Source organism: Tiliqua scincoides, chromosome 1 (genome assembly GCF_035046505.1).
Source record: "Tiliqua scincoides isolate rTilSci1 chromosome 1, rTilSci1.hap2, whole genome shotgun sequence".
Taxonomy (NCBI): Eukaryota; Metazoa; Chordata; class Lepidosauria; order Squamata; family Scincidae; genus Tiliqua; species Tiliqua scincoides.
In genome coordinates this window covers 65,493,163-65,636,084 of record NC_089821.1, presented here as the reverse complement: position 1 = coordinate 65,636,084, position 142,922 = coordinate 65,493,163, and the positions used below count along the sequence as shown (strand labels likewise).

Here is a 142,922-nt window from a genome sequence, read left to right as displayed (position 1 = left end):
TTATCTGCCAGTGTCCATACCCAACTCTTTCTATAGTGTTTATTCAAAAATAACTCCCATTCAGCAGAGACTTTCTGCAAATATATTGTAATTCACGACTTTCTCTTAGTAGCTTCTTTAAGTTGAGGGCAGCAGTAGCATTACTGATGGGTAGTGCCTTAAATCATGCCCCCCCTTAGGGTGCAATCCTAACCCCTTATGTCAGTGCTTTCCAGCACTGACATAAGGGCAATGCAGCTCTGAGGTCTGGGAACAAACATTCCCTTACTTTGAGGAGGCCTCTGTGAGTGACACCCAACTGCAGGATGCAGCACATGTCCCATTGGCACTGCTATGCCAGTGCTGGAAAGCACTGACATGAGGGGTTAGGATTGTGTCCACAATTAATCATTTCCCAACCACCCCCTTGTCAAGATCAGATTTTATTAACTAATTTCCTCTCCCCCCCCCCTTTTAAAAATGGCAGAACAGTGCTAGGAGTGGGAGAGTGGGCTGGATGGCTGGAGACAGGGCAGGTTTTTTTCAGCTGTAGTGCAGTTGTTACCCCATGAAGGGGTGGTTTTACTTTCATGTTGAAAGGAGAGCTATCCTCAATGAAGAATGTGATCCTAATGATGCCAATGCAAATATAATGAATGAGACATTTCTGTCTTTCAGGCCCCAGTTGCTGCGCCCTATACGTACGGCGTTGCTATAGTTCCTTCTGAAGGCAATTCTGCTCCTCCCAACCCATAAGAAAGATCCTCCAGCAAGAGAAACTTACTAAAGCACAAGAGAAGTGATGGGAAATATCATGCCACTGGTTTCAGAAATTCCACAATCTCACAAGTAAACTATTATTGATTTCTTTCAGTTTTTGCAAACTTATCAGTCTTTCAAGAGTATGCACCAGAACTGCTGCTATGGTAATCAGTTAAAGTGATGGAGTGGGGTTTTTAAAACTAGAATAGCGGTTGATACATCAGTTTTGATTATCTTTTCTCAGATTCATTCATAATTGAGCCCAGTTCCAGATTGATCCTCAGAGAACCAGGGAACCAACTTTGCTTTACCCTTGAGAAGCAGTCACTCAGGAGCAATAGTGTCGATAAACTTGGCCATTTCCTCATTCCAGATGTCAACAAAGGCAGAATCACTGACCCTAGCAGCAGGAAATTTTCCTAGACTTATCAGGAATCAATTTGGATCCATAAATGTCCAAGAGCCCCCCCCCCCACTCCTATAAGAGCTAAGGGTCACAATAAGTCTAAACCCTACCAGGAAGTGATCTGTCCCTGACAAAGGAGTGAAGTTAATCTCCATACCTACCACCTGCCTGGCAATGAACACGGCTTTCAATGCATAGCCCACCTCGTGTAGCAGCAGAAATTAATTGCAACAGGGTTATGCAAGGACAGTGCATCCATTAGATGATGTGGTTGTATCAGCAGCACATTGTGGGGGGCAAGAGGGCAGTGAATTTGGGTTCCCTTCACCCTGGGTCTGCTGCTGCCTCCACCTTGCTCCAGCCTGCCACATGCAGTTTGTACTCACCCACCTTCCACCTGCTAAAAGTGAGCAGAAAATGGGTCATCTGCAGCCTTACCTTGCTCCAAGTAGTTTCTTCAAACACAGAAGTGCAGGACTTCCAGCTTGATTGACAGGGACTACACAAATGAGCTCCTTCATTTTCATGGTTCCTTTAACTCAAACCAGAAGTCCAGCACTTCTGCAGTTGAAGAACTTGCTCGAAGTAAGCAGCTGCATCAGTATGGACACTGAAATCCCCCAGCACCAAAAATTTGGGAACCCAGCCCTAAGATCCCCTTCCCCAGCTCAGGCAGAGTGTTGAACAACTGAGTAGGTGGCACACTGGCATCTCTACCCTGCCTCATCCATTTAGCATCAGGTAAAGACACTTGAAAACTGAGAAGTGCTGGCAGGGTGCCTGGTCAGCTGGATGTAATAACAATCACTACTCCACCTTCCTGCCCCTGAAGACTGGAGGAGAATAAAGCTGAGAGACACCAACCCCTCTTGCCACACAAATCTCACTGGGAAGACAATTCCATAAATGATGGATGAAGTGGAAGTAGCCCTCTCACCATTCACCACCCATCTAACTCCAGAAGAGAAAGACTTAAGAGAAAGATTTCAGATGACAATGGTAACATTTGGTCAGAGTTGTATGGGAGAAGATGATTGTTCAGGTACCCTAGTTTCTAGGCACCCTTTGGAGACAAGTCCATGGATAATGCAATGCATATTTTTATAATACTTGCAGTGATCCCTAGGATAGCACAGAGAGGAACCACATTCCTCTATGGGAAATCCGGTGCTTCGCCACAACCTGAGATCATGTCAAAACCACACATACAGTCGTGCCTGAACATATGAGGTACATTTGCACTGCTGCCAGAAACACAGGATCAAGGACACATTTCCACCCTGTTGTCCAGCTGCGGGTCTGTCTGTCAACTGACAGCCCTCATCTAAGTTCCCAGAGAGGAGGAACTAAGGATGAAGCATCTTAACTGGATGGATGGAAGGCACCTTCTGACCTCCCTGTTTCATGTCTCTCCCTCTCTCATCCACACATCCCCATACAATCACGTACACACTCAAGCCTTCTCTGGGGATGTTCAGGACAGAGCAAAGAATGGGGGGGGGCAATTGTTCTATGGGTTAACCCATTTCTGCCTGGCCCACAGGTGTACCCATTTGATCTCTGTTGTGTATATGCAAACTTGGACAAAAATGGATAAAGCGCTACACAGATTTGTTTTAAACTATTTCTGCCCAACGTTGCATGTATGCAACAGGGATCAAACTTGTACGTCTGTGGGCTGGGCAATCTGAGGAGATAATCTGTTGGGAATGAAAATGGAACAAGCTTAAAAAAAAAAAAAGATAAGTAGATAACACAGGCCTACAAAACTGAGGGTCAGAAAAGTTTTTCCCAAACTTTATGGTGGCTTCATATGAATTTGGGGTGCTGATTCCAAAAATGGCATCTGTTTTGCCCTATCACGTCTTGTTTTGGAGATACAGTATAGCCTCATTAGTGAATGGTTGAAGCAGCTTAAGAACATAAGAACAGCCCCACTGGATCAGGCCATAGGCCCATCGAGTCCAGCTTCCTGTATCTCACAGCGGCCCACCAAATGCCCCAGGGAGCACACCAGATAACAAGAGACCTCATCCTGGTGCCCTCCCCTACATCTGGCATTCTGACTTAACCCATTCCTAAAATCAGGAGGTTGCGCATACACATCATGGCTTGTACCCCATAATGGATTTTTCCTCCAGAAACTTGTCCAATCCCTTTTTAAAGGCGTCCAGGCCAGATGCCGTCACCACATCCTGTGGCAAGGAGTTCCACAGACCAACCACACGCTGAGTAAAGAAATATTTTCTCTTGTCCGTTCTAACTCTCCCAACACTCAATTTTAGTGGATGTCCCCTGGTTCTGGTGTTACGTGAGAGTGTAAAGAGCATCTCCCTATCCACTCTGTCCATCCCCTGCATAATTTTGTATGTCTCAATCATGTCTCCCCTCAGGCGTCTCTTTTCTAGGCTGAAGAGGCCCAAACGCCGTAGCCTTTCCTCGTAAGGAAAGTGCCCCAGCCCCGTAATCATCTTAGTTGCTCTCTTTTGCACCTTTTCCATTTCCACTATGTCTTTTTTGAGATGGGGCGACCAGAACTGGACACAATACTCCAGGTGTGGCCTTACCATCGATTTGTACAACGGCATTATAATATTAGCTGTTTTGTTCTCAATAACTTTCCTAATGATCCCAAGCATAGAATTGGCCTTCTTAACTGCTGCCGCATATTGGGTCGACACTTTCATCGACCTGTCCACCACCACCCCAAGATATCTCTCCTGATCTGTCACAGACAGCTCAGAACCCATCAGCTTATATCTAAAGTTTTGATTTTTTGCCCCAATGTGCATGACTTTACACTTACTGACACTGAAGCGCATCTGCCATTTTGTTGCCCATTCTGCCAGTCTGGAGAGATCCTTCTGGAGCTCCTCACAATCACTTCTGGTCTTCACCACTCGGAAAAGTTTGGTGTTGTCTGCAAACTTTGCAACCTCGCTGCTCACCCCTGTCTCCAGGTCATTTATGAAGAGGTTGAAAAGCACCGGTCCCAGGACAGATCCTTGGGGCACACCGCTTTACACCTCTCTCCATTGTGAAAATTGCCCATTGACACCCACTCTCTGCTTCCTGGCCTCCAACCAGTTCTCAGTCCAGGAGAGGACCTGTCCTCTAATTCCCTGACTGTGGAGTTTTTTCAGTAGCCTTTGGTGAGGGACCGTGTCAAATGCCTTCTGAAAGTCCATGTATAATGTCCATGGGTTCTCCCGCATCCACATGCCTGTTGACCTTTTCAAAGAATTCTATAAGGTTCGTGAGGCAAGACTTACCCTTACAGAAGCCATGCTGATTTTCCCTCAGCAAGGCCTGTTCGTCTATGTGTTTTGAGATCCTATCTTTGATGAGGCATTCCACCATCTTACCCGGTATAGATGTTAGGCTGACCGGCCTATAGTTTCCTGGGTCCCCCCTCTTTCCCTTTTTAAAGATAGGCGTGACATTTGCTATCCTCCCATCTTCTGGCACCGTGGCCGTTTTGAGGGACAAGTTGCATATCTTAGTCAAGAGATCAGCAACTTCATTCTTCAATTCCTTAATAACTCTTGGGTGGATGCCATCAGGGCCCGGTGCAGTCTTCCTCATGAGGAAGCTGCTTGAACCATTCACTAAAGAGGTTATGCTGTGTCTCCAAAACTAGACGTGATAGGGCAAAACAGATGCCATTTTTGGAATCAGCACCCCAAATATACCCAGAAAGTGGTGCAACGTTTAAGGAAGTAAAATGTGTGTTGGCTTGTGTAATCAAAGTTCCCAAACAAAGTAAAAACAGAGTCTAAATAAGTCTTCCCTGACTTAGAGCATCCACTTACAACAGCAACATCTTCCTGGCCCTGGAGGGAAAAATGTTCCTAAGAGTTACCACCTTCCTAGCTGGTCAGCATCTTGCAAAGCCAAGCTTAAACCTTGCATCTCCAGCACATCTTGCTGGCTTTGGCTCTGGTTCTCTTGACCCTTTTGCTCTGGCTCTCCCAACTCTACTAGGCAGCTCTCTTTTATCCCATTTTAGGGAGACTTTGCCCCCATCTCTATTATGCTGGTTCTGTTGTTCAAATTCAAGACTAGACCAATGGCCAGATATGTAGGCTTTGGTCAGGGCTATTGTTCTCTGGTGATACTAAGCAGTTATGGACTCTACATCTGAAAGATAAAGGCTATGTGTGGGGCATGACCTGGAGCAACAGTCAGAATGAAGAATCTGACAGACTGCAGAAGTGGGATTTCAGGTGGTAAAGCAGTTTTATCCCGTGGAATGTGGTGCATTTGAAGAAGAGCCAGCATGACTTTTGTGCTCCTTTCATCTCTGTCAGTACTAGAAACATGGATACACACATGGCCCAATCCTGTCCAAGAGAACTGCTGGTGCAATGTACGTTCTGCTGGTAGAGGCATCAGAATTCAGGTGGAAGTGCCTAGTTCTAGTGCATGTCGGGCAACATTGTTCTTGCTGACACCACCGGCAAGTGCAATGAGGCTGCCAGCACAGTTGGTGGTGGCCATGTGTGTTTGCTAGTGGGGACATAATCCTCTGGTGCCAGATAAGGCAGTGGTAGGCAGTGGGGGAGATGCGGGAAGGGTGGGAGGAATGGGTATTTCTGGGTGGAAACGGGATAAGGAGGGAGGTAGAATGAGTGTGAGATAGGGGGCTCAAATGAGTGTGAGATCACCCTATCCCATTTCCCTCTCCCTGTCCCTGGCAGAACCAAGGAAACCCACAGGGAAACTGGAGGCCTTTCCCAGTGTAAGGGAACAAAAGTTCTCTTATCCTGAGGAATTCTTTGCAACTATCCCACCACCACAGGATGCAGCACTTACTTCCTTGCTGTGTGTACATCAGCAGGGGAGTACTTGGATAGGATTGGGAGGATGACACCCCCCCCCCCAAGAAAATGCCAAGGAATGTAAATTCCATCACAACACTCTCAAATCTCGAACCAGCTTTGGTAATCAAAACTGTAATCAAAATCAAAACAGTTTTGGTAATCAAAACTGGACAATTGGGCAGAGAAATATTCTCTTGATTGGGGCCACTTTCCTTGAGCTTCCCTAGATCCTGAGGACATGGGCAGGCATGGGTGATATTTGTTTTGGATGGAAGTGGTGGAAGTTAGAATTAAGCTTTGCAGCCTCCCAGACCACCTCCCTTCTCCCTTCTTTTAACAGAGAGTTTCAAAAGCAAACACCTTGTATAATGCCACTTGGTGGCCCTATAGCTTATATAGGTAACAGCATGTCAACAACTAAACATGCAACACACATATTAAGTACATATATTTCTCATACTGAATACAGTAATCTCCTGTCACGGTCAGAGTGGATTACCTGAGCTTTAAGCTTTCTCTCTTGGATAATTCTGGACTTGCAGCTCCAAACACTTTCGATCTTGTGAACCTCTAGATCAGGGGTGGTCACACTTTTTTGGCTCGAGAGCTACTTTGAAACCCAGCAAGGCCCGGAGATCTACCAGAGTTTTTTTTACAATGTTCGCGCCATCGTAACATATAACATTTATGTGTACAATGTATGTTGGTGTACCTTGAGCCCCACTGAGTATAACAGGACTTACTCCTGAGTAGACATGCCTAGGATTAGGCTGTGAGGCTGCAATCCTAGCCACACTTACCTGGGAGTAAGCCCCATTGAGTACAATGGGCCTTACTCCCAGCGTTTCCTCCCAGAGGCATCTGAAAGGGGGGGGGTCGGCACTCCGCGATTACTCATTTTGCCTCACGATCTACCGGTAGATCGTGATCCACCTATTGAGCACCCCTGCTCTAGATGTTATAAATCTCTCAGGAATGCTGGTGCCATTTTTCCTGTTTGGATACCTTCATATGAACTGTCAAAGGAATCTCAGGTTTGGATTGTCAGAAGAATGTATTGCTAAGCACAGACCTGAGGATTTGGAGTTTCCCTTCTCATTGAGAAGAATGCTCAGTGGTTCTTGCTGGCATGGTTTCTGCATGTCCCTGCACAATCCCTTTTGCACAGGGATACAAAAGTGTGGGTCTGTTTTACTCAGAAAGGATCTCTTGGTTTCAGTGCTTATAAGGACTTATAATGCTTGTCAAAAGTTCCTTTCGGTAAGCCTTACATAGAGAGCCCTGTCTGTGCAGGCTGTTCAATGCATCTCAACATGAATTTAACTCCATAGAAAAACTGGGACTACCAAAGCATAACATATTTCCCATCAACAGCTCTGCTGATCTGAAATTATTTGCAAAGGATATTAAATAATTTGCGAAGTAGGGTTCTGTTGACATGGACAGCAGGAACTTTAAAGACTCAGCACCATGTTCTGCAGCTCCATTGCTCCGGGGAAACAGGGCACAATCCTATGCTTGTCTGCTCAGAAGTAAGTCCAATGGGACTTACTCCCAGGAAAGTGCAGATAGTATTGCAGCCACAGGAGGCTGCAGGTGATATGCTGAAAGACATCGGTCTCTACAAATCTCTTAAAGATGCTGGAGGACAATGTGGAACTTTAAGCGAATTAAGCGTTCAGGAACTTGAAATCTAGCAAAAACTAGATTCATGTATGTGGTAAATGTTCCTGATGCTTACTGGACAGCTCAACAACTTCAGTACATTTTGAAATGTTGTCAATAATCAGAAGGCAGAAAAGATCCGTCCTAGCGAACCATAGGAACTGTTACCTGTCCTAGGTGGGAATACCTTTGTTCTGCACTAAAATAACCTTAAACCATACCTGGGCCCTGATCCAACTAAACAGCAGATCACTCTTCAGCCTCCTAGGGGTTAGTACATAGGAATTGGATCCAGTATTGAATGAAGTCTTTAATCAGGCTTCTGTGCTTACTCATTCAACAGTAGACTTCACAGGTTCAACAGTATACTAGGTCTTTTCCAGGGCTTTTTTAAGCAAAACTTGTGCAACAACAGTTCAAGAGCTACATTTGTGTGTTGATCTGCTCAGAAACTTCTACTCTAATTTTTCACTGGGTCTTCCCTGGATCTGCTGCCAAATGTAGTCCTTCCTAAAATTCCCTTCCTTTCTCAGCCTGTCCTTCCTCTAGAAAGGGCCTCTCCCTATTTTTCCATGTTACAATCACAAATCACAGCAGGGACTGTTGGGAACTGTACTTGCTAAACTCAGCAGAACCATTACACCATCTTTTCTCAAGATTGATTGGGGAGGTCAGAGGGCATAAGTGGTCCTTGGATCACCTAGCTTTTTTTTGGATCACCTAGCTTTTTTAATTTAACTTTTAGCCAAGGGTCTTAACCCAAAAAATACAAAAATTATAAGCATAGTATAAAACAAAATATAAAACACAGATAGCCACAAACATTGTCCAGAACAGTATTATTTATAATACAGATTTGCTCATACCCAAACAACTGACATCAACTATATCTGCAAAATATCTTTTCCTGATTTTCTTAGCTGCAGTGGCAAAAAACACAATTCATGAAGTGACAACTTGATCCATATCTACTGACAGATTGGAAATCAGTTCCCATAGAGTGTGCTGAAAGATCAGAGGCACAAAAAAACTGCCCCCAAGGTTTATTATACAAGGAACAACGTAGAACATAATAAATAAGATCTTTAGATTCAGAAAATCCTCCCAAGACAAAAGTGATGGAATGCCCCTGTGTCTTTCATCTCAGTGAGCAGCATCAAATTTAATCAAACATAACTCTACGAAAGCTTCTCAGAGAGGCAGAAACAATGTTGGAGGATAATTTGCACTTTCATGAAGACTTCTCCTTCTGCTTCCAGGACCGTCCTACCTAGGGCTGGCTCATCCTGGAGGCCAACTGAAGCAGTAGCATCCAGCAGCAGAGTGGTAGGGGATGCCCATCTTTGCCTACTTACCTCTACTGTGCCTCCTTCTCCTTCCACTTCCTGGAATGGAAAAGGAATAGGGGGACAGGAAGGAAGAGGAAATGTAGAGGGGAGGAGAGTGTTGACTGGAGGATGGAAGGAGCGGAGGGTGGCACATCTTTAAGTAACGGTGGCAGCATTCAGCATGCTACCTCAGGCAATTGGAGGACTTGGGCCAGCGCTGCTCCCACCCAGCCAGTTTCAAGCAGTGACAGACAGAGGAGGAAGCAGTGGAGGAAGCGGGGATAGCAGTGGTGACAGGGGTGCAGGACACTTGTGCTGATGCATGTGCACGCAAAAATGGAGATGAAAAATTTGGGATCCACGCTGGCATGGGCTGGGCCTACTTGAGTTCTTCATACAAATATTAGATCTATACATTAGCAGTGTCAGCTTCTGTTTAAGAAAAGAAGCAAATTACAAATGATCCAGATCTTTAACCATGTCATTTGCATTGTAAAACAGAAATCTGGGCTGGCTTGGACTGTGCCCCAAGCCATTCCCTCCATCACATGGGAGGAATGTGGATGAGAACATCCTCTATCCCACCTCGAGCATGGGTGTGCTAAGATCTAATACACTCAAGTGATTGGCAGCCCAATCCTAACTTGTTCTGGAACAGGCAGGCTGTTGGGCCTGTGCTGTATCTAGCACAAGGTTCAGGCTGCTTGTGGGTCAGCTCGAGGCAAGGGGAGGCTTTTCCCCTTACCCCAGGGAGAGCCACAGCAGCCCCAAATAGGGCTACTTGGATCTGTGCCAGCTAAAGAGGTGGCGCAAATCTGAGCAGTCTGGGACTCCCCCGTGCAGAAGTGCCAGATCCTGACCTTGCCTCCCACTCTCCACATACCTGCCCCAGGAATGCCTGCTGCCCACCCTCCCCTGCCCTGAAACACCTCCCTCCTGCCTTGTTCCTGCCCTTCCCATGCCCCCCTGACCCCTGCACTGGCTGAGCTTTGCCAACACAAACTCACCATCCCCAGGGCCCACATCCATGCGCCAGCCTATCTCCCCTTATGTTGACGCAAAAGTGCTTTAGGGCACTTTTAGCCCTAAAACACTGTGACAACATTGAGCCAGTGCAAGGGACTTGCATCTGCCCAGGGACGCCTCTGAATTGCACCCTAATTTAATTAATAAAAATCATATTTGAGCCACATCTGCAGGCAATTAGACACCAGCGCAACAGGTGGGTGGGAGATATTCACAACCTTTCTTCCATACCTTTCAGTTGGGTTTTCATATGACTACTGCACTTGCACAGTAGTCAAAAGCGATGTCCTTTGACATAACTCTCATCTGTTCTATACATTTAGCTTCTTCCAGTACCTCAAGCAAGAAAGGCATCACCGTAGTAGCAGTCTATGGTGAAGCATTTTCATCCTCTCTGCAGACTGCTCCAGGTGGGCTATTTCTCTCTTCTCTGAAAATAGTCATGATTACAGTTCTAACTTATTGGTCCCCTGCAGGCTGACCTCTCTCAGGACAAGGCCTTGTAATAGTCTCGTAGCAGTAAAGTGCAGATCATGGTTGTAGCAACTAAACCTTCGTTGATGGTCCCCTGACAGTTTCTCAGGCTTTCTGCATGGGTTCCAATGTATCTGCATGGGCTCCAATGAATCTCTACTCTGACACAAACCCGTGTTAACAGAGAGTCTGGGCACCACACTGAGGTTAAAGTGAAACTGACTTCCTCATTGTCCCTGCCACAGACTCCTTGCACAGCAACATGGACAGCATCACAGTGGGTAGGCTGACAAGAGTCTTGTGATGCACCTTGCAGCTGTGTTGCAGGCATTACCCCAAGAGGTGGCTGTGACATCAGTGCCAAGGGCCACCGCTCAGCAGCAAAGCACCCACTATGGTTGTGTTTGCGGGAGCAAGAACTGCAGTGTACCAGCAATAGTAGCTATGGTTTGAGTTGTGGCTGAGTCCCTGCAATGGAAGTGCATGGTGGGGCAATGTCATCTGGGTGAATCCGCATTCCTCCTCACCCCCAAAGGTGAATGAGCCTGAAAGTCCCAAATTTTCAGTGGTAGCATTTCTGATTAGGGGATAAGGCATTTGATGAAATCCTAGGGATGTTGTGTATGCTTCTAGTTTGGGGTCTCCAAACGTTTCAGTATGAGGGCCACATCGTATATTTTACACATTTTCACAGGCCAAAAAAAAAACAAACAGTTTTATAAATGAATGAATGGAATTTAAATGAATGAATAAGTTTTACTTTGATTTTGTTTCGTTTTTTGTAATCAGCCTGATATGATTCAGTACAAAAGAGAAATTTGACAATTACAAAGAAACAATGCTGTGCTTAAACTGAGAAATGATATATAATGAATAAAAATTTCACAGCATTTGCTAATTTTTGACAAAACAAAACAAAACAAAAGTTGCTGTGGGCTAGATAAAATCTTCTGGTGGTCCTGATGTGGACCCCGGAACTTAGTTTGGAGACCCCTGTTTTAGTTACTAGAGGTTTTCCTGCCACCTCTTCTTAGCCTGTCCTAAAAGAATATGATTACATATTACTATCAACATGTTTGTACTTTATGTGAGCACAAGACAGGTGAATGGCAGTGGAATTCTGGGCAGAGTGAGTCAGTGAAAGACCAAGAGAGTAGATTGTAGTAGTCCAGGCAGGAGATGTCAGGTAATGAACCAGTGTTTCTGACAAGGGGTGCAGAGAAACAGTGGTGGTTTTTAAGACGTGGTATCAGGTCATGGTCAAGCAAAAGAGCCTGAAAACAAAGGCACTATTTTGAAAATGGGGGGTAGTGGTGATGGTGAGAGGTGGGGCTTTGTTTATATCATATGTATTATTCTTCAGATGGTTCTATCTATGGTTCTCATATTAAAAAATGAACCACATCCACCTCTGCATCTCAAAATATGCTTCTTTTCAATCTAATCTTGAATGTAGCCAAGAGAAGTCCTTTGACCTGTGCTATGAATCTTTCCCCAAGTCACCTGATGGACATTTCTTAGCTACCATTTTCACAATCTGCAGTGTCACTCTGATTCCCAGGTGTCTTCACTCATATTAGTTCCTCACTTTCTGAAGCCAAAAGAGGCAAAGGTTCTTTCATGTCTCCTTGCCCAGAGAAAGCCCCATGGTGCCTTCTGTGCATGCAGCCTATAGGTGGAAAGAGCAGTAGAGGAATCCAGTAACGGACCTCCCCAGCCCTATGGCAAATGTTCGCAATGGTGCCCCCTCCCGCAGGATACTGCCACCATCCCATGCGCAAATCCGCCTCCCTCACTTACCTGGAGCGCACGGTGCCTCGTGCAACTCCAGGACACATCAGGGAAGCCTCCTGAAGTTTCCTCAATGCTTTAAACCAGGGGTCCCCAATCCCCTGGCCACGGACTGGTACCAGTCTGTGGCCTGTTAGGAACCAGGCTGCACAGCAGGATGTGAGCAGCGGGCAAGTGAGCAAAGCAGAGAGGGTCCAAGTGAAGTCCTGGACCCCAACTTATCCTTGACACCGCCCTCAGCAGAGGAGACACAGCAGGACGAGGGTGAGGGGAGCAAGGGGATGGCTATTGGGGAGCAAGTGTCCAGCTTCCCTACCCCTAGTGCAGGGGAACCCTGAGGCCTTCTGGGCATTCTCCAACTGATGACGCTGGAGACGGGCAACCCAGCGGACCAGAGACAGGTGTGGGTGCAGGGCCCCCAGCTGCTCCCACCAGGGGGAGATCAGCTCGGGGACCTGCCTTGTGGGTGACACAGGGGAAGCAGCCTCCCTGATGCCATGGACGGCAGAAGGCACACCCCAGCAAGGCAGGCAAAGAGGGAGCGGGCTAGCTGGGGGGGGGAGAAAGTCTGCAAGGGAGGAGGGAGGTGCCACTAGCCACCAGGGAAAGACAGGCAAAGGGAGCTGTGGCCCCTTTATGACCCCACTTTATGAGAGAGGAAGGAGTGGGGAGATGGAGACTGATCTGTTCCATAAAGCCTGGGAGGGGGGCAGTGATGAGCAGGCAGTATGGTGAGGCAGGAGGCTGTAAAACTGACAGCCACTTGCCTGGGACCCATCTCAGGGCTGGAAGCCCTGGAGGGATGAAAGCGGGGTGACAATACCCCCTTCCCCTGGAACCCCCCGCAGCCTCACCCTGCCCCCCTGGAGAGGACTCAGGAAACCCCCTTCTTCCCAGCTAGTTAGCAAGGGCAGGTGCCCGATGATACCCCATCCCCCGCCCATTATGTCAGAATGCCAGATGCAAGGGAGGGCACCAGCATGAGGTCTCTTGTTATCTGGTGTGCTCCCTGGGGCATTTGGTGGGCCGCTGTGAGATACAGGAAGCTGGATTAGATGGGCCTATGGCCAGATCCAGTGGGGCTGTTCTTATGTTCTTATGCCCAGTCTGTGAAAAAATGGTCTTCCACGAAACCAGTCCCTGGTGCCAAAAAGGTTGGGGACACCTGCTTTAAACTGTTCTTTGGGCAACCAGAAGCACAGTTTCCAGCTACAGGGGTTTCCCTTCAGATTTCAGGTGGAAGGGCAGTTTCTATAACTGTTCGAATATAAATGTGGTTGTTCATTTTTATTTTATTATTTATCTTTTTCAGGTAATACAACATGCTATGGCAACAGATCCAGTACCTGGAGCACCAGCGGAGCCCATTCCCCCAAGTGAGACCAGCAACAGGCAGGAACCCCAAGCAAAGAGGCCCAGCAATCCACCTCGGGAGTCTGGTTGGAAGACGTGTAGGAAAATTGAGAACAATATAATTCTGGGTGTAAGTCCATTTCTCAGCCTGCTTGATACTCCTGTGGCTACACTGCCTGTTTGATCTGTTTCCAGGGCCAATTCAGGGTGCCATTTTGACTTCTGGAGCCTTATATGGCACAGGACTGGGATATCTGAGGAATGTCTTCCTCCCATATGAACTGACCTGCCCCCTAAGGTCAGCAAAGGGGTCCTGCTGTGCAGAGACCATACTGATGGCAATGAGGCGTAAGGCCTTATCTTTAGTGGTGTCTTTATAATGGAACTCCCTCTCAGTTAAAATCTGCCCCCATCATGTTAGACTTCATGCTGGTAAGGGCCGAAGACTTTCCTTTTCTGCCTGGCCTTCCCTTCTTAGTTGCTTTTCCGCTTTGTTGATGTATTCATTATTTTATATTACAACATGCCAGAAGTCCCCCACAGGATATAGGTGATCAGCTAATCTCTCTTTAAGCTCTATACCAGGGGTGTGCAAACTTTTTGACAGGAGGGCCACATCACCTCTCTGACACTATGTTGAGGGCCATGAAAAAAGAATTAATTTACATTTAAAATTTGAATAAATTTACATAAATGAATATATTAGAGATGGAACTTATATGAATGAATGAAGGTCTTGCATAGCTCAAGGCCTATAGAAGGCCTTGCACAAAGCAAGGCTGGTCTTTCCTTCACTGCCACTGCTGCATCAGTGATGTGAAATAGCAAGCAGTGGAGGGAGCCTTCATCCCACAGCTCACATGACAAGTCAAACAGTTGCTGTCAGAGGCGTAGCTAGGTCATTTGACACCTGGGCCCCATAAATTTTTTTCACCCCATATGAGTTAATTAGTTAATTAATTAATTAAATTAATTAATTAATTGATTGATTATATTGTTTATTTAATTAATTCACTTTTTATACCACCCTTCCTCTAAGCAGGTCAGGGTGGTGTACATGGTTCCTCCCCTTATTTTGTCCTCACAACAACCCTGTGAGGTAGGTGAGACAGAGATAGTAATAGTCATGATATGGAATGAATAATAATAATGGCCAGAAAATGCAGTGAATATTTCCCCACAAGCAATGGATGAAATTCTGCATCAAATGGTATATAACATGATGGTACTAAAAGCCACAATTTCCAGAATTTTGGTCACTAGAGTGTCACCCCTCCCCCCCTGATGTCTCATTGGCCTGTTTTGAGTTAAGGAAGTGGTTCTCAAACTTTTCGCACTGGGACCCACTGTTTAGAATGACAATGTGTCCAGTACCCACCGGAAGTGATGTCATGGCTGGAAGTGACATAATCTAGCAAAATAAAATAATTATAAATAATTAAATTAAAGAAAAACAGATAAATAAGGGGAAGCCAGCCCTGTTTCACCTAGTGAATTTTCTCTGTAGCTTGCCTGCAATAACACCCCCCCCCCCCACACACACACAGATAAATCAGTGAGATTTTCAACCCTCCCCAGCGCCCACCTTACCAGCTCAAGCCTCTGGTTTGTTCTTGGGGGGGGGGGTTGCTGCCTGCAATAACACCCCCCCCACACACACACAAATAAATCAGTGAGATTTTCAGCCCTCCCCATCATCCACCTTACCAGCTCAAGCCTCTGGTTAATTTTTTGCAGGGGCTGCATTCTGGAGCATTTGTTGAGCTCCACTTTCATTAGATGGGGACCATGCAGCTAGCTTTGCATTCCTCTTTGCCTGACTTGACCAGGAGCCAAGGCACGTTTGCTTTCTGGCGGGTAAACGCGACTGTGTGGCTTACTTTCACTTTCCTTAGGGCTCAATACTTTGTCTGCTTGGAGGGAGGGACTTCCTTCTTGGGTGTTTTTTGGGGGCTGCTTTCATTGGATAGGAACCATTCTGGTGTCATTAGATTCCTGTCAGCCTGCCCTTTCCAACAAACTATGGCAAGTCTGCCTACTCGCGAGTAAACGCGCAATATGGCTCAGTTTCATTTTCCATAGGGTTCCATGCATTTTTTGGTTTCCATTTTTTTGGCAATAACCTTTGATGGAAAGGGGATATTTCAATCTGGTTTTTTGCATTGCATTCCACTGGAAATTCCACATCCAACGGTATATGGCATGATAGGGTTACGCCTAACCTTTGCAATGTTAGCGATGTTGGGGCATTTGTGGTGTTACACACCCCCAAGGGTGGTACCTGGGGCAGACCACCCCCACCCCACTAGCTACACCACTGGTAAAGTGCTGGTCTGTGGAGCCAGAGACTGGGGGTTCAAATCCCTATGAGGAATAATTTTTTTTTTTTTTAGGTGGGAAGGTGCTCCACGGCTGCAAAATATAAAGGTTGGTTGCCAGTTGCCAAAAGGGGGGCCAGTTGAGGCTGCAAACCTCAAAGTTCAGTCCCAAAGCCTGCCTGCCAAAGCACTTTAGCAATTGAGCCATAAGAGCTCTTAGGCTCAAAGTGTTTGGAACTAATACTTGAGGCACTGATGGCCACCAGCTGGGCTCAAGATCTTATATATTAGTTCTGAACACTTTAACTATAGGCTTTCTTATAGCCCAATGGAGAGAGTTTCCTATAGCCCAATGGAGCACCTCCCCACCTTAAAAAATGGGGTGTTTCACTCCAGCTGTGGCAGGAGTGCTTTTGCTATCAGGGAGCTCACACGGGATGGACGTGTGTGTGATAATAAATAAATAAATAAATAAATAAATAAATAAATAAATAAATAAATAAAAGATTGACAAGTTGTGAGTTCCTGCACTTTTTTTTTTTTTTTTTTACAAAAAAAGAACTGGTTTTATCTATACTGTATGAGGATTGAAATGTTATAAAAATGGGGTGTTCTGCTTCCTTCCATTGGTGGGTTCCAAAGGGTAAATCCTGCTTCAGTCTGGTATTTATTAAAATAAATAGATCCCAAGACCTTGTTGGTTGTTTTCTGGATTTTCAAGTAATGTTTCTAGTCTGTGCTTAGGAGTCAGGATATGCACCTTTCCATGACTGATTGATTGATTGACTTGGCTGTTAGTTTTATCTTGTTTCTCCATTTGCTTCCCTCAGGTTTGCCAAATCGTGATTGGAGTGATACACATTTGCTTTGCGGCAATCCCTGGTAGTTTCTTACATCTGCCTTACCGTGTGCCTTCGATCAGTCCTGGAGGTTATCCATTCTGGGGAGCATTATTTGTGAGTCCATTTGACTTTCTGATTGACAGCCAATTTTTTTCCTGTGTCTGCGGCTTTGAATTTATACCTCGAAGATCAACATTCCACTTCTAGTTGCACGGTTGACATTTGTTTCCAGAAAATGGAGACCTAATAAACAAACCCCTGACAGCCTCTCTTTAATCTGATAAAATCGACTAGGGATAGGATTATTATTTTAAAAATGAAAAAAGAAAGAGTTATTTGGTATGAGTTGTAAGGACTGGAAATATTCTGGACTTTTTTCACACTCTCTTTGTCCCTTTGCCCTAGGGCAGAGGTTCTCAAACTGTGGGTCGTGACCCACTTGGTGGGTCATGATTGAATTTCTGGTGGGTCGTGATAAGATGGCGGCCACTATCTTGAAAAAGGGCAAAATGAAGTTGGTGGTGCCATTTTGAAAAAGGGCAGACCTGGGTGGCGCCATTTTGAGAAAGGGCAAAGCGACCCAGGCGGAGCCATTTTTTAAAAGGACAAATAGACCCAGGTGGTGCCATTTTGAAAAAGGGCAAGCAGACCTTTGGGGAGCTATTTTAGGCTTCCAGGCACAGAGTAAACAAACAGAAAGAGCGGCTTGCACATGCACAAGGCAGGCAGCAGGCCACTTTTCCTCTGTGAGTGTGCTGCTGCCCAGCCCCATTCAAAGGAGGAGAGAGGAGCCTGCTTGAAGATTTTCAGGTGAGTGCTCCCTCATTCTTGGGGGCATGCAGGACCCCTCTGTTTGTCTCCCTTTAACCTTAGGCAGGCAAGAGGGAGAATGGAAAAGCACCCTGGAGTGGGGACCATGGTGGCGGCGGAGGAGGCTTCAGTGCCCACACTCTGCAGCAACGTGCTCAGCCAGGCGAGAGGGGGAGTGGAAAAGCGCCCTGGAGTAGGGACCATGGGTGGTGGTGGAGGAGGCTTCAGCACCCACATTCTGTTTATAAGTAGGGGAGCTTCAGGTTAATTAAAAATGCATTTTTTTTGTTCCTTCTATCTTCTATTGGAATATATTGTTTTGGATTAGGTCAGTCATTCTCAAACTGTGGGTCATGATCCAATTTTTTGGTGGGCCTTGGGGCTGGTGCCACCTGGAAGCCACAAGGCATTCTGGCCCGTTTTGCTCCCCAGAATGCCTTGCAGCTTCCAGGTAGCGCAGGCACATGGCCCATTTTGTCAGTCACGTTGTGTCCCAGAATGCCTTGCAGCCTTGCATTTTGGGGTGCATCCCAGAAACCACAAGGCATTCTGGAGTGTGACACCTGCCAACGAAATGGGTTGTGGCAGTAAAAAATTTGAGAACTTCTGAATTAAGTAATCGGTTATGAGTATAGATGAACCAATTTTTAAATGCAGAATATTGGGCTAACCAGAGCAGCATCTATGCATGTCTATTAGAAGTAAGTCCCATTATGTTCAGTGGGGCTTACTCCCAGGAAAATGTGTTTAGGATTGCAGCCTCAGAAGTGTGAATGCCCTGAAGAATTCATTCTTAATAGGAAACTTGCCTGGGAGAATAAGAGGCTCCACTGATCTCACATAGATTTGACATGATAGTTGTTGTTGTTGGCAACCTTCAGTCTCGAAAGACTATGGTATCGCGCTCTGGATGGTGGTTCTGGCACAGCGTCTAGTGTGGCTGAAAAGGCCGATTCGGGAGCGACAATCCCTTCCACACTGGGAGCAAGTGTAGTGTGTCCCTGGTCTGTCTCCCTGGCTATGGGCCTTCCTTCTTTGCCTCTTTGCCTCAGACTGTTGGCCAAGTGTCTCTTCAAACTGGGAAAGGCCATGCTGCACAGCCTGCCTCCAAGCGGGCCTCTCAGAGGCCAGGGTTTCCCACCTGTTGAGGTCCACTCCTAAGGCCTTCAGATCCCTCTTGCAGATGTCCTTGTATCGCAGCTGTGGTCTACCTGTAGGGCGCTTTCCTTGCACGAGTTCTCCATAGAGGAGATCCTTTGGGATCCGGCCATGACATGATAGAAGAGGCTGGAAATATAAGATGTGACTCCTTTCCCCTGCCCTCTCTCATGTGGTCAGTGAAAGATAACAAGAGCTTTTTAATTTAGCATGTGTATTCTGAGAGAGGAGGATTTGATCCGTGGGAGTGGAAGCTAAGGGCCCAATCCTATCCAGCACTGTGCTAATATCACTGGAACGAGAGAGTTCAGGATTGGACTCTAAGTCACCTGAATCTCTACTTCCAAGGAAGCCTGAACCCAGACAGCACTCTACCCCTGGAAAGTCACACGCTTGGTGAAGTGGGGCACAAGAACATAACTTTATGCTTTTGTCTGGCATCTTTCCCATAGTATCTGATTTTTCCAAATAGAAGCAACTTTTATATAACTTTGAAGTGGATCACAATCAAATATATCTTTATTTTTCTTTTGAACAGTTCATTACTTCTGGATTCATGTCCTTGTTAACAGCAAATCATCCCTGGAACTCCAGCTTGGTGAGAGAGAGTGCTGGAGCTTGTTGCTGGAGTTTGGCACTGGACCTCAGTGCTGGCACTAAGGGCCTTTAGGATTAGGCCCTGTCTCATGGTGTTTAATGGGGCTTACTCCCAGGAAAGTGTTTATAGGAATGCAGTCTAAGGAACCCTAGAATTGTTTATGATTGTTTGGATCTTTTCATTTCTGTTAATCTTTTCACAGTTTTCATTTTTAATAGCCTGCTACAGAATATTTGATATTCCCATTTAATTTTACATTATATATTGCTTGGAATAAAAAAAGTAAGATTTTCTTTAGCCATAACATTCAAATCGAAGAAATTTAATGAGTTTTCCTTTCCTTTCTAAAAACCTGACCTTCGGGTTCCATTCAGTCTTCCCTGGGGTAAATTTAAATTCAGTGATAAAGAATAGGAGGCTGTACAGTCTGTGTAGTTTACAGATCTCTCCCACAGTACAGCTGCAAACTGTTCAGGAAAATAAAACCTAGTCTAGGCTGGCCTGTCCCCATCTTTTTAATAGGGGTTTGCTATGCAGAAAATCAACAGGTGAAGCTCTTTGAATATTGCTGTACATCATCACCTCCTAATTGCTGCAGATTGAACTGCGGTCGAAGAGTCAGCCACAAGGTCCAGTGTCAGGAGCTGGCAATCCGTATCTGCAGAGAACAACGTTGAGAATAGAAGAGCCCTGGTGGATTGTATCAGAGAGTCATCCTGTTTCCCACAGTAGCCAAGCAGATGCAAACAGCCCTCTTCCACTGGCTGTGGCCACCACATCTAGTGGCCACCACATCTAGTGGCTGTGAATTCTGTGAAAATTCTGTTCAGTGTGAAGAAGCTTAATTTTTTCATCAATCACTTTCATTGGCTAACCCAGCTAACCCTAGGTTACATTGTTATGGGAGATAGAGGGCGCAGTCCTAACCAACTGTCCAGCACTGGCATAGTGAGGCATGTGCTGCATCCTGCAGTTGGGAGGCAGCCATGGAGGCCTCCTCAAGGTAGGGCAATGTTTGTTCCCTTACCTCGGAGTTGCATTGCCCTTATGTCAGTGCTGGAAAGTTGGTTAGGATTGCGGCCTGAGAAACACTTCCCTCGATATACTTGTGTTGTGAGATGCTTCAAATTTGACTTTGGATTTACATTTCCCATGATGAGAACCAGAAGCATGTGTTTTCCCACACAGTGAGCATATGTGACTATTATAGGGCACAATCCTAACTTGTACTGGAACAGGCAGGCTGATAGGCTTGTGCTGTATCCAGCACAAAGTAGATTGAGGTTGGGGTGCAACGGAGTAAGGGGATTTCATTCCCTTACCCTGAAAACACCCCAGGCAGCCATATGTGGCTACTCAAATCTGTGCCTGTGATTTTGCACAAAATTAAGGCTATGTAAGGCTGCTTGGGCTGGGGACAGGGGTTAGGATCTGGCCTGCGCTGCTACAGCTTGTCCCACCCCCTTCTTGGACTCAATCCACCTCCCGGGCCCTCTCCCCACCCAGAAATGCCCCCTCCCCACTCCTGTTCTACCCTCCCACTGTCCTCCCACACCCCCTGCGCTGGCCTGCCCAGGCTGGCACATACTCAACACGTTTGGGCGTTATGCTGGCTCAGCAAGGCCAGTGCAGGTCTGTGCACTGGTCTCCCCTCCTCCTGAGTCATCGCAAACGTGCTTTATGGCAGCTTTGTGATGGGCAGGAGCCGGCACAAGTCCGGCAGATGGGAGGAATAGGATTGCACTGCCTGTGAACTATTTTCCTTTTACACTCTCTTCACCCCTTATGTTGCCTGACTCTTTGTAGCTTTCTTTCAGATGCATATAAGTATCGGATTGAACATCACAAGTGCTGTAGTGGCAGTCACTGGCATCGTTCTATATGTATTCGAGATGTTTACAAATCAAAAAGATGAAGCTTATGATGTTGACCAAGCAGTTCATCAGGTAAGTGAAGAAATTCCACAAAGAATCTTGGCTTACAGAGGAAGATTCCGAAAGGGGATGTGTGTGAATGAGACAGAATGTTGCATACACTAAGAGCTTTGCTTTTCAATGCAGACATGCCTACTGCCAAAGAGTATAGCCACTGTTTATAGTGTAAAAGGCAGGATGCAAATCCAGTCTGCACATGAGGCAGGGTGAAGCTGCTCCTTCCAGTAAAGTACTGGAAGAAATAGGGATCCAGTGAGAGTTCCCCACCACCTGCCTGGGGAACAGAGTTATCAAAAAACTGCTGCTGAACATTTGTAAGTTGAACATTCATAAGTAGGGGGAGCCTCTTCGTATCGATCAGTAGAATATGGAGCGGGTGACCAGGGGGACGCATGGTGCTGAGTAGCACACTCGGGGGGGGGGGTGTGACGGGCATGCCACCCAAACCCCCACTAAGCAGAGGCCTGTGCCACATTTGGCAGTGGATGGCCCCCTCCATCTTCCCTGAGTCTCAGAACAGCTGAAAGTAGCCATCCTGGAAGTGATTCAGCAGTACGCGCAATCACAATGACATCATTGTGTCAATGGCAAATCACTTCTGGGTGCAATGCCATCACTCCGGTAAGGACGGGTGGTGTGCATGCTTGGGACACCACTGTTATATATATAAATGTAATACAAGCACAATACCTGGTACTCTGCCAGAACATGGAGTACATACATTATATAGTCTCCAATTTTAAATATTTACAACAATGAACATGTTGCAGTTTAACCTGTCTTTCTTATAAGAACACCGTCACAACTCCAAATGTTTTTGTGCCATCTTTTCTCTCTTCATCTCTTCTATCTCTCTTCCCCCTATTTGTTTTTATGTTTGTTTCCTGTAAACCTGTGTCCCTTTTCCACTGCACACTTGCTTTCCACCTATCCAACTTTCCAGCCCTGGTGTAGCCACAATGCAGCCCCAAGGTAAGAAAACAAATGTTCCCTTACTTTGAGGAGGGCTCTGTGACTGCCTCCCCACCACAGGATGCAGTGCACACCCCATTGGCATAGCAGCACCGGCACTGGAAAATTGGATAGGATTGGGCCCTTAGTTGTTACTTAGGAGTTCAGGATCCAGATATCTTTCTCCAAAGTATTTCTTTTGTTTGTTTTGAATGCTTCAGTTCCTCAGTTCTCACACAGCAGCCCATGTGTGCCATACAAAATGTAGTTTTGAGATGGTCTTTAGAAACTTCAGAAATTATTGTAGTGCTCAATATTTCAAGCTCACTCAAAAAAACATTTCTTGCTAACAGAATCAGGGGGGAAATAGTCCTGAAAATGAGAACAAGGGATCAAGGCTGTGTTCACCTGTTCCACTGCTTCCTTCCTTCGCCTTTGCCCAGGGCATCCAGCAATTTACTTTGGGGCAATGGGAAGGAAATGGCAGTGACATCATAAGTGGTGTGGGGTGTTCCAGGTCTCGGCAAAGCATCTTTTCCATGCTGGCAGTGGATGGGACTACAAGGCCCACATGTGAGGGGAAATGATGCTATGCATGCCTTCCTCTTTCCCTGGAAGAAATTATTACTGACATTTTGAACTCAGTTCTTTCCAAAAGATGGTTATTTACTGGGGCATTTTCTAATGTTAACAACTGAACTAATTTGTAGAAGTGAGAGCGGTCTAAGAGGTGTTTCATGCTTCTGTGCTCTGCAGCTTTTGTCTATTCTGTTCTGTGGCTTACTCATTTTCTTCAGCGCCCTGGAGATGTTCCTCGCCCTTACTGCAGCAGTTGTTGAAGCCATATACAAGGAACCGGTAAGGATTGGCTACTTTGCTCAGGCAGTGTTAAAAAGAGAAAATGGTACAAAGGCAATGTTTCCGTTACACACATCAATGAACGTGGGTGGAAAGATGAACCTGACAGCCAGGGCCGGCCTTAGGGCAGTTTGACCAATTTGGCTGGAGGAGCCCCACACTGGGCCACAAGCAAAATGCCTGCAGCCAGCACCTTGCTCTGTAGCTGATGCAAGAATGTTTTGCATTGGGCCCCACAGCTCCTAAGGCTGGCCCTGCTGGCAGCCTAATTCTATCTAAACCCCACCCCCGCCAATACAGCCACACCACTGGAGCAAGCTGCATTCTGTAGGCGGAGGGGGGGAGTTCTGGAAGTCTTCTCTGGGTAAGGGAACATTTGCTCCCTTGCCCAAGAATAAGCCTGCACTGCCCAAATGCGTGGGCAGCCAGCTAAAGAGCCAGCACTTTAGCTGGCGCAAGTCCAAGTGGACCCAAGAAGGGGGATAAGATATTAGTGGTGCCAATAAGAAGGGGGATAAGATATTGACCACCAATACCATCCCTTCCCTGCCTCTACACTCCCTCCCCACCCCTGTTTTTGCTCTGTTCCTCTCCCTACCTGTTCCACCTACGTATGCCCCCCCCCAACTGGCTCCAGGGCTCTCTACAGGCTGCTGGCTCACAGCTGCAGCCACTCACCACTTACAGTGGCATCCCACTGTGTCACTGGACAGCCCACTGTGCCTCCACTGGTGCCGTAAAGCATGCTGTGCCACTGGAACCTGAGTTCTGCAACACACCGTGCACGTAGGATTGGGCCATAAGCCTTCAGGTGTATACACTATTACACACTGGATGCCAGGTCTGTATCTTGAATCTGACCTAGCCCAGGGAGCCTTCTCTTGCCTATATGTACATCTAATTCCTGCAGCCTGCAGTGATAAGGTGTGTGATTGCCCCCATTTCAGCCAACTTCATCATATAAGGAAATAGGTTTCTGGTGCAAGAGGTTTTAGTTTGAAGGTGACTGCATTGGGGATATCACTGGATAAAACAGAAGGACATCCACAGATCGGTTCAGGAGAGCAGGCACCTCTTGACTTTGCCTGGGACCTTTTACAATTTGTTTAAAGAACCGGATCACAATAATGCTGGTAAGGATTGTATAGGCATTGCTTTTCTGCAGTCAACTGAAAGCAGAGAGCAGAATGTCCCATTGCCACATAATGGAGTGTTTTATTATCTGTCAGTGTCCATCTCCCATGGTCAATTCCTTCTATAACATTTATTCCAAAATAACTCTTATTCAACAGATTATATATAAATATATATACAGGTCCAGCCTATTTATACACAGATTTTTTATACACTAATTTGACTCAACCCGAATGGTCCCTGCAAATGAGAAGGAATGTCCTGATACCTGGAGAAGGGGAAAAATGCATCCCTTTAAAATCAGTTTAAAAAACTGAACAGTCCTTTAACAATAGCCTCCTTAATGAGAGAGAGAGAGAGAGAGAGACACACACACACACACACACACACACACACACACACACACACACATGGCAGCTGCCTGACAATCCATCAATCATCCTCCCTCCAGGCGACCCCTCCCTTCCCCCTGAGCATTGGGGTGATCACTTTGCATTAGGGAAGGGAGGGGCTGAGTGAAACACCTTTCTAACTGCTTGGAGGACAACTTTGATGGATTGTCTTCTTAATGACTCTTATCTTACATCATAAAGGTCAGCAAGGCTGCTTTTAAATCACTGGAGTAGAGAAACATTGTTTTTCAAATTGATTTGCTATAGTCCATTTTTTGCCATCCACGTGAGTGCTTAGAATGGAACCCACACAAATAATGAGGCTCCTGATCTTCTCATAATCCCAGGACATAGGAGCCTGGAGGTGGGCAGATCTGAACCCTATTCCTTCAGTTATTTTTTCTTAGAATTACATACCCAAGTTGTCAGATCATCACCTCAGTCATTCTATTTATGGGCTTCTAAAAACCCCTGAATGTAGAGCTACCCTCATGGGAGGAGAAGGGAACAAATGGATTTTTCCTTCCTCCCCCAGGTCATACAGAGCAAATGATGTATATTATTCGGATATGAGGATTGAAAATAGATAGTTTGATAAACCTGGCAGTTATTAATGTACAGAGTGGTTGCCTGGAAAGGGGATGACGACACACAAGGTTGCCAGTAATATCAACAGGTCTCTGCAGGATTACCTACGAAAGAGATATGACAAACATGCTTCTCACAGAGATACAAAAAACTTGGCTGATACAGGAGGTCCCAATTATAAGTCCCCCGTGGTACATTTCCCCAAATTTAAGTCCTTAACTCTTTGAGGTGCTGGATGTAAAAATTCCTTGCACTTAGGTCTTTTACTGCAGCAGTCACACCTACATCTTTTTCTTTTCCTCCCCTCACCTTCTGAGCTCTTAAAGGGACAGTGCTGCAATATTTTCAATTTTGGCATTATTTTTGTTTTCATCATTAATAGGGAGCGTAGCCCTCTGACTTCAACCACTTCCCTCTCTCATTCAGCACCCAGCACTGCTGCTGTGGCCATTGCTTCTTCTAATAATAACTGCAGAGGGAATGCTGTACTAGCACACAAGAGGATGGAGCCAGTCCAGAAACCATGGAGGTGGCAGGCTGGGGGAGGCAGCAGGTGACTGCAGCGAACTCCCCACCAACTTGCCACCTCCCCAACTCATGACCAGATGTGACATTTCCAATTCACATCATAGGCAGGCTGCCCTTTTGTGCGGGGGGGGGGGGGGAAGCATAGTTTATATAGATATGTGCTTAGGACTGCATGCTGCACTCTACTGTCACTGTTGTAAACTTTTTCCATTGTTTCTTAGGGAATAAAAATCCCCTTGTAGGGCATGTATGTTTGTATGATCCCAATTAATCCTGATCCATATTATTTCTTATGGGGAAAATTCCCCTCTATAAGGCATTTCACTATAAGTTCAAACTTTCTGGTCCCTAAATCTAACTTCCAAAGGGGATCCCCTGTAGCAGGTAAATTTACTTTCCTATATGCTAAAGGGGATTTTCCTTTTTGAAAATGATTTGCCTTAATGGCTTTGGTAATGAATCCTTTTAAAATTTTTGTACTATGGCTGACCCCTAGCTTCAAAGGAGAAATAATACCCAAAGCAGTAAGAGTTTAGACATACCCCATTCATCACAAATGCACTGACAAAGTTTTGCTACAGAAGGACCAGGAACATCAACTTTGATGATGAAAAAAGAGGTGGCCTCTGTGAAGACCTTATAGTGATGCCAAGCAGTATAGTGAAAGAGGTTTTTCTGTCTTTCAGCCCCGAACAGATGCACCCCACATTACCATTTTGCAGTAGTTCTTCCTGATGGCAACCTTGCTGCTCCTATGTCACCAGCCTGCAATACTTGGCAATTTTTTTCAGAGGGAGAGGCTTTCTAATGCATCCAAGAGAAGTGATGGGAGATATCATGCTACCAATCTTGGAAATCCTGCAATCTCAGAAGTAAAATTTTATTGATTTCCTTCACTTTTTTTTTTGAACATATCCATCTTTCAAGGCTTTATACTGGGGCTGCTACTTCAGTAGATAATCACTGATGGTAGGGGTTTTCAACATTCAGGCTGAGGCTCCTGGTAATGGAGCAGCTTAGAATTTCATGGCAACTATGGGTGTGTTGGTTCTCTGCCTTGGCACATGTGGTTGGACATATGTTGAACCTAGCATTTGGCACTGGGCAGGTGGGTGATGATCTGGGTGTGGAGTTATCATGGCTGATCACAGTTCCTCACCTCTACAGGGGTGGGGGACTGATTTGTATGGTCCACCACCAGAGGCTTATGGATCCAGACAACTTTCTAATGGTTTTAGTTGATTTTCCTGCTGCCAGGACTGCTGATTCATCTGAAGCCCAGGTTGGCCTCTGGAATGAGGAAACGGCTATGGCTGTGGACTCTGTTGCTCCTTTGTCATGGAGCCAGGAGGTCTCAGAAGACATCTTCAGCAACAGAAACGGAGCAGAGGAAAACTCAATGAATTGAATCAAACATGGGTTAGAACCATTTTAGGGCTTACTTTGTGGCTGTGATGGCAGTAACAAGAGCTTATTTTATTTATTTAAAAGATTTTAAATATATACTGCTTTTCTAAAACCCAAAGCTGTGTACAACAAATCAAATACATCAATATTAAAACATCAAAATATAATAATAAAATTTAAAAAACTATTAAAACCGTAAAAACCATTTAAAAGATAACAATAAAAGAGCAAACAGCAGATAAAATGTAAAGCTGCATAAAGATTAAAAATTAAAATTGCCATCATGTATCTGTGGAGAGTAGTCCTGCTGAGCTGTTTCCATTTGTTGAGGGTGTATTTCACCTGCCCCACTCCATGGTGGGAATGTAAACAACTTAATGTCTTGTTGTGACCAGTTTGCTAGGGACTTTTCAGATAAAATTATTTGTATCTGTCCCAACATGGGCTCTGTGTTAACAGTTTTAGTCACTGTGCCCTCTGCTTGTCTGGGCCCGGGTGTTAGGGATTCTTTTCACCTTGTACAAGCCTGAAGATCTCGACACTATCCTTTGAGACCATCCACCCAACTTTGCTTATCAGATCTACCTAGGTGGGGGAAGGAAGTGAGTGGACAGGTAGGATAATTAAGGACCCAACCTAATTGAGCTTTGTGACATCTTAAAGGCATATACAATAGTGTACACACATTTACGACATTGCAAACAGCGAGTTGCTGGCAGCCATTTCGGGGATGTTGCCATAAATGGTGATTGCGGCCCCAACACGCTGCTACAGAGGTTGACTTGCACTGAGGCATGTAAGCTGTTGTGGGGGACAGGAAAGAGGAGAAAAGGGGAATGGAAGGGTTGGATCTTGACAGCACTAATGTACACTAGGATCCTATCTTCCTTACTTCTGCTGTTCCCTCTTCCTTGCTCTCCTCAGTTGTGCACCTGCAAAATGACAGATGTAGAGCCAAAGAGACCCATTGGGGCAGTGGAGACTTTCCACAAGGTAAGGGAACAAATGTTCCCTTCCATCAGGGAGCCCTTCAGGACTGCTACCCCCTGTAGGGTGCAGCGTACACACAGATGGCATGGTTCCATTGGTGGGGGGGGGGAAGGTTAGTTAGGATTGGGCTTCTCTGGGGAAGGGGTACTGACACTAGCCATGGTTCCTCCTCTTGAATTAGTCCTCCCTGAACCCTATCATACTGGATAATTTCTGACCAGTTTCAACTCTCCCATTTCTGGGCAAAGTAACCAAGCCGGTAGTGGCATCTCAGCTCTAGGGCTAGTTGGATGAAAGTGATTGGAAAAGTACAGAAGAGAGCAACCAAATGCTTAGTGGGCTGGGGCCCCTCCCTTACAAGGAAAGGCTACATTTGGGGCTGTTTCTTTTTTGAGTCAAGGCACCTGAGGATGGCATGATTGACACATATAAAATTATGCATGGGATGGATGGAGTGGATAGAAGGATGTTCTTTTCCCTCTCACATTAACCAGAACTAGGGAATATCCACAAAAATTGACTGTTGGGTGAGTTAGAACTGACAAAAGGTAACATTTCTTCACCCACTGAATGATTAACCTGTGGAATGCCTTACCACAGAGTATTGTGACAGCAAATGGTCTACATCAGAGGTCTTCAGACTGGGGCGTTGTGATGCCCCAGCCTGAGGGCCCTGGCCTCTTTGCCCTTAAGGGCCGGAGGGCAGCCAGGAGGCAAGGAGGAGGCTCAGGGGGCTGCAGTGGCTTGGCTGCACTTACCACAGCCTCCTGCAGCTTCCTGGGGGTGTGGAGAGCCCTGCGTGGCTGTCCACAGGGCTCCCTGAGGCTTCCAAATTGAAAGTGGGGCAATCGCGCCCCGCCTCCACTAAACCGGAAGTGGAGTGTGATCGCTCCACTTTCACTTCTGATGGGGCTGCAAGGACTGGGGTGCAGTCACCAGTCCCTGCAGCAGCTGTCCCTGTGTGTAGGGAGCCCTGCATGAGCCTCTACAGGGCTCCCCAGGTCAGCAGCAGTGAAAGTGGAGCGATCGCGCTCCACTTCCGGTTTTGCGGAGGCAGAGCACGATCACACACTTTCACTGCTGCTGACCTGGGGAGCCCTGCAGAGGCTTGCACAGGGCTCCCCACACCCCCAGGATGCTGCTGCAGAGACGGGTGAGTGCACCCCAGTCCCTGCAGCCCCCTGAGAGGCGCGATCCTGGGGATCACATCACTGCCTTCCCCCCGCCCCCACTGCCCCCACAAGAACTTACTGTGGGTTCCAAACTCCAGGAGAGCTTGAAAACTGCAGGTCTACATGCATATAAGGAGGGTGGGTAGTTAAACACATTTATGAAGGAAACATCCATCAAAGGTTTTCAAGCCATGATGACTATATGCAACCCCAGATTTTAAAGGTAGCCTATCTATGAATGCCAGATGCAATGGAGTGGCAAAAGGCTGCAGGTATGTTGTAGTCTTGTGTGCTCCTGGAGACATCTGGCACGCCACTGTAAGATACAGGAAGCTGGACTAGATGGGTCCTTGGCCTGATCCAGCAGGGCTCTTCTTGTGTTCTTAAGCCCTTTCAGTTTGACTTCAGGTCGTTTTGGAATGGAAACTGTTAACCTGTTGGATGGTCTACACTTGGGACTGGACAGGGGGTGGGCATTCATTTTGGTCCTGCTGGACCTTTCAGCGGCTTTTAACAACATCAACAATGGTGTTCTTCTGGGTAATTTGGATGAATTAGGGAGCACTTCTTTGCAGTGGCTCAGGTTCCAATATTCTGGCCAATAGATTCTATTCTGACCAATAGAGTCCAAAAAGTGCTATTGGGAGACTTCCACTCTTTTTCTTGGCCTTTGACCTGTGACATGTCACAATTCTGTCCCGTGTTATTGAACATCTACGTTAAAAGACTGAGAGAGATAATCTGGGGTTTTGAAGTTGGATGTCACCAATATGTGGATGATACCCAGCTTTACTTCTCTGCTCCTTCAAATGCTGGGGAGGCTATAGAAGTTCTAGGTTATTGCTTGATGTGATTGGGGGACTGGATGATGGTGAACAAACTGAAATTGAATAGAAGCAAAATAGAGGTCATCTTTGTTGGGTACTGGATCAGCAACTTATTCTGAATGAAGTTTTAAATTCCTTCTGCAGGAGCAGGTATACCACTTGGGGGTCTTTCTGGTCTAGAGGGTAGAGCCTTGGGGTAGGAGGTCTGGTCTAGAGGGCAGAGCCTCCGTTAGCCCGGAGATAACATCAGAAGGTCGCCAGTTCGAGGACACCAGCAGCTCCCAGAACAGCTGAGAATGGCAAGACCTTGAAGCAGCTGACAAGCCCAGCTGAGTGATTCCACCTGCTCTTACTGTGAGCAAGAAGTGTCTTGGCTGCCCTCCATGTGAGAGATGGAGCTGCTTCCCAGCCTGCGTGGGAGAACTGGAGGCCAGAAGTGAGACCAAACCAGGAAGATCCATCTGAAATGTTGTTGGTTCTTGAAAGAGAGAACCTCTGTGATTGTAAAAATCCCCTTGAGGGATTTAGAAACACCTGCCTATGTAAACCGCCTTGAATAAAGTCAGAGGAGTAATCCGATGACCAGAAAGGTGATATATAAAAACCTAGTTATAATAATAATAATAATAATAATAATAATAATAATAATAATAATTATTATTATTATTATTATTATTATTATTATTATTATTATTATTATTATTAGCTTAGGATAATATGCCAACTGCAACTATATCTGAATCAGTCATATCTGACTACAGTGATCCACACATTGGTGACAAGAAGACTTGACTGATACTGCCCATGAGAACAGTTCAGAAACTGCACTTAGCCCAGAACATGGTTGCCTGTGTGGTCACGGGGAACAGGCGGTTTTATTCTCTTAGGCCAGTGGTTCCCAAACTCTGGGAGTTTGGGAACCAGTGTAAGTGCTTGGGGGGGGGGAGACAAAGACAACAGTGTGATTGCCATGATCGAGCTGCTACTAAGGGCAAAAGGGCGAGTGTTTTTACTTAACCTGTGGCAGCTCTAGCAATCCAGTAAGATAAGGGAAAATATTTTCCTTTACTTCCCTGTAATCTTCCTGATCACCAATGAGTCTTCTCAAATCTATGCCAGCTCTTTAGCTGATGCAAGTCTGAGGAGACAAATGGGGCATGTTGCCTGCAACTGGAGGGGATAGCATCCAGTGCAAGTTGCCCATGCCAGGTGCCACCCCTCCTGCCTCCTACATGCCTCCCACCCTTCCGCCCTCCCCCTCACTTCATTCTGCCTACCCCAATGACTCATCTCTGTTAAGGAGCCTTCTTTCTGAGGCTTTTCCCAGCCTGTCCTCCCCTATGCCCTGAAATAGCCACCTTTCCCTGCCTCATTAATGGCCAGCTTTACAGATATCTAGCTGGTAAGCTGGAAGTTCTGGGAAAATGAAAAGATGTTTGCCTTGTGCCAAAAAAATCAAGTTTTATCCCAGTCAAGCCTCCCTTAGAAGGGCATTCCATAAAAGAGGAATGCAAGTGAAATTACCATCTTGCTATTCACCATCTGCCTAACTTTGGAACATGGGGACTGAGATGGATGCATCATTTGGGCAAGGTCTTTTGGAGAAGGCAATAGATCTTTAGATATCAAAATTTCAATTCACGTTGAGTAAGACTAAACATCTACTCTCTGAATTGTGCTCAGCAACTGACCAACGGCCTGTGAAATTGTTTAAGGATTGGTGAAATCTGGTCTTGATAGCTAGTTCCACTTAGCAGTTCTAGTTTCTGTATTCTGAATGAAAAAATGTTTCTAGATAGTCTTGGAAACAAGCCCATGTATAATGCACTGCATATTTTTTATTATACCAAACACAATATAATTAGAGATACGTTAAAAAACTCAACACACTTAAACACTATTGAATGTACCAGACAGTTCGCAAATTAAAATATTCATGTGAGAAATTCTTAATAAAATTAAGATTTTTTACATAATTAATTACCTCTCTCTATGTATAACATGTATATATGGAGCCGCTAATAATGTATTTTGCAATAGTCTAATCTGGAGCTTAGCAGAGCACAAATTCCATGTGGAGGGCGGGTCACAGCAGACAAAACTGTTTTAGCAAGTGGAAGGTGCTTCATGCCATGGAAGTGATTTGGGCTTCCAGTGTCAGTTCTGGATCTACCAACATGTACAGACTGTGTACTCCTTAATAAGGAGTGCAACACCATCCAAAACCAAGTAGTTACCACCTCCCTGATCAGATGAAGCACCCCCCCCCCCCAACAGTACTTAAAACACTTTGGGGCTCCTGCTCAAGGTAAAAATACAAGCGTGCCCTGGGGGAAAAAAAGACTAAAATTCAGGCTTCCACAAAACCCTCCAGAGCATTGTGGCTCCTTTAAGGCCTGGCAGCCATCTTCTGTGTCTCCTGTCCCTTGGCAACTGCTTGCTTTCCCACTGAACTGTTCTTGTGAGAGGCTGAGAAAATGGTCTCAAAACAGTGACTTCAGGGGTGAAAAGCTGAAGGCACATTCTGTAGAGTTCTGTAGATTCTTGGCTTGTTCTTTGCCAATTACCTTTCCCAATTACTCAGCTGCACTGGTTTGATAAGGCGCTTCGAAGTGATGAGAACCTGGAAAATAATAGCGCTGAGTTTATACCATATATCACCATGCTAACAATTTGCCTGCTTTTGCCAGTTTGTGCTGATTTATTGATAAATCTGTCAAAGTAGCCTATATAATCTTGTGATGCATTTAGCTTATTGCCCAGACCTTACTGTGAGCTCAAGCATGCTGTGCTGGTCTGTTTTTGCCAGATTCCAAGGCCAAGCTCCACCTAGAGAATTATGCCCACTTAATGCTAATTAGCTCCCCTTCTTTCCCCCAAAATGTCAAGGTTTGTACTGCATCCTGCACAAAAGGAATTTTTTTTAGCCTGGATAGTGATCAAGCAAGGAGGTTACTCAGAAAACCTACATGGGGGAAAATGTAAACATTGCCTGTGTTTCTACCATGTGACCGACACAAAGGAAAGTGCTGTCACCGTGACTTAACCTGTGTAAATGAACTTGTACACCATGAACCTGTGCAAATTAGCTGATGCAATAATGTGAAATAGTGATCATGAGATGATGAGGTCACCTGCTCTGTGATTGGCAGGCACCACTGTATAAACAGACACGGGATGCTATGGGTGTGGGCTGTTCATGTATGGTGACTGGAAGAGGTACTGCTGGAGTTGTTGCTGGTGTGTGATATCCTGCCATTTCTACTCTGCTGCTTGTTATTTTTTTGCTGTGTTCCTGATAAGCCTTTTGTGTTGCTGAAACTTTCTTCAATGAGTCTGCTTGCTGAAAAGAATGCACAGCTGTGTTTCTCTCCTTGGGACTGCTGGTTTCAAAATGCTCTCCTACACACTGCTACTCTGCTCTGCTAGTGGGGGCAAACTGGCATACCCCTAGCATTCCTGACATGCTGAATGACATTCCTGATCCTAGTTCTGCCCTGCAGTACTACTAGACCCCACCACCCGGGTAGCTCACCTGTTCAACCTGCAGAGGTCCTTCTTCCTCCCCTCTCCTGCCAGCAGCTCCTCCTGCCACTACAGCAGCACCTTGGTCCTCTGCAGGTCTTAGCCATGACAGCCAAACACCAATCTCAGTGTCTCCAGCAGTTTCTGCTCCAAAGTCCAGTCACCCATCAGTCCCAGCAGTTCCACAGTCCACTTGCCATTAGTTCTTCAGTCCACATTTCCAGTCTCCGTTCCTCAAGCTTTCCTCCTTCTACTACCCATAACAAACTCTTCCTTCATCAGGTGCTTTTATGCCTGAGGGCTCTACTGCCTTCAAGTGGCTGCAGCCAGTGGCATTCCTGGGGGTCCCCGCGACCAAGGCAACCCCCAGAATTCTGCCCCCCACACCCTGTTTCGCCCCCCTTCTCCGCCCCACTGTGCATGTGACCCAGAAGTAATTGCGGTGACGTCATCAAATTCCCCTTTGAAAACAAGGGGAAACGGAGGAGGCAGCTGAGGTCCCCATGGTCCCATGCTCCCAGCAGCCCCAGACCACTGCAGTGGAGACTTCTGTGCAGCTTGTAAGCTGCGTGGACGGCTCCATAGGGGCCGGGAAGCGGCGCGCGTCCTCTCCGAAGTTGGAGGGGGCGCGCGCCACTTCCGCTCCGCCCCTGAGGGACGCCCTCAGCAGCAGAGCAGGAGTGCCCAGGAGCGCTCCTGGGAGGCAGCTGGATGTTGCCTCCCAGGCAGCACCTCACCACCGACTGAACTGCCCCCCCTCCTCCTTTATAGGAGGAGACGAGATGGGTGCCCTAGAGCGTAAGTGCCTCTCTAGGGCGCCTGTCTCTTATAAAGGGGGAGGGGAGGGGTGGCTCAGTCGGTGCCAAGGCGCTGTGGAGAGGCAGCAAGCGCTCCTGGGCACTCCTCCTGGCAGGGGCGGGGCGAGGCTCCAATGCACCCCTGGAAGTCAGCGCCCGGAGCATTTGCCCCACTTGCCCCCCCAGAGTATGCCAGTGGCTGCAGCTGTGCAGCACACTCCCTGCTGAATGCCCAGGTTTTCACCCTTAAAGGGGCCACTGCTGACACCACATCCTATCTCCTCGCCAGATCTTCCACGATTCCAATACAGTCTGTGAACCCACCTGATAATACTCTGTAAGTTTGCTACTCTTAGACTTCAGAGAAATAAAAAACCTTTTATGACAGCTCTGGACTGGGCTTACTCAGAATTCAGAAGACCCACAGGCCCCAGCTGGTGCCTATGCAGTTCCTTACCCAAACAACCCCTTCAGGGTAGTTGTGAGTCTGGGGATTCCGGCTTCTGCTGAACCCTTGCAAGGCACAAAAGAGTCAGCAAGAAAAATGTGGCACTTTGTTCCTGTTGCATGCAATTCCCTTATGCCTTGCCCTGCATTTCTAGATGCATTGCTCTAGCTAGCCCCAATCCATGCCTAATTTTTGTCTGAAAAACAGACAAAAGTAACTGAAGGCCATATTGTGTGTGCCTTCTTCCTTGATGTGGTGTGTCATAGAAGGGTTTCTCTGTGAGTGACTATTTTTTCCTGTGTCTGAGTGTTGTCCACTATGCAGGAGAAATATTCAGTGATAAAGAAGCAGAGTCTTTCTTTTGTTTTGGGTTTTATGTTGGAATTCCTGATCTAGCTCAGCAGTGAATTGGCCGTGGTACAGCTCATGGAATGCAACAAGTTGTGATGATTGACTGAGCTTAGAGGGGCACCATTTGGCAAACAGAGGCTACTCCCTTGACCACAACTTTGTGACATATCCAGTTTCTGGTGGATTGTGGCCAAAAAAGAAAAAAGAGAGGGAAAAAACCTGTTTGCAACACATGGAATCTTGATAAGTGCACTTGGTGTAGATTGTCTTCCATGCCAAGTAGATAGAAGGATGTGAAGGTAGGTGATATATCTCTCCTTTTAAAAAAAGTCTCTGAAGTCATCTAATAATTTGTGATACAGAATAACATTTCTGTGAAACATTAACTGCAATTTAACATTAACAGTTGATTGTAACACCAACTTGCATGTACCCCCCCCCCCAACACACATACACATGGATATAGCCAAGGGAAAAAACATTTCAGCTAAAAGTAGTACATATGGCACACAGTCCAGATCGAAATGACAGCAGGGGCAAAGTACTAGCACTCCCAGCCCCTGCCACAGTTTTTATATGTTCCCCATCGCTTGCTATTTATAAGTAAACACCTCCCTTGGACTACTTTGAGCAATTGGACCACTAATCTGACCCTTAGTTTTCTATGTGGGATGAGGTATTTTTAGAGGGATATTAATTTAGGCAAGCCTCCATTCCAGGCTGAAATGACACAATCTAACCATAAGGAGTCGGAGATTCTGCGGGAGTGCTCGACAGGAATGAGAAAAAATATCAAAAGCGGAAGAAAGTTTTAGTGTACCATGGCAGAATAAGATGACAGAGCGGAAGGGCACAGTCCAATTGGAAGTGCAAGGGTTAAAGTCTGATGCTGGGAACACTCCCTCTGTACTGTTTTAAACTTTGTATTACTTCCTGGTGAGATTGGAGGTACATTGAGAGGCTGAGAACAAGTGCATTAAGGAGTGTAATGTAAGTACCTTGAACACAAGGGAAATAAATTTGGGGACAATGCTTAATTTGATTCAGCTCTGAACAGCCTGTAGGATAGCCACAGTACTTCTGAACATGTGCTGAAAGTTTTCCCTCATCATTGCATAACCAGAACCCAACTAAATCGGAGAAGACATCCTTCCTTGTTGGAGTATGTAGAAGGTTTGAGTCTTTGAGAAATGAATTATTGGGAAAGGGTTTCTCTCTGAAGCACCCCAGTTTGGAGTAGGAAAGAGCTACTGCCAGACTGACTCAGGATGATTTCTAATACTTCCTGTTGTCATTATACACTCTTACTTAGAGTTGTTAGACATGAACTTGTTTTCCATTACATTCTGCTTCTCCCTTCATAGAGTGTTCTGTTAGCCCAAGCTATATCAGATATTTCTTCTTGGGGGGGGGGGGGGAATTATTCTAATTTTTTGTCCATCTATTTTTTTGAAACAGAAAATAAGGGTCTGAGCTCTTCATTTGGGCAGCCTCCTGGCAGCTGCCGTCTTTTAAATATTCTTATATAAGACTTTTTAATTACATTTTAAAAAATGTACAATGTGGCTTATGATTTAGGTTATATCAGTACAACAAAACCAATATCATTTCTTCCCCCCCCCCCTTCACCCCACACCAGAATCCCTATACGTTGATTCTATTGGGAATATTGTAAGGGGAAATAACTAGTGGGCTGAGAAAGAGATTGCGGCCACAATTTTCCCCCCACTATGCTTTAGATCAGGGGTGTCCAACTCGTTTCATACAGAGGGCCGAATGACATTCATGATGCCTGCTGAGGGCTGGAAGCGATGTCGTTAGGCAGGAAGTGATATCATTAAACAACTCATAACCAAAAATAAGCACTTTTTCTCACTTAGGAATTCATTAACAACAAATGACAGAAGAGAAAACATGCAAATCTTGATCATATTTCAAGATATGGGAGAACCCAATTTTCGTGGGGGCTGCCTTTTAGCAGTAACACCTCAGCACTGCTCAGCAGCTGAGAGCCTGAGGGCCAGATAAAAAGCTTCCACAGGCTGCATCCAGGCCCCCAGGCCTTATGTTTGACACCCCTGCTCTAGATAGAATGCAAATTCTGGTGATCAGCAGGTGGCTGTGCAGACACCTACATTTGCCACAGGTGAAAGCAAAAAGTGCTGTAGATACTTGCCTATAGTAAGTAAAATTTTTGTCAAGTAATTATTAACAGTATTTATATACCGCTTTTCAACAAAAAGTTCACAAAGCGGTTTATAGAGAAAAATCAAATAACTAATGGCTCCCTGTCCCAATAGGGCTCACAATCTAAAAAGATGCAAAAGAACACCAGCAGGTAGCCACTAGAAAAGACACTGCTGGGGTGAGGAGGGCCAGTTACTCTTCCCCTAAAAAAAGAGGAGCACCCAGTTGAAAAAGTGCCTCTTACTCAGTTAGCAGAGGAAAGTAATCAAGCTCAAATTATCGCTTTGCCTTATCTCCAGGTCAATCAGAGGGCAGAGCCTTTCAACTGTGAAAGTTTCCTTTCTGTTTCAGCTCAGGCAGGCACCTCCTCAGTTTCTATAGTAACTTCCCTGGGAAATTCCAGCCACAGTAAACCTTTTATTCTCCTCCAGAGAATTTTGCAAATGTTGCTGCAACCTGGTTCCCTTTTGCAAAGGCTTTGCATTTGGCAGAGGTCTGTTTTTTGAAACACCAGGAACCGCCTTTCCATTTGAAATAAAGTTCCAGGCTACAATTCAGTGCACCATTACTTAAGAATAACACCCATGGAAAGCAGTGGGTCTACTTCTGAGTCAAAAGGGTTGCAACTATATGCAGCTCATCTCTCTGCTGTGAACTGAATTGCACACTCTCAGTTATGTGTTATAAGTTGTATGTTATATGTAGAGCTTTGGGCTTAAAGGTGGAAAAAAAAGAATGAGGCAAAAGAACAACAAATGTATGGAGGCTTCATTGACAAAAAACCAACAGAGAAATGAAGCAAAAATGTTTTATCCTGCACTCTTTCCATTTTGGGGGTTGGGGGCAGGGTTGGGGAACAGTTGTTTATACCACCTTTCTTATTCCTCAGGGTGTGTGTGTGTGTGTGTGTGTGTGTGTGTGAGAGAGAGAGAGAGAGAGAGAGATTGCAGCCAATTTAAGCCATATCTACTTGTGGACCGGCAAAAATGGGTTAAAATATCTTGTTTTGCCATTTAAGTTTGATTGTGCTCCGAAGCAGACTTTTGACGCATGCCATGAACTTTATACCCTCCTTCTACATGCAGTGTTGTTCATTTGCTGTTTTGTTTGATTGTTCATTTTTGCAGACAGGTTGACTCAGGTACCCACTGAGACCCACTGAGAATGCCTAATACAACGATGGTGTTTATTCCCCAAAATGGGACTAATGTAATCCAGGCAGGCCAGGTGATCCCTGGCACTGTAATCCAGCCACCAGGGGTGATACAGTATGTAGGCCATCCACTTAGAAGTCCCAGCAACCAGTTTCAGCAGAACTGTCAGATGGGGCCGTTTGGGAAACTGATGAAAGCAGAGATCAAGACACTGGGGGTAAGTCTGTTTGATATATGCTGTCTTCCAGTCCATTGAAATGATCATAGCTTTCCTGCAGGAGTGGTGTCAATTTAGGAGACATTAGATCAATAGGACTTTGATTAAAATTACCGCATAAAGCAGACAATAATGCAGTCTGATCCAATGTGACTCTTATAGAAATAAGTTTTTTAGACTTGCTTGGCTGATTGACCAAACTCCTCACTCACTAAGGCATTGTCAGAACTGGTGTTGGCATCAGCAGGATTCTCAGAAGAATCCGCTGTAGATCCCCACTGTGTTCTCTTTGCACAATGGTGATGGAGCAACCCTCTCAACTAAGAATCACTCTCATTGGCTCCTCCCATCCCAACCCATCCCCAAATGAAAACTTTCTCCCAGGGGGTTCTGCTGTGATAGGAGGATAAAGCCATTTGTGAATGGGAGGGGCACTCAGAGGAGAGTGAGCATGACTTATACCCCTTTCATCTCTGTCAGTGCTGGAAACACGCACGCAATGCCAAGGAAGGTAAGCTCCATCACAACATTGGGGTACTTTTTAGGGAAAGGGCCAGTGGTGGGATTCAGCAGGTTCTCACCTATTCTATAGAACCCGTACCTAATCCAGCTGTTGGTTCTAAGAACCGTTTGCTGGCCAGGGAGCTCGCACCTTAAAATGTCAGGGCTAACCCTACTGGGGGCAGCAGCCGTGTGGGGCCAACCCCTCCCAGGGGAAAGCGGGTTGCTCCCAGCGGGTGCCGAGGCTGCTGGGGCTGAAGGGGTGAGCCAGACCCGGCCAACTGGAGTCTCCCACGACACGCGCCCGCAGATGCAGCCTACTGACTAGGGTGAGAGAAGCAGCCCAGCTGCCTGCCCCGCACCTCCCCTCCCTGGTCAAGCTGGCTGACTGGCGAGTAGACTGCTCCTGCGCCTGGAGGCTCCTTGGGCTCAGCTCTCGCGGTGGGTTGGGGGCGCGGGTGGGACGAAGAGGAGGGTGCCGGAGCAGCTCCCGCCCAAAGAGCCCCCGCTGCCCCTGAGGGCAAGCCCCCCACCCACCCGCACGTCCATGGACACACAATGGAACTTATCTCTGGGTAGGCACTGAGCACAATCCTAACCAGGTCTACTCAGAAGTAACTCCTGTTTTGTTCAATGGGGCTTACTCTCAGGAAAGTGTGGTTAGGATTGCAGCCACTGTCAATCAGAAGGCGAAGGAAGGAAGCATCTCATCCTCATCACTGAGGCTGCGATCCTATCCACACTTTCCTGGGAGTAAGCCCCTTTGGCTATAATGACTTACTCCTGAGTAGACATGCATAGGATTGTGCTGAAAGGCTGCAGTCCTAGCCACACTTTCCTGCGAGTAAGCCCCTTTGGCTATAATGAGACTCTATAATGAGTAGACATGCATAGGATTGTGCTCAAAGGCTGCAGTAAGCTCTGTTGACTATAATGGGACTTACTTCTGAGTAGGCGGGCATAGGGATAGTGCCCTTACTTCCCAAAAGCACAGGACTGCACCATGGGGTTGGTTTTCATCCTTGGGGTTTGGGAATGCAGTTTTGTGCCTGGGATCTTTTCATTGCAATACAATGTGTTGTTACACAACGATTGTATAATACACTATCAGACACATAGAGGCGATGCTCCCACAGCTGAAATTCCTCAGGTTAAAAAAAGGCAGGAATGTGGCACCAAACATTACTTCATTAAGGGTACAATCCTATGCAGGTCTTCTCAGAAGTAAGTCCTGTTGTGTTCAATGGGTCATACTCCCAGGAAAGTGTGGATAGGATTGCAGCCTTTGAGCAGAATCCTATGCATATCTACTCAGAAGTAAATCTCATTATAGCCAATGGGGCTTATTCCCAGGAAAGTGGAAGTAGGATTGCAGCCTTAGGGCACAATCCTATGCATGTCTACTCAGAAGTAAGTCCTATTGTGCTCAGTGAGGCTCTCTTCTAGCACCTGTGCAGTCACAATGCAGCCCTGAGGTAAGGGAACAAATGTTCCCTGCCCCCCACCACAGGATGCAGTGCATGCGCTATTGGTACAGCTGCACTGGCACTGGAAAATTGGATAGGATTAGGTCCCAAGTCCTCTTAAGTGTAACTTTCCAGCACCAAGTCCTGGAGGTCTCCTTGTGACAAGGGAATGTTTGTTCCCTTACCTCGGGACTGCAATGTGGCTGCATTGGCTCTGGAAAGTTGGATAGCCCTTAGGCTGCAATCCTACTCACACCTGGGAAGCAAGCCCAATTGACTGTAGAATGTGATTTATTCCTGTGTAGGCTTGCATAGGATTGGGCTGCTATTCCCAGGTAAGTGTGCTGAGGATGGTACAGTTAGCATTTGCTCCTTCTCTAGCAGAAAAGTTCCTTTAGGTTATTCTCTTCCCGCCCCTCCCAATGGCAGGCTGACTAGAAATTGAAGATTTTTTGAACACGTTTGCAAATTGGGTTTAGGTCTTATCACCTAATGAAGAAGAATGGGAGAAGCACTGGGAAGAACTTGTGATCAGGGTGAACCTCAAAACCTGCAAGGCTTGTTACATGTGCTGTTAATTTTCATTTTTAGGCTGGGTTGTGGGTGCTTGGGCACCTACACAGCTGCAACACTTTTGAAGGACTGTGGTGGGGAGGTTCTGCCTCACCTGCCTCCCCACCCACTGCAGGCCCCTGCTTTGCACTCCCTGTTCAGTAGCAGCCCTCAAACTTGTGGGAGAATTGCCACTAGAGTAGACCAAAGTGATGGGTATCTGCTGTTGCCTGTCGGAAAGCAACCTAGAAGAACAGTCCCCTCATAGTACTTTTTTGCTCATTAGTGAAACTGTCCTTCAAGGCTGCCATTCTCTCTCAAACCCTGGAAGTCAACAACTCCCCTTGAACTTGTTGGGCTTCTGAGTAGACGTGCATTGGATTGCAGAGTTGGAAGTTGGAGGGGGAAGCTTTAGAGTTCACTGGAATTCTTTTTAGGGCTGGGTGGTAAAAGGAATAGAGCAGCATTTCTCAACCAGTAGAACTCATACCACCAGTGGTACTTGACGTAGTGCCCAGTCGTACCCATGGCAGGACCCCCCCCCCCAGACCTCCACTGCCTGGCAGTGAGACCAGCAATATGATGCAACAAACAGTGGTAGGAGGCTCAGTTCTGCTTTTCTTGTACTCAAAAAAGCCCTCCCATCTACCCTGGGAGCCCAATCCTATGCATGTCTACTCAGAAGTAAGTTCCATTATAGTCAATGGGAACTATTACCAGGAAAAAGTGGATAGGATTGTAGCCTGAGCCTCTTACTGTGGTTTGTTGCATCATGTCTGGCCTCTTAGTATGGAAATAACTGGTGATAAAGTCATTCTAGTTACTTCCAGTTGTACTTCCCGGAGGTGGGCCATGCACAGTGGCAAGAGGCAGATGCTGAGGAATGTTGTAATAGAACAAAAAAGAAGGGGAGATGTAAAGATGTTACTGTGCTGTTGTTGCTTTTGGTTGATGATGAGGTGTCAGACTATGTGCTCAGTGCACTTTTGCTGACCAGATGTTCACCACTAAAAGTGAACCAGATCCTTGAGAGGATTGACTGCTCTGGTAAAAATCACCAAGTTCCCACTGAGAAGGAAGGTGGCCCAGCTCAAAGCCCAGTGCAGCAAGTTGGTTTGTGCAGATGTGAAGGTGCTATGCTGCTGTGGTGTTTCCAGAGGTTGGTAACCTGGAGCCCTGGCAGTTCCCACCTCCTCTTCTTGGTGCCTTCCTGATTTCATTATACAACTGCCTTGAGAATTCAAGAAAAATGTCCATTTGAAGTGTGCATTTCAGCCGCATGTTTATCCTCCTTGGAAACTAGTGGCCAGAGGCCTGTAAGTGTGACTACAGAGGACAGAATTGCAGCCTTGCCATTTGGATTTAGACATTGGGTTAAAGTTACAGTGCAATCCTATGACTGTCTACTCAGAAGTAAGTCCCATTATGTTCAATGGGACTTACTCCCAGGAAAGTGTGTACTGTACAGTAGAGGAGTGCAGCCGTAGTCTTTTAACGTCCTTTGCGGCAGACAATTGAAGCTGAGTTGCTTATTGTTCATTAGGACATAGAACCTGTTGCTAATTTATTTGAATCCCACCACTGGAAAGGGCCGATGGAAAGCAGTTTCCAAGAACCTCCTCAAACCTGGAAACCATGCTGGGCTTTGAAATTGGACAATTAGGCAGAGAAGCATTCCCCTGATTGCTGCCACTTTCCAGGAACCTGGATTTCACGGCCATGAGCAGGCAGGGTAGCAGGTGCTTCTGCTGGCAGTGACAGATCTTAGAACAAAGCTGTCAGCCCTCCAGGCTGCCCCCCGTCTGTCTATTCTTTTGAGTTGCTGAGCAGACTGGTTTCCGAGGAGATTGCTGTCATTCAGGAACCAGTCTCGCACAACAACCAATGTGCTTATTCACACTGTATGCACATCGAAGCGCCTCTTCTCACTTCCTTCTTTCTCAATTTCCCTCATCACACATCGGGATGATTTGCCTGAACGCTTTCCATGATGCTAAACCTGCTTTTAAAAAGTGGTCAGACATGACACCTCCCTGCAGGATTTGGGAATTAACTTGAAAGTGAGGGGCGGGGTCAGGACATGCACACAGCATGAAAGTTCGCATCCATTATCATGTTCCAATCTGTTCCATATCAGTTCCAATCTGAAAGTATCATCAGAACTGGTCCAAATTATACTGTTAAAGGAGTGGGGTAATTGCAGTGGCATCACTAGGGTTTGCGTCACCCGGTGCAGGATGCCAGTGCGTCACCCCCACGCAGAGGGCAGGGCAACACCCCAGGTGGTGGGTGTGGTGATGTAATATCACTCTGCCCCCCACTGGTTTTTTGGCTGTACCTTTTGATAGAACACATTCTGCATGAAATTACGCATTGATTGATATATAACATGATGGTATTATTCCTCCAAACTGTGATTTTAGTTATTTTGGTCACTAGTGGTGTCACCCCCCCCAAGGGTGTCAACTTACTAACATCTTATTGCAGCAGTTCTCAAACTTTTAGCACTGGGACCCACTTTTTAGAATGACAATCTGTCCAAGACCCACCAGAAGTGATGTCATGGTGGAAGTGACATCATCAGGCAAATTAAAATAAATAAGTATAAATAATTAAAGTAAAACAAATAATTAAATAAGCAGAAGCCATCCTCGTCCACCAAGTAAATTTCCTCTATAGCCTGTCTGCAATAACACCCCCCTCCAAAACCAGTAAGGTTTTCAGCCCTACCCAGTGCCCAGTTCAATTTAAGAACTTCTGTTTAAACCAGATCACTCTTAGGATCGACCTGGCTTTGCAAGTCTCAAAAAGGTTCACCTTATCAGCTGACGCCTCTGTTTTGATCCTTTTTAGTGTGTGGGGGGGGGGGGGACTGCCTTCTGGAGCACTTGTTTAGCTCCAGGAGCATAGGATCAGGACCATCCTGGTAGCCTTGCACTCTCCTTCACCTGATCTTCCACACCAGCCAAGGCACATTTGCTTACTCACGAGTAAACATGACAGTGTGGCTTAGTTTCGCTTTCCATAGGGCTCAATACATTCATCTGCTTGGAGGGAAGGACTTCCTTCTCAGGTGCTTTTGGGGGCTGCATTCATTGGATCAGGACCATTCTGGTGTTGTTGGATTCCTCTCAGCCTGCCCTTTCCGACAGACTAAGGCAAGTTCGCCTACTTGCAAGTAAATGCGCAATACAGCTCACTTTCCATAGGGATCCATGCATTTTTTGTTCTCCCGTTTTTTGGCCATAACTTTTGATAGAAAGGTTTTTTGCATTGCATTCCGCTCAAAATTCCGCATCCAACGGTATATAATATGATGGGGTTACTCCTAACCACCACGATTTTAGCGTTTAGCCCCCCCAGTACGCGTCACCCCCCCCGTGCGCATCACCCGGTGCTGCCCACACCCCCCTAGGGACGCCACTGGGTAATTGGATATGGCTGAATCAACAGCTCCCATTTTGCTTCTCTTGTGACCAATGGGAGAGCCATAATGATGTTCTTGCTCTTCACAAACTACATGCAACTCGATTGAATATGGTTTTAATAGGAAGAAAGTCTCACTGATACAATGGAAGTGTTCAAAGGAGTAATTATTTCATTTTAATTCTACCCTCCCTTCAAGACAGGGAAGCTCAAGACGGCATATATCCCCCTTCCATTTTTCCTTACAACAACCCTTGGAGGTAGTTCAATGTGACAGAGAAGCCCTGTTCAGCCCTTTGTCTCTCCATAGAAATAAAAACAAGGGCTTTCCCTGGAGTATGTCCATGCCACGTGTCCTTAGCTCTGCCCTCACTGTAGTCGTTTCTCTGCAGCAACAAAAGCTGATTATGGGATGGGTATGGGCAGGGCTAAACCCATGTGCCTTGTTGCACACTAGAGAAAGCCTTCATGTGTTCTTCTCCACAGGGAAATAAACGGAACAGGCCTCTATTGGCTGGTACATGTCCATCCAGTGAGCTTCATGGTTGCAAAAGAAGGGTTGTGTCTCTCAGTGACAGAGCCTCTGCTCTGTGTGCAGAAAGTTCCAGGTTTAATCCCTGGCAGTGCAGAAAAAAAAAACTGAAAACCAGGAGAGCTGTTGGCAATACTGACATGCAGCGCAATCCTGAGCTGCACTTGGGCCGGCAAAAGTCCTTTGTGCTGGCCCAGGAGGGTTGCAAATGTGCACATTTATGCCTCCTTGTGCGTCAGCTAGGCCGTGCGCTGACTTGCAGAAGGTGGAATAAACCTCTGTGCTGATGGAGGCTCCAAGTCCTGCATCTGCTGACCTCAGGTGGACAGGGTCTGGGGTGGGTGGGGAGGAGGTGGGAGGGAAGTATTCTGGGGCGGGGGAGGGTGGGTAGTGGGTGGCCCCAGTGGCAGGCAGGTGGGGAGTGGGAGGCGGGGCTGAGACCTGACAGTTATATGTCCATCTCTGGATACCTCAGGAGGTGGCCTGAGTCCGAGGAGACCCATAGGTGCAAGGGCGGCTTACCAGGAAGTAAGGGGAAAAGTTTCCCCTTACCTCTGACTGAGCTGCTTTGGGCACTTATCCTGTGCTGAATACAGCGCAAGCCCCTTAAGAACATAAGAACATAAGAACAGCCCCACTGGATCAGGCCATAGGCCCATCTAGTCCAGCTTCCTGTATCTCACAGCGGCCCACCAAATGCCCCAGGGAGCACACCAGATAACAAGAGACCTCATCCTGGTGCCTTCCCCTACATCTGGCATTCTGACTTAACCCATTCCTAAAATCAGGAGGTTGCGCATACTCATCATGGCTTGTACCCCATAATGGATTTTTCCTCCAGAAACTCGTCCAATCCCCTTTTAAAGGCGTCTAGGCTAGACGCCAGCACCACATCCTGTGGCAAGGAGTTCCACAGACCGACCACGCGCTGAGTAAAGAAATATTTTCTTTTGTCTGTCCTAACCCGCCCAACACTCAATTTTAGTGGATGTCCCCTGGTTCTGGTATTATGGGAAAGTGTAAAGAGCATCTCCCTATCCACTCTGTCCATCCCCTGCATAATTTTGTATGTCTCAATCATGTCCCCCCTCAAGCGTCTCTTTTCTAGGCTGAAGAGGCCCAAACGCCGTAGCCTTTCCTCATAAGGAAGGTGCCCCAGCCCCGTAATCATCTTAGTCGCTCTCTTTTGCACCTTTTCCATTTCCACTATGTCTTTTTTGAGATGCGGCGACCAGAACTGGACACAATACTCCAGGTGTGGCCTTACCATCGATTTGTACAACGGCATTATAATACTAGCCATTTTGTTCTCAATACCCTTCCTAATGATCCCAAGCATAGAATTGGCCTTCTTCACTGCCGCCGCACATTGGGTCGACACTTTCATCGACCTGTCCACCACCACCCCAAGATCTCTCTCCTGATCTGTCACAGACAGCTCAGAACCCATCAGCCTATATCTAAAGCCTTGTTTGAAGCTCTCCCTGTTTGAAGTTTATAAGTAATAACTTATAAGTAATAACTATAAGTAATATAGAGGATCAGCAGAAGATTATTTACATGAGGATCAACTCCTCAAGTGATCTATCCCCAAAGCAGCTATCAATAAACTTGATAACAATTAAACAAGCAAAAACAACTCAGGAGCAGGAAAAGCAATATGGTGTTGGAGTGGACATACACGGAACGTTTTGATATTTGGGGGCCTGGGCCATGGAGTCCAAGGTAGTGTTCTGAGGCTGCGAGAGGCTGGGTTTCATCTATAACTATTGTCTTCAACCTTTTTTGTGCCATGACCCAAATAAATAAATAAATAAATAAATAATAATGAGGTTGGCAACCCATCAGTCCTGCCCCCCTCCCAGGACCCAATCTGCCTGCCCCATTTTCCCTAACCTTTTGTGTCTTCACAACAACCATGTGAGGACTGGCGTTAGAAGCGGTGGGGCAAGACAGGAAGAAGAGGCCATGCAGGATTATATCAAGTACTAAATTTTGATAAGGCAGAACCGTGTTGGATTGGATCCAAGCCCATGGTTTTTGAAAGGTTACTGTGGCTCCCCAAATGAAGCCGTAAGTTGAAGAACACTGATGTTTAAACTGGCATTTAACATCCAAATATCTGGCTTGCAGGGTTTCATTGTGTTGTTTTCGTGTCATGATGCTTTTCAGCTATAAATATGCCGTTTGGGTTTGTGTGTGCTCTGGTAACTTATATAGAGAAACTAGATGTGTCAGCAGCAAGATAAGAACCATTAGATTATTCCCAGAATAGACCAGTAAGCAACACGGTGGGAAGGACTGGGTCCAGAAGTATTCACTTTTTTGGATGAGTTGAAGTCATGTTTCAGCTTTATGTTTGATCCGGATCAGAATAAAAATATCTTGAAAAGGGGGGTCATAGAGGAGGAGCCATAGGTCAGTGGGAAAGCATTATCTCTGCAAGCAGAAGATCCCATTTTAAAACCCTAGTACCTGGGGGAGAGGGGTTAGGAGAGGCCCCTTGTCTGGTATCGTGGAGATTCACCTCCAGTATGAGTCACCCAAGTAAGCTGTCAGTGTTGTCTCTGATAACGATGAACCTATAGTCTGGCAGTATAAAGGAGCTGTACCCGTTTTATGAGTTTTGTTTGGTGAGTTGTACATAAAAAAGAAATTCTATTTCAGCTTTGTTTTGCCCTGAAAGGAAGGATCAAATGAGCCATGCTGGTGTTTTGCTCTATTTGAAGCTTCAAGGTGATGGTTTAAACAGGGTTAGGATTCATACATTTCAAAGACTCTGGCATTGTTTTATCTTGTTTGTTCATTTTCTTCTCACAGGCCATCCAGATCATCATTGGACTGATACACATTGGCTTTGGGGGAGTTGAAAGTGTTATTTCATTAGGGTACTATTTTTCTGTGGCCACTATTGGAGGTTATCCATTCTGGGGAGGATTATTTGTAAGTAGTTATTTATCTTTGAAAGCCTGTGTATTTTATTGTCTGTATCAGTGGTTCTCACTCCTTTAGCACCAGGACCCATTTTTTTAGAATGAGAATCTGTCAGGACCCACCAAAAGTGAGGTCATGACCAGAAGTGACATCATCAAGCAGAAAATTTTTTAACAATCCTAGGCTGCAATCTGACCCACACTTACCCAGGAGTAAGTTCCATTGACTATCATTGTTAAAAGCATCTTCATAGTAGCCTGTTAAATGTACAGATCTGTGACATTTCCCCAAATGCATTCACTTACCAGGGTGACAAGTCTAACATATTAAAAATAAAATATTGAAATGAATGGGAACCAGCCTGAAATTGGCTTGTGACCCACAGTTTGAGAAACACTGGTCTATATGATTTCAAAGTGATATCCTTGTGAATCTACATTCAAATTCCTGTTCAGCTGTTGTATAAGAATTAATAGCATCAAGTCTAACATATTAAAAATAAAATATTGAAATGAATGAAGACACACCTGAAAGTGGCTCGCGGCCCACCTCATGGGTCCCAACCCACAGTTTGAGAAACACTGATGTAGAAGAAACACTTGAGGCGTGGTGTTCCCCCATTGTCATTTGTGTTAAATGCTTTATCCATCAGAAGACCCATCTGGCAAGACCAGCCCCTGAGCCCTCACTACCACTGGCTTCAGTAGTGCCCAATACACCATTAGGGGTGGGGGGACACTGTGGAGAGCTCAGTGCAGGGCTTTATCCCAGGACCCCAGAAACCTGGTATCAGCACTGCTGGTACAATAGCTGGAACCGGGATCTGAGAACACTTGGGGTCCAGGCTAAACCAAGTCCCTAACGCAGCTTGTTAGCAGCCCCCTATCAACAGAATTGCCCCAGTGCCCCAGCTGTCCATCAGTACGGTGTAGTGATGTATCCAAGCATTTTGTCCAGATACATCAGCACAGGAGATTTGCATCAAGTGATACTGAATTAATTATCTGGGTACATATGACTTGGATGCATTCATATTTTTGCATTTTTTTTTATTTGTGAAAGTTACATTTTCAAAAACAGGTTAACATAAATTCAATTGATTTGTCACTTCTGAAAACTTTGTTGCAAAATACGGTATTATTGAACATCATTACCTTAGCACTGATTATTTATTACAGTAGAGATAATTTTCCGGTTGATTTTAATTGAACAGCAGTGAAATTAATTTTCTTCTTCTTTTGAACAGTTCATTATTTCTGGATCCCTTTCAGTGTCCTCTGAGAAAAATGCAGGCGCGGTGAGTTATATTTGTACTGTACACCATTCTGTATAAAGCTGGAGATGCCAACAAATGACTTTCCTTCTTTTTGTGCCTTCAGGGTTATAGGCACTGTCTACATTATTCAATTGTGCATTTACTATAAGGAAGTAGTAGTTTATTTGCCTGGTGTTCAGCAATCCTTGCGGCCAACTCAAACAGTCAATTCTTATAGAATGTGGTTATTTTGTAAGGATGCGTATGAATCAGGAGCAGGCAGGAAAATCAGACAAAGAATTACAGGAAAGGGATCATGGAGTGGAAACTCGGAAGGGAAACAAAACCATCTTTTCTCCCTTTTTTGACATTGAAACTGCACCCTGACACTGTGACAGCCTTCATGCCACATTGTGGCAGTGATGTGGCAGCCTTGCCATCCTGCTCGGAAACGGAGCAAAGAAGAGGTGTGGTGTTTATTATTTCCACCATAAAAATGTGATAATGCACATTGTTATAACTTGTTATAACAGGATCTGGGGCAGAGCGAAGGTTAAATGGAACCTCTTGGAGCAATGGTGTTCTTTTCATACATTAGTGGAATAGATATACTTTCCAGGAAAATGTAGAACAAGAAATGTAGAACAGGAACATGCTGCAAGAATGTAGAATTGCATAACTGATGTGGTAGAACACAGTGTATAAAAGGAAATCTCGATGTGACCTCGGTCAAAAGCAAAACTTCAGAAAAAGTGAAAACAGAAACATTTGACATGTATACCACTGGTCTTCACCTCCCCCCATTTTGGTTTCCTAAACTTCCACAGTGAAAACTTGCTTGTACCGTGGCATTTTCGTGCTCTGAGCATTATTTTGGACTGACTGTACGTGTGACAAATGTTAGTGATAAGCATATCAGAACCCTCGTGTTCATTTATTTGTGTATGTAGTAATATAGTTTTATTTTTCTCTTCTGATTTGTATTATCTGTTTATGAGTTCAAACAGTTTAATTAATTAAAAAAAAGAACATGGGTTTATTTGGAGGATTTATTTTCCACCTTTCAACCAAACATTCTTCAAGGCACCTTACAGTGAATTACAATAGTACTCAAAATGAAAAAGTGTCTTCACTCACTCACTCACTCACTCACTCACTCACAGAGAGAGAGAGAGAGAGAGAGAGAGAGAGAATTCAGCACCCCCTAGCCCCCTGGCTCATGGCCGAGGCCAGAGTGTGCTTGTTATTAGAACTACAGCCCTTTGGCAACCAGTAGCTGAAACAGAGCAGAGAGTTCTTTTTTGGCAGGGAGGGAGGGAGGGAAGCATGTTTCTGCAGCTGACAGATGTCTGGGGCCAGGCTTGTCTTTCTCTTACCCCAGTCTTCTTCATGTAGGACTGAAAGCATCATCAACCAATGACTTGGGCAGTCCAATCCAAAGCTGGCTCCCACCAGCAGGACAGGCACACACAGTCTCAAACATGCCGTAAAGAACATTGCAACTGCTCAGAGGCTGGTGTCACCAGCCGAGAGGCCTGTGCTGGCAGACCTCTGCCAGCGTCAGACTAGCACCTGCCAATCCAGAAAAGGCTGATGCTGGGAGGCAAGGGGGAGCAGGGGGATGTTTCAGGGTAGGGGGAGGGTGGGGAAGAGGGCAGTCCAGACCTGGGAGGGGGTGGGGGTGGCAGAGGTGGCCTCCACCACATCCTAACCCCACTTTTGGGATTGAAAGTTGTACACAGGTCTGCTCAGTTCGGTGCCAGCAATTGAGCTGGCGCACCTCTGCGTAGACCCATAGAGGCTACTGGGGCTCAACATAGGATAAGGGAACTAATGTTCCCTTACCTCAAGGAGACCTCTGACTGCCTCTCTCCCTGTGTGGGATACAGTGGCAGCCATTTTGGCTCCACTGTATTATGGCATGGGCATCCCAGTTAGGATTGGGCTGTAAAGCCCTCTGGCTAGTAGTAGAAACAAGAGGGTGCTTCTTGTTAAAGCTGTAATCCCCAGGCATCCAATTTAAGTTGGATGTATTTATGTATTATTATAAAGCTCCTTAATAAGAGTGTATAATTCAAACAAAAAAGTTCTCAGAACATGGAGCTCTGTTTGCAGGAAGTGTCTATCCCTTGTCTCTCTCAGACCTTGTATATACTGCTGATTGCATCTTTGTTTAGTGTGCTAATATAGCATTGCAGGGTCCTTTTCACCTCTGAAAGGGGCTAAATTTTAAATACAATCAGTATGAAGAAGGCAGTCCTGGTGATTCTACAGGAGAAAGACATTATATTCCTTGTAGAAATTATAAAAACTTTGATGGAGCTTGGCAAGGGCTGTTACTGGAATATTTGCATTTGAGAAGACTTGCTCTCTGTGCTTCTGGGTAGCCTTTAACTAGTGTCTCTGTTTCAGATGAAATGCAGTGTGGGATTCAACATTGTCAGTGCCATATTTGCATTAGTTGGCATCATTCTATATGTATCAGAACTGGCTATAAATGCATCTTATTCACAAGGAAGCTATGAAGGCTATCATGCTGTGGTAAGTGACCTTACTGATCTTGATCTGCTTTTACTGCTGCAGAAACTTGCCACTCTTGAGTTTAAAAGGTGGTTTGCTTGCTGTTTTCCCCACAGCACTTCCCACTGAGAGACAAACCACCTTTTAAACTCAAGAGTGTTTAAAGCTCAAGCTGAATGTACAAATCAGCTACATTGTATATCGAATGTACATTGATGTATGTACATGATGTATGTACATTGAATCGAATGTACATTGAGCTATACCACATCGGGAATATTGCGTCCAGTTCTGGTCGCCACATCTCAAAAAGGATATAGTGGAAATGGAAAAGGTGCAAAAGAGTGCAACTAAAATGATTACTGGGCTAAGATACTTTCCTCTTGAGGAAAGGCTACAGCGTTTGGGGCTCTTCAGTCTGCAAAAAAGCACCTGAGGGGTTACCTGATTGAGACATACAAAATTATGCATGGGAAGGATAGAGTGGATAGACAGATGCTCTTTTCCCTCTCACTCAACACTAGAACCAGAGGACATCCACTAAAACCGAGTATTGGGAGAGATACTCCCAGACAAAAGAAAATATTTCAAAGCATGTAATTAGTCTGTGGAACTCCTTGCCACAGGATGTGGTGACAGCATCTGGCCTAGATGCCTTTAAAAGGGGATTGGACAAATTTCTAGAGCAGTGGTTCTCACACATTTAGCTCTGGGACCCACACTTTAGAATGAGAATCTGTCAGGAAATGAGGCAAGGCTAAAGAAAACTATAAACACAAACACATTATAGTTTAGCTACGCTATAGGTGTTTATGGCTAAAATGTTCAATTAAACAAATTATTTGTTTAAAATTCCATGTTCACATGCTTGGCAGCTATAGGAAAAAATGGAACTCATTTTGTTTCTCTGTCTGCTTCAAGCAGGTCTGCAAATTGCAAGCTGGCTGTTATCTAAAGGAATGTGACAGCCTGCTGGAGAGATGATTCCTCTGAAGGAATTAGGGAGTGAAATACTCCCTTTGCTTAAAACTACAAGGTTGCTAGAAAAACACCCCAAGTCTATCTCAAGCCTTTGAATAGAAAAAGCACTTTTGCTTTTTAAAAAACCTAATTCCTTCAAGCTTTTCAAAGGAACAGTGTCAAACCAAATGTTCAATGAAAGCAAATGTAATGCCATGCTCATACATTATACAGTGGTGCCTCGCATAATGAAATTAATCCGTTCCGCAAGTCCTTTCGTTATGCGAGTTTTTTGTTTTGCGAAGCGCGTTTTCCCATAGGAATGCATTGAAATTTAATTAATGCATTCCTATGGGCAGGAAAAGTCAGAACAAAGTCAAATTTGGTTTACAAAGTGTTTATTAAGTGCTCTTTAAAGGCATACATACTGTACAGAGGATTTCAAAAACGGGGGGGATGCTGAGTGGGGAGCTTGAAGGCTGTAATCCTGTGCACACTTTCCTGGGAGTAAGCACAATGGGACTTACTTCTGAGGAGACACGCACAGGATTGTGCTCTAAGCTGGGGAGGACAGAGCAGCTGCACTCAATTGCTTGCTTTTGCCATGATCATGGGGGGAAACGTGAAGGAAATGGGGCAGTGAGAGGGTGAATGAGCGATGGGGGGATGCTGAGTGGGCGGTTTGAAAGCTGTAATCCTGTGTACACTTTCCTGGGAGCAAGCACAATGGGACTTACTTACATAAAGTGACATGAAGATCCTCCCCTTACTAGGGTGGACGGGATCATAAAGTGACATGAAGATCCGCCCCTTACTAGGGTGGACGGGATCATAAACCGACATGAAGATCCGCCCCTTACTAGGGTGAACGGGATCATAAATGGACATGAAGATCCCCCCCTTAAGACAAACCAAAACAAACAAACAAAAAAATTTGTTATGCGAAGCATAAGTCATAAAAATTTGTTATGCGAGTTACCAAACTTCGCACACCGCTTTCATTCTGCGAGTTTTTCGCTGTGTGGGGCATTTGTTATGCGAGGTACTATTGTAGTTTGTATGTTGAGCAGCTTAGTAGAGAAATGTTCAATGTTTACTCATGCTGACAGACCAAATGTTTAATGATGTCATGCTATGAGTGTATGTAGCCATTACGCTGAAACTAATCATGTTTACTTATACTAATAATGTTAATGCAATGTTATGGGTGAATTAGTTAAATTTATATGTTATGTTTAGCATGTTCACAAACACATTTGCTTAGCAGATATAGGGAAAATGTATGTTTGAATTTAAATCCATTTTGCTCTCTCTGTCTGGAAAAGTCTGCAACTGCGAACGGCAGGCAATAAATCAGCAAAGGAATGTTTCTTAACAAGCTTGCCAAGAGACTTCCTTTGAAGCCACAGTCTGCTGATAAGGAAGCTAGGGAGTAGCACTACTAGCACCCATGGCCCCAGCCTGCATGTCGGACTAAAACAAAGAAGCTATTTGGATTTTTTTAAAACCCAAGGAGCTTTGAGCTTCCTTTAAGCAAAAGGAAAAAAAAACAGTTTTGCCATTTCTATAGTCAGAAAGACAGTGTTATAAATACCAGAGAGAAAGGGCTTTTGAATTCTAAGCAATGTTTATTTAGGCTTCTCTTTAAATAAAAACGAGCCTTGTATATGCATTCTACCAAAAAGCAACACCATGGTGAGTGTGACTGCATTTAGGAAAATGTTACAAATCTCTGACAGGCTACTGTGTACTCTTAATGGATGAGTAGTGCCCCTAAGGTTGTAAATTAACAGAAGGAGGTATCTGGAAGCTGCTAAAGCCATACACCAAGGTTAATAGAATTGCCAAATAAAAGCTAGCATGTAGGTTAATAGTTGTAGAGTGGGATTAGCAATGTATAAGGAAGAGTGAATTCTAGCTGTTAAAAATAGTTAGATCAAAATGCACAGAGAGAGGAAAACTATTGAGGGAAGCTTGAAGTCACAAGTTTGAAAATTATAATTCAGATACAACCTTGACAGAAGTAATCTGTCAAGCAGGCAGCTCACAGATATGGACCTTGAACAGGCAGATGCCTGAAGTAAATTAATTAAGAAGACTCTAGAGAAGTTACAGTTTACAGTTAAGAACTCTGTAGACTCAGATGACAGATTTAAAGACTTATAATTGGAACTAGGAAAGTACAAAGAAAAATTAAACACAATGCAGAGACAGATTATAACTCAAAGAGAAACAGATAAGATATAATATACAGAGAATTAGGGAGTGACCAGAACATTTATGTCTTTCCCCTGGCGCCAAGAGCAGATAGTTGGGTTCAGAAGAAGTTTAATGTAAAGGACAGTCTATCTTGTTTGACAGACAGAGATAGTGTTTGGTAGATACAAAACACCTACAAATCAGCTGGACAAGAACAGATAAGCAAGAGCATCTGGAAAGTATCATTAGAAACCCTAAGACATTCCAGAGAAACTCTGTCTGAACTCTAAGTTAACAAAGAAAGCAGGATTTAACAAAGAGAAAGTCTCTTTAAAATCCTTGTTTGCAGTAGGAATTTAGTTTGTTTTGTATTGAATTGAGTTAATATACATACTGAGAATGATAGAAAACCAAAGCTTTAGTTTATAGAGAGTTTACATTGTTTGATAAAGAAGAATTCAAATTAGTCCTGTAATAAGTGGGTAAAATGTGCCACCTAGTGGTTTTAAAATATGTATGCATTTGCCATAAATGGGAATTGTAACTTGAGACTGACCAATCAGATGCTTGCAAACTTGTAACCAATCTTAAGAAAGTTTCCATTTCTGATGTCATGAACCCCCAGCCAATGACAGTAAGATTTTTCAAACGAAGGAGCCAGAATCCTATATAAACCAAGGATTCACATTGAAACATTGCTATTCTCTGGAGGCACTGAGTTACCACACATCTCTCATTGCTCCCCACTTTGGACAAGAGTCCCTGAAAAGCCCGTTGCTGGCAACGAAATAAAGCTTGCAGACGATCATCACTCTTGTCTACTGAGTTTGCTCTTTGACCTTTGCTGTGACCTTGCAACAGACCCACCGGAAGTAATGTCATGACCAGAAGTGACATCATCAAGCAGGAACATTTTTCACAATCCTACACTGTAATCCTTCCCACACTTACCCAGGAGTAAGTCCCATTTACTATCATTGTTCAAAGCATATACATAGTAGCTTGTTAAGAGTACAGATTTGTAACATTTCCCCAAATGCAGTCACATACCATGGTAGCATCAAGTCTGGTATTGGCAACCTTCAGTCTCGAAAGACTATGGTATCGCGCTCTGAAAGGTGGTTCTGGCACAGCGTCTAGTGTGGCTGAAAAGGCCAATCCGGGAGTGACAATCCCTTCCACACCGGGAGCAAGTGCAGTCTGTCCCTGGTCTGTCTCCCTGGCTATGGGCCTTCCTTCTTTGCCTCTTAGCCTCAGACTGTTGGCAAAGTGTCTCTTCAAACTGGGAAAGGCCATGCTGCACAGCCTGCCTCCAAGCGGGCCGCTCAGAGGCCAGGGTTTCCCACTTGTTGAGGTCCATCCCTAAGGCCTTCAGATCCCTCTTGCAGATGTCCTTGTATCGCAGCTGTGGTCTACCTGTAGGGCGCTTTCCTTGCACGAGTTCTCCATAGAGGAGATCCTTTGGGATCCGGCCATCATCCATTCTCACGACATGACCAAGCCAACGCAGGCGTCTCTGTTTCAGCAGTGAATACATGCTAGGGATTCCAGCACGTTCCAGGACTGTGTTGTTTGGAACTTTGTCCTGCCAGGTGATGCCGAGGATGCGTCGGAGGCAGCGCATGTGGAAAGCGCTCAGTTTCCTCTCCTGTTGTGAGCGAAGAGTCCATGACTCGCTGCAGTACAGAAGTGTACTCAGGACGCAAGCTCTGTAGACCTGGATCTTGGTATGTTCCGTCAGCTTCTTGTTGGACCAGACTCTCTTTGTGAGTCTGGAAAATGTGGTAGCTGCTTTACCGATGCGCTTGTTTAGCTCGGTATCGAGAGAAAGAGTGTCGGAGATCGTTGAGCCAAGGTACACAAAGTCATGGACAACCTCCAGTTCATGCTCAGCGATTGTAATGCAGGGAGGTGAGTCCACATCCTGAACCATGACCTGTGTTTTCTTCAGGCTGATTGTCAGTCCAAAATCTTGGCAGGCCTTGCTAAAACGATCCATGAGCTGCTGGAGATCTTTGGCAGAGTGGGTAGTGACAGCTGCATCGTCGGCAAAGAGGAAGTCACGCAGACATTCCAGCTGGACTTTGGATTTTGCTCTCAGTCTGGAGAGGTTGAAGAGCTTTCCGTCTGATCTGGTCCGGAGATAGATGCCTTCTGTTGCAGTTCCAAAGGCCTGCTTCAGCAGGACAGCGAAGAAAATCCCAAACAAGGTTGGTGCAAGAACACAGCCCTGCTTCACTCCGCTTCGGATGTCAAAAGGGTCTGATGTGGAGCCATCGAAGACAACAGTGCCCTTCATGTCCTTGTGGAAAGATCCGATGATGCTGAGGAGCCTGGGTGGACATCCAATATATTAAAAATGAAATATTGGAATGAATAGGGACCCACCTGAATTGGCTCGTGACCCACCCAGTTGGTCCCAACTCACAGTTAGAGAAATGCTGTTCTAGAGGAAAAGTTCTTCATGGGTTACAAGCCATGCTGTGTATGTGCAACCTCCTGATTTGAGAAATGGGCTATATCAGAATGCCTGGTACAAGGGAGGGCACCAGGATGCAGGTCTTTTGTTGTCTTGTGTGCTCCCTGGGGCATTTAGTGGGCCACTGTGAGATACAGGAAGTTGGACTAAAAGGGCCTATGGCCTGTTCCAGCGGGGCTGTTCTTATGTAATGCATGATTCTCCTATCCATGCATATCTCTGCAGCGCATTGTGCTTTGTGCCTTTTAGAAATCTAGCGTTTTGGGGCAGGCTCTGGAGCCTAAGCTGTTTGGTGCCAAACATTCTTGTCCTGTTCTATTTGCTGCAATTGGACACTTCCTGAGTGATAGCAACCTGAGGGTACTAAAGCTCTGGGGTTGACCAAGTTGGGTATTGGCTAAGGTCCATTGCCCTTCAGATGGCCCACCTGGCTGGGCTGATCCCTGAACCTTCAGTGCTGATAACAATGATAGCACATCCTATGCTGTTGGGATGGGCAGGGAGAGCCATGGAGACCCAGGGCAGAGCCCTCGGCTCAGTATTCTGGCCACTTTGAGAACAGTTTGGGGGTGTAAAAACAGCATGAAGGGGAGGAGTTAACTTCCTCCCTCCCTATGCAATATCTGCCTGATCTCTGATGACCATTGTTTTTGGAAGAAGAAAGTGATTCCAGTGGTAAATGTGCCTCCTTAAAACTCAGTTAGATGAATGATTCTCATAAGGACATAGGAAAAATCCCACTGGATCCAGCCAAAGGCCCATCTAGTCCAGCATCCTCTTTCCCACAGTGCCTCTGAGAAGCCCCCAAGTAAGAGAGAAAGGCCTACGTTTCTCCTCTGCTTGCTCCCCTGCAACCGGTATCCAGAGGCTTACTGCCCCTGAACCTGAAAGCAGTGTATAGCCATCATGACTAGTAGCATCCACAAACCTATCCAATTTCTTTTTCAAACCATCCAAGGTGGTGGCCATCCCCACATCTTGTGGCAACAAATTCCAGACTAATTATGCACAGTATGAAGAAGCACCTCTTTTTTGTCCATCTTAAATCTTCACTAGTCTGCTTCACAGGATGACCTCGGGTTCTGATATTGTGAGCGGGGGAGGAAAATTTCTTCCTGTCCATTATCTCTGCACTATGTGCAATTTTATAAGTTATGCCCCCATCACCTTTTTTCTAAGCAAAAAAGTCCCAAATAGTGTAGCCTTTCTTCGTAAAGAGCACCCTCCGTAAAGAGGGTGCTCCAGTCCACAGTCCCCCCTTTTTTCTGCACATTTGCAGCTCTACATGTCCTTCTTGAAGTGTGGCAACCCAGTATACACGGTCCTCCAAATAAGATTGCACAATTGATTTGCACAGGGGCAATATTACATTACCAAAATATTTGTTGGTTCCTTTCCTAATGAATAGAGGTGGGTGAAAATTGGTGTTTTTTTTTGTAGATTTCTGTGTTTTCCAAAGTTAGAGGTGCAGAAAGCAGTGTTGTGTTTTTATTTCATTATCACTGAAAAACCCATCTCTACTGAGGACCCATAACAGAGAATTTGCCTTCTTCACTGCTACTGTGCACTGGGCTGATGTTTTCTTTGAGCTGCCCCTGAATCTCTCTATTGAGATTGGTGTGGTGTGTGCTTCTCATGTTGGGGACCTAAGGTGGCCTGGAATGTTTTTGTCTTAGAAGGCCAGTTACTCTGTGGCCCTGGCAGCAGATTTCCTGGATCAAATCTCTGGTTCTGCTGCTTCCCACACACTCTTGAAACTGTTGTCACAGTTGCCCCTAGGTATTTTCTTTTCAACTGGATCCTAAAGTTACATAAGGCAAATGTCATATTTTAAACTGAGGGTATCTTCAAATGTAAAGCTTAACGTGACTTCCTTTACTTGGTCTAAAATACAAATGTAAAACCAATTAATTAGAATCATTGATTGATGTATGTAGAAAATCTCCAACCTGCTCTTCAGCCCACAGCCTTTCATGGTCAAACAAGATGTGAATTTAAGGACATGCTCACTTTTTTCAGTAAATAATAGCTGGATTGAGTCTCTGTAATTGGAACTGTGGTGTAAGAAGAGGGATTTAACCCTCTTCCCCACCATGGTCCCAATTCAGACAGCCCTCCACTCAGAGTTGCTATTTGCTCTAGAAAAAGAGTCATCTTTGGGGCCATGGGAGCTTCCCACCCCCAGGCAATCAGTAGCTGCAGGAAACCTGCTGTGCATTGGGGTAGTTCTCCATCCCCACATCATGATCTGAGTCCATGGAGCACTGACATTTACTGAAAAAAAATCAGCATGCTAACCCAATAGCACATCCTATTCAGATGTGCATAATAGAATTAAATGGAACTTATTCCAGGTAAGCCTGTATAGGATTGCAAGCCTCATCATATGCTTAAAGTACTGCCTAGTTTAACCCTCCCAGTGGCTACCACCAAGTGGCTATTAACAATAACATGGCTCGTTACAAATCAAAACAAAAATAAAACAAGAGCAGCAAAGAAGTGATAAAGGCCATAAAAGAGGATCTGGTACTGGGAGGCATGTAATGGATCTGTAACAGGTGTTGGTTCATAATGATTCTACCTTCTCTGCAGTGTATAGGTACTGGTCTCTCTGCCCTGCTTCTCTTGTTCAGCTTGTTGGAGTTTTCCATCACAGTTTCAACAGCACATTTTGGGTGCCAGATGTACTGCTGTAAGGATGACCCGGTAAGCACTGGAAACCTTCCTCAGAATTTACACAGACCATGTTTAAAAAAAAACAAAATCCAGAGGAGAAGATGGCATACAAGAAATGTTTCTTTCATGCACATATATAAAAAAATGAAAATGAAAGTGCAGTGGCTACAGCATGTTAGAATTTTGTTGTCTTCACTAAGGATGTGGCTGAAGTTCTTTGAGCTGCTGAGGATGAAACATAGAGGTGACCACTGACAAAGTTAAGGGCAAGTGCCCTCCTTAGGCCCCAATCCTATCCTTTTCCTGCCCCACTGGTTCAGCCATGGTTTTCTATGGGTCTACTCCACCATGCGCCACGTCTACTCCATTGTGGCTGGTGCACGTCCAAGTAACTTGAGGAAGCATTGGGAGGCACGGGATATTGGCAGCACTGTTGCCATGAATATCTGCAGCCTGCACATCCTCAACATGCTCCCTGGAGCCCTCAATTGCCCCACCCTGTTCCACCCCAGTGGCGGACCTCCCATAGGCTCGATGGGGCAAATGCCCCAGGCGTGGAGCTTTAGGACCCCACAGAAGCCTCTCTGAGGCTCTCAATGGGGTCAGAGACTGTGCTTCCGATTTACCGGAAGCATGGTTTAAAGCGTTGGGGAACCTCAGAGAGGCTTTCCCAATGCATCCTGGAGTCTCATGCGATACCGTGCGCTCCAGGTAAGTGAGGAGAGGCGGATTTGCACATGGGGGGCGGCAGCATCCCGCGGGAGGTACCATCTCAGACCTTTGACCCGGGTTGTGGGGCTGGGGAGGTCTGCCACTGTTCCACCCACCCCCACCACCATCCTATCTTCACTGACATACTCAGTAGAGTCTATCAACAAGGCTCCAGATTGGTTGCCAAAGGTGTGCTGCACCTGCCTCCAGAGATCAGTTTGTGACAGTGGAAAAGCCTGCTGTAGTGGCGGGTCCCACGCCCTGGGGCAAAGGTCCATGCCCCCACTCACCTGGATTGAAATGGAGCCTTGCGTGACTCCAGGACGCACCGCGGAAGCCTCCTGAGGCTTCACAGCAGTCTTTTTTGCAGTGTAAAGACACTGGTATTACTGTTGCCTCACTTGTTAACTGTGGCCAGATTGGTCATATGTTGTTGGTGGAGAAATGTGAATTCCTCCAAATTTCCCAGACTGTTGAACAAGGAAATAGCTTGCTTTGTTACATTGACTAATATAATTAGAGCAAGAAAGCAAAAGTAATTAGATAAGTTATTCATCAAGAAACAGTCTCTTTATTCATTTTTGGAATAATGAAAAACGAGAGTAGGAAATCATATTGCTTGTATTATAGTTATTTACATATGTGCTCGCAACTTTTTTTTTTTAAAGGAGGGCAGTTTCTAACTACTTTTTCTATGTTGTTTATGTCTTGTCCAAAGGATTAGCTTATTGCACAATATCAATTTGTTGTTCATTTCTTGCAAATCTTCTCTCAAGATTTCTTTTCTGGCTCAAGGATATAACATTCCTTACCTTCCAATCTACATATAAATATATAAATTAATTCAGATAATCAATACCTGGGAGAAGTGTGACCACACAGTGATACGGTCAAAGTTTTGGATGGCTCAGCTTTGCATCCCGGACTAAAGGCTGGTGCTTGGGCTCTGCTGCTGGAACTAGAGTTCCAGCAGCAGAATGCACTTTATAGCAAAACAAACACTGGTCCAGAAGTTCATGTAGCCATGCACTTCCAGACCACCATCACAGATGCCGAGTATGATCCTGTGTGTAGTGGCAGTGAGGAAAGGCCCCACTAACGTTGGTAAGTCAGCAGCATGGGTGGATCATGTTGGGGGATTATGGATCTGTCCACGTGGGGAGGGGAGAAACAGGTGCTTGTTGGAGGTGAGAGGAAGTGTCTCCCAGCACAAGCAACTTGCACTCTGAAGTCTCCCATGACACTGGAGTATTCCCTGACACTCCCCCTTTGTCTCCTCAGGTTCGCACCTGCTATTGAGCTGGTGCTGAGGTCTGAGGAGATCCATTGGAAACTGAGGAGCTTATGGAGGGGTAAGGGGAAATATTTTCCCTTGGCTTTCCCAAGTCTCTCAATCCCCCACCCCTCACCATAGCATGTCTTCACAGTCTGCATGATATGGTGGGGAAAAGGGTAGAATTGGGCTGTAAGACCCATTCATTTCTCAACACTGTTGCCAAGCATTAACATACACAAATTATCTGTTGTATATGAGAAGTGAAAGTCTCTGCAGGAGGTAGAGATATTCTTTTGGCCCAATCCTATGGACCAGTTACAATAGCAGGACTTGCCTTCTACTGCTGTAAATACAGCTGCACTGCCGAAAATGGCCTGCTGCTCCTGGGTGATTTGGAGCTGCCAATGGAACCAGTTTCTTCTTTGCAACATTTCTGAACATTCAACCTTAAAGCGAAAAAAATTAATGGCAAAGTGATTGACAGCCTCTGTTCCTCAAGTATGATAGCAACTGAACAGGTAGAGTCACGCTCTTGAGGAATTTGGGGCAATCCCTTCAATGCTGATGACAGAGGTGTGGTGGCTGAAGAATACCACCATGATGATGACAATAACAACGGTGGGGATAATTAAAAAATTTTCTTACAGTGACTGATTTTTCTGTTTTTCAGGAGATTTCTGTTTTCGTGCCCTACATGGTCACTGGAGTTGGTGCAGTTCCTGCTGAAGGCAATCCTTCTCCTCCATCCTATGATAACATAGCTTTTTCTCCTGCAAGAGAAGCTTCGTAAAAAAAACCCAAGAGAGAAGTTACAGGATAATGGTTCCCAACCTTTGGAAGGCTGTGGACCCCTGAGGCAAAAATTGGAATTGTTGTGGACCATATGCAATCCCCCACCCCCTCCTAACAAAAAATACAATTAAATTTGTAATAATTAGAGAAGATTTATTAGAGATTTATTATTTATAGAGAAGATTGTGGGTTGCTGCTTTTGTTGCCTGCTGTGGATATGAGTAGTGGCGGACTTACCCAGCACCATTCCCCGGGCAAAGGTCCACAATGGCACCCCCCACAAGATGAAGCCCCCGCACTCTAATCCACCACTCCCCACTCTCCACAATGAAACGGAACCGTGCACAACTCCAAGACCGACTGCGTTGGCAGCCTCAGTAAGACTTCCACATGATCCTAGAGGTGCCCGGGGCTCCGCACCTGGGGCTTGCTACTGGATATGGGTGGTTTGTTCTCCATACTCTCTGGTGAACTTCTGGGAGGCTTTCACTTAGGAAGCACTGAAAATGATCAAAGGTGATTTTTCCCCCCGTGAGACCTTGCAGACCACTTCTCAAGGTCTCGCAGACCACCTGTGGCCCATGGACCACAGGTTAGGAACCAGTGTTATAGGAGATATCTAACCAGCAGTCTCAGAATACTATCCTAAATTCCTAAAATTGTTGCAAACGTATTCACCCACCCAGAATATGTGCTAAATCTGCACTGGAAAGTTGGTTAGGATTGGGCTGTTGTTCTCATAACCACTACAGAAATATAAGAACTTCCAAGCACCATCTTATGCTTAGCAGTCTATTAAGCAACTTCCTGTGGCTCATCCACACAATTCTGCTATCAACGATAAGATATTTTTACAGTAAAGGAAGAATGTGGCGATGCTCTGAATTAATGCTTAAAATGTCATTGTTCTTGCAAAGCTGAGCTTGGCACTGTAACAAACGTACCTCACATTACGTGTGAAGCACAGCAAAGACTTTTTTTAATTTTTGCAGTGGAACAGCTTTGCTTTGCTTGAGCGCAGAAGAGGTTGCTTAAAATGAACAAGGACAACAGGAAATGATCTATCCTGCAGGAACATTTCCCTAACCAAAACAGAAAAGTTCTAATGGCAATAATGTGCAGGTCAACATGAAGAATAGTCGGTGCTCAGTGAGGAAGTGGAATGATTTCACATCAGAGTCACAGACTCAACATTGTTCTGATCTGCAACTATCCATACCATTACCCACTGTAGACTATTGACATAGCAATGTAATTTAATGGCAAAATTAATAACATATGTAATGTTTGTTAGTGCAGCCAAAGAAGAAATGATTTTCAGAAAAATGGGAAGTTATTCGTGGCACAATGAGGCATATGCATAGGTTTATTATCCTTACTTATTTGACTTGATTGGAATATTGTCAGTCCTGTTATTAACATTTTCTCAATTAAAATGTTATATATATTTTCATTGACAGGCTCCAATTAGCATGCGGCCCATTCACCTAAACAAATTGGAAAACTTGCATTCAGAACATGCACTGAAATCATTGCAGTCAGTGTTGGTGGCATGTTTTCTGGGGCCCTGGGGCAAAGTTTTGCACTGGGCCCCACAGCACTCCTTGCTTGCCCCCTGATGGCAGATTGTCCCCCTGATGGCACAGCAGTGGCAGTCCTACCAGTACTGCTGGTTCTGAGAATTCAGAGGTCAGCCTGGCCACATGGGCCCTTTTATGAGCATGGGCCCCAGTGCCCCACTTGGCCAACCTCTGATGCTACCCATGATTACAGTCAAATCTCAACAGAATTACTATAAGTGGAGCCAACAACAGCTATGAATCCGGACATTTATGAATCTGAATACATTTAAAAGTTTCTGAATGGAATAAATGGAATAAATTCATAAATGGAATATTAATTTTATTGTACCTGTAACATCCACCCACATAGGTAGCTCATTGTGTGAGTTTCAGGGTGTACATTCCCAATAAATAGAAATATGGATTAAAGAACTGTGAATAAAAAGCAAAAACAAATTTGCAAGAGAAGATTCACCACCAAATATCATAGGACAGTCAACGTTCTGGAGTACCATCTGGAGACATTTGGAACCTGGATGAGGGTTAATAAGCTGAGAGTAAAGCTGGACAAGACAGAGGTCTTCCTGATTCAGAAAACCAAGACTCAGGTATTAGATTGGTACCTTGCACTGGATGGGGTTGCACTCCACCTGGAGCAGGTCCTCAGCCTGGAGGTCCTACTGGATTAACAACTGTTCCTGGATGGACAGGTGGAGGCTGTGGCCCTGGTGGGGGTGTGTGTGTGTCATGAATAAGTACATGTTAGGCCTAGGTTATCATGTGAAGCCTGAACCAAACTAAGACAGTCAAATCTCATTCACATCTCAACAGAGTTACTATAAGTCGAGCCAACAACAGCTATGAATCCGGACATTTATGAATCTGTCCCACTGCTCTGCATTCCATGGTAAGATCACAGCCTCCTTTACAACCAACATCTGAGCCTGCTGTTGTGAACCCTGTGTTGCCGGCTGCAGTGCAAACGGCTTCAACACCTCTTCCATCAACTCCTGCACTGCCAGCTGCACCGCAAGGACAAGTAGTGGGGGAAGGGAATGCTGCCGGAGCTGCAATGCACTCAGCAGAAGACTGGGCTGCGATTATTGCCATGCAACAGCGCCTCATAGAAATGCAGATGGAGGATCTCCCCTCGTGGAGCAGTGGGACAGACACATGTTTCCCAGGTACTTCCATGATGGGGATGCCATGTCCTACCTTGCCATGTTTGAACAGGCAGGTGAGGATGAGCAAGTTCCTAAGAAGTTACGGTTGCCTGTACTCCGCTCACAGTGCATGGGCACGGAACTAGCGCACATACTTGCAGGACTACCTAAAGAACAAAGGCACAATTACAAACCGTTTAAGTAATTAGTCAAGGAGAATCTGGCCATCAATGAGCAAATGGCAAGGCAGAAGTTTCGCCATGCTGAAATGAAACTGGATGAGACATATACTAATTTCTAGCTGCATCTAGAGAGAGCCTTAACAACACGGGTGGAAACTGCAGGAGCAGAAACTGTGCAGCATTGGAGAGAGTTGATGGCGCTAGAACACTTTTTCTCTTATTTACTGCCAGCATTGTCAGACTGGGTAGCTGAAAGACAGCCTGCCACCGTGCTGCAAGTGGCAAGAACTGCAGATGAAATTGCATCATGAAGGCAGCAGCAAGGAGCCAACATCAGAAGCCAACCAAATGGGCTGCCTAAGGGCTTTCAGCAACAGCCAGCAAAGACACCACAGAAAGGAGGGGGAGGGGAGCAGCAAAGGTCCTGGTCAGCCAACAAAGGAACAGCCATTGCCAGGCAACAAAAGTCAGCTGACTTCTGCAAATTCCCAGGAAATGCTTCAGCCCCAACAACACATAACCTCCTATGCCACGGATGTGGTCAGGTAGGACATGTAAGAAAATTTTGTGAACAAAATACCACGAGAAATGCTGTGCAAACTCCAAATCCTAAGACTGTAAGTAAACCATTGGGGCCCCGGGTCAAACTTGTTGCAGGGGAGGGACCTGGCGAATCTCATGAAGAAGAATAGGAGCCTGAAAATGAGCAGGAAAAAACCAGCCTTAATCAGACTGCTCTTAGCCCCAGCAGTTCCTGTAGGAAGAGAGGGAGGGGTCAACCTACTCCTCTGTAGGAAGAATTTCCCAAGTACTTGTGAGAGCTCTAGGAGGGGGAGGGAGGAGTGAAGCCATCTCGGAAAACAATAGAAACTCTTTACCTACCTGTTGCTAGGACAACAAATTGGTCTACAGGATGTGACGGTGTTGGAGATGGAAAATTTGATTCCCCAGAATCAGAGAGACTGGGTGAATGAAAAGCGAAAGCAACCCATTTCCTTGTGTGGAGGGAAGATTCAAACCATTGGGTATGCAGATTTTGGCAGTGACTTCAATTTCTCAATTGAAGTGTCTTCAATTTCTCAGCAGTTGTAAGACTCTTTAGGAGGTGATAAAAAAACAAGAATCCAAGCATTGTGTTGGTGTATATTTATTTGACTCCTTACTCTAGCATACTGTATTTTCACATTTTTATACTTCCCTTCCTCCAAGGAGCTCAGGGTGATATAGTCCCTCCGTTTTGTCCTTACAACAGCCCTGTGAGGTAGGTGAGACTAAGAGATACTGACTGGCCCACAGTCACCCAAGAAGCTTCTTTGCTGTGGGGATTTGAACCTGGATCTTCCAAGTCTAACTCTCAAACCACGACACCATTCTGGCTCTCTTAGAGCCCAATCGTATGCCTGTCTACTCAGAATTCAGTCTCACCATGGTCAAAGGGGCTTACTCCCAGGTAAGTGTGGATAGGATTGCAGCCTCAAACACATAAAGAGGTGCACTGTGCTGTTGAAGTCTGTCATTGGCTCTTCTAGCCCAGAAATTTTCAATCAGTGCACATTGGTGTGCTATGAATGGTCCACAGGTGTGTTGCAAGCGTTTGGGTGATGATCCCTTATTAATAGAGCCTCTGGAGGGCATGAGCCCTCCACCAGCAGCATGGTGTGCCTTGTCAATTGTCACAAAACCGATGGTATACCTTGGCAATTTTAGCACCTTGTCAGTGTGCCACAAGTTGAAAATAGCAATTCTAGCCTATTGTCACTCCCGAATTGGCCTTTTCAGCCACACTAGACGCTGTTCTAGAACCACCTTTCAGAGCTTGATACCATAGTCTTTCGAGACTGAAGGTTGCCAACAACAAAGTTCCCCACTTCTACAAGCTAATAACTTTAGAGTGTGAATTTAAAGCCTTTAAAGGACCCCACTTCTTCCTAGTGCATGCATCTAACTCTCCTTCAGTGTTGATTGGATCTGACAAGCAAAAAACCATTCAGAGGGATCAGATATCATGGCTATACATTCTGTGCAGACCAGAAGTCAAGTAAAATTGCAACAATAGCAAGCTAAAGAGTCTGAAGAGACTGTAACCTCCAGTTGCCAGGAAGTTTCAGCTTTACAGTGCTTATAAGATCCTGAAATTAGGATCCAGTTTATTGCAGCCATTAGGTCTGACCCTGTTTTAAAAGACTGGGTCAAAAAAGCCGGGAAGGGGGAGGGAGAGCCAGGTGATGTTCACTTCTTTTTTCATCAGGACTTGTTCTATAGAAGTTATGTGTTAGCCTGATGCAAGGTATAAAGGACAGTTATGCTATATGCTTACCTGAAACGTAAGCAGCACGGTCCATCTCTGAATGTTCAACTAGAATAAAAAAAATGGTTTCGGTTTTTTTACAAGTCTAACCATTGGCTGGACTTGGCAGCATGACAGTTGTTCTCAGGACATTCTGTTAAGATTATGCAGGCACAATGAATAAGTCTTTGTTTTTGAAGAAGGGGAAAAAAATTTTGGTTTGCGTTTTGAATTTTTGGTTTGAAGGCTTTTCAACACACAGGCTCAGTACCATTGCTTCAAGCTCAGAGACTTCATATATAGGCATATAAGGATAGCTACACAATATTTTTAGAGCAACAGGCTGCACACATGTTGGGAACAGTATTATACACCAGAACCAGTTTTGGTCCATACACAAGTGTAACTAACACTATTTTGAGTAAGTTTTAGTGGTCTAACTACATTAGAAGGGTTTAAGAAGACATCACAGCCATCTCCGGTTCACACCAAAGTCATTTCCGGGTTCACATTGCAAAGGTCAAGTTCCCAGAGAAAAGCCTGAGGTGGCAGTTTTTGTGTTTTTAGCAGAGCCCGCAACCTTTTGCAAGTATGTTGCATTTCACGAGCTACAACGAAGGCCAAAGTAAGTCATTATGAGATGAAGTCAGGTTTTGAGTGAAATTGAAGTGCAGTACCATTCACTAACTGTATGATGGATGTATGGAATTGCGTAATCTGAAACAACTGGTGATTTGTAACCCACCAATGATGTGTTTCAAGGAGGGAACCCCAGATTGTCATAAAAGCAAGTTCAGGAGGGCGCTCTGTGTGATTTCTTCATTCACACTTCTCACACTCACACTCACACACACTGTGATGGGACACAGGCTTCTCTTCTTCCCACTTCTCACACACACACACACACACACACACACACACACACGCTTCCCTTCTCCCACTTCTGACACTCACACTCACACACACTGTGTGATGGGACACAGGCGTGTGTGACTTCACTCTCACTTCTGACTCTCAACCTTTGGAACCTTTGGATTTACAATAAATGCTTGGATTTGATCACCGCTGCCTTCTGAGTTTGGTTTGGAATCTTGGGATCTCTTGCAACATCTGAGATTGCCTTGCAACATCTGGGATTACCCTGCAACATCTTGGGTACCTTGCAACAAGCCGGCACTGCCCCCTTGTGGCAAAAGAAAATACAGCTTGTGGTTCCAACTCCATATCGAAATCTGGTGTTACAGAAAGCACATGATTCACTGTGTGGAGGGCATATGGGTCAAAAAAGAACTTATCACAGAGTGACTGAGTTGTTCTATTGGCCAAAATGTAAGCAATCGGTCAAAGAGTACATTAGGAGCTGTGAAACATGCCAAGTTGTTGGAAGAAATGCAGATGAACAAAGAGCCAAGCTAAGGCCTGTACCAACGCTAAGCCAGCTTGCGTTCTCTGAAATCTGTATTGATGTGTTAGGGCCTTGGAAAAAGACTCCTGCTGGAAATCAATTTCTTCTTGTGTGTATTTGCAGAGCAACCAGATATGTTTGGGCTGTGCCTTTAGCCAAAGTTACAGCTGGAAAAGTTGCTCAATGTTTACTGGACATGTTTGCTTGAGTTGGTGTGCCTAACATAATTTTGTCCGATCAAGGCTCAAATTTCACTTCCAAGTTACTAGTAAAATTGTGTGAATTAGGTCAAATAGACAAATTTACTAGCTGTGCTTACCACCCAGAATCCCATGGACTTGTCGATAAAGCTAACCAGACCTTATTGGAGATGTGTAGAAAATTCTGTTATGATTATGGACAGTCTTGGGACAAAGCTATACCATTTTTGTGTTCTGCCTACAATGACACCCCTAGTGAAGCTTTGAGCTATTAACCTCATCAGCTTATCTATGGCAGAAACATAACTAAGCCTTTGCACTTACTCAAGTCTTCTTGGAAAGGCCAATTAGATGAGATGCCATTACCTGTTGTTGAATATTTTAACAACCTGCATGACAATCTAGAGACTGTGCATGAATTTGCCAAACAAAACTTAAAAATGACTCAAGCTGACCAAAAGAGACGTTATGATCTAAAAGCCAGACCTCATGAGTTGGCAGAAGGCATGAAAGTGCTGGTGCTAGTACCTGAACGCCAACATAAACTCAAGCCTAAGTGGCAAAAAGGTTTTGTGATTGTGAAATGTTTGCCTAATGACAATTTCCTAGTACAGGAGGAGATCAAGCAGCAGAAGCCTACTGTGTTACATGCAAACCGGCTTAATTTATGGAGCGTGATCAAACTAACTTGTTCTTTGTACAAAGTTTTCACAGCATAGAATCAGACCAGCTAGATGACTATTGGTTGGATCCAGAAGAGGAAAATTTGGAAACTTTAGATCAGGGGTGCTCAATAGGTGGCTCGCGATCTACCGGTAGATCGTGAGGCAAAATGAGTAGATCGCGGAGTGCCGACCCCCCCCCTTCAGGTGCCTGTGGGAGGAAACGCCGGGAGTAAGGCCCATTGTACTCAATGGGGCTTACTCCCAGGTAAGTGTGGCTAGGATTGCAGCCTCACAGCCTAATCCTAGGCATGTCTACTCAGGAGTAAGTCCTGTTATACTCAGTGGGGCTCAAGGTACACCAACATACATTGTACACATAAATGTTATATGTTATGATGGCGCAAAAATTGTAAAAAAACCTCTGGTAGATCTCTCGGCCTTGCTGGGTTTCAAAGTAGCTCTCGAGCCAAAAAAAGTGTGAGCACCCCTGCTTTAGATGATGTCAAGCTACCAGAGGACCTAGCTTACCCGCAACAAGTGGAGCTTCATGAGACTTTAGAGAATTTCCCTGAACTGCTTACAGGTAAACCAGGGCAAACCAATGTGTTACAACATACAATCTCCTTAGTAGAAGGGGCTACACCAAGCACATGTTCCCTAAGGCCTATTGTGGGACCTATGGCTGACATTGTAGACAAAGAGATTGATCTACTATTAAAATTAGACATCATTGAACCATCCCACAGTGAATGGGCTTCACCCATTGTGATGGTTGAAAAGAAGCAGCCAGAGGGCCAAACCATGAAACAGTTCAGAATGTGTGCAGATTTTCAAAAATTGAACTCCCAGTCCAAAAATGACCATTTTCCTCTAGCCAGATTGGACTCACTGATAGAACAAGTAGCCAAAAGTAAGTTTGTTTCCACATTAGACATAGCCAAGGGGTACCATCAGATGAACATGCACCTGGATAGCATACCACTGACAGCTTTTGTGACCCCGAGGGGTTTTTTCCAGTTCAAACAAATGCCTTTTGGTTTATCCGGAGCACCAGTCACATTCCAAAGATTAATAAACACTCTCTTAAGCTTAACACCAACCATATTGCAGTGTGTACCTTGATGACATTGCCATATTTAGTGACACCTGGAAGGAGCACCTTCAACATGTCCATGATGTACTTCAGACTTTGAAAGATGCTGATCTTACTCTCAGAGCCTCTAAATGTCAATTTGCCAGAGGAACTGTACAGTATTTAGGTCACATGATTAGAAGTGGACAAATGAAGCCTATGGCAGCTAAAGTGGACAGTATTGTGAATTAGCATGTCCCTCAAACGAAAAAACAGGTTCAATCGTTCCTTGGACTTGCTTCCTACTACAGAAAGTTTTTGCCTCACTTTTCAACTCTTGCTACTCCTTTAACTAACCTGTGTCATAAGCATTTACCCCAACAGGTGAACTGGACAGCTGAGTGTCAAAAGTCCTTTGATGCTCTGAAACAAGGTCTATCCAAAGCACCTGTCCTGATAGCACCAGATTTTTCTAAAAAGAACATAAGAACAGCCCCACTGGATCAGGCCATAGGCCCATCTAGTCCAGCTTCCTGTATCTCACAGCAGCCCACCAAATGCCCCAGGGTGCACACCAGATAACAAGAGACCTCATTCTGGTGCCCTGCCTTGCATCTGGCATTCTGACATAGCCCATTTCTAAAATCAGGTGGTTGTACATGCACATCATGGCTGGTAACCCATAATGGATTTTTCCTCCAGAAACTTGTCCAATCCCCTTTTAAAGGCGTCCAGGCCAGACGCCATCACCGCATCCTGTGGTAAGGAGTTCCACAGACCAACCACACGCTGAGTAAAGAAATATTTTCTTTTGTCTGTTCTAACTCTCCCAACATGCAATTTTAGTGGAGGTCCCCTGGTTCTGGTGTTATGTGAAAGTGTAAAGAGCATCTCTCTATCCACTCTGTCCATCCCCTGCATAATTTTGTATGTCTCAATCATGTCCCCCCTGAGGCGCCTCTTTTCTAGGCTGAAGAGGCCCAAACGCCATAGCCTTTCCTCATAAGGAAGGTGCCCAGTCCAGTGTTTGTAGTTCAAACTGATGCAAGTATGAGTGGGTTAGGAGCTGTTCTTTTACAGGAATTTGAAGAAAGAATGTTACGTCCAATTGTGTATCTAAGTCGTAAACTATTGCCTCGTGAGACCCATTATGCTGTGTGTGAATTAGAATGTCTTGCATTAGTGTGGGCTTTGTCTAAGTTAAGACCCTATCTGTTAGGAACTAAGTTCCTTGTGCAAACAGATCACTCACCTTTAGCTTTCTTGGCTAAAGCCAGAGACAATCAAAGGATCCTGCGTTGGGCTTTATCGATGCAAGATTACCAATTTGATATTCAGCATCTCTCAGGATCTAAGAATGTTTTGGCTGATGCTTTGTCTCGCATGTGGTATAGTGAAAATCAACAAAGCACTAGCTCATAAGTAGTAACAAGATTGTATTAGTATGAAATCTGTGAAGTATTCTCCATGTAACCTCACAGAACCCATTGCTGCTAATACAAACTGCCTCATAGCTTTCAGTGCTTTATACCCTGTTAGTAGACCCTGCTATGTATTGCTTAGTAAGTAACTGTAGAGTAAGTACAATATAAGAAGTGCCCTGTGTGTTAGTAAAGAGTAGTTGAAAGTGTCAACCTCCTAGCCTCTCTTCCCAAAAGGAAGCATGTCATGAATAAGTACATGTTAGGCCTAGGTTTCTCTGGCCTCTGCCTATGGCAGAGAAATTAAAGGAGTTCTTTGCATCTGTCTTCATGGCAGAAGACCTTGGGCAGATACCGCTGCCTGAACGGCCCCTCCTGACCGAGGAATTAAGTCAGATAGAGGTTAAAAGAGAAGATGTTTCAGACCTCATTGATAAATTAAAGATCAGTAAGTCACCGGGCCCTGATGGCATCCACCCAAGAGTTATTAAGGAATTGAAGAATGAAGTTGCAGATCTCTTGACTAAGGTATGCAACTTGTCCCTCAAAACGGCCACAGTGCTGGAAAATTGGAGGATAGCAGATGTCACGTCTATCTTTAAAAAGGGAAAGAAGAGGGACCCGGGAAACTATAGGCCGGCCAGCCTAACATCTATACCAGGTAAGATGGTGGAATGCCTCATCAAAGATAGGATCTCAAAACACATAGACAAACAGGCCTTGCTGAGGGAGAATCAGTATGGCTTCTGTAAGGGTAAGTCTTGCCTCATGAACCTTATAGAATTCTTTGAAAAGGTCAATAGGCATGTGGATGCGGGAGAACCCGTAGACATTATATATCTGGACTTTCAGAAGGCGTTCGACACGGTCCCTCACCAAAGGCTACTAAAAAAAACTCCACAGTCAGGGAATTAGAGGACAGGTCCTCTCATGGATTGAGAACTGGTTGGAGGCCAGGAAGCAGAGAGTGGGTGTCAATGGGCAATTTTCACAATGGAGAGAAGTGAAAAGCGGTGTGCCCCAAGGATCTGTCCTGGGACCGGTGCTTTTCAAGCTCTTCATAAATGACCTGGAGACAGGGTTGAGCAGTGAGGTTGCAAAGTTTGCAGACGACACTAAACTTTTCCGAGTGGTGAAGACCAGAAGTGATTGTGAGGAGCTCCAGAAGGATCTCTCCAGACTGGCAGAATGGGCAGCAAAATGGCAGATGCGCTTCAATGTCAGTAAGTGTAAAGTCATGCACATTGGGGCAAAAAATCAAAACTTTAGATATAGGCTGATGGGTTCTGAGCTGTCTGTGACAGATCAGGAGAGAGATCTTGGGGTGGTGGTGGTCAGGTCAATGAAAGTGTCGACCCAATGTGCGGGGGCAGTGAAGAAGGCCAATTCTATGCTTGGGATCATTAGGAAGGGTATTGAGAACAAAACAGCTAATATTATAATGCTGTTGTACAAATCTATGGTAAGGCCTCACCTGGAGTATTGTGTCCAGTTCTGGTCGCCGCATCTCAAAAAAGACATAGTGGAAATGGAAAAGGTGCAAAAGAGAGCGACTAAGTTGATTACGGGGCTGGGGCACCTTCCTTATGAGGAAAGGCTACAGCGTTTGGGCCTCTTCAGCCTAGAAAAGAGACGCCTGAGGGGGGACATGATTGAGACATACAAAATTATGCAGGGGATGGACAGAGTGGATAGGGAGATGCTCTTTACACTCTCACATAACACCAGAACCAGGGGACATCCACTAAAATTGAGTGTTGGGAGAGTTAGAACAGACAAAAGAAAACATTTCTTTACTCAGTGTGTGGTTGGTCTGTGGAACTCCTTACCACAAGATGTGGTGATGGCATCTGGCCTGGATGCCTTTAAAAGGGGATTGGACAAGTTTCTGGAGGAAAAATCCATGGGTTACCAGCCATGATGTGCATGTACAACCTCCTGATTTTAGAAATGGGCTATGTCAGAATGCCAGATGCAAGGGAGGGCACCAGAATGAGGTCTCTTGTTATCTGGTGTGCACCCTGGGGCATTTGGTGGGCCGCTGTGAGATACAGGAAGCTGGACTAGATGGGCCTATGCCTGATCCAGTGGGGCTGTTCTTATGTTCTTATTATGTTAGCATGTGAAGCCTGAACCAAACTAAGACAGTGTAACGGAGAAGTTGCTAGCAGTTCCCAGCTGCAAAAATGTGAGTAAATAAACAAAAGGATTGTTGTCTCTCCGTTGCTGGCCAGAATGGACACATAACAAGAATTACAACCCATTGGAATGTTTAGCAGCAGACAGAGAGGCGCCTTATCAAGTGTGATTGAGTGCAGCTGTGGATCTCCAGTTGGGAGGGGTAAAGAACTATGAGGGGTTAGCAACCAGGCCAACTTTGAGAAGGTTCTGTTCCTCAAAGGTTCTGAATGGACCGGCTAATAAGTATGAAGTCAGCTCAGTACTATTAGCATAAGAAGTGTAATAATGAGTGCCCGGGGAGGGGGTTATGAGGTCCTTCTTGAACAGAGTTTTTGGGTGCAACATCCTGCACGCTTGGAGCTCCATTGTCCATCATGGGCACCTGGCCTCATAGGTAGCCCTGGACCTAAGAGATCTACAAGAGTAACTGACCCAGGTGAGAGATAGGGATTAACAGAGACAGCCAGCTAGCTTTATTATTTGATTGCTGATATGTTTCCTAGATGTTTATGCCTCTCATATTTGCTGCCTTATTGTAGAGTGTGTAACCTTATGTACTTAATAAACTAAAATAACTTTTACTAAGTTGTTTCATTGTCTGTTGGGGACCAAGGTTCAGAATCCTGCCTAGCCGTTCAGCAAACTACCAAGTGCTCATTGAGGTCTAGTAACTTGAGGACTGAGGCTTTAATTGGAGAAAGAGCTCAGTGCCTGCAAGGAATAGAATTAAGCTTAGAGGGTCTCAGTGTCCCTGGACTGAGGCACTGGCACGTACAGGGTGGTGGCAGTACTACTGGGCAAGGGGCCTTGAGGGCTTTAGGGTTCGAAAACTGAGAACCCTAAGCACCCCAAACCCCCCTTTGTTTAAGACAGGGGGAGGGGCTTTTGCCCAGCTTTGGCTGGTGCATCAGCTGCTGCCATACCTGAGTCAGTCAGATGTGGCTACAGTGGCCCACACCTTAGTTCCATCACATTTAGATTACTGTAATGCACTCTATGTAGGGCTGCCCCTGAAGCTAGTTCTGAAATTGCAGGTGGTTCAAAATGTGGCAGCTCACTGGGGCTTGGCTGTTTGATTCTGTCAGGCTGCCACTCTGGTGACTGCACTGGCTGCCAATTCATATCCAGGCCCAATTAAAGATGCTGGTTTTGACATACAAAGCTCTATGTGGCCTGGGACTGGGGTATCTTCAGGATTACCTATTCTCTTATAGTCCAGCATGTCCCCTGAGGTTATCTAGCAGAGCCCTGCTAAGACTGCTATCTGGAGTAAAGGGGATGGCATGGAGAAACAGCCTTATCTGTTGTGGCACTGCACTTCTGGAACATGCTTCCAAAGAATCTACAATGAACCCCCTCTGCGGAGCAGTTCCAACAAGGCTTAAAAACATTTCTATTTCAGCTGGCTTTTGAGGGGGGAGGATAAGGGTTTAATGTTGTGCTATATATGTATTTTATACTTTTATGCATTTTATAATTCATATTTATTTTAATGTTGTTGTAAGCAGCCTTGGGTGCCCTTTGGAGAGAATGGCAGGATACAAATTGAATAAATAAATAAATTCCAGTTTTGCAACACCAAAACCCAGAGTGCATATTAAAAAGAAACATAGCTATAGTGCACAAGTGCCACATGTACCTACAATGCAATTGCTTGCACAGGGATTCTGGCATTTCTGAACAAAATCTGCTTTGAGTGCCCCGCCCAGAGAAAGCGGGGTAGGAATTTTAAAAAATGAATAAATGAATGAATGAAGGAAGGAAATTATCTGTGGTCAGAGGAAGTGCAATGAATTGACTGCACAACTTGGAAGATTTTTTGCAATAGATTGGCCTATGGAAAGTGAAGTGTGTTTTGAGACAAGGAGATGTGCAGCTTTGCTGAAGCATTAAACATCACAGTACCAGCCTTTTGAGAAGATATGAAAAGCTCTGACTATGACAATTTATCAGAATGACCGTCAGCCCTTTAAGCAAAGGATGTGATAGTATTTTGCCTCAACCAAAATGTATTTCTTAATTTAAAATGTTTACAATCACCTTTTCCCTTCCCACCAGGGTATTCAGGATGTCTTAGGGCCAAATCCTATCCAACTTCCCAGCGCTGGTGCAGCCGTACCAACAGGGCATGCACTGCATCCTGCTGTAGAAGGGCAGTCACAGAGGCCACCTCAGAGTAAGGGAGTGTTTGTTCCCTTCTCTCAAGGCTGCATTGCAGCTGCAATGTTGTTGGAAAGTTGGATAGGACTGGGTGGGCCCTTAGAGTATTTATTTTCCCACATGTTAGTATCTTGTCCCATATCTTGTCCCCAAGGGTCTCTTTAATTAAAAATGAATAAATAAATTTAATCCACTCTTATCTCCTTCTTTGCCTCACAAGGTCATTGGTGCTAATATGGCCACTGGGATGGGGGAGGGACACAGTCCTGTCTTAAGGAGGCAGGATCAGTTGGCAATGGTGGATCTTTACCTGCTGTCTTATTTTCTCCTCCTTCACCTCGCAGAACTGTTGGTCCTAATATGGCCACTCTCTGGAATAGAATTTCTCTCTGGAATGGCTGCATCCAGTCCCCTCTCATTCACATGCAGACCAGAATTTCAGGATCTGAGGATTATCTTACTGTTTCCATAGTTTCCCCTCTTGTTTCCAGATACCGTGTCTCAGGCAAATGTTTTCAAATACTGTACATTTTTCTACATGTGCAATTGTGGTCTTTACATGTCTTTTTTACATGTGCAAATAGGTCTGCATGTGTGTTTGCAGGACCCATGGCACAGTGAGCACAGGATAGACTGCAACTGTAGAGGAATCCTATGTGTGATGCTTAAGAGGCAGAGGAAGGTATAGTGTTTCACGGTCTCCATTTCCCTGAGACAGGAGAAGTTCCAGATTTTGGCATCTTCATTTTCTGTTCCATTCAACTGCTTCCTTTTTTCCCCTCTCTCCCTTCTTTCATTTGCCTACACTCTTCAGCGGAGGGAGTGGGCTGTGTTTTTGTCCTCTAACTCTGAGGGTTTTCCCACTCCAGAGACACTTCCATCAAGAAAGCTTCTTCTGAGAATTCCCCTGCCCCATGAAGAAACATCAAGCAATCCACCCAGCCCATCAACCCACCTTCACCCATACAAGAAAAAAATTGTGGGCACTCAGTCATAATAATAGGCACTGAAGTCTGTAAGCCATCTCTATTTAAAGCACAGGAGATTGACAGAAATGGAAAAAATGTTCACAAGCGAACATGTTTGTGTAAATGTTTTGAAATCTGTGTTCCTTTTCCTTCTTGTAACTTCCTGATGGAGTTGTAGATACTCCTGGAAACCGAAAACAAGCACATTGAAGCGTGTAACGTAAGTACCTCAGGAATGAATTAAATGAATGGGAGGGGGCAGCGCTTAGTTTGATTCAGGTCTAAGCAGTAAAATGCTTAAAGAAACCAATGCTTCTGAATATGTGCAGAGGGCTTTTCTCTCACTATGTGTGAGATCTTTGTAGGAAACCATACAAGCAACCCAAAGGATGGGTGGACCAGCAACACACACACACATGTGCATGCGCACACACAGACTGGGTTCATAACTTGGCATTACAAGCTCAGTATGTGAACCTAATAGATATAATAGAACAGCAGATTCAGCATAACCAACAACCAAGTGAAAGCCTAACTACAGGTTCACTTAGGCACCCTCAGTGTACATAACAATAAGCAGCTGCCTGGGTTCATTTTGCTCAGTACTGCCTCTTCACTGCCTGGCAGTGAAGGTCCTGGGTTCATTTCCATTCAATGCTGTCTTCAGGAGTTCGTGCAGGGATGTTGACCTGTTTCCTGCATATCGTGGGTGTGGGATGCAGCTCACTTAGAGTGAATTCTCATTCCTGTCACCAAGGAGAAGATCTGGGAACAGTGCCTGCTCCCAGCCACACCTATTGACATGATCCATAAGGAAAGGAGGCAGGATAAACTGCAGAAAGCCCCACCAACTGAGATGAGACGGAGCACACCAGGACAGCCAGCCAGCCAGCCGAAACAGAACCTTGAATAAGTGCAACTTCAGGAAAGGCCCATAGCCAGGATTCTAGAGGTGGGGGCGACGCGACTATTTTTTCAGGGGGGCAATTATGTTGGGTATCTATATTGGTGTGCAAGGGATAAGTACAGAGAAACATCAAAGACCAGTAACTCCCCCAAATTTCATGAAGAGAAAATATTTTTGGGGGGTTATTGAAATACGCATTCATTATCTGTAAAGCAATGTAACAATAATTTGCATAGAATAAATGCATCTCTATGCAATGTAAAATGTATTGTCTACATCAGGGGTGTCCAAAGTTTTTGGCAGGAGGGCCACATCAGTTCTCTGACACTGTGTCAGGGGCTGGGGAAAAAAGTATCAATTTACATTTAAAATTTGAATAAATTTACATATTAAAGACGAACTTATATGAATGAATGAATGTCTTACAATAGCTCAAGGCCTATAAAAGGCCTTGCACAAAGCAAGGTTGGCCTTTCCTTTGCTGCCGCTACTGCATCACAGACGTGTAACAGCAAGAAGTGGAAGGAGCCCTCATCACACAGCTCATGTGAGAGGTCAAACAATCGCCCTCACACTGCGAGCAGTTGCGTCGGGCCAGTGTGGGCTCCAGCAAATCTCTGGAGGGCCAGAGGCTCATTGGAGACTGGGGGCTTCCTGAGGGCCACATTGAGAGGCCTCGAGGGCCGCATGTGGCCCCAGGGCTGGGGTTTGGGCACCCCTGGTCTACATAGAAATAACATGCAACATATCTTTTCATTTTACACACCAGCACAATACACAGGCTTACATTCCTGCAAAAGTAAAACATATCACTGCGATGCAGGTAGTATTTGCTTGTATTGAAAGCCTTTCATTAGCCGATGACACATTGCTGATGCATTGATACATACAAAAATAAAATTTATTTACTTTATATGAAAGCAAGAGGAAAGATATGCAAGTCAGATACAGTAACGCCACTGGAACATTAGTTTTTTTACAATATTCATTACTTTGAAAAAGCAAAGTAAAGAAGATTTGAATTATTGAATCTACCTTGTAGAGCTGAATTCTCCTATCTTTCTGAGAGTTGAATCTCCTTAGAATCAGGGGTGAATCCAGTGTCTGTATAGGGCTGGGGTCAGCAACCTGCCATTCTGGAGCCGCAAGCGGCTCTTTCAGCCTTCTGCTGCGGCTCCGTGGGAGGAAGGGGCTCACCCCTCCCGCAACGCACCTGCCCCTCACCAGCCTGAGCGCACTAGCACAGCTCCCACGCATCCTGCGGCTGCACCCCATAGGAGAGGGCGCGAATGGGCTGGCGGAGCAGCTCCTGCCCAAAGAGCCTGCACCGCCATTCCCTCCTGCCCAAGCCGCAGTGCAAAAGCAAGCAATTGAGTGCAGCTGCTCAGTTCTCCTGTGCGTGTCTCCTCAAAAGTAAGTCCCATTGTGCTTGCTCCCAGGAACGAGTGCCCAGGATTACAGCCTTCAAGCTGCCCACTCAGCATTCCCCCGTCACTCACTCACCCTCTCACTGCCCCATTTCCTTCACTTGTTTCCCCCATGATCACGGCAAAAGCAAGCAATTGAGTGCAGCTGCTTTGTCCTCCTCCAAAGCTCAGAGCACAATCCTTTGTGTGTCTCCTCAGAAGTAAGTCCCATTGTGCTTAATCCCAGGAAAGTGTGCCCAGGATTACAGCCTTCAAGCTCCCTACTCAGCATTCCCCCTTCACTCACTCACACGCTCACTGCTCCATTTCCTTCACTTGGAAACTTGAAAGGGTTTTGGAGACCCCTGCACCAGATGTTTGTATACTGTATGTGTAACATACTGTATATGTAGCATCAAAGCATATTTCATTGTTGGGAAGTAATCACTGTTAGTATGCCTTTTATTTTATGCAGTTTTGAACTCTTAGCTTGTTTGTTCAGGAGCACCTTTGTGAACAGTGTTAAGTAGTACTAAGTGGTCTTGTGCAGAGGTAGTATTGTGTGGAAAGGCATTTACAGAAGTACAGAAGTAAATGACAGTAAAGAATGACAGTATCCTTCACAAGCAGTTCACCTGTGCACAATCTAAAACAGTTGTTCTCCAACTGTGGGTCTGGACCTGATTTTTAGTGGGACCTATAAGAGGGAAGTGTATTATATAACTGTGACCTATAAGAGGGGAGCGCAAACTATATATGCAGTGTATATATACTCCCCTGGGAGTGAGTCCCGTTGACTCTACTGGGGCTGACTTCTGAGTAGACAGGGAGAGGAGCCACTCGCAGGCTGCACTCCTGTCCATGCATCCCTGAGATGAAGCCCCGTTGACTCTACTGGGGCTGACTTACCTTTCCCCCTGTTTTTGCACTGGTATGTATGGAGATCTGCCCCCCCCCCACTTCCATCTGTTGGTTCTGTGTGCAAGGGGTTTTGCAATGGTCTTGCTGTGATATCTATATAGAGATCTTCCCTCCCCCACACCTTCTCCCTGTTTTTGCACTGGTCTGTATAGAGATCTGCTCCCCCCCCCCCACTTGTATTGGAATCGAGGAAGATCTGGTGAGGAGGTAGATGTGGTGTCAGCAGTGGCCCCTTTAAGGGTAAGCCTGGACATCCAGCAGAGTGTGCTGCACAGCTGCAGGCACTTGAAGGCAATAGGGCCCTCAGGGATATAAGAGGCAGGAAGGGTTTGTGGGTTGTAGAAGGAGTGTAGGTTGACTTTGGAATCTGATCTGGCTTATTGACTTGGATACTCTGGCTGATTTGACTGACTTTGGAATCTGACCTTGGACTGTGACTTGGCTTATTGACTTTGGACTCTGCCCTGGATACTCTGACTGACTTTGTGACTAAGGGACTGCTAGAGACACTGGAGTTTGAAGTGAGGCTGCTGTGCCCAAGACCTGCTGATGATCCAGGGTCTGCTGTAGTGGTGGGAGGCTGCTAGCAGGAGAGAGGACCTCTGCAGGTTGAACAGGGGAGCTACCCTGGAGGTGGGGTCCAGCAGGACTGCAGGGCAGAACCAGGGTCATTTGTTGGGGGAAAGAGGAGCTAATTTGCTTAAAGTGGGCATAATTCTCCAGGCAGAGAATGGCCTTAGAATTGGGCAAAACACCATAGAGGACCAGGTGTCTGAAAAAACAGGACAAGAATGTATGATAAAACTAACTAAAAGCTACAAGAGGGGGCTACTTTATAAAAATGGGACCTATAAGAGCATAAAGGTAAAAAAAACAACTATATATGCAGTGTTATCTTCATTTTAGGTGTCAAAAGGGTTTTGTGGCTCCTGAAGTTTTTTTCCCTCTGGAAAATGGGTCCAAATGGCTCTTTGAGTGTTTAAGGTTGCTGACCCCTGGTATAGGGGAAGACCATGAACACTACCTTTAGAGCCCAGGTCAACCAGGCAGGTAGATCTGGGCTCCTGCCTGGACTTGAAGTCCAGGTCTATTGGTTGGGACTCCTGATTAAGCTTATAGCCTCTGTGGCTATTTGCTGGGTGGGTAAACCTGGGCTCCCGCCTGGACTTCAAACCCAGGTCTACCTGCTGTGTAGACCTGGGGTTCCACTTGTGCTTATCACCTCTGTGGACATTTGCTGGGTGGGCAGACCTGGACTCCCACCTGGACTTGGAGCCCAGGTCTACCTGCTGGGTATACCTGGGTTCCCGACTGAGCTTATAGCCTCTGTGGGTATTTGCTGGGCAGGTAGAGCTGGGTTCCCACTTGGACTTGGAGTCCAGGTCTACCTGCTTGGGTAGACCTGGGCTCCCAATTGAGCTTATAACCTACATAAGAATATATGAAGATCCCCGCTGGATCAGGCCACAGGCCCATTCAGTCCAGCTTCCTGTATCTCACAGTGGCCCATCAAATGCTTCAGGGAGCACAAAAGACAGCAAGACAAAATCTGCATCCTGGTGCCCTCCCCTGCATCTGGCATTCTGAGGTAGTCTACTTCAAAAATCAGGAGCTTGCACATACCTATCATGACTTGTAACCCATGATGGACTTTTCCCCCAGAAATTTGTCCAATCCCCTCTTAAAGGCATCTCGGTAAGATGCCATCACCACTTCCTATGGCATGGAGTTCCACAGACTAATTACACACTGAGTAAAGGAATATTTTCTTATATCTGTCATAACTCTCAACACTCAATTTTAGTGAATGTCCCCTAGTTCTGGTGTTAAGTGACAGGGAAAAGAGTATCTCCCTCTATCCACTCCCTCCATGCCCTGCATAATTTTGTATGTCTCAATCATGTCCTCCCTCAGGCCTCTATGACTATTTGCTGCACTTGGAGCCCAGGTCTACCTGCTTGGGTAGACATGGGCTCCAGATTGAGTTTATAGCCTCCATGACTATTTGCTTGGTGGGTAGACCTGGGCTCCCATTCCAACAAATCACCTTGGTACCTGCCCAGTGGGTGTTTCCCTGACACCTGATTTTGCTCTCCATCCCGGTGGGTGCCCTTCCCTGCTGGCAGGACAGTTGGAGGGGTATGCACCCATGGCCTCCCCAGGATTCGTCCCTACTTAGAACCTTTTCCACACTTAAGTTCTTGGTTCTCTTTAGCTCAAATGCTTTCCATACTTTCTCCACCAGAAAAAGGGTCTCCCCAGTCCCCAAGCAGCAGCCATTAATTTTAAATATATATATGAAAGGCAAAACCCCCACCATGATTTCTCCAAACAGAAACGTTTCTTTCTGACCCTCTGCAGCAATACCTTGTAGTAATTAGCATGTTCCACAGTCGAAGAAACAGCACCCTCCCCACCCCCCTGCCAGTACAAGTAGAAATCTCTCCCTCTCTCCATGTGCTCTGGATGGGGGCAGAGTGACCAGAGGTCATAACTTCCAAGGAGCCCCCAAGGACCCTGTTTTACTCACTCTACACACATGCACTCTCTCTCCCTCCCTCCCATCCCTGCCAGAAGCACCTCCTTCCTCCTGTGCACAAAAAAAGTTGCAGAAAGGGCTTCAAATCATCCCCAACTGACACCACACTAGACAGAAAGAGGACAGGGTTGGAAAAAATTCTAGGGGGAGCAAACTGCTGGCTCGGGGGGGGGGGCAAAAAACCCCTGCCCCCCCAAGCTACGGCCCTGCTTCAGGAAGCAGTTTTCAGCAGATGTGGCTGCGGAAGGATGTAACTTTGAGAGAGGCCAGCCCAGTGCAGTAAATGAGGCACTTCCCCAGCCCCCTCCCATCTGCCTCTCTTTTACTTGTAACTTTCTGATGATGCAGTAGATACTCTTGCAGACAGAGAACAAACACAGCAAGGAGCATAAGGTAAGTACTTCAGGACAGAAGGGAGGGGACAGGGGCACATTGGGAACAGGTGGCAATGAGGGATGCTGGCCCAGTGCAGTAAATGGGGCACTGCCCCAGCTGCCTCCTACCCACCTTCCCATTTTCCACCAATCCAGGGGTTGGCAGGTTGCCAGCTTTCTCCTCACTCAGTCTGATTTGCATTGCCGTTGGGGAGCTTGGCTGGCAGGCAAGCGAGTCCCTCCCTACAAAGATTCAGGGGCACATGGGCTTTAAGAGACCAGGCAGGGAAATCTCTTCTTCATGTGCCCAAGGAAGAAACTGATGTTTGGAACTGGAGCCCCTGGAATGACAGGGTCAGGCAGTGGCTTCTTAAGGAATTTAATCATCCATCAGAGGCTCAGGGTGAGGCCAGAGGTGTTCACAGTTGCCAATGAGCACATGTGCTGAGGCCTGGACCAGACGTGGCTTGGCCTAGACCAGCTGGGCACATGCTGTTGATTTTGTCCTTTTTTCATGCACAAAGAGCAGCTCCTTTCTGTTTGGATGAAAGTTCTTCTTCGGCTGCAACTGTGGTCTGTTGACAAGGGGAGAAAAACTGGGGGGGGGGGTGCCTTTGTTCTGTTCTGCTGGTGTTATTCTCATTCAGCCAATCTAGCATTGCTTTGTCCAGGTTAAAGCAGTCAATGCATTCACTGACCAAGTGTTTGTAGAGTACTTTTACTCTGTTTTCAGCCGGTTGCCAATCGGTTTCATTGACGTGAGAAGCCATCTGTCTTACAAGGATATCTGAGTAAAGTGGTAAACGAAAGTGGTTGCGAAGAATGCGTCAGCCCTGAAAGAGTGCTTTCCATAATGAAAAGGATGAGCCCTCAAAAAGTCCTACGACTCTCTTTGTTTCTGACTTAAAACATATGGAGGATACTATGCAGAACTATTCCTGACCAATCTTTCTTTGGGCAGAGTACAACTTTCATAACAAGCCTAAATACAGAGCAGAAAAATTCCTCTCACTGCTGCTGGAATGGAGTGGCAAGAACTAGGACTACATTCTGGGAAGGAAAGGAGTCTATGTCCTCCTTCAGGAGACTAGTCGCAGGGAAAGTAAAAGTGTCTCTTTTTCTTCATAGATATCTTGAGGAGAGAAAGGAGGAGAACATGTCTCTCCCTTAGCAGAACTGAGTATTTTTGTTTCATTTGTGCACAGGTTGTCTCTGACTTTCATTCTGGTTCCGTTCCAGAAATTGGAACTGACAGAAGTCGGAATAGTGCTTCTGTGTCTGTGTCAAAGCATAAGACTGGACAAGCCGTGCCTGTGTGAAAGCACCAACAGGGCTGTCCATAAGTCAGAGGCCTATAAGTCGGGGACCACCTATATACGTACACACAGGCTCTTTGACTCCACATCAAGCTCCGGCTTGTTTTAAGTGCTTGTTCTCACTTGCTCATGCTTTTTCAGCCAGCGCCAGGACTGCAAATCAGCAGGAAGGCTTTGTAAGTAGCTTTAACCCAGGGGTGTCAAGCATAAGGCCCGGGGGCCTGATGCAGCCCGCGGAAACTTTTTATCCAGCCCTCAGGCTCTCAGCTGCTGAGCAGTGCTGAGGTGTTACTGCTGAAAGGGCAGCCCACATGAAAATTGGGCTCTCCCATATCTTGAAATATGATCCCAATTTGCGTATTTTCTCTTCTGTCGTTTGCAGCTAATGAGTTCCTAAGTGACAAAAAGTGTTTGTTTTTAGTTAATGGCATCACTTTCTCCCTAATGGCATCACTTCCAGCCCTCATCAGTGCTATTTGGCCCTGGGTATGAAACGAGTGACACCCCTGATTTAACCTGTCATACTCCTCCTCTCACCTTGGGAGTAGATTTCACCTGTCATGCTTCTCCTCTCACCCTGCTTTGAGCCTGCTGCTGCCAGGCAAACCTGACTTCACGTGCCCCGTTCCAAATGAACATACCAAAGAAAATGCAAAAGGAAAGCAAATGGGCCAAATACTTTCATAGAAAGTTGAATCTGAGCAGCAAGACTTTTCTTGCTCAAAGGGAATACTACTCTTCATATGTTCAGAGGCATTTTCAATATATTCCAACTGGCAATAATCATGAATCACATTTTACTGGACCAGGGTGGGTGTTTTGGGAAAGAGCTTTGAAGGAAATTTGATGGACATGTGAGTTTGTTTTTGTTTTTTTTGGTCTTAATTTGAAGGGGGAGGAAGATACTCAGTGTATGTGTGTAAGTTTGGAGTGGGGAGTTGTTGAGAGATGTTTGGCTAGTAAACCAATGAGTTATTTGTGAGCCTTTGCCTACCACCACAGCGTCCACCAGCCACCAGTGGGTGAAATATGTAATGTTTGTCCAAATCTGAGGGAGAGTTTTTCATGTGTTTCTTTGCAGGTAACTCAAAAATGGCAGCAGTTAATGGAACAATACTGTTCATTCCCACAAATGGTGCCAATGTAATCCAGGCAGGCCAAGGGATGCCGGGTGTCATGATCCAACCTCCAGGGACGGTACAGTGTGTAGGCCAGCCATTTGGAAGCCCCAGCAGCCAACCTCAACAAACCCAACGGGTGGGGGCACTGGAGAAACTTCTGGAAGTGGAGACCAAGACTCTGGGGGTAAATGCATTTGATATCTGTTCATGCTCAGATCCATGGTAATTTCCCCTGGTGTTTCTGCAAGAGATATCAGTGTGAAGGAGTAAACTGATCAAGAAGGATTGGCTCAAAAGAATAGTGCTCAACAAAGGAGCATCTAGATCACAATTTTCTGTTCTACTTTAATTATATGTGTTAGGGATAACGTGGGTTGAACAGCTACTACTGTATATGTAGCCACTGGCCATTGTGTGCATTCGGAGGCAGGCGGCAGGCAGCAGCCATGGGAGAAGCTGCTTTGACCCTCACGCTGCTGCAGCAGCAGCAGCAAAAAAGGAACAGCTGCGGCTGCTTTGCATCTCCTGCTGCTGAACAAGAGGAAGCCTGCAACCCGATCCTCATTTACCTGGGAGTAAGCCCTGTTGACTATTATGGAGCTTACTTCTGAGTAGACCTGGGGTGCTCAAACTTTCAACTTTAGGGATGCTGGACCTTTAACAAGTGTATAGAAGAGAGAATTTCAGCAGGTGCAGCTTGTCATCCCACAAATCCAGCATCCCTAAAGTTGAAAGTTTGAGCACCCCTGGAGTAGACACTTCTAGGATTGGGTATCAAGTCTGTTGTTGTCTGCCCTGCCTGCTGATTGGGCAGTGAGAGAAGCCTGGAGGAGGTCTGGGCAGAGTGAGTGAGAGAAGGGGGGGGTGGTAGGCAACCTCCTAGGAGCCAGCGAGTCTGCTGAGGCCACCAGCCTAAGAATGGGCTGGCTGAAGTCCCTTTTCCTTGCCAGAGTTGCCTGCAGCTCCCCAAAGTGACCCTCCCTTTCTTGCCTTTGCCTTTCAGAGGAGATGCATTGGGGCCACAATCCTATCCACTTTCCTGAGAGTAAGCCCCATTGACTATAATGGGACTTACTTCTGAGTAGACGTGCCTGAGCTGGACTGGGCTCTCTGGTTCCTCTCCTAGCCCCACTTTCCTGGGAGTAAGTCCCATTGACTATAATGGGACTTGCTTCTGAGTAGACATGCCTAGGATTGGGTTTTGGTCACACTTTTTTTCCTGAAATACAGGAGCAGGCAGAATGTGAGGCAAGTGATTCTAGACCTTTGGAAGGTGCAGAGGAGTGAGGGAGGGACAGTAGGAGAGGTGCTGACTGCAATTATGAGATGGGGGAATGTGCCTGTGGGAGGGGGTGGGGTGGGGGAGAGGAGGAGAGAGAAGTGCCAGTCGCCTGCTCCTGTATTTGAGAAAAAAGAGGGCAACCAAAAGCCCAATCCTAGGCATGTCTGCTCAGAAGTAAGTCCCACAGGCACATTCCCCCCAGTCTTTGGCTGCAATGCTAACCACACTTTCCTGAGAGCAAGCCCCATTGAACAAAATAGGACTTACTTCTGAGTAGACCTGGTTAGGATTGTGCCCTTTGTCATGTAATGATTTAATTGTATTAATTAAAAATTAATTGTAACGTAGTAATTTAATGTAAGTAAAAAAACTGGGAGTGTGCCTTGACAATTTTAGTGCCTTGACAGTGTGCTGTGAGCTGAAAAAGATTGGAAATGGCTGAGATAGACTGAAATATGCACAGTACTGTAGATACTCACATATGGTGAGTGAAATTTTTGCCAAGTAATCAAGCGCCAATTATCACTTGGCCTTATCTCCAGGTCAATCAGAGGGCAGAGCCTTTCAACTCTGAACAGTTTCTTTCTTGATCAGCTCAGGTAGGCACCTCCTTAGTTGCTATAGTAATTTTCCAGGGACATTTCAGCCAAAGTTAACCTTTTATTCTCCTTCCTTCTGCTGCAGCCTGGTTCTGCTTGGCAAATGCTTGCAAAGCAGGTCTGTTTTTTGAAACACCAGGATGGGATCCTCCTTCCCAGGCTACAATTCAGTGCACCATTACTTAAGAATAACACCCATGGAAAGCAGTGGGCCTGCTTCTGAGTAAAAAGGGTTGCAAATATCTTATCTCTCTGCTGTAAATTGAATTGCACACTCTCAGTTATGTGTTATGGGTTGTATGTTGTATGTAGAGCTTCTGGCTTAACACGCCAGACACCTTAAAGGTGGATTTGATTCATGGTTCTCCTGCAGTGGTTCCCAACCTTTTCCACTTGCATATCCCTTGGCAGCCCATTTCCATAAATTGTACCCTTCCTATTAGCAAAATGTTTGTAATTAATAATACAAGCCCTCATCTCCTCTCTATGAAAGCCCAGACTTCACGTATTCATCACATATTTTCTCTTTTCATTTGTTTGAAGAACTGCCTTTGCACTGTTTTGCACCAGAAGTGTGCTGAGAAATTCTGGGTGATTGATCACTTTCCATATTATGTTTCAGCTTTTTCACTGTGCTGGTTTTCAATCACTGGTTCATAGATGAATTGATGACCAAAAACTAGCTATTGGTGGGGCTTTCACAGCCAACTAGCTACCTCCCTTCCTGCCTTGCTGGTTCTTGCAAGGCATTCCTGTCTTGGAAGGCATTCTGGAGCATGGCCTGCCTTTTTCTGCCATTATTCCATTCTTTTTCAAGTACCCATAAAGGTCCTGTTGAGTGTCCCTGGGAGTACATGAATACCAGGTTGGGAACCACTGTTTTACTGGTATGTAGTTTACAGTGCACTTACTCTGATCGTGTTTACAAAAAGGTGGTGAAGACCAGAATTTAAAAAGAATAAAAATGTATCTTATGATCTTTTACTATGTTTTTAATAAATTAGAGACTACAGTTCTTAGGTAACAATTAGTGGTAGGTTATTTTTCAGGATCTGGCCTGGGGTAAAATCAGACAAAACTATAGTCAGACACACCCCTAGGTTCATCCGACTTATAGAAAATTCCATGATTCCAAAACCTGCCCTTGAGTTATCTGTGGGTTTGACTTATAGGCGAGAGTCTGCGGTATTTCACTAAATGGACTAGAAACCCAATCCTATTCTTTCCCCCACCTATACAGGCTATCCTGCATGTTATTGTGGGGGGGGGGGGGGAGAGGGGCAGATATGAAGGCTTGGGAGAGGTAAGAGAAAATATTTTCCCTTACCGCCCCATTTGCAAATAGATCTCCTCAGACCTGCACCAGCAAGACCAAGGAGAGAAAGGGGCATGCAGGAGGTGAGGAAGGGGATAGAATCCAGCGAAAGTTTCCCGTGCCAGGTGCTACTCCCTTCCACTTTCCCTTTGTCCTGCCCTCCCCACTCCCTGTTCTGCCCTGCCACTGATTCACCATTGTCATTGGTGTTCCTCTACCTGCTGGTGCATGCCTCTGCAACCTTTTTGGTGGCAAACTGGAAGTGCATGGCTCCACCTGGTTCTGGAGTGCCTTTTGTGATGTTGGAAAGCACATTGCTCTGTTGGGACACTAGTTCCAGTGGTAGAGCCCAGCTATAAGATTGGGGTGATCATCTCTAACAGGATTTGGAGGATGTGTACATCTCAACAGAGTTTTGGACAATATACATCGGCCCCCCGAAAACATGCCTTTGATTTCTCTCTGTTTTGTTATATCTCTCATTGCAGCACACTTTTCAAGGTTCCAGGACTGGATCTCAGCCAGTCAGAACTCTGGCTCTCCCATCAATGCACCACCACTTTCATGGCCCCTCCCACATTCTGTTAACTTTGTGCCACTTTTGGTTTATTGCTTTTACATCTCTCCCCTCAGTTCCACCTCCCTGGTGCCTGGCATGCTGCATTGGTTGCCTGCTGGATGCAAGGGGTCCTGGGATTTCTAGCTTGACCAGCATCAGAAAAATTAGAATTCTCATCCCTCCTTGCATCTACTATGGAGTCATCATCACAGCACTCAGGGCATCAGGGAAGGGAAAGGAGGAGAGGGAGGGACCACCTTCCATTCTCTTGATGGAGGCACAAGAAAGGGAAATGGGGGAAAGCAGTTTGGGTGCAAGCAGGTGGATAGAGAAAGAGGAAGGTGCTGGTATTTGCAAGGGAATGTGAGAGGCACCAGATAGGATCCCGTGTTCTCAGAGACCTCATCCAGAACATACCAGCTTCTGAATGTGGTTGAAAGACAAGAGCTCTTTTCAGAGTTCATTTGTTGCAAGCACAGTTCATAAGCCTGACTGGTAGGGATTCACTCCACACTAATCAGGACAAAAATAATTTGTTTTCTCTTGGCTGCATACAGGCAATCCAGATCATACTTGGACTGATACACATTGGCTTGGGGGGTGTCTCCATCGTTCTTCATCCTCCAAGGTACATACCTTTGGCGGCTTATTCAGGCTACCCGTTCTGGAGTGGAATCTTTGTAAGTATTGTTGACTGTGTCTTAGAGAGGCTCCCATTTTTTGTTGTTTACCACCTTCAGGTTTTTGTAGAGTATTTTACTGATATCTTCAGCTGATTTCTTTTGTTGAGTGTTTTACTGATTCCTTCAGTTAGTTGTTTAATTTGCAATTTTTTACATTGATTTCCTTGCAAAATAGGGATATGCTTGTAAAAACAAAAGATTAAATAATATAATAAAGCTTATTTTGGTAATGGGAGACAATCTGCTACTTTTTGATATCACTGAAATATTATCAAGCTTTCCTAGACTGGAATCATGTTTCTGTAGGTTTTAAGAGAATTGCACTCCAAAGCATATATTTCTTTTTCTTTTGAACAGTTCATTGTTTCCGGATCCTTGTCGGTGTCCACTGAAAAACACCTGAACTTTTCCTTGGTGAGAGAGAGAGAGAGATGTATCATTTGTCTGTATGATTGGTCAGCTGCAAACTCTGCAGTCTAACACCCCCCCCCCAAGTCCCACCACTTGCTCCCAGCAAGATCCACCCCGTACGTAGTAAACCCCTATACACAGATCCCAGGAAGATCCACCCCTATACACAGCAAGCTCAAACAAAGTCTCAAATTAAGATCTTTATATAATGGAAACATTTTGGTTTATAAAAAACATCTAGCAGATCCAGGCCCAGGGCCTAGGAGAGGGGGGTAAAGGGAGTAATTTGTACCTGGGCCCAGAGTCAGAAAGGGGGCCCAGGAACCAAAGGAGGGGGCCCAGAAAGTTCCTGGGACCTGACATTTTCCAATCTCACCCAGGCTTACTGCCCACATGGGACATTACATGGGCTCATGGCGACAACTGCTGCCACAGGCCATGCACACCAGGCCCAGGAATGCATACACTCCTTAACAGTGTCACGCCTGGGGGAAAACCGACTTGCTACAGCCGCTCTTAGGCTTGTGGATGCACTTCCCATGGTACACAAGACCCTTTCAGTTCCAGGGTGATCTTCGATCCTATGCTGCGAATCTCCTGCAGGGATTTTCTATATTTGACAGATTTTAGGGAGACTTCAGAGGGTTTTCGTATTACTGCTTTGAGCTGCCAGCACCAGGCAGGCGGGTAGGCCTGAGCTCTGCCTGGGGAAGCCTGGTAGACCTGGGCTCCAAAGACTATTCTGGCTGTTGCCACTTTCCCCCTGCTTGTTTTGCCTCCCTTCTGCCCCCCTACTCTGTTCCACCCCCTCCCTCTCTGGGAAGGGGTCCAAAAGAAACCTTGTACCCCATGAGGAGATTCCTCTCAGAGGCCCTGTCCAGGCCTGTCACTGCTCATTCAAGCCACATATATAGGTGTCATAAAGGTGTGCTAAAGCAATTTTCAAAACCCTGTGAGTAAGATGCAGGGGCAGCAGAAAGGCTTCACCATCCCACAAGTGCTGAATCTTGAGGAACGGGTGTCAGTGAGTATGCGCTGAGTGGCACAGGGGCATTGAGAGGAGGGCAGAACAGAGGCAAGGAAGGGTGTTTTGGGTCAGGGGGAGGGGCAGGTCAGGAGTGGGGCAGGAGGTCTCCATTGTATTCAAACCCCCATTCCAGGCCAGAAAACCCTAAAGAACAAAAGGAGAACTATTTGGCATCTCCCCCATAAGATGCAGCACGTGTTTTGTTGGCGGGGTGCATCAAAGGGAGGAATGATTTGAAAGAATATGAAATTGCATAGTTTTGTATACTTTAAGGTTTGCTTCACAGTATCCCGAGCTGCTTCCTGTTTCTCTCTCAGTTTTCTTCAGATGAAAACCTTGATTCAGCTTCAACTATGAGTTTCTTATGCCCATTTTGGGAACGCCCATTTTGGTTCACATTCACTATTTTCCTTAAAGGAGATCTGTGTTGTGTCTGTACCTTTTGGTAGCCAATTTGTTTCTGTCTTTCTTTTAGGTGAAATGTGCTGTTGGAATGAACATCACCAGTGCTGTGATGGCATTAATTGGCATTGGAGTACAAATAGCAGAGCTGGCTATAAATTCACCTGAAAGGTTTCACATATCTGATCATTATGGGCTTTCCTTATGGGTAAGTGATTCCACAGATAACTCTGAATTTTTTAGGTAGGATTCAGTGAACGATGCAGTATGTTTGTCACTCAGAAGAGCAGGATCCTGCTTAAAGCAGCACTTAGGCTGAGGGAGAACTGCATTCAGCATTTGCACTGAAATATTTTGCCACTAGAGTGTGTCCTGTTTTCTCATAGCTGCTATGTCCACAGTGCTCATGACATCCTATGCAGTGTGGCTGTGCATTTATTTATTTATCCAGGCATTTCTATCCTTTCTTTCTAACTCCAAAGAGACTCCAAGGAGACTCATAAGGTGGCTTTCAACTTTTTAAAAGTCCAATATGGTAAGAGTTCTCTCAAGCTAGTGCTGATCTCTGTAGGAGATGACCTAAGCTCCCTCTGGCCTACCTGTCTGCCTTACACACTATCAAAGGTTATGTAACATTGTGTTCAAAATGTATTTATGTGTTGGAGAGACCCCTTGATCAAAAGTTTCCAAATTGTTGCCACCACCCCCTCGCCTATAGTTGTGCCTGGTTTTTCACTGAATGAACCAGTGAATTTTTCACTGTTGTTTTCAAGTCCATTGAGTCTATAATATGATTACTAGGAGATTCTTTAACATTGCAATGTTGCACCTTACTCTGAGATAAAGATTAGGTGTTCATGTTCCACATGCTTTTCTGCTCTGCAGTACTCACGTACCGGTATCTGTGTCCTCCTCCTTTTGTTCACTATCCTGGAATTCTGCATCACAGTTTCGACAGCTCATTTTGGATGCGAGGCAACTTGCTGTAAGACTGACCCAGTAAGCATTTCACACATTTCTCATGATTTCAGCAGATCAAAGATGAATAGAAATATATAGTAATACAGGTGGATGTTTCACTGATGAACATAGATGAAACATGAATGAAAAACTGCTTCAGACTATTATGGGTCTCTTGCCATTCCCTCTGAATCTTCAGGTGGGATCCATTTTTAGAGACAGGAATCTGGGTCAGGATCATGCATCTGACCCAGCCTAGAAAGGCCTCTCTTGCTATATCTCCTTTCCATGTCTTGTCTCATGGTAAGGAAGAGTGTCCCCCACTGCAAAGAGAAAAAAAAGCACCAAGACGAGTGCTTACATGTTTCTTTTATAGTGATGCATTTTTGCTTCCATGTGTACATGGTACATGCCAGGATAGCATGAGACAGGCCAGTCTCATGGCATTTGAATTGGACTGGTGGCAAGAGGGCTCATGTTGCACAAGTTTAAACAAGGCAGAACTTTGTTTTGTAAGCACAATTCACTCCCACCACATTCTAGATGGCTGCTTAAGTATAGCTTTGCATTAAGCACCCCCTTTCTTTCCACTGTGCATATGTCACCAAGACCCACACCTCTAACCGTCTCCCTGCCCACTGCCATCCATCCCAACCTCCCTTTACACCCCCGCCTTGCCTACCCTGGTGTAGTCTAGGGTCTGTTCCAGTGTGGTTCTGATAATGCTACCATTTTGCAGTGGTACTCAGACTGGCTCAGTGGCAGTTCACTCTGCGCACTGTCACTGGGCCTTTTGTGGTAGCGGGATGCTCAACCTGCTGTCGCAAAAGCCCATAACAGAGGGCAGTCTATTTTTAAGCTAGCAGTTTTGGGGGTTGCCCAAATATTAGCCCTAGGTCTCCAGTATAGAATTGCCTTCAATTGAGCCATCAAGTTCCCCGAGAATAAGGAAGGCCCCGCTTCCAGTTGATCGCCTTCTCATAAAATTGGGACATCAGTTAGAAGCAACTGGATGGGGGACAGACTGGCCTTTCCACCACCAGTGAGTGACGTGATTTCACATCCCTCCAAGGAATCACCACTTCCCTTTAGTCCTGGTTCAGTCTAGAGAGAACAGTGACTCACCTTTGGTCCTGCATTGTGGGGCACCATAATTCCCTGCTCTTCTTGCTCCCCAGTCATCCACTTCTCCTGCTATTGCAACTCCCTCCATTTAGGCTATATGAGTGATTTCTGCATATACCACACTACCTTTTTAAATTTCCCCTCCATATCATTGTGTTTTTATCTCCACAATAAAAGTTATCTATTGTTCCATCTTTGACCTCACCTTTTCATGCCATTCCATGGAGTTGTACCACTGACCACTCAGTTCCACAGGGGGTGGGGTGGAATAGCAGCTGGGTAGATTTTTGGCAGGTGAACAGCACAGTGGGAAGGGCCAGCCCTCCCCTGCATTCCAGTCCTAGTCCAGATTGCTTTTTGAAATCTAGAAATTTCAGACTTCTAGAAATGCTTTTTGTCCAGAAAGGGATCCTCTAATTTGCGCTGCCACAAGATGTGGTGATGGCCACTAGCCTGTATGGCTTTGAAAGGAGATTGGACATGGGCAGGTCTATCAATGGCTATCAGTCATGATGGCCACGGTGACCTCCAGGTTCAGTATATCTCTGAATGCATGTTAGAGAGGAGCAAAGGTGGGAGAAGAGTATGCCCCCTTACCTCCTGCTTGGGGGCTTCCCAACAGGGCTTTTCTTTTGTTCTGTTTTCTTAAAACATCTGCTCTTGTCTGCCTTAGGGAACGTAGGGCAGTTCTTTCATTATGATGAAAGAGGTGATGGCAGTGAAAAGAGTCACCATAATGATAAGAGAATGGTGGGGGTGATGATGATCAAAATAAAGTTAATGATTTGTCTTTGTTTCAGACGATCGCTTTTGTGCCCTACCCTGTCGCAGGCAGTGCACCACCTGCTGAAGTTATGATTCTCGGAAACAGAGGTAATGTAGATGTTGCAGAAGGCCACTCTTGTCCTCCATCCTATGAAGAAAACTGTCCAGCTTCCAAGAATGAGGTCTACTAATCCAGGAGAGAAGATAAGGCAGAGATCATGTCAACAATCAACCAAACTCAGAAGTTAAATGCGATCAACATCTTTCAATATCTGCAAATAGCCATTCTCCAAAGCAGTGGTTCTCACTCCTTTAGCACTGGGACCCACTTTTTAGAATGCAAATACATGGCATTTTATGTTTGTAGGTGATTATTGTTTTTGTGTAATGAATTTTTATTTTACGAAATAAAGACAATATTGCCACTTAAAAATCTGTTTCTCTTAAGAGATTTTTTTAACAGGGCGACAGCCTGATTCTGGGTTCACCCAAAATACTCCTTCAGTCAGTTTTCTCAGCAAAGCTTTGGAATGGGCTTCCTGCATGTGGATGAATGGAGACCTGCATGTGGGTGGGCTATGCAGACATTCATACAGACTGTCTCTTTGCCGTTGTCCAAGATCAAAAGCTATAAGGATAATCATAAAAGTTCAATAGCTATATGTAGCATTTATGCAACACACACGGAGGCACAAACTCTGCAAATACACAAACACATTCATCATCATTTTTATGCTCCCGGAACAGTTTTTCCTATTCTAAAATAATTGTCTGGCTACTGTTACACCCATGAATGTGCAGCATGTACTTTGGGCCCAAGTGTTCAAGATGTTAGTTAGTTAATTAATTAATTTTGAAAGATTTATATCCCGTCTTTCTTTGTAAACCTTCCAACACCTCTGAAAGGTAAAGCAGTATTATCAACCTATTTCAGAGGGAGAGTTGAGGCACAGGGGCTTACCTAAAGCATTTATGATAGATGTGAGGTTTCAGCTGAGGCCTTCCTGTTTACAATTTGGTGACATATCCACAGCAGAGTTCTGGTTGGGACAGATCTAACCACAGCATAACGTATGAGAATAACAGCTGCCAGGCACCACCACATGCTTATCAGCCCAGCTACAACTTCCAGTTATGCATCCACGCAACTTGGCTACCTACAGCAAATTAAGTTTTAAATGAAGAACGTGGTGACCATCTCAAACTTGGCCTGAAAAGTGCTCTGGGCCAGCCAAGTAGGGTACTGACCAAGGAACCATGTCTGGTTGAGAGACCATCTTAATAAGCCGACCCAGGACCAGAGGCCTTGATCCAATGTGCCATCAAGAAGCTGTCAGGAGGGGCCCTGGGATCCTAGTGCAGGGCGGGCTTTATCCCAGGACCCTCAGCAACATGAAAGTGCTATTGTTCCTCCAAAGTGCCCCTGCTTTAGCATACCTGCCTGCACATTCAGTGCAAAACTTTCTTTTTCTTTGAAGCAGCTCTGCTTCTCAAGCACTGAAGAGATTCAGTTCAAACTTTATGAGGTTGTGTGACACTGTTCTTCAAAGGCCCAACTGCCCCATCTTTTGCCTTTGGTGTCTCAGCATTCTGGAAGTGATCCCAGCATGCTCTGCATTTCCTGCTTTGATTTAAGAACCTGCACAGAAGAAGGGACAGGTAAGGATACCAGCTCCATTGGCAGCAGACTGGAGGGAGGTGGTGAGCATCTATTCACCATTCTCCCTCCCATCTGCCACTGAGAACAGTATAGTTTGCATCACAGATGTATGTTCTAAAAGCACTCACTATACTATGCAACAGGAGTTGGCACTAGAAATGAAATTTCTACACATCCCTAATTCACTGGTCACATTGTAAAACGATAGAGATCATGCTACAGTTACCACCTTTTAACTTAGAAAAGCTTTCAATAAATTCTGAATTGAAACAACTGGAGCCCCATAACACAATGTTGTCCTGGGAGTACATCCCATTGCGGGACTTACTAAATGTGAACATGATTGCACTGTGGTCTTCTTTGGTCTTATGCTGTGGATACCCCAAGGTTTTGGGATTTTATTTTTTCTCTCTTTGCACTGCACATTGTAAATTTCCATTTCTCAGAGATGGGTGCTGGGCAGGAAGTGAGTACTCTACTGTTGATTGATTGTAACAGCAACAGTAGAGTACTCACTTCCTGCCCAGCACCCATCTCTGAGAAATGGAAATTTACAATGTGCAGTGCAAAGAGAGAAAAAATAAAATCCCAAAACCTTGGGGTATCCACAGCATATGATCTATGCAAGCATATAAATCTTCATGATTTATTCCTGTTTTTACCCCTAATTTTTTTTTTCATCTTTTTGAACATGAAACCTCCCACTGCCTGGCATCCTAGATGCAGGAGCCATTACTCTACTCTAGAGTGCTCCTCTGAGGTATTTGTTTGAAAGGCCATTCCCCAAAAGTTTACATGATGAAAATCTGGATTGCTTTCCCCCCCATGCCTGGATTTCCTCAGTGGCAATCACTCCTGGCCAAGTCTCCTTCTGAGATTCTTATGTGCCCTCAGATTGGGTAATCAAGCCCAGAGCAGAATCAGCATTTGCATCCAGTGGGATATAAACAGCCGTAATAACAACTACACTAAACTCTCTTGGGAGGTATATGGGTCTGCATCTAACAGTTATATATTCCAGCTCCACAGAGCAATGACAAGCCATAATCTTTGTATTCGTACACCAACTGTTTTTAGTATACACACACAGCCCTCCTCCTTTGCTTTTCCCGGAGTTCTTACTCCTATCAAAACAGTGTACTAAAAAGCCATCTAATTCAATTACTGTGTCCGGTACAGCTGAGTGAAGCCAGGTCTCTGATATTAACAACACATAACAAACTTGCTTGTGGAAGCCTGCAGCCTCAGTTCATCTGGCATTTACAAGAAAAAAACTTGGAAGCGGCAACTTCTTTGTCCGACTCTGCAGCCTTGTCAAGACGCCGGCCCGACAGCTCCTCTTTGCTTTCTCTCCCTTCTTCAGTGCCTCCTCCCCGGCCTTACTGGGACTACAATTCATGAAGAGTCCAGAGTTCTTGTTATCTCTGTTGGTATATTATGTTGCCGAAGAAACTTGACTGTAATTTCCTGCTCCCTGCGCATTCCAATCTCCACAAGTTCACATTTTTTGTAGATTATATTCGCCCAGCAGGATATGTTCAAAACATACAAAACCAGCCATAAACAACGCCAAGACGAAGAGCACTGAGCTGCAGCGTGTGAATGCACCACCATCTTGTGGTCAACCACAAGCACTTTGTCTTTCAGGGAAAATTTAGAAGCAGGGCCCATAAAGGCCAGTCATGGGAAAACCTCAGAAGTCAGGATTAAAAAACAAGTCCAAAAGCAATTCTGGGCAGGGCTAAGAGGAGTATCTGAAACAGAAACAGACTTTGACGTGTCAAAGCGTCCTGGGGAAACCACAGAAAAGTGGCTTGGGGAACGCAAGAGTTGAAATCTGATGCTGGTAAAACTTCCCCTGTTTTGTCTTCTCTCTGTAGTTCTTATTACAGCAGTTCCTGAAGAGGTTTGGTGCACTGGGAGGCTAGCCAAGAACAAGGACGTTAAGGCGCAAAAAGTAGGTACTTTGGGAGTGAATTAGATGAATTTGGAGACAATGCTGAATTTGATCCACAGTTCAGTTTATAAGTGCTTAAGGCATGGATATGTGTAAAATGTCTTTCTGTCACTACGGAATAACCAAAACTCATCTATTGAACAAAAGGTGCACTGTCCTCTCAGATAGTTTGGGTATCCTTTGTTTGAGGAATTAGCCACTTGGAGATGATGATCTCTCTCAAGCAGTTCAGTTTTGGACAGGCATTGGATTATGATTGAACCAAGGGCCTGAACAATTCAAGAACATTTTTGATGTCTCCTGTTACTATGAATTAATTGGATTAAGAGAGCCTTTGCTGTTGATGATGTGTCTTCTTCCTGAGAATGACATGATGCTTTCGCTGAGTACCTTCCTGTTGCCTCATTAAGGCTTCAACCCTGTACACACTTTCCTGGGAGTAAGCCCCACTGAACACAATGGGACTTACTTCTGAGTAGAAGTGCTTGGGCTTGTGCTCTGAGTAATATACCTCTGTTCCTATGAAATGGAAGAGTATGCTGTTGACTTTGTTGCCAGTGGTTAGCTTTGTTTTGGGGGATGGAGGATGCCTGTTTGACTTTTACACTTTGGAGGTTTAGGCTCAAGATGGTGCATTCATAACTACTGCTTAAAAAAGTAAGTTGGGGAGCAGTTTAAAGAAAGTCAGACATTCAAAATTGCATGTGCATGAAGGGGAGAGGCTTGTGCTACAGCTTGGAATTGCTACTATTAGTAATATTTCTACTGCATACCACTTTTCAAAAGTTTGCAACAAATGTTGTTTATGTAGCAAAGGGAATGAGAAGACAACTTCCTGTCTCAAAGAAGTTCACAATCCAGCGACAAAAAGGCAAACTCTCTTATCTCCCCTTGTCCACTCAAGTTTCTGTACTTCTGTGTGTTTAGCCCATATATGGAAAAAGCAGCATAGGAATTATTCAGGACTAATGACCTCATCAAATCCCAACTCATGAGTCAATTTATGGGAAAGGAGCCCAATTTGGGGGGGGGGGGGGATTATGTCAGATTTCTGACATTGCATGCATGTCATTTGCTATATTTGTCCAAATCTCAAGATTATTTCTTATAGAGAATTCAGCTATGGCAACTGATCCAGCAAGAACGGCTAATGGAATAATGCTGTTCATCCCTGCAAATGGAACCAACATAATTCATCCAGGCCAGAGAATCCCTGGCACTATGATCCAGCCCCCAGGGATGGCGCAATATGTAGGCCAAGAATTTGGAAGTTCCAGCAATCGACTTAAGCGGAGCCGCTGTGTGACGGCCTTTGAGAAATTCCTCAAAGTGGAGACCAAGACTCTGGGGGTAAATGCATTTTACATCCACTCACTTTCAGTCCATAGTGACTTCAGAGGTTCCTTGCAAGTATCAGAGCAAGAACTACTCAACTGATCAACAGGGATTCATTTTGAAGGGCCATATGAAATAAAAGATCATCTAAGGTTCTTCAGATGTTTTTGTATATATGTCAAACTGTGTGTGTGTGTGTGTGTGTGTGTGAGAGAGAGAGAGAGAGAGAGAGAGAGAGAGAGAGAGAGAGGTGGTAGGGGGAGACGATTAGGAGGCCTGTGAGAGGCAAGAGAAAACCTTATCTCTGCATACGTCCCCTGACTTTTTTACTTACACTTCGATAGGCCTTCTGGTTGCCTTTGGGTCTCCTTGAAGCCATAACAGCTATGTAGCTGGCATAAGTCCAAGGAGAGGAAGGAGGCAGGTTGGGCTGGAAAATCAAAGATGAGATCCTGGTGCAAGGCACTACAACCGTGATCCACCGTCTCCAGACTGATCCCCATCCTCTCCCCCTGCCCACCTGAATCTCCCTCGAACAACCCCCTCTTTACCCACAACCTGCTCCTCCTCTGACTTACCTTCTAGTGTGGCCTGGGTGGCCATTAGGGCACATGGGAAGCCATGGGCTGTTTCCACTGTCAACTCACTCACACTCAGCAGCAGCACGCCATTTGTGGCAGCACTACACCTTTTCCAATGTTGTGTCTTGATAATAAGAACATAAGAACAGCCCCACTGGATCAGGCCATAGGCCCATCTAGTCCAGCTTCCTGTATCTCACGGCGGCCCACCAAATGCTCCAGGGAGCACACCAGATAACAAGAGACGTCATCCTGGTGCCCTCCCTTGCATCTGGCATTCTGACATAGCCCATTTCTAAAATCAGGAGGTTGTACATACACATCATGGCTTGTAACCCATAATGGATTTTTCCTCCAGAAACTTGTCCAATCCCCTTTTAAAGGTATCCAGGCCAGATGCCATCACCACATCCTTTGGAAATGAGTTCCACAGACCAACCACACGCTGAGTAAAGAAATATTTTCTTTTGTCTGTCCTCCCAACACTCAATTTTAGTGGATGTCCCCTGGTTCTGGTGTTATGTGAGAGTGTAAAGAGCATCTCTCTATCCACTCTATCTTTCCCATGCATAATTCCCATGATAGGATTGGGCTGCAAGTCATTTATCAACTTTTGTCTTTCAGTACTCCAGGCAGTGCTTTATTTTGTCTGCATAATTTTCTCCTACAGGCTATCCAGATCTTAATTGGATTGATCCACATTGGTTTGGGAGGTGCCTCGATTCCCCTTGTGTCTCAAAATTACTTTCCTATGACTGCTGTAGGAGGTTACCCATTCTGGGGGGGACTGTTTGTAAGTAGTGTGTTATTTGTCTTTAAGAGTCAATGTGAGTCGATGTGCCTCTGGCTTCTGATCTAGATTTTGGAGATCTTCTGCTCAGATGTTCACTTTCTACATGCAGAAAACAATGACTAGCAAGCAAGTCATCCTCTCTGCCCTTCTGTTTAATTTCTGTGGTATGCAATAGAAATAAGGCTATGATGGTGGTTGGCAACCTTCAGTCTCGGAAGACTATGGTATAAGCCTACAGCACCCGGTATTCCCCGGCAGTCTCCCACCCAAGTACTAACCAGGCCTGACTCTGCTTAGCTTCCAAGATCAGACAAGATCAGGCATGTGCAGGGTAACAGTTGCTGCAAGGCTATGATGAAAATGAAGGAAATATAGGAATGTTATTTGAAATAAGTCCTAGGGCCTGGACATCTATGTCTCTCTCTATGAGTTGGTTCTCAACAATCCTAATTGTCTAAGCCAGTGGTTCTCACACATTTAGCACCAGGACCCACTTTTTAGAATGGGAATCTGTCAGGACCCACCAGAAGTGATGTCATGACTGGAAGTGATATCCTCAGGAAGGAAAATTTTTAACAATCCTACCCACATTTACCCAGGAGTAAGTCCCATTTACTATCATTGTTAAAATAATATACATAGTAGATTGTTAAAAGTACAGATCTGTAACATTTCCCTAAATGTAGTCACATACCATGGTAGCACCAAGTCTAATCTATTAAAAATAAAATATTGAAATGAATGGGGACCCACCTGAAACTGGCTCACAACCCACCTAGTGGGTCCCGATCCACAGTTTGAGAAACACTGGTCTAGGCACATTTAACTGAACCATTACATTGATACGGGTTGTTTCTTATTAGTGCAGGAGTATACCTGGGCCCAAACTCAAAAAGGGGGCCCATGAGCCAAAGGAGGGGGCCTGAAAAATTTATGGGATCTTACATTTTCCTATCTCACCAGGGCCCATAAGAGGGAGGTGCAGGGGCATATCATACCTGGACCTGGGGTCAAAAAGGGGGCCTGGGAGACAGAAATGGGGGAAACTTCCTGGGATCTCGGAAAATGTTTGCATAGGTTGTGTTAAGACTAGTATTCACGTTTTGGGTAAGCCTACTTATTTTTCTATATTGCAATATAGTTCATATAAATTATCATCCAAGTTGCATGAAATGATGATCCAATGAAGGAAAGGGACCAAAAAAAGTATTGTACCCCTTGATAAAGTTCCTCTCAGAGGCCCTGCTATACAAACAACAAAAACAGATTACCCTGCAATGAGAAAACAATTGTCTGCTTGTTACTTCCGAAGCCATGTCTGTTGGAGAGGGAGAACCTCAGATAGCCTGCAGAAGGCCAGTGCATCTCCTTTTAGAAATGTAGCACTGCTTGGTTGTAAAGGGAAAAAAACAATCTGATCTCTCTACCACTGTGTGAATTGAGGGTTTTTTTCTGTGCATTTTAAGTGCAGTGAAATGCATCATTTTCTTCTTTTTTTGGACAGTTCATTGCTTCAGGATCCCTGTCTGTGTCAGCTGCTAAGCATTTCAACAACGGTTTGGTGAGAGAGAGATACTGTATATTACACTTTCTCTTCTATAGTGCTGAAGTTGCCAGCAAATTACCTCCCTTCTTATTGGTTTATTATTATTATTATTATTATTATTATTATTATTATTATTATTATTATTATTATTATTATTTTCTTAATGGATTTGTATCCCACCTTTCTCCACAATGGGGGCCCAAGGTGGCAAGTAAATATCAAGCACCATACAAGAAGTGCAAATCATTATAAATTACAAAACCTAATAAAATAAGAATGCAGTTAACAAAAACACACCACTGCAGATCCTACACAATGCTGGCAGCAAAACAAAACCACTAGGGTGTGAAAAATCCCATCACAAAGCATCTACCATTAGCAAATGTCACCATAAAATCATTTATTAAATCAGGGTCATACAAACAGCCAGTAAAAGTTCACCAATAAAAGCTGCACACAATAAAAATAAACATAACCAAGACCCATCTCATTACCCACCCTCCCCTTCCACTGACAAAAACTATCCTACATTTAAAAAAAGTGTTCAACTCTTGCCAAAATATCTCTAGTGAGGGGGTAGCTCTCAGATCACAAGGGATGGAATTCCATAACTGGATATTGCATATCTCATTGTCCATTGTCACATTTGCATATCTCATTGTCACCATTGTCACAGCCCAGATGTGTGTTTAGCACTAAGCTGAACTCATTTTGTGCTCAGCAAACTTTTTCAGTCAGCTTAAAACAGATTTGATTTCCCTGACTGCTTCAAATTTATCTTTAGATATAAATTTTCCATAATGAAAACAAAAAATATGGCACTTTTAATTTCACCTTTTAAATGACTATCTGTTCTTCATCATCAATAAGAAGGCTTGATGCAACTCTTTTACTGCATCACGGTCTGTGCTCTCTCTGTGCCTTAGGTAATCTATTTCTTTTTTTCTTTCAGATGAAATGCAGCCTGGGAATGAACATCACAAGTGCTGTAATAGCATCTATTGGCATCATTCAATATTTAATATTGCTGGGTTTACATTCAAGATTCTATGTTCACGCATATTTTTATGATGGTCAGTCAAATAAGTTGGTGGTAAGTGAACACATTCCACAAAGAACTTTGGCATTATGGGTAGGACCCAGTGCAAGGGGGTATCTATGAATGGAAAGAAACTTTTAAAGTTTTGCTTGCTATTTCCCCTTTAGTAGGTCCAGCTGCCTGAAAGACTAGCCACTGCTTCATTAAGCCATTTCTGCCCAATGTTGCATATACACAACAAGGATCAAATGTGTACACCTGTGGGCTGGACAGAAATGGGTTAAAGGCAACTGATCTTCAAGGCAGTGGGAAGTTGTACAGAAAAGACAGCAAGCTGCACTCCAGCTGCCCATGTCCATATCCAGTCTTTGCATTTTGATGCTTGGTTTTAAACACCTGAAATACTAGCAAACTCTGAGCAAAAGTGTTACTCTTCCCATTGCACCATGTACTTCCTGACTTTCAACAAATAGTCAACTGAAGAGTTTTCTTAGAGTCCGATCTTATTGGGCCTGTTGCCGGTGCTCCGTTGGCCCAACTGTTGCAAAAAGTGCTGTAAGGCACTTGTGCATGGAGGTACACACACCCCCAGCACAGGGTTCAGTGGCAGTCAGCACAGGGCCGCGGCACTGGAGGACATTTGGCAAGGGCTCCCAGTGGTAAGTTATACCATTGGTTGGTGGCAGGGCATTTCAGGGTGGGGGGAAGGGTAGGGGGTGGCAGAACAGTGTGGGGAAAGGGCGGGGGAGGGGAGGCGGGCCCAGGAAGGGGTAGAGATGGTGACAGGCTCTGCTGCCTTATCACCACCACCCTCTCAGGCCGGAAAACCCGACACTGGTCTCTTCGATTCTGGACCCATTCAATAGCGGGCGCAGATCCAAGGACACCCATTGGGGCCACCTGGCCATTACACAGCGTAAGGGAGCATAAGTTCCCTTACCCCAAAGAGACCTGGCGCTGCTTTCCGGCCCTGTAGGATGCAGCATTATTGTATCAGGCATGGCTGAAGATAAAAGCCACGGTTCTTTATCTCTGTCTCGTATTTTGGGGGAATATTGTATCATTGCAAAAGGACAGGAAAAAACAGCAGACGGCACAGTTGCCTGCACGTTCTGAAAGCCTGTACTAGGTGCTACAAGAGGATCTCCTCACTCTGCTACCTCTTTTTACTATAGGAAGAACTTTACATGGTGCTTTAAAGCACTTCATATAAATCATATTAATTCTTACAACAGCCCTATAGTGCCTTGCCTAGGGCCACTTATTGAGTTCACAATAGAAGTGAGATTTGAACCCAGGACTTCAGCACTCACAGTCTTTAGGCTTCACCCAGCACTTCCATATTAGAGGATCACTGCCTATTATCTCATGCACAATCAGCTCACAAACCTGCAGTTATGTTATTCTGAATCAGCTAAGCCACTCTGCATTTTAAATGTTGATCCATCAGGAAACAGTTGTGGTGATGTGCAGAGATACCCTGGTGTCTAGAAGACAAGCCAATGCCCAACTCATCTGATGGCCCAATACTAATTAAGATTGGGTTGGTGTAAGGGGGGTTTTGCGACAGCAGAACACTCTTCTGCTGTTGTAAAATGGCTGCCAGTGGTGCATGGAGCATGCCACCACTGGACATTTTGTGAGCGCCACCACAAAAGGCAGTGGCCCCATAGCTGCACTAGTGGACTTCATTGTCCCTGCTGGAGCTGGTAAGCTAGAGATGTGGGCAGGCAGCAGATGGGGTGTGGGCCAAATGGGGAGGGGGAACAGGGCAGATAGTAGGGTGGTGGATGGATCCAGGCCAGGAAGGAGTATTGGCATCAGCAGTATTCGCAGCAGCAGCATCACCAATTTCCTATCCCCTTTCCAGCCTCAATCCATTTTCCCAGATCCACTTGGACTTGTGGCAGCAAAATCGTTGGCATAGGTCCGAGTAGACCCAGTGGGACAGCAGCTGCTTAATCCTGGGAGGGAACACTTGTTCCCTTGCTTGGAGGAGACCTCTGGGACTGTGTCCCTCCCTCCCCCCTGCAAGGTGCAACATATGCTTCATGGCGTGCTGCACTGGCAGGGTTGGGCTATGATATAGGAAGTGTGTTTCTGGTGTTGAGGACCCAGAGTAGTCTGCATTTTTGTCTTCCGACGTACCAGGAAGTCAATGGCCTGGCAATGGATTTCCTTGCCAGTAATGTCAAATTTTAGTTCTGACATTCCCCGGACTTATTCTTCAGACCGACTGTGTCTTTTGTCACACATGAAGTGTTTCTTCAGTTTCTTCCTTTGCGCAGGTGTCCCTGGGTTTTAAAAGGATGTAAGTCAAATGTCACAAAGGGCTGACCCTGAAGCTTTATGTATTTATTTTAACACATTTATAAAACACCTTTTCATATTAATTTCAAAAGCAGTGTTGAGAGAACCAGTTTGAACAAACCACTTCCCCCTCAAGATTGGACATATGGTAAATCAAGAGGAGGGGTCAGGACGTGCACACCATGTCAGAGTGCACATGTGCACAGCTGCATGGTGAATGGAGTAAGCATTATCTGTACCAGTGGTTCTCAAATTTTTTAGCACTGGGACCCACTTTTTAGAATGACAATCTGTTGGGACTCACTGGAAGTGATGTCATGGCTGGAAGTGACATTATCAAGCAGGAATATTTTAACAATCCTAAACTCCAATCCTATCCACACTTACCCAGGAGTAAGCCTCATTGACTATCATTGTTAAAAGAATATACAGAGTAGCTTGTTAAAAGTACAGGTCTGTAACATTTCCCCAAATGCAGTCACATCCCATGGTAGCATCAAGTCTAATAAATTAAAAATTAAATATTGAAATGAATGGGGACCCACCAGAAATTGGCTCATGACCCACCTAGTGGGTTCCGACCCACAGTTTGAGAAACACTGATTTAGCCCAGTTCAAGTCTTTTGCTCTATTTTTTCTTCAAAGAGGTATTAATATGTTGGGCAGACTCCCTCAGATAAACGCTTCAGAATTGTCACCACTGCCCCCAGTTCTTCCCTCGGTGAATTTTTTTTTTCACTAATGTTTTTCAGAAAGTGGTTCTTGGAAGTTTTTTTAATGTTGCAGTTTTACAACTGAACTAATGTGTCAGCACTACAAGTTAATATAACAGGTTTTCACACCACTTCACTTGCTTCCCTGCTCTGCAGTCTGCAGGTTTGGCCATTGGTGTCCTGCTCCTCTTGTTCAGTGTTCTGGAGTTCAGCATCACTGCTTTAGCTGCGCATTTTGGATGCCAAGCGACCTGTTGTAACACAGACACAGTAAGCATTTGATGCCTTTCTCATCATTTCAGCAAACCATCAGGAGGAGACAGCATTGAAGGATATTTTCCCTTATGGACATGAATGAATCATAGGTGAAAAATGCATCTAGGCCAGTGGTTCTCACATATTTAGCACCGGGACCCACTTTTTAGAATGAGAATCTGGCAGGACCCACTGGAAGTGATGTCATGACTGAAAGTGACATCATCAAGCAGGAACATTTTTAACAACCCTAGGCTGAAATTCTACCCACACTTACCCAGGAGTAAGTCCCATTGACTATCATCCACTAAAATTGAGTGTTGGGAGAGTTAGGACAAACAGAAGAAAATATTTCTTTTCTCGGCATGTGGTTGGTCTGGAAATATTTATTTACTCGGCGTGTGGTTGTAACCCAATCCAATCATGGGTTACAAGCCATGATGTGTATGTGCAACCTCCTGATTTTAGAAATGGGCTATGTCAGAATGCCAGATGCAAGGGAGGGCACCAGGATGAGGTCTCTTGTTATCTGGTGTGCACCCTGGGGCATTTGGTGGGACTGCTGTGAGATACAGGAAGCTGGACTAGATGGGCCTATGGCCTGATCCAGTGGGGCTGTTCTTATGTTCTTATCATTGTTAAAAGAATATACAGAGTGACTTGTTAAAAGTACAGGTCAGTAATATTTCCCCAAATGCAGACACATACCATGGTAGCATCAAGTCTCATATATTAAAAACAAAATATTGAAATGAATCGGGACCCACCTGAAATTGGCTCGTGGCCCACCTAGTGGGTCCCGACCCACAGATTGAGAAACACTGCTCTAGGCCAGCCATTTTCAACCACTGTGCCGTGGATGGTCTACAGGTGTACTGCAAGAGTTTGGAGGAAGACCATTTATTAGTAGGGCCACTGGGGGATGTGAGCCTCTGCTGTCAGTGTGGTGTGCCTTATCAATTGTCAAAACCTGATGATATGCCTTGACAATTTTAGTGATTTGTCAGTGTGCCATTAGATGAAAAAGGTTGAAAATCACTGCTCTAGGCCAGGGGTGCCCAAACCCCGGCCCTGGGGTCACTTGTGGCCCTTGAGGCCTCTCAATGCAGCCCTCAGGGAGCCCCCAGTCTCCAATGAGCCTCTGGCCCTCCTGAGATTTGCTGGAGCCCACTCTGACCTGATGCAACTGATCTCAGCGTGAGGGCGACTGTTTGACCTCTCATGTGAGCTGTGGGATGAGGGCTACCTCCACTGCTTGCTGTTTCATGTCTGTGATGCAACAGCAGCAGCAAAGGAAAGGCCAGCCTTGCTTTGTGCAAGGCCTTTTATAGGCCTTGAGCTATCGCAAGACCTTCATTCATTCATATAAGTTCATGTTTAATATATTCATTTATGTAAACTTATGTAAATTTATTCAAATTTTAAATGTAAATGAATTCTCCCCCCCCCGGCCCCCGACAGTGTCAGAGATCTGATGTGGCCCTCGTGCCAAAAACTTTGGACGGCACTGCTCTAGGCAATTGTGGGTTTCTTGCAGCTCTCTCTGAAACCTTTAGGTGATATCTAGTGTTACAGACAGGAATTTAGGTCTGGTTCATGCATCTGACCCAGGTTAGGAAGCCCTCTCTTACTTTTATGTATTTAAAACCTGCAACCTATTGCAATATGGGAGCACAGTTGCTGCCCGTTCTGCTGATAAATGGGGATCTCTGTGGGCATAGCTGAACTTATTTGTGATACTGAGGACAAAACAAAGGGTCAGGCAGTACCAAGGTTAAGGAGGCCAGTTTTTCGTCCACATTTTCTAGAATGTTGTATGCTTAGCTTGAGGAAACATGTTTATTTTGCAAAAAGCATCCCTGACACAGGATCATAGACAGGCACAACTACTCCAACAGAGCCTCAAGAAATGGGGATGAAACAAATCTGCCTCTTAAACGCAGGAGGATTTTTCTCCTGTTCACACTCTATAAATGTTCACACTCACTGTAAAATTAGCACAGCATCTTATGATTGTCCTTTAACAGCCAAGCAGGCAGGCTAGACAGGACAGTGAACAGGAAAGCAGGTACAGAAAGTTAATGTTCACTGTTCCTTTTAGCCCACAAGTGAAGAAGCCACTGCATTTGGTACAGATCTCTCATATGGAAGAATGGGGGGCAATTGCTTTTACTATAAGAGGAAGTGACACTGAAGAATGTTGCTAATGATGACTATGACCATGGTGTTGACAATGAAAGTATTTCTAACCGCTAATGATTCCCCCCTATTTCAGGGAATGGTGGTTTTGCCCTGCACTGTTGCTGAAGATGGTGTAACTCTCCTTGAAGCCAATCCTACTGTTCCAGCCGATAATGCTGCAGATTCTTCTCCAAATGCAGTGGTGTGATGGATCCCTTCATTTCCCTGGAGGCCCCTGCTTCTTTTCTGTGTGTTTGCTGCATGTTTCTCCATACTTTGGGCAAGTTAACTCACTGGCAGCTTCTCTGCATTCAGCTGCTGGGAGCAGCATGCTGCAGCCCTTGTCCCTTTGTTTTGTAAAAACACCATATGCGGGGGGGGGGGGGCGGGGGGGGGGCTCATCTTTTCCATGAGTCAGGATTCCTGCCAGAGACTGGAATGAGCCTGCTGATTGGACAGAAAAGACAGGTACCCCAAGAAAATGGATGAAGTCATGATAGGAAAATGTTAAACTCAAGCCCACCTGAAACAGGTTTGGCTTCATTCCAGCTGCCTGAGGGCCCATACTGGAGCCTCAAAAAGAAGCACCAACCTGCTGGGCAGTGAGTCAAAAGAGTTAGTGGTCTTGCAGGTAATGAAGACAGGGATAATGTCTAGGGAGAGAAAGCCATCAGGTTTTTAATTCATTTTTGCTTTTGTTAATTTTTGCCAGTTTACAAATGTTTTTGCAGTGGGCCAAGTTGATTCACAGCAGGAGCTGGACATTAGCAGTAATTTCACCTCATAGTCCCTTACCCATTAACCCTTTGCACCCCATATTTTCAATATGCATTGTTCTTTTGCTATTTTAATAAAAACTGGTTGTAGTTTAATTCTTGACTACCTTGACATTTTAGCAGAGCAGTTAATTTTTAAGCTTTCCCCCAATTTCATGCTTTCCCTGTCTCCTTCTTTCCTTCTCACCCCCTTCTCTGTTACACTGTATTGATGGTTGCTACAGGTTTGGCTATCTTTCCTTGGGAGGGGGTCTGAGACAGGTAAGCAGGCATCAAGCTATAAGTTTAATTTAGAAAAACCTGATGTTAAAGCATCCCCTTGGGATGCTATTTTAGGTAACAGTTCTGCAGAACCGGTGTGAACCGGCTGAATCCCACCACTGCCCTGACCTGTGTGTTACTAAAGAGTGGTTGAAGGTGTAAACCTCCTAGCCTCTCTTCCCAAAAGGAAGCGTGTCATGAATAAGTACGTTAGGCCTAGGTTAGCATGTGAAGCCTGAACCAAACTAAGACAGTGTAACGGAGAAGTTGCTAGCAGCTCCCAGCTGCAAGAATGTGAGTAAATAAACAAAAGGATTGTTGTCTCTCCTTTGCTGGCCAGAAACGACAGATAACAAGAATTACAACCCATTGGAATGTTTAGCACCTTAGCAGACAGAGAGGCGCCTTATCAAGCGTGATTGAGTGCAGCTGTGGATCTCCAGTTGGGAGGGGTAAAGAACTATGAGGGGTTAGCAACCAGGCCAACTTTGAGAAGGTTCTGTTCCTCAAAGGTTCTGATTGGACAGGCTAATAAGTATGAAGTCACCTCAGTACTATTAGCATAAGAAGTATAATAATGAGTGCCCGGGTGTGTGTGTGTGTGTGTGTGGTCCTTCTTGAACAGAGCTTTTGGGCGCAACATAACAACAACAACAACAACTTTATTTTTACCCCGCCTTTCTCCCCGAAGGGACTCAAGGTGGCACATCCTGCATGTGTGTGAGCTCCATTGTCCATCATGGGCACCTGGCCTCATAGGTAGCCCTGGAGCTAAGAGATCTACAAGAGTAACTGACCCAGGTGAGAGATAGGGATTAATAGAGATAGCCAGCTAGCTTTATTATTTGATTGCTGATATGTTTCCTAGATGTTTATGCCTCTCACATTTGCTGCCTTATTGTAGAGTGTGTAACCTTATGTACTTAATAAACTAAAATATCTTTTACTAAGTTGTTTCATTGTCTGTTGGGGACCAAGGTTCAGAATCCTGCCTAGCCATTCAGCAAACTACCAAGTGCTCATTGAGGTCTAGTAACTTGAGGACTGAGGCTTTAATTGGAGAAAGAGCTCAGTGCCTGCAAGGAATAGAATTAAGCTTAGAGGGTCTCAGTGTCCCTGGACTGAGGCACTGGCACGTACAGGGTGGTGGCAGTACTACTGGGCAAGGGGCCTTGAGGGCTTTAGGGTTCAAAAACCAAGAACCCCAAGCATCCCAAACCCCCCTTTGTTTAAGACAGGGGGAGGGGCTTTTGCCCAGCTTTGGCTGGTGCATCAGCTGCTGCCTTACTTGAGTCAGTCAGATGTGGCCCACACCTTAGTTCCATCACATTTAGATTACTGTAATGCACTCTATGTAGGGCTGCCCCTGAAGCCGGTTCTGCAATTGCAGGTGGTTCAAAATGTGGCAGCTCATTGGGGCTTGGCTGTTTGATTCTGTCAGGCTGCCAATTCATATCCAGGCCCAATTAAAGATGCTGGTTTTGACATACAAAGCTCTATGTGGCCTGGGACTGGGGTATCTTCAGGATTACCTATTCTCTTATAGTCCAGCATGTCCCCTGAGGTTATCTAGCAGAGCCCTGCTAAGACTGCTATCTGGAGTAAAGGGGATGGCATGGAGAAACAGCCTTATCTGTTGTGGCACTGCACTTCTGGAACATGCTTCCAAAGAATCTACAATGAACCCCCTCTGCGGAGCAGTTCCAACAAGGCTTAAAAACATTTCTATTTCAGCTGGCTTTTGAGGGGGGAGGATAAGGGTTTAATGTTGTGCTATATATGTATTTTATACTTTTATGCATTTTATAATTCATATTTATTTTAATGTTGTTGTAAGCAGCCTTGGGTGCCCTTTGGAGAGAATGGCAGGATACAAATTGAATAAATAAATAAATTCCAGTTTTGCAACACCAAAACCCAGAGTGCATATTAAAAAGAAACATAGCTATAGTGCACAAGTGCCACATGTACCTACAATGCAATTGCTTGCACAGGGATTCTGGCATTTCTGAACAAAATCTGCTTTGAGTGCCCCGCCCAGAGAAAGCGGGGTAGGAATTTTAAAAAATGAATAAATGAATGAATGAAGGAAGGAAATTATCTGTGGTCAGAGGAAGTGCAATGAATTGACTGCACAACTTGGAAGATTTTTTGCAATAGATTGGCCTATGGAAAGTGAAGTGTGTTTTGAGACAAGGAGATGTGCAGCTTTGCTGAAGCATTAAACATCACAGTACCAGCCTTTTGAGAAGATATGAAAAGCTCTGACTATGACAATTTATCAGAATGACCGTCAGCCCTTTAAGCAAAGGATGTGATAGTATTTTGCCTCAACCAAAATGTATTTCTTAATTTAAAATGTTTACAATCACCTTTTCCCTTCCCACCAGGGTATTCAGGATGTCTTAGGGCCAAATCCTATCCAACTTCCCAGCGCTGGTGCAGCCGTACCAACAGGGCATGCACTGCATCCTGCTGTAGAAGGGCAGTCACAGAGGCCACCTCAGAGTAAGGGAGTGTTTGTTCCCTTCTCTCAAGGCTGCATTGCAGCTGCAATGTTGTTGGAAAGTTGGATAGGACTGGGTGGGCCCTTAGAGTATTTATTTTCCCACATGTTAGTATCTTGTCCCATATCTTGTCCCCAAGGGTCTCTTTAATTAAAAATGAATAAATAAATTTAATCCACTCTTATCTCCTTCTTTGCCTCACAAGGTCATTGGTGCTAATATGGCCACTGGGATGGGGGAGGGACACAGTCCTGTCTTAAGGAGGCAGGATCAGTTGGCAATGGTGGATCTTTACCTGCTGTCTTATTTTCTCCTCCTTCACCTCGCAGAACTGTTGGTCCTAATATGGCCACTCTCTGGAATAGAATTTCTCTCTGGAATGGCTGCATCCAGTCCCCTCTCATTCACATGCAGACCAGAATTTCAGGATCTGAGGATTATCTTACTGTTTCCATAGTTTCCCCTCTTGTTTCCAGATACCGTGTCTCAGGCAAATGTTTTCAAATACTGTACATTTTTCTACATGTGCAATTGTGTCGGTATTTGCCAGCAAGACAAAATGGCTGTAAAATAGGTCTGGATGTGTGTATGCAGGACCCATGGCACAGTGAGCACAGGATAGACTGCAACTGTAGAGAAATCCTACATGTGATGCTTAAGAGGCAGAGGAAGGTATAGTGTTTCACGGTCTCCATTTCCCTGAGACAGGAGAAGTTCCAGATTTTGGCATCCTCATTTTCTGTTCCATTCAACTGCTTCCTTTTCTCTCTCTCTCCCTTCTTTCATTTGCCTACACACTTCAGCGGAGGGAGTGGGCTGTGTTTTTGTCCCCTAACTCTTAGGGTTTTCCCACTCTAGAGACACTTCCAGCATCTTCTGACAATTCCCCTACCCCATAAAGAAACATCAAGCAATCCACCCAGCCCATCAACCCACCTTCACCCATACAAGAAAAAAATTGTGGGCACTCAGTCATAATAATAGGCACTGAAGTCTGTAAGCCATCTCTATTTAAAGCATAGGAGACGGACAGAAATGGAAAAAATGTTCACAAGCGAACATGTTTGTGTAAATGTTTTGAAATCTGTGTTCCTTTTCCTTCTTGTAACTTCTTGATGGGGTTGTAGATACTCCTGGAAACCGAAAACAAGCACATTGAAGAGTGTAACGTAAGTACCTCAGGAATGAATTAAATGAATGGGAGGGGGCAGCGCTTAGTTTGATTCAGGTCTAAGCAGTAAAATGCTTAAAGAAACCAATGCTTCTGAATATGTGCAGAGGGCTTTTCTCTCACTTTTCAACTTATATGTGAGTTCTTTGAAGGAAACCATACAAGCAACCCAAAGGATGGGTGGACCAGCAACACACACACACACATGTGCATGCGCACACACAGACTGGGTTCATAACTTGGCATTACAAGCTCAGTATGTGAACCTAATAGATATAATAGAACAGCAGATTCAGCATAACCAACAACCAAGTGAAAGCCTAACTACAGGTTCACTTAGGCACCCTCAATGTACATAACAATAAGCAGCTGCCTGGGTTCATTTTGCTCAGTACTGCCTCTTCACTGCCTGGCAGTGAAGGTCCTGGGTTCATTTCCACTCAATGCTGTCTTCAGGAGTTCGTGCAGGGATGTTGACCTGTTTCTTGAATATCCTGGGTGTGGGATGCAGCTCACTTAGAGTGAATTTTCATTCCTGTCACCAAGGAGAAGATCTGGGAACAGTGCCTGTTCCCAGCCACACGTATTGACATGATGCATAAGGAAAGGAGGCAGGATAAACTGCAGAAAGCCCCACCAACTGAGATGAGACGGAGCACACCAGGACAGCCAGCCAGCTGAAACAGAACCTTGAATAAGTGCAACTTCAGGAAAGGCCCATAGCCAGGATTCTAGAGGTGGGGGCGACGCGACTATTTTTTCAGGGGGGCAATTACGTTGGGTATCTATATTGGTGTGCAAGGGATAAGTACAGAGAAACATCAAAGACCAGTAACTCCCCCAAATTTCATGAAGAGAAAATATATTTGGGGGGTTATTGAAATACGCATTCATTATCTGCAAAGCAATGTAACAATAATTTGCATAGAATAAATGCATCTCTTTGCAATGCAAAATGTATTGTCTACCTAGAAATAACATGCAACATATCTTTTCATTTTACACACCAGCACAATACACAGGCTTGCATCCCTGCAAACATAAAACATATCTCTGTGATGCAGGTAGTAAGAACATAAGAACATAAGAACAGCCCCACTGGATCAGGCCATAGGCCCATCTAGTCCAGCTTCCTGTATCTCACAGCGGCCCACCAAATGCCCCAGGGAGCACACCAGATAACAAGAGACCTCATCCTGGTGACCTCCCTTGCATCTGGCATTCTGACATAACCCATTTCTAAAATCAGGAGGTTGCGCATACACATCATGGCTTGTACCCCATAATGGATTTTTCCTCCAGAAAATTGTCCAATTCCCTATTAAAGGCGTCTAGGCTAGATGCCAGCACCACATCCTGTGGCAAGGAGTTCCACAGACCGACCACACACTGAGTAAAGAAATATTTTCTTTTGTCTGTTCTAACCCGCCCAACACTCAATTTTAGTGGATGTCCCCTGGTTCTGGTATTATGTGAGAGTGTAAAGAGCATCTCCCTATCCACTCTGTCAATCCCCTGCATAATTTTGTATGTCTCAATCATGTCCCCCCTCAAGCGTCTCTTTTCTAGGCTGAAGAGGCCCAAACGCCGTAGCCTTTCCTCATAAGGAAGGTGCCCCAGCCCCGTAATCATCTTAGTCGCTCTCTTTTGCACCTTTTCCATTTCCACTATGTCTTTTTTGAGATGCGGCGACCAGAACTGGACACAATACTCCAGGTGTGGCCTTACCATCAATTTGTACAACGGCATTATAATACTAGCTGTTTTGTTCTCAATACCCTTCCTAATGATCCCAAGCATAGAATTGGCCTTCTTCACTGCCGCCGCACATTGGGTCGACACTTTCATCGACCTGTCCACCACCACCCCAAGATCTCTCTCCTGATCTGTCACAGACAGCTCAGAACCCATCAGCCTATATCTAAAGTTTTGATTTTTTGCCCCAATGTGCATGACTTTACACTTACTGACATTGAAGCGCATCTGCCATTTTGCTGCCCATTCTGCCAGTCTGGAGAGATCCTTCTGGAGCTCCTCACAATCACTTCTGGTCTTCACCACTCGGAAAAGTTTGGTGTCATCTGCAAACTTAGCCACTTCACTGCTCAACCCTGTCTCCAGGTCATTTATGAAGAGTTTGAAAAGCACTGGTCCCAGGACAGATCCTTGGGGCACACCGCTTTTCACCTCTCTCCATTGTGAAAATTGCCCATTGACACCCACTCTCTGCTTCCTGGCCTCCAACCAGTTCTCAATCCATGAGAGGACCTGTCCTCTAATTCCCTGACTGTGGAGTTTTTTCAGTAGCCTTTGGTGAGGGATCGTGTCAAACGCCTTCTGAAAGTCCAGATATATAATGTCCACTGGTTCTCCCAAATCCACATGCCTATTGACCTTTTCAAAGAATTCTATAAGGTTCGTGAGGCAAGACTTACCCTTACAGAAGCCATGCTGACTCTCCCTCAGCAAGGCCTGTTCAGCTATGTGTTTTGAGATCCTATCTTTGATGAGGCATTCCACCATCTTACCCGGTATGGATGTTAGGCTGACCGGCCTATAGTTTCCTGGGTCCCCCCTCTTTCCCTTTTTAAAAATAGGTGTGACATTTGCTATCCTCCAATCTTCTGGCACCGTGGCCATTTTGAGGGACAAGTTGCATACCTTAGTCAAGAGATCTGCAACTTCATTCTTCAATTCCTTAATAACTCTTGGGTGGATGCCATCAGGGCCCGGTGACTTATTGATCTTTAATTTATCAATGAAGTCTGAAACATCTTCTCTTTTAACCTCTATCTGACTTAACTCCTCGGTCAGGAGGGGCCGTTCAGGCAGCGGTATCTGCCCGAGATCTTCTGCCATGAAGACAGATGCAAAGAACTCATTTAATTTCTCTGCCATCTCTAAGTCTCCTTTTATCTCCCCTTTCCCTCCCTCACCACCCAGAGGGCCAACCGCTTCTCTGGTGGGTTTCCTGCTTCTAACATATTTGAAGAAGCTTTTATTATTCCCCTTAATGTTGCTGGCCATGCGTTCCTCATAGTCTCGCTTGGCCTCCCATATCACCTTCTTACATTTCTTTTGCCACAGTTTATGTTCCTTTTTATTCTCCTCATTAGGGCAAGACTTCCATTTATGGAAGGAAGCTTCCTTGCCCTTCACAGCCTCTCTAACTTGGCTGGTTAGCCATGCGGGCACTCTCCTGTATTTAGTGGAACCCTTCTTTCTTTGCAGTATACACCTCTGCTGGGCCTCTATTACTGTTGTTTTAAGCAGCCTCCATGCACTCTGGAGAGACTGGACTCTTTTTACCCTCCCTTTCAACCTCCTTCTAACCAGCCTCCTCATTTGGGGGAAGTCTGCCCGTCGGAAGTCAAGGGTTTTTGTTAGAGATTTGCCTGGTATTCTTCCCCCAACATGCATGTCAAAACGGATCGCAGCATGATCACTGTTCCCCAATGGCTCAGTAACGTTTACATCTCTAACCAGGTCCTGTGTACCGCACAATATTAAATCCAGAGTCACCTGTCCTCTGGTGGGCTCCGTGACTAGCTGCTCTAAGCCACAGTCATTTAGCACATCAAGAAATCCGGTTTCCTTATCGTGACCAGAACACAAATTGATCCAGTCAATATGAGGATAATTGAAGTCCCCCATGATTACAACCCTGTCCCTCCTTGTCACCTCCCTGATCTGTTTCCTCATTTCAAGGTCCCCATCCGATTTCTGGTCTGGAGGACGATAGCACACCCCCAGTATTACATCGCTGCACAAGCCTGGTAATTTAACCCACAGAGATTCTACGGTGGAGTCGGACCCACCTTCAATCTCTACTTTGCTGGATTCTATCCCTTCCTTAACATAAAGGGCCACCCCACCTCCAACACGCCCCTGCCTGTCCCTCCTGTAGAGTTTATAGCCTGGGATTGCGGTATCCCACTGATTCTCCGCATTCCACCAGGTTTCCATTATGCCCACTATGTCAATGTTTTCCCTTGTCACCAGACATTCCAGTTCTCCCACCTTTGCTCGTAGACTTCGGGCATTCGCATAAAAGCATTTGTACACGGAATGCCCTAGGATGGGCTGCTTATTCGCTCCTTTGTCCCCGCATCCTCTCATTGTGCCAAACCGTCTATCACATCCCATCACGCTACCTTTGCCAATTTCTTCTCCTACCCTGCCTTTGTCTTGTTGTTCTCTAACCTCCCCATCCTCATTCCATAGGGATGAGGAGTCCTGAACCGGATGCCCCTCGGCTCCTGTCGGCCTTCCCCCAGGGATCAGTTTAAAAGCTGCTCTGCCACCTTTTTAATGTTATGCGCCAGCAGTCTGGTTCCATTCTGGTTCAAGTGGAGCCCGTCCCTCTTGTACAGGCCCCGCTTGTCCCAAAACGTTCCCCAGTGCCTAATGAATCTAAACCCCTCCTCCCTACACCACCGTCTCATCCACGCATTGAGACCCCTGATCTCCGCCTGCCTAGCTGGCCCTGCGTGTGGAACAGGTAGCACTTCAGAGAACGCTACCTTTGAGGTCCTGGCTTTCAGTTTCCTGCCTAAAAGCCTAAATTTGGCCTCCAGGACCTCCCAGCTACACTTGCCCACGTCGTTGGTGCCAACATGCACCACAGCCGCTACTTCTCCCCCAGCACTGTCTACTAGCCTGTCTAGACGAGAAGTGATGTCCGCAACCTTCGCACCAGGCAGGCAAGTCACCATGCGGTCCTCACATCTGTCGCAAACCCCCCTCTCTATGTTTCTAATAATCGAATCCCCCACTACAAGAAGCCCCCGACCCCCCTCTCGCCGAGGAGTATCCTGAGTGCGTTTGGTTACAGGCCCATCCCCTGGAGAAGGGGTCCTCCCTAGGGGATTGTTTCCCTCCTCTCCAGGATGACGTCCTCCAGTCCTGAGACTTCCCACTCGGGCAGCTGAGGAGCTGCACGCCTGAGGTTGGGACGAAGCCTGATCGTCCCCGGAAGTCTCCCCATGGTCCTCCTCTGCCTGCCTGCGCTTCTCCAGGTCGGCCACCAAGGCTTCAAGGGAGCGGACGCGTTCCCTGAGACCCTGGAGCTCCTTGCACCGAGGTCACACCCATGACTTATGCCCCAGAGGCATATAATCATACATGTGGCACTCAATGCAGAACACTGGATAGCCCCCTCCCTGCTGCTGGCTGCCTGACTGCATAACTTTTTTGTTGTTGTTTTATTTAGGGGTACTTTTATAAACCCTACACTGGTTAGCAGCCCCTTCTCAAGGGAAGAGGAAGAGCAGTGTATGGGGCCCTGGCCTCCTCGCCCTGCTGCTGAACTTGCCCAGATGCTAAACTCTCAGTTTACCTGGCACTTGGGGTCCCAGAGGCCACACGCGTCTGGAGAGAGCCTCACGCGATGGCAGGCCTAGCTTTATGCTCCTGGCTGGCTCTTCCTTCCTTCCTGATTGAAAGGGGGGCTGGTCTTCCCAGGTGAGTTTACAAAAGCTCAGGAAGACAAAAGGCTGCTGATGGGCGTAACCTACTCTGCAGGCTCCTGAATGGGAATTGCCCCTTACTAGGTTCTTTCCCTCCTAGTTCTGTTCTCTTAGGCTGGACTGTTTTGTAACCTCAAGCTAGTTTTTATTTGAGTTTTTAATTATTTATTGCTGTCTAGATCCTGTGTCCCAATTTACTGAACTGTTTAGGCTATGTTCTAACTTAGATTAAGTTTAACTTGGGTTAAGTATAGGGTTAATTTAAAACAAAGTAGAAAAACCTGCTTTCCACTTTATCCTCCTCCCTTCCTTCGATTAGGTGCTACTTTAGGTGCAGCTAACTTTCAACTTTGATTTAAGTGCCTGACCCTTGGGCTCTTACTCACGAGTAGGACTCTGCTCCTGCTCAGAGTAGACCTACGTACCTCCCTTAGGTGCTAACTTATTTGCTTGTATTTGTAGTATTTGCTTGTATAGAAAGCCTTTCATTAGCCAATGACACATTGCTGATGCATTGATACATACTAAAATAAAATTTATTTACTTTATATGAAAGCAAGAGGAAAGATACGCAAGTCAAATACAGTAACGCCACTGGAACATTAGTTTTTTACAGTATTCATTACTGTACTTTGAAAAAACAAAGCACAGAAGATTTGAATTATTGAATCTACCTCGTAGAGCTGAATTCTCCTGTCTTTCTGAGAGTTTAATCTCCTTAGAATCAGGGCTGGATCCAGTGTCTTTATAGGGGAAGACCATGAACACTACCTTTAGAGCCCAGGTCAACCAGGCAGGTAGATCTGGGCTCCTGCCTGGACTTGAAGTCCAGGTCTATTGGTCGGGACTCCTGATTAAGCTTATAGCCTCTGTAGCTATTTGCTGGGTGGGTAAACCTGGGCTCCCGCCTGGACTTCAAACCCAGGTCTACCTGCTGCGTAGACCTGGGGTTTCACTTGTGCTTATCACCTCTGTGGACATTTGCTGGGTGGGTAGACCTGGACTCCCACCTGGACTTGGAGCCCGGGTCTACCTGGGTTCCCGACTGAGCTTATAGCTTCTGTTGGTATTTGCTGGGCAGGTAGAGCTGGGTTCCCACTTGGACTTGGAATCCAGGTCTACCTGCTTGGGTAGAGCTGGGCTCCCAATTGAGCTTATAGCCTACATAAGAATATACAAAGATCCCCGCTGGATCAGGCCACAGGCCCATTCAGTCCAGCTTCCTGTATCTCACAGTGGCCCATCAAATGCTTTAGGGAGCACAAAAGACAGCAAGACAAAATCTGCATCCTGGTGCCCTCCCCTGCATCTGGCATTCTGAGGTAGTCTACTTCAAAAATCAGGAGCTTGCACATACCTATCATGACTCGTAACCCATGATGGACTTTTCCTCCAGAAATTTGTCCAGTCCCCTCTTAAAGGCATCTCGGTAAGATGCCATCACCACTTCCTATGGCATGGAGTTCCACAGACTAATTACACACTGAGTAAAGGAATATTTTCTTATATCTGTCCTAACTCTCTCAACACTCAATTTTAGTGAATGTCCCCTAGTTCTGGTGTTAAGTGACAGGGAAAAGAGTATCTCTCTCTATCCACTCCATCCATGTCCTGCATAATTTTGTATGTCTCAATCATGTCCTCCCTCAGGCCTCTGTGATTATTTGCTGAACTCCAGATTGAGTTTCTAGCCTCCATGACTATTTGCTTGGTGGGTAGACCTGGGCTCCCATTCCAACAAATCACCTTGGTACCCGCCCAGTGGGTGTTTCCCTGACACCTGATTTTGCTCTCCATCCCGGTGGGTGCCCTTCCCTGCTGGCAGGACAGTTGGAGGGGTATGCACCCATGGCCTCCCCAGGATTTGCCCCTGCTTAGAACCTTTTCCACACTTAAGTTCTTGGTTCTCTTTAGCTCAAATGCTTTCCATACTTTCTCCACCAGAAAAAGGGTCTCCCCAGTCCCCAAGCAGCAGCCATTAATTTTAAATATATATATGAAAGGCAAAAACCCCACCATGATTTCTCCAAACAGAAACGTTTCTTTCTGACCCTCCGCAGCAATACCTTGTAGTAATTAGCATGTTCCACAGTCGAAGAAACAGCACCCTCCCCACCCCCCTGCCAGTACAAGTAGAAATTTCTCCCTCTCTCCATGTGCTCTGGATGGGGGCAGAGTGACCAGAGGTCATAAATTCCAAGGAGCCGCCAAGTGTTGGAAGGTATCAAGGACTGTTAGTTATGGTATAGAATGCTTACCTGAAATGTAAAAACAGCATGGTTTTTGATCTCTCTCTCTCTCTGAATGTCCAAGCAAGTTCAACTTGAGTCTCACAAGCATTTGGCTGGGATTGGGCAGCCTGCCACAATCTGTTCTCTTAGAACAATATTGTTACATTTGAATGAAGTCTTTGTCTTCAGAGCACAGAAAAAAAAATCTAGCAGTTTGAAATTCGGCTTGAAGTTCTAACATTGCTTTAACGTTCAGTTTGAAGACTTTTAGAGCACTAAGCTGTGCACACACATGCTAGAAAGCACATTTTCACACCAGCTCTCATAGAAGAACACTAGTAAGCTTAGCTTTCTCATATTCCTTGTTTTTCATTTTGAGATCAGTTTTGGGGTACGCATAAGTGTGACTAACAAATAGTAATGTTTTAACTGAGTTTTAGTGGACTAACTGCATTCTAGAGTTTAAAGAGACATGATATCAAAGCACTTCCGGATTAACACATTGCAAAGGTCAGATTCCCAGAGAAAATCATTTCACAGCAGTTTTTAGATGAACACACATACCGTGACGTCAATAGCAAGTATGTTGCATTTCACAGGTTGCCTTACGAAGGCCACAGAACATCATCCGATGGTTATGGATGAGGTCAGGTTTGTGTGCAGTGCCATTGGCTAACTGCTGGGGGTATATTGTATATGATGGATGTATGAGATGGCCTGTTATAAAACAACGGATGTTTTGAACCCACCAATGAATTGTCTCCAAATGTGTTTCAAGGAGGGAACCCCAGATTGTAATAAAAGTCAGCTAAAGGAGGCGTTACACGCTTCCCTTCTTCACACTTCCTATGCAAGCAGTCTCCTTTGAGGCTTCCCTTCTTCACACTTCCTATGCAAGCAGTCTCCTTTGAGGCTTCTCTTCTCCCCACTTCTGGTGCAAGCAGTTTCCTTACAGGCTTCTCTTCTTCACACTTCCTATGCTCACAGTCTCATTTGGGGACGTGGATGGATTTACAATCTTTTGCTGATGGATTTACAATAAAAGCCTGGATCTGATCACTTTTGTCTACTGAGTTTGCTTTGGTACCTGGGATTACAGTGCAACATCTGAGATCTCTTGTAACATCTAGGATCCCTTGTAACATCTTGGTTTTTGCACCTTGCAACACAAGGACCCTGTTTTACTCACTCCACACACATGCACTCTCTCTCTCTCCCTCCCATCCCTGCCAGAAGCACCTCTTTCCTCCTGTGCACGAAAAAAGTTGCAGAAAGGGCTTCAAATCATCCCCAACTGACACCACACTAGACAGAAAGGGGACAGGGTTGGAAAAAATTCTAGGGGGAGCAAACTTCTGGCTGGGGACGGACGGACGGACGGACCCCCTACCCCCCACCTGCTTCAGGAAGCGATTTCAGCAGATGTGGCTGCGGAAGGATGTAACTTTGAGAGAGGCCAGCCCAGTGCAGTAAATGAGGCACTTCCCCAGTCCCCTCCCATCTGCCTCTCTTTTACTTGTAACTTTCTGATGATGCAGTAGATACTCTTGCAGACAGAGAACAAACACAGCAAGGAGCATAAGGTAAGTACTTCAGGACAGAAGGGAGGGGACAGGGGCACATTGGGAACAGGTGGCAATGAGGGATGCTGGCCCAGTGCAGTAAATGGGGCACTGCCCCAGCTGCCTCCTACCCACCTTCCCATTTTCCACCAATCCAGGGGTTGGCAGGTTGCCAGTTTTCTCCTCACTCAGTCTGATTTGCGTTGCTGTTGGGGAGCTTGGCCGGCAGGCAAGCGAGTCTGTCCCTACAAAGATTCAGGGGCACATGGGCTTTAAGAGACCAGGCAGGGAAATCTCTTCTTCATGTGCCCAAGGAAGAAACTGATATTTGGAACTGGAGCCCCTGGATTGACAGGGTCAGGCAGTGGCTTCTTAAGGAATTTAATCATCCATCAGAGGCTCAGGGTGAGGCCAGAGGTGTTCACAGTTGCCAATGAGCACATGTGCTGAGGCCTGGACCAGACGTGGCTTGGCCTAGACCAGCTGGGCACATGCTCTTGATTTTGTCCTTTTTTCATGCACAAAGAGCAGCTAATTTCTGTTTGGATTGGAGATACAAATTGGAGATACTCACATTGCAGGGAATTTTAGCAGAGTCTCAATTGTTATTGAACAGAGTCAGTATATTGGTCCTGTGGTCCACTGAACTCAGTATGTTTCCACTGAGAGGCTTTCCCAATACTAGCTGGAGAAGAGTGAATTTGAGACTCTCCTTTTGCATAGCATGCAATCTGTCAGTGAGCTATGTCTCTTCTTGTTTCCTCTTTCTACATTTCTACCCTTTCTCGTCCACCCGCTTTGCATCTCCTGCTGTGAGCAAGAGGAAGTCTGCAACCTGATCCTCCTTCACCTGGGAGTAAGCCCTGTTGACTATTATGGGGCTTACTTCTGAGTAGACACACCTAGGATTGGGTAATCAAGTCAAGTATCTGAAAGTCCTTCTTCGGCTGCAACTGTGGTCAAGGGGAGAAAAACTGGGGGGGGGGTGCCTTTGTTCTGTTCTGCTGGTGTTATTCTCATTCAGCCAATCTAGCATTGCTTTGTCCAGGTTAGAGCAGTCAATGCATTCACTGACCAAGTGTTTGTAGAGTACTTTTACTCTGTTTTCAGCCGGTTGCCAATTGGTTTAATTGGTGTGAGAAGCCATCTGTCTTACAAGGATATCTGTGTAAAGTGGTAAACGAAAGTGGTTGCGAAGAATGCGTCAGCCCTGAAAGAGTGCTTTCCATAATGAAAAGGATGAGCCCTCAAAAAGTCCTATGACTCTCTTTGTTTCTGACTTAAAACATATGGAGGATACTATGCAGAACTATTCCTGACCAATCTTTCTTTGAGCAGAGTACAACTTTCATAGCAAGCCTAAATACAGAGCAGAAAAATTCCTCTCACTGCTGCTGGAATGGAGTGGCAAGAACTAGGACTACATTCTGGGAGGGAAAGGAGAGAGTCTATGTCCTCCTTCAGGAGCCTAGTCGCAGGGAAAGTAAAAGTATCTCTCTTTTTCTTCATAGATACCTTGGGGAGAGAAAGGAGGAGAACACGTCTCTCCCTTAGCAGAACTGAGTATTTTTGTTTCATTTGTGCACAGGTTGTCTCTGACTTTCATTCTGGTTCCGTTCCAGAAATTGGAACTGACAGAAGTCGGAACAGTGCTTCTGTGTCTGTGTCAAAGCATAAGACTGGACAAGCCGTGCCTGTGTGAAAGCACCAACAGGGCTGTCCATAAGTCAGAGGCCTATAAGTCGGGGACCACCTATATACGTACACACAGGCTCTTTGACTCCACATCAAGCTCCGGCTTGTTTTAAGTGCTTGTTCTCACTTGCTCATGCTTTTTCAGCCAGCGCCAGGACTGCAAATCAGCAGGAAGGCTTTGTAAGTAGTTTTAACCCAGGGGTGTCAAGCATAAGGCCCGGGGGCCTGATGCAGCCCGCAGAAACTTTTTATCCAGCCCTCAGGCTCTCAGCTGCTGAGCAGTGCAGAGGTGTTACTGCTGAAGGGGCAGCCCACATGAAAATTGGGCTCTCCCATATCCTGAAATGATCCTGATTTGCGTATTTTCTCTTCTGTCGTTTGCAGCTAATGAGTTCCTAAGTGACAAAAAGTGTTTGTTTTTGGTTAATGGCATCACTTTCTCCCTAGTGGCATCACTTCCAGCCCTCATCAGTGCTATTTGGCCCTGGGTATGAAACGAGTGACACCCCTGATTTAACCTGTCATACTCCTCCTCTCACCTTGGGAGTAGATTTCACCTGTCATGCTTCTCCTCTCACCCTGCTTTGAGCCTGCTGCTCCCAGGCAAACCTGACTTCACGTGCCCCGTTCCAAATGAACATACCAAAGAAAATGCAAAAGGAAAGCAAATGGGCCAAATACTTTCATAGAAAGTTGAATCTGAGCAGCAAGACTTTTCTTGCTCAAAGGGAATACTACTCTTCATATGTTCAGAGGCATTTTCAATATATTCCAACTGGCATGAATCATGAATCACATTTTACTGGACCAGGGTGGGTGGGTGTTTTGGGAAAGAGCTTTGAAGGAAATTTGATGGACATGTGAGGTTTTTTTTGTTTTTGGGGGGGTCTTAATTTGAAGCGGGAGGAAGATACTTGGTGTATGTGTGTAAGAACATAAGAACATAAGAACAGCCCCAATGGATCAGGCCATAGGCCCATCTAGTCCAGCTTCCTGTATCTCACAGCGGCCCACCAAATGCCCCAGGGAGCACACCAGATAACAAGAGACCTCATTCTGGTGCCCTCCCTTGCATCTGGCATTCTGACATAGCCCATTTCTAAAATCAGGAGGTTGTACATGCACATCATGGCTGGTAACCCATGGATTTTTCCTCCAGAAACTTGTCCAATCCCCTTTTAAAGGCGTCTAGGCTAGACGCCATCACCACATCCTGTGGCAAGGAGTTCCACAGACCGACCACACGCTGAGTAAAGAAATATTTTCTTTTGTCTGTTCTAACCTGCCCAACACTCAATTTTAGTGGATGTCCCCTGGTTCTGGTATTATGTGAGAGTGTAAAGAGCATCTCCCTATCCACTCTGTCCATCCCCTGCATAATTTTGTATGTCTCAATCATGTCCCCCCTCAGGCGCCTCTTTTCTAGGCTGAAGAGGCCCAAACGCCGTAGCCTTTCCTCATAAGGAAGGTGCCCCAGCCCCGTAATCATCTTAGTCGCTCTCTTTTGCACCTTTTCCATTTCCACTATGTCTTTTTTGAGATGCGGCGACCAGAACTGGACACAATACTCCAGGTGTGGCCTTACCATCGATTTGTACAACGGCATTATAATACTAGCCGTTTTGTTCTCAATACCCTTCCTAATGATCCCAAGCATAGAATTGGCCTTCTTCACTGCCGCCGCACATTGGGTCGACACTTTCATCGACCTGTCCACCACCACCCCAAGATCTCTCTCCTGATCTGTCACAGACAGCTCAGAACCCATCAGCCTATATGTAAAGTTTTGATTTTTTGCCCCAATGTGCATGACTTTACACTTACTGACATTCAAGCGCAGCTGCCATTTTGCTGCCCATTCTGCCAGTCTGGAGAGATCCTTCTAGAGCTCCTCACAATCACGTCTGGTCTTCACCACTCAGAAAAGTTTGGTGTCGTGTAAGTGTGTAAGTTTGGAGTGGGGAGTTGTTGTGAGACGTTTGGCTAGTAAACTAATGAGTTATTTGTGAACCTTTGCCTACCACCACAGTGTCCACCAGTGGGTGAAATATGTAATGTTTGTCCAAATCTGAGAGAGAGTTTTTCATGTGTTTCTTTGCAGGTAACTCAAAAATGGCAGCAGTTAATGGAACAACACTGTTCATTCCCACAAATGGTGCCAATGTAATCCAGGCAGGGCAAGGGACGCCGGGTGTCATGATCCAACCTCCAGGGACCGTACAGTGTGTAGGCCAGCCATTTGGAAGCCCCAGCAGCCAACCTCAACAAACCCAACGGGTGGGGGCACTGGAGAAACTTCTGGAAGTGGAGACCAAGACTCTGGGGGTAAATGCATTTGATATCTGTTCATGCTCAGATCCATGGTAATTTCCCCTGGTGTTTCTGCAAGAGATGTCAGTGTGAATGACTAAACTGATCAAGAAGGATTGGCTCAAAAGAATAGTGCTCAACAAAGGAGCATCTAGATCACCATAAGAGTAGACACTTCTAGGATTGGGTATCAAGTTGTCTGCCTTGCCTGCTGATTGGGCAGCGAGAGAAGCCTAGAGGAGGTTTGGGCAGAGTGAGTGAGAGAAGGAGGGGGGGTGGTAGGCAAGCCCCTAGGAAGCCAGCGAGTGTGCTGAGGCCACCAGCCTAAGAATGGGCTGGCTGAAGTCCCTTTTCCTTGCCAGAGTTGCCTGCAGCTCCCCAAAGCGACCCTCCCTGCCTTGCCTTGGCCTTGGCCTTTCAGAGGAGGGGCATTGGGCCACAATCCTACCAACACTTTCCTGGGAGTAGGCCCCATTGACTATAATGGGACTTACTTCTGAGTAGACGTGCCTGAGCTGGACTGGGCTCTGGTTCCTCTCCTAGCCCCACTTTCCTGGGAGTAAGTCCCATTGACTATAATGGGACTTGCTTCTGAGTAGACATGCCTAGGATTGGGTTTTGGTCACACTTTTTTTCCTGAAATACAGGAGCAGGCAGAATGTGAGGCAAGTGATTCTAGACCTTTGGAAGGTGCAGAGGAGTGAGGGAGGGACAGTAGGAGAGGTGCTGACTGCAATTATGAGATGGGGGAATGTGCCTGTGGGAGGGGGTGGGGTGGGGGAGAGGAGGAGAGAGAAGTGCCAGTCGCCTGCTCCTGTATTTGAGAAAAAAGAGGGCAACCAAAAGCCCAATCCTAGGCATGTCTGCTCAGAAGTAAGTCCCACAGGCACATTCCCCCCAGTCTTTGGCTGCAATGCTAACCACACTTTCCTGAGAGCAAGCCCCATTGAACAAAATAGGACTTACTTCTGAGTAGACCTGGTTAGGATTGTGCCCTTTGTCATGTAATGATTTAATTGTATTAATTAAAAATTAATTGTAACGTAGTAATTTAATGTAAGTAAAAAAACTGGGAGTGTGCCTTGACAATTTTAGTGCCTTGACAGTGTGCTGTGAGCTGAAAAAGATTGGAAATGGCTGAGATAGACTGAAATATGCACAGTACTGTAGATACTCACATATGGTGAGTGAAATTTTTGCCAAGTAATCAAGCGCCAATTATCACTTGGCCTTATCTCCAGGTCAATCAGAGGGCAGAGCCTTTCAACTCTGAACAGTTTCTTTCTTGATCAGCTCAGGTAGGCACCTCCTTAGTTGCTATAGTAATTTTCCAGGGACATTTCAGCCAAAGTTAACCTTTTATTCTCCTTCCTTCTGCTGCAGCCTGGTTCTGCTTGGCAAATGCTTGCAAAGCAGGTCTGTTTTTTGAAACACCAGGATGGGATCCTCCTTCCCAGGCTACAATTCAGTGCACCATTACTTAAGAATAACACCCATGGAAAGCAGTGGGCCTGCTTCTGAGTAAAAAGGGTTGCAAATATCTTATCTCTCTGCTGTAAATTGAATTGCACACTCTCAGTTATGTGTTATGGGTTGTATGTTGTATGTAGAGCTTCTGGCTTAACACGCCAGACACCTTAAAGGTGGATTTGATTCATGGTTCTCCTGCAGTGGTTCCCAACCTTTTCCACTTGCATATCCCTTGGCAGCCCATTTCCATAAATTGTACCCTTCCTATTAGCAAAATGTTTGTAATTAATAATACAAGCCCTCATCTCCTCTCTATGAAAGCCCAGACTTCACGTATTCATCACATATTTTCTCTTTTCATTTGTTTGAAGAACTGCCTTTGCACTGTTTTGCACCAGAAGTGTGCTGAGAAATTCTGGGTGATTGATCACTTTCCATATTATGTTTCAGCTTTTTCACTGTGCTGGTTTTCAATCACTGGTTCATAGATGAATTGATGACCAAAAACTAGCTATTGGTGGGGCTTTCACAGCCAACTAGCTACCTCCCTTCCTGCCTTGCTGGTTCTTGCAAGGCATTCCTGTCTTGGAAGGCATTCTGGAGCATGGCCTGCCTTTTTCTGCCATTATTCCATTCTTTTTCAAGTACCCATAAAGGTCCTGTTGAGTGTCCCTGGGAGTACATGAATACCAGGTTGGGAACCACTGTTTTACTGGTATGTAGTTTACAGTGCACTTACTCTGATCGTGTTTACAAAAAGGTGGTGAAGACCAGAATTTAAAAAGAATAAAAATGTATCTTATGATCTTTTACTATGTTTTTAATAAATTAGAGACTACAGTTCTTAGGTAACAATTAGTGGTAGGTTACTTTTCAGGATCTGGCCTGGGGTAAAATCAGACAAAACTATAGTCAGACACACCCCTAAGTTTAACCCCTATAAGTTTAACTTATTCGAGGGTCATAGAAAATTCCATGATTGGCGGCTCAGAACATGCTCTCGACTTATCTGTGGGTTCAGCTTATAGACGGTTGTCTGCGGTATTTCAGTAAATGGGCTAGAAACCCAATCCTATTCTTTCCCCCACCTATACAGGCTATCCTGCATGTTATTGTGGGGGGGGGGGGCAGATATGAAGGCTTGGGAGAGGTAAGAGAAAATATTTTCCCTTACCGCCCCATTTGCAAATAGATCTCCTCAGACCTGCACCAGCAAGACCAAGGAGAGAAAGGGGCATGCAGGAGGTGAGGAAGGGGATAGAATCCAGCGAAAGTTTCCCGTGCCAGGTGCTACTCCCTCCCACTCTCCCTTTGCCCTGCCCTCCCCACTCCCTGTTCTGCCCTGCCACTGATTCACCATTGTCATTGGTGTTCCTCTACCAGCAGGATGCAACCTTTTTGGTGGCAGACTGGAAGTGCATGGCTCCACCTGGTTCTGGAGTGCCTTTTGTGATGTTGGAAAGCACATTGCTCTGTTGGGACACTAGTTCCAGTGGTAGAGCCCAGCTATAAGATTGGGGTGATCATCTCTAACAGGATTTGGAGGATGTGTACATCTCAACAGAGTTTTGGACAATATACATCGGCCCCCCGAAAACATGCCTTTGATTTCTCTCTGTTTTGTTATATCTCTCATTGCAGCACACTTTTCAAGGTTCCAGGACTGGATCTCAGCCAGTCAGAACTCTGGCTCTCCCATCAATGCACCACCACTTTCATGGCCCCTCCCACATTCTGTTAACTTTGTGCCACTTTTGGTTTATTGCTTTTACATCTCTCCCCTCAGTTCCACCTCCCTGGTGCCTGGCATGCTGCATAGGTTGCCTGCTGGATGCAAGGGGTCCTGGGATTTCTAGCTTGACCAGCATCAGGAGTAGCAGAAAAATTAGAATTCTCATCCCTCCTTGCATCTACTATGGAGTCATCATCACAGCACTCAGGGCATCAGGGAAGGGAAAGGAGGAGAGGGAGGGACCGCCTTCCATTCTCTTGATGGAGGCACAAGAAAGGGAAATGGGGGAAAGAAGCTTGGCTGTGAGCAGGTGGATAGAGAAAGAGGAAGGTGCTGGTATTTGCAAGGGAATGTGAGAGGCACCAGATAGGATCCCGTGTTCTCAGAGACCTCATCCAGATCATACCAGCTTCTGAATGTGGTTGAAAGACAAGACCTCTTTTCAGAGTTCATTTGTTGCAAGCTCGGTTCATAAGCCTGACTGGTAGGGGTTTACGCCACACTAATCAGGACAAAAATAATTTGTTTTCTCTTGGCTGCATACAGGCAATCCAGATCATACTTGGACTGATACACATTGGCTTGGGGGGGTGTCTCCATCGTTCTTCATCCTCCAAGGTACATAGCTTTGGCGGCTTTTTCAGGCTACCCATTCTGGAGTGGAATCTTTGTAAGTATTGTTAACTGTCTTAGAGGGGCTCCCATTTTTTGTTGTTTACCATCTTCAGGTTTTTGTAGAGTGTTTTACTGATATCTTCAGCTGATATCTTTTGTTGAGTGTTTTACTGATTCCTTCAGTTAGTTGTTTAATTTGCAATTTTTTACATTGATTTCCTTGCAAAATAGGGATATTCTTGTAAAAACAAAAGATTAAATAATATAATAAAGCTTATTTTGGTAATGGGAGACAATCTGCTATTTTTTTACATCACTGAAATATTATCAAGCTTTCTTAGACTGGAATCATGTTTCTATAGGTTTTAAGAGAATTGCACTCCAAAGCATATATTTCTTCTTCTTTTGAACAGTTCATTGTTTCCGGATCCTTGTCGGTGTCCACTGAAAAACACCTGAACTTTTCCCTGGTGAGAGAGAGAGAGAGAGAGAGAGAGAGAGAGAGAGAGAGAGAGATGCAACATTTGTCTGTATGATTGGTCAGCTGCAAACTCTGCAGTCTAACACCCCACCAAGTCCCACCACTTGCTCCCAGCAAGATCCACCCCGTACATAGTAAACCCCTATACACAGATCCCAGGAAGATCCACCCCTATACACAGCAAGCTCAAACAAAGTCTCAAATTAAGATCTTTATATAATGGAAACATTTTGGTTTATAAAAAACATCTAGCAGATCCAGGCCCAGGGCCTAGGAGAGGGGGGTAAAGGGAGTAATTTGTACCCGGGCCCAGAGTCAGAAAGGAGGCCCAGGAACCAAAGGAGGGGGCCCAGAAAGTTCCTGGGACCTGACATTTTCCAATCTTACCCAGGCTTACTGCCCACATGGGACATTACATGGGCTCATGGCGACAACTGCTGCCACAGGCCATACACACCAGGCCCAGGAATGCATACACTCCTTAACAGTGTCACGCCTGGGGACACTGGATAAAAAACTGGATAAAAAACCTGGGGGGAAACTGTCTTGCTACAGCCGCTCTTAGGCTTGTGGATGCACTTCCCATGGTACACAAGACCCTTTCAGTTCCAGGGTGATCCTCGATCCAATGCTGCGAATCTCCTGCAGGGATTTTCTATATTTGACAGATTTTAGGGAGACTTCAGAGGGTTTTCGTATTACTGCTTTGAGCTGCCAGGCCTGAGCTCTGCCTGGGGAAGCCTGGTAGACCTGGGCTCCAAAGACTATTCCGGCTGTTGCCACTTTCCCCCTGCCTGTTTTGCCTCCCTTCTGGCCCCCTACTCTGTTCCACCTCCTCCCTCTTTGGGAAGGAGCCCAAAAGAAACCTTGTACCCCATGAGGAGATTCCTCTCAGAGGCCCTGTCCAGGCCTGTCACTGCTCATTCAAGCCACATATATATCTCTAGATGATATATCTCTTGACAGCCCAATTCTGACCTGTAGCAACTGCTGCTCTGGCACGAGGTGTCATAAAGGTGTGCTAAAGCAATTTTCAAAACCCTGTGAGTAAGATGCAGGGGCAGCAGAAAGGCTTTCACCGTCGCACAAGTGCTGAATCTTGAGGAACGGGTATCAGTGAGTATGTGCTGAGTGGCACAGGGGCATTGAGAAGATGGCAGAACAGAGGCAAGGAGGGGTGTTTGGGGTCAGGGGGAGTGGCAGATCAGGCCTGAGAGTGGGGCAGGAGGCCTCCTTGTATTCATACCCCCATTCCAGGCCAGAAAGCCCTACAAAACAAAAGGAGAACTATTTGGCATCTCCCCCATAAGATGCAGCACGTGTTTTGTTGGCGGGGTGCATCAAAGGGTGGAATGATTTGAAAGAAGATGAAGTTGCATAGTTTTGTATACTTTAAGATTTGCTTCACAGTATCCCGAGCTGCTTCCTGTTTCTCTCTCAGTTTTCCTCAGATGAAAACCTTGATTCAGCTTCAACTATGAGTTTCTTATGCCCATTTTGGGAACGCCCATTTTGGTTCACATTCACTATTTTCCTTAAAGGAGATCTGTGTTGTGTCTGTACCTTTTGGTAGCCAATTTGTTTCTGTCTTTCTTTTAGGTGAAATGTGCTGTTGGAATGAATATCACCAGTGCTGTGATGGCATTAATTGGCATTGGAGTACACATAGCAGAGCTGGCTATAAATTCACCTGAAAGGTTTTACATATCTGATCATTATGGGCTTTCCTTATTGGTAAGTGATTCCACAGATAACTCTGATTTTTATTTTAGGTAGGATCCAGTGAACGATGCAGTATGTTTGTCACTCAGAAGAGCAGGATCCTGCTTAAAGCAGCACTTAGGCTAAGGGAGAACTGCATTCAGCATTTGCACTGAAATATTTTGCCACTAGAGTGTGTCCTGTTTTCTCATAGCTGCTATGTCCACAGTGCTCATGACATCCTATGCAGTGTGGCTGTGCATTTATTTATTTATCCAGGCATTTCTATCCTTTCTTTCTAACTCCAAAGAGACTCCAAGGAGACTCATAAGGTGGCTTTCAACTTTTTAAAAGTCCAATATGGTAAGAGTTCTCTCAAGCTAGTGCTGATCTCTGTAGGAGATGACCTAAGCTCCCTCTGGCCTACCTGTCTGCCTTACACACTATCAAAGGTTATGTAACATTGTGTTCAAAATGTATTTATGTGTTGGAGAGACCCCTTGATCAAAAGTTTCCAAATTGTTGCCACCATCCCCTCGCCTATAGTTGTGCCTGGTTTTTCACTGAATGAACCAGTGAATTTTTCACTGTTGTTTTCAAGTCCGTTGAGTCTATAATATGATTACTAGGAGATTCTTTAACATTGCAATGTTGCACCTTACTCTGAGATAAAGATTAGGTGTTCATGTTCCACATGCTTTTCTGCTCTGCAGTACTCACGTACCGGTATCTGTGTCCTCCTCCTTTTGTTCACTATCCTGGAATTCTGCATCACAGTTTCGACAGCTCATTTTGGATGCGAGGCAACCTGCTGTAACACTGACCCAGTAAGCATTTGATACACTTCTCATGATTTCAGCAGATCAAAGCATGAATAGAAATATATAGTAATACAGGTGGATGTTTCACTGATGAACATAGACGAAACATGAATGAAAAACTGCTTCAGACTATTATGGGTCTCTTGCCATTCCCTCTGAATCTTCAGGTGGGATCCATTTTTAGAGACAGGAATCTGGGTCAGGATCATGCATTTGACCTAGCCTAGGATGGCCTCTCTTGCTTATATCTCCTTTCCATGTCTTGTCTCACAGTAAGGAAGAGTGTCCTCCACTGCAAAGAAAAAGAAAAAGCACCAAGACAAGTGCTTACATGTTTCTTTTATAGTGATGCATTTTTGCTTCCACGTATACATGGTACATGCCAGGATAGCATGAGACAGGCCAGTCTCATGGCATTTACATTGGACTGGTGGCAAGAGGGCTCATGTTGCACAAGTTTAAACAAGGCAGAACTTTGTTTTGTAAGCACAATTCACTCCCACCACATTCTAGATGGCTGCTTAAGCATAGCCTTGCATTAAGCACCCCCATTCTTTCCACTGCCCAGGAACCACTGTACCCCCCCCCAGCATCCAGGACAGTATCAGACCACTCTCTTCCTTCCCAAAATGTCTCCCTCCTCTCCATTTTCCCTGCTTTCTTGTTCTGAGTGCATCTGGGAAGTGACTAGCAATGGCTGGAGCTCTGCTCCTACTGAGCAGCCATTCCTTTTTAACCCATCGCTTAGCACCTGCTGAGCCACCTCACAGCACACCCTCCTCCCAGCAAAGCAGTCTTGGTACCCTTGCCTTGCTTCCCTCCTTGTAACTAGCTAAGGCTGTTGCCTAAACCACTGGGGTTTGTTTCTCAAGCTCTTTACTGCCTATCCCATCTTGCAATTGCAAACAGCTGTGTCTTGGCATTCAAACCCTACAATCTCTGCAACACTTCAAACCACTGACCCACAGGCTTCCCTGTCTGTTGTCTGTGTCTTGTGTGCAGTCAAATAGATGACACATGGGCGGCCCAATCCTAACTGGCACTGGAACGGAGAGGTCAACTGGCCTGCCCCATATCCAACAAAACGTTGGGGCCAAAAATGGCTCAGACCGTGGCAAGGGAAATAGCTTCCCCTTATCCCTGGTACCACAGCCCTGATGGGGTTACTCAAATCTGCGTCTCCTGATGGCCTATGTAGAGGTCATCTCTGACCTACACAGCTATATAGCTGGCATAGGACCAAGGAGAGAAAGGGGGCAGGGCAAACAATTGGGGATATGATCTGGCATGAGCATATGTCACCAAGACCCACACCTCTAGCCCTCTCCCTGCCCACTGCCATCCATCCCAACCTCCCTTTACACCCCCGCCTTGCCTACCCTGGTGTAGTCTAGGGTCTGTTCCAGTGTGGTTCTGATAATGCTACCACTTTGCAGTGGTACTCAGACTGGCTCAGTGGCAGTTCACTCTGCGCACTGTCACTGGGCCTTTTGTGGTAGCGGGATGCTCAACCTGCTGTCGCAAAAGCCCATAACAGAGGGCAGTCTATTTTTAAGCTAGCAGTTTTGGGGGGTGCCCAAATATTAGCCCTAGCTCTCCAGTATAGAATTGCCTTCAATTGAGCCATCAAGTTCCCCGAGAATAAGGAAGGCCCTGCTTCCAATTGATCTCATAAGATTGGGACATCAGTTAGAAGCAACTGGATGGGGGACAGACTGGCCTTTCCACCACCAGTGAGTGACGTGATTTCACATCCCTCCAAGGAATCACCACTTCCCTTTAGTCCTGGTTCAGTCTAGAGAGAACAGTGACTCACCTTTGGTCCTGCATTGTGGGGCACCATAATTCCCTGCTCTTCTTGCTCCCCAGTCATCCACTTCTCCTGCTATTGCAACTCCCTCCATTTAGGCTATATGAGTGATTTCTGCATATACCACACTACCTTTTTAAATTTCCCCTCCTTATCATTGTGTTTTTATCTTCACAATAAAAGTTATCTATTGTTCCATCTTTGACCTCACCTTTTCATGCCATTCCATGGAGTTGTACCATTGACCACTGGATCCCACATGTCTTAGAAGCACTTCTGGTAACGGGGTGGGGTAGAATAGCAGCTGGGTAGATTTTTGGCAGGTGAACAGCACAGTGGGAAGGGCCACCCCTCCCCTGCATTCCAGTCCTAGTCCAGATTGGGACCTCTAGAAATGCTTTCTGTCCAGAAAGGGATCCTCTAATTTACGCTGCCACAAGATGTGCTGATGACCACTAGCCTGTATGGCTTTGAAAGGAGATTGGACATGGGCAGGTCTATCAATGGCTATCAGTCATGATGGCCACGGTTACCTCCAGGTTCAGTATATCTCTGAATGCATGTTAGAGAGGAGCAAAGGTGGGAGAGGAGTATGCCCCCTTACCTCCTGCTTGGGGGCTTCCCAACAGGGCCTTTCTTTTGTTCTGTTGTTCTTAATACATCTGCTCTTGTCTGCCTTAGGGAATGTAGGGCAGTTCTTTCATTATGATGAAAGAGGTGATGGCAGTGAAAAGAGTCACCATAATGATAAGAGAATGATGGGGGTGATGATGATCAAAATAAAGTTAATGATTTGTCTTTGTTTCAGACGATCGCTTTTGTGCCCTACCCTGTCGCAGGCAGTGCACCACCTGCTGAAGTTATGATTCTCGGAAACAGAGGTAATGTAGATGTTGCAGAAGGCCACTCTTGTCCTCCATCCTATGAAGAAAACTGTCCAGCTTCCAAGAATGAGGTCTACTAATCCAGGAGAGAAGATAAGGCAGAGATCATGTCAACAATCACCCAAACTCAGAAGTTAATTGTGATCAACATCTTTCAATATCTGCAAATAGCCATTCTCCAAAGCAGTGGTTCTCACTCCTTTAGCACTGGGACCCACATTTTAGAATGTGAATACATGGCATTTTATGTTTGTAGGTGATTATTGTTTTTGTGTAATGAATTTTTATTTTACAAAATAAAGACAATATTGCTACTTAAAAATCCGTTTCTCTAAGAGATTTTTTAAACAGGGTGACAGCCTGATTCTGGGTTCACCCAAAATACTCCTTCAGTCAGTTTTCTCAGCAAAGCTTTGGAATGGACTTCCTGCGCTGCCTGATTATGCATACAGTAGCTGACCTGAGACAGTGTGTGATGTGTGGAGACCTGCATGTGGGTGGGCTATGCAGACATTCATACAGACTGTCTCTTTGCAGTTGTCCAAAATCAAAAGCTATAAGGATAATCATAAAAGTTCAATAGCCATATGTATCATTTATGCAACACACACGGAGGCCCAAACTCTGCAAATACACAAACACATTCATCATCATTTTTATGCTCCTGGAACAGTTTTCCTATTCTAAAATAATTGTCTGGTTACTGTTACACCCATGAATGTGCAGCATGTACTTTGGGCCCAAGTGTTCAAGAGGTTAGTTAATTAATTAATTTTGAAAGATTTATATCCTGTCTTTCTGTGTAAACCTTCCAATACATCTGAAAGGTAAAGCAGTATTATCAACCTATTTCGGAGGGAGAGTTGAAGCATAGGGGCTTACCTAAAGCAGGCATGTCCAACAGGTAGATCACGATCTACCTGTAGATCACAGAGGGGTCCCCCAAAGACCCCGCAAAGAAAGAAGGGTTCCACTAAATCCAGGAGGGTGCCCGCATGGCTAACCAGCCAAGTTAGAGAGGCTGTGAAGGGCAAGGAAGCTTCCTTCCGTAAATGGAAGTCTTGCCCTATTGAGGAGAATAAAAAGGAACATAAACTGTGGCAAAAGAAATGTAAGAAGGTGATATGGGAGGCCAAGAGATACTATGAGGAACGCATGGCCAGCAACATTAAGGGGAATAATAAAAGCTTCTTCAAATATGTTAGAAGCAGGAAACCCGCCAGAGAAGCGGTTGGCCCTCTGGATGGTGAGGGAGGGAAAGGGGAGATAAAAGAAGACTTAGAGATGGCAGAGAAATTAAATGAGTTCTTTGCATCTGTCTTCACGGCAGAAGACCTCGGGCAGATACTGCTGCCCGAACGGCCCCTCCTGACCAAGGAGTTAAGTCAGATAGAGGTTAAAAGAGAAGATGTTTCAGACTTCATTGATAAATTAAAGATCAATAAGTCACCGGGCCCTGATGGCATCCACCCAAGAGTTATTAAGGAATTGAAGAATGAAGTTGCAGATCTCTTGACTAAGGTATGCAACTTGTCCCTCAAAACGGCCACGGTGCCAGAAGATTGGAGGATAGCAAATGTCACGCCTATTTTTAAAAAGGGAAAGAGGGGGGACCCGGGAAACTATAGGCCGGTCAGCCTAACATCCATACCGGGTAAGATGGTGGAATGCCTCATCAAAGATAGGATCTCAAAACACATAGATGAACAGGCCTTGCTGAGGGAGAGTCAGCATGGCTTCTGTAAGGGTAAGTCTTGCCTCACAAACCTTGTAGAATTCTTTGAAAAGGTCAACAGGCATGTGGATGCGGGAGAACCCGTGGACATTATATATCTGGACTTTCAGAAGGCGTTTGACACGGTCCCTCACCAAAGGCTACTGAAAAAACTCCACAATCAGGGAATTAGAGGACAGGTCCTCTCGTGGATTGAGAACTGGTTGGAGGCCAGGAAGCAGAGAGTGGGTGTCAATGGGCAATTTTCACAATGGAGAGAGGTGAAAAGCGGTGTGCCCAAGGATCTGTCCTGGGACCGGTGCTTTTCAACCTCTTCATAAATGACCTGGAGACAGGGTTGAGCAGTGAAGCGGCTAAGTTTGCAGATGACACCAAACTTTTCTGAGTGGTGAAGACCAGAAGTGATTGTGAGGAGCTCCAGAAGGATCTCTCCAGACTGGCAGAATGGGCAGCAAAATGGCAGATGCGCTTCAATGTCAGTAAGTGTAAGGTCATGCACATTGGGGCAAAAAAATCAAAACTTCACATATAGGCTGATGGGTTCTGAGCTGTCTGTGACAGATCAGGAGACAAATCTTTGGGGGGGGTGGACAGGTCGATGAAAGTGTCGACCTAATGCACGGTGGCAGTAAAGAAGGCCAATTCTATGCTTGGGATCATTAGGAAGGGTATTGAGAACAAAACGGCTGATATTATAATGCCGTTGTACAAATCGATGGTAAGGCCACACCTGGAGTATTGTGTCCAGTTCTGGTCACCGCATCTCGAAAAAGGCATAGTGGAAATGGAAAAGAGAGCGACTAAGATGATTACGGGGCTGGGGCACCTTCCTTATGAGGAAAGGCTACGGCGTTTGGGCCTCTTCAGCCTAGAAAAGAGACGCCTGAGGGGGGACATGATTGAGACATACAAAATTATGCAGGGGATGGACAGAGTGGATAGGGAGACGCTCTTTACCCTCTCACACAACACCAGAACCAGGGGACATCCACTAAAATTGAGTGTTGGGAGAGTTAGAACAGACAAAAGAAAATATTTCTTTACTCAGTGTGTGATTGGTCTGTGGAACTCCTTGCCACAGGATGTGGTGATGGTGTCTGGCCTGGACGCCTTTAAAAGGGGATTGGACAAGTTTCTGGAGGAAAAATCCATTACGGGGTACAAGCCATGATGTGTATGTGCAACCTCCTGATTTTAGAAATGGGCTATGTCAGAATGCCAGATGCAAGGGAGGGCACCAGGATGAGGTCTCTTGTTATCTGGTGCGCTCCCTGGGGCATTTGATGGGCCACTGTGAGATACAGGAAGCTGGACTAGATGGGCCTATGGCCTGATCCAGTGGGGCTGTTCTTATGTTCTTATGTTCTTACTTCAGAGTAGACATACATAGGATTGGGCTCAAAGGCTGCAATCCTACCCACACTTTCCTGAGAGGAAGCCCCATTGACTGCAATAGGACTTACTTCAGGGTAGATTTACTTGGTGGAACAGGACTGGCTCCCTCTTATTTAATTATTTCTTTTAGTTTAATTTAATTATTTATAATTATTTATTTTAATTTGCTTGATGATGTCACTTCTGGCCATGACATCACTTCCAATGGGTCCTGGACAGATTGTCATTCTAAAAAGTGGGTCCAAGTGCTAAAAGTTTTAGAACTGCTATAATAAGGTGTTAGTAAGTGTGTGTGTGTGTGTGTGTGTGTGTGTGTGAGAGAGAGAGAGAGAGAGAGAGAGACTACAAGTTTTCAAAATCACTAAAATCAGAATTTGGAGGACTAATACCATCACGTTATATATCACATAATTTCATGCAGAATGCAATGAAACAAACCCCACTGAAATATCTGTGTTATTACAAAAGGTACAGCCAAAAAACCAGTAGGGACGGGGTGATGGTACACCACCTGGGGCGTTGCCCCGCCCACTGCATGGGGTGACACACAGGCCTCCTGCACTGGGTGATGCAAATCCTAGTGACACCACTGATTTTTCCTTTCTGCCCTGACTGGCAATGCAATGAGTGGAGACATTGTACAGTTCACTCATCCCTTTCTAAATTCTCCCCCCCAAAAAGTAAGAGCAGTTACTCAGCGGGGTGGGAAGCAATGAGTGAGGCAAACCCAAAACTCATCCAAGCTCCTAGCCAGGCAGCTCCATGTGCTTTGGGGCGGTGGGCTCTCCTGCTTCTCCCTCCTCCCTCCCTCCCTTCCCCCTTCAAACCACTTCGGAGCCTTCTTCTCTCAGAAGGCTCCTGGCATATTGGGTCATCAGTCCCCCTGCCTCTGCCACTCGCTCGTCCTCTTGCCTGCCTGCCCTCAAGCCACTCTGGAGCTTCCCATTCAGGTGGCAGCTCCTGGTACTTGGGGGGGGGCAGCCCCCTCCATCCCCCTCCCTGCCTGCCTGCCTGCCTGCCAGCCCCTCTCCCCTCTTCCCCACAAGCCACTAAGGAGCCTTCCCTCTTATGTCTCCTGGCACCTAGAGGTGGCAATCACCCCACCTCTGCCGCTCTCAATCCCTCCACCCGCAAGCAGCTTGGGAGCCTGTGGGAAGGTTCCGCCAGCTTACAAGATGGAGGTGCTTACACAGTTGCCAGCTTCCAAGATGGTGGCTGACTACATTCTGCAACCCACTGGACATCAGATCGTGACCCACCAAGTGGGTCGTGGCCCACCGTTTGAGAAACACTGATGTAACTCATAAGCATGTAACCATGTAATGCTCTTTTTTTTATTCTGTTTACACAATAAAAACAAAAAAATTTTTTAAAGTTATTCCAGATCCCAAGGCTTCCTGATGCTTAAGGTGGCAGGCCAAATGCTCCAGTGATGCGCCAGCCTCTGCTCCTCCCACTCACCAATGTTCTAGCTCAGCACTTTCCTCCCCTCCACATTTCCTCTCCTTCTCTGTCCTCTTCTTCCTTTACCAATGCAGGGAGTAGAATGAGGCATGGTGGTATTTAGGTAGACAGAGATGGGTACCCCAACCAATCTTCTGCCTGAAGCGAGCACTTCAGTTGGCCTCATGGATGGCCCAGCCCTAGTTGTGACAAATATCATGCCAACCATCTCCACAATACAATATTATCAATTTCCTGTAATATTTGCTGATACTGTATATCCATCATCCAAATTATGCACTGGACTACTTTTATCAGACTAATCAGTTCAACTTGAAATGAACTGGAGCAGGGTCTGGAAAAGCAGGGGAGTGGGATGTGATCTAGTGATCCATTTACAATTGAACCCAGTCTCCTCTGAAGTCAAGGGATTG

The 142,922-nt window shown here is 45.5% G+C and overlaps 3 protein-coding genes and 1 pseudogene across 9 annotated transcripts; all 4 read left to right on the top strand.

The window, feature by feature from the left end:
* Positions 1–21,244: 21,244 nt before the first annotated feature.
* On the top strand, positions 21,245–63,080 carry LOC136644278 (membrane-spanning 4-domains subfamily A member 8-like). The gene is made up of 8 exons (XM_066620002.1): positions 21,245–21,279; positions 23,016–23,076; positions 28,050–28,118; positions 48,091–48,213; positions 49,451–49,501; positions 51,872–52,000; positions 60,210–60,323; positions 62,951–63,080. The coding sequence occupies exons 1-8, from the start codon at positions 21,245–21,247 to the stop codon at positions 63,068–63,070; spliced, it is 702 nt and encodes a 233-aa protein (XP_066476099.1). The 3' UTR covers positions 63,071–63,080.
* Positions 63,081–66,536: 3,456 nt separating this feature from the next.
* Positions 66,537–96,483, top strand: LOC136657053 (membrane-spanning 4-domains subfamily A member 8-like). Of its 4 annotated transcripts, none has more exons than XM_066633668.1 (7): positions 66,537–66,596; positions 86,883–87,106; positions 91,235–91,357; positions 91,718–91,774; positions 93,274–93,408; positions 94,086–94,199; positions 96,086–96,483. In XM_066633668.1, the coding sequence occupies exons 2-7, from the start codon at positions 86,894–86,896 to the stop codon at positions 96,239–96,241; spliced, it is 798 nt and encodes a 265-aa protein (XP_066489765.1). In that variant the 5' UTR covers positions 66,537–66,596; positions 86,883–86,893; the 3' UTR covers positions 96,242–96,483. The 4 variants fall into 4 exon arrangements, with proteins under 4 accessions (XP_066489765.1, XP_066489750.1, XP_066489774.1 ...); XM_066633653.1 differs by lacking the exon at positions 66,537–66,596 and adding an exon at positions 75,287–75,646; XM_066633677.1 differs by lacking the exon at positions 66,537–66,596 and adding an exon at positions 79,209–79,290.
* Positions 96,484–99,453: 2,970 nt separating this feature from the next.
* LOC136636308 (membrane-spanning 4-domains subfamily A member 8-like) lies at positions 99,454–110,791 on the top strand. Of its 4 annotated transcripts, none has more exons than XM_066611308.1 (7): positions 99,454–99,556; positions 100,779–101,017; positions 102,254–102,376; positions 103,881–103,937; positions 104,875–105,015; positions 108,141–108,254; positions 110,515–110,791. In XM_066611308.1, exons 2-7 carry the CDS (start codon positions 100,790–100,792, stop codon positions 110,626–110,628), a joined length of 777 nt encoding a protein of 258 aa, XP_066467405.1. In that variant the 5' UTR covers positions 99,454–99,556; positions 100,779–100,789; the 3' UTR covers positions 110,629–110,791. The 4 variants fall into 4 exon arrangements, with proteins under 4 accessions (XP_066467405.1, XP_066467403.1, XP_066467404.1 ...); XM_066611306.1 differs by having other exon boundaries at positions 99,458–99,667; XM_066611307.1 differs by having other exon boundaries at positions 99,458–99,667; positions 100,765–101,017.
* A 13,579-nt stretch (positions 110,792–124,370) lies between these two features.
* Positions 124,371–138,168, top strand: LOC136636307 (membrane-spanning 4-domains subfamily A member 8-like; annotated as a pseudogene).
* Positions 138,169–142,922: the final 4,754 nt, after the last annotated feature.

Bases quoted from the DNA above. Each gene is read 5' to 3' on its own strand.
- LOC136644278 (XM_066620002.1), top strand. From the start codon at position 21,245: ATGAAGCTTATGATGTTGACCAAGCAGTTCATCAG. The intron at 21,280-23,015 runs GTAAGTGAAGAA...CATTTTCTTCAG, and splicing joins TTGACCAAGCAGTTCATCAG to CGCCCTGGAGATGTTCCTCG. The intron at 23,077-28,049 runs GTAAGGATTGGC...TGCTCTCCTCAG, and splicing joins AAGCCATATACAAGGAACCG to TTGTGCACCTGCAAAATGAC.
- LOC136657053 (XM_066633653.1), top strand. From the start codon at position 75,496: ATGAGTGCCCGGGGAGGGGGTTATGAGGTCCTTCTTGAACAGAGTTTT. The intron at 75,647-86,882 runs GTGAGAGATAGG...GTTTCTTTGCAG, and splicing joins TACAAGAGTAACTGACCCAG to GTAACTCAAAAATGGCAGCA. The intron at 91,775-93,273 runs GTGAGAGAGAGA...TCTTTCTTTTAG, and splicing joins AACACCTGAACTTTTCCTTG to GTGAAATGTGCTGTTGGAAT.
- LOC136636308 (XM_066611308.1), top strand. From the start codon at position 100,790: ATGGCAACTGATCCAGCAAGAACGGCTAATGGAATAATGCTGTTCATC. The intron at 103,938-104,874 runs GTGAGAGAGAGA...TTTTTCTTTCAG, and splicing joins AGCATTTCAACAACGGTTTG to ATGAAATGCAGCCTGGGAAT. The intron at 105,016-108,140 runs GTAAGTGAACAC...CCTGCTCTGCAG, and splicing joins GTCAGTCAAATAAGTTGGTG to TCTGCAGGTTTGGCCATTGG.